General features: G+C 40.5%; 4 protein-coding genes and 1 pseudogene across 5 annotated transcripts; 1 reads left to right on the top strand and 4 right to left on the bottom strand.

The window, feature by feature from the left end:
* Nucleotides 1–51,079: 51,079 nt before the first annotated feature.
* Nucleotides 51,080–70,873, bottom strand: LOC139473546 (pre-mRNA-splicing regulator WTAP-like). 2 transcript variants are annotated; one of them, XM_071256188.1, is made up of 8 exons: nucleotides 70,746–70,873; nucleotides 70,344–70,381; nucleotides 69,638–69,693; nucleotides 68,125–68,189; nucleotides 66,207–66,331; nucleotides 65,047–65,225; nucleotides 56,063–56,217; nucleotides 51,080–55,545 (listed from the first exon to the last, which is right to left on the bottom strand). In XM_071256188.1, the coding sequence occupies exons 2-8, from the start codon at nucleotides 70,368–70,370 to the stop codon at nucleotides 54,731–54,733; spliced, it is 1,422 nt and encodes a 473-aa protein (XP_071112289.1). In that variant the 5' UTR covers nucleotides 70,371–70,381; nucleotides 70,746–70,873; the 3' UTR covers nucleotides 51,080–54,730. The 2 variants fall into 2 exon arrangements, with proteins under 2 accessions (XP_071112289.1, XP_071112290.1); XM_071256189.1 differs by having other exon boundaries at nucleotides 70,740–70,873.
* A 4,273-nt stretch (nucleotides 70,874–75,146) lies between these two features.
* On the top strand, nucleotides 75,147–81,324 carry LOC139473895 (superoxide dismutase [Mn], mitochondrial-like). Its single transcript, XM_071256690.1, has 4 exons — nucleotides 75,147–75,227; nucleotides 76,881–77,080; nucleotides 79,092–79,388; nucleotides 80,906–81,324. The coding sequence occupies exons 1-4, from the start codon at nucleotides 75,196–75,198 to the stop codon at nucleotides 81,055–81,057; spliced, it is 681 nt and encodes a 226-aa protein (XP_071112791.1). The 5' UTR covers nucleotides 75,147–75,195; the 3' UTR covers nucleotides 81,058–81,324.
* An 8,091-nt stretch (nucleotides 81,325–89,415) lies between these two features.
* Nucleotides 89,416–101,694, bottom strand: LOC139475306 (uncharacterized; annotated as a pseudogene).
* Nucleotides 101,695–104,672: 2,978 nt separating this feature from the next.
* Nucleotides 104,673–108,636, bottom strand: LOC139474740 (uncharacterized). Its single transcript, XM_071257856.1, has 2 exons — nucleotides 108,496–108,636; nucleotides 104,673–106,115 (listed from the first exon to the last, which is right to left on the bottom strand). Exons 1-2 carry the CDS (start codon nucleotides 108,542–108,544, stop codon nucleotides 105,127–105,129), a joined length of 1,038 nt encoding a protein of 345 aa, XP_071113957.1. The 5' UTR covers nucleotides 108,545–108,636; the 3' UTR covers nucleotides 104,673–105,126.
* Nucleotides 108,637–114,799: 6,163 nt separating this feature from the next.
* On the bottom strand, nucleotides 114,800–135,415 carry LOC139473719 (NADP-dependent malic enzyme-like). Its single transcript, XM_071256439.1, has 13 exons — nucleotides 135,290–135,415; nucleotides 129,667–129,811; nucleotides 128,859–129,142; nucleotides 127,434–127,509; nucleotides 126,634–126,795; nucleotides 125,902–126,005; nucleotides 125,123–125,232; nucleotides 123,655–123,752; nucleotides 122,072–122,185; nucleotides 121,386–121,497; nucleotides 119,977–120,119; nucleotides 117,816–117,986; nucleotides 114,800–116,961 (listed from the first exon to the last, which is right to left on the bottom strand). The coding sequence occupies exons 1-13, from the start codon at nucleotides 135,346–135,348 to the stop codon at nucleotides 116,722–116,724; spliced, it is 1,818 nt and encodes a 605-aa protein (XP_071112540.1). The 5' UTR covers nucleotides 135,349–135,415; the 3' UTR covers nucleotides 114,800–116,721.
* Between the last annotated feature and the right edge of the window lie 8,764 nt (nucleotides 135,416–144,179).

Below are 144,179 nucleotides of genomic sequence, written 5' to 3' on the forward strand. Positions count from 1 at the left end.
TTGTTCTAAGCGGCGTTTAAACCCACTCACTGTACACATGATCACGCCATTCGCATCTTTCCGTCAACATTTGGACTGTCCCGAGGGATCACAAAAGGATTATGGGATGACGTTCGTTTCTCTTCAATTATTTTCGGAATTTCTTCCTTATTCGACTTTTCACCTGTGAAGACCCGGGTTAGAATTGGTCTTCATCAACCCATGCTTGTCGTAAAAGGCGACTATGCTTGTCGTAAGAGCTAGGCGACTAACGAGATCGGGTGGTCAGGCTCGCTCCTTGGTTGATGCATATCATCGTATCCCATTTGCGTGGATCGATGCTCATGATGTCAGACACTGGATTGTCTGGTCCAGTCTCGATTATATACAGACCACCGTCATTTTGCTGAGTGCGGTGTTTAACAACAAACAAACACAGTTGTTTATTAATTAACCCCCTTTATATCACAGAGACATCAATCACTACTCACTCACTGACTACACGACAGCCAACCAGTCCTTGTTTTAACCCCTGATTGTGCAAGTCTCATGGGTGCATACAAAACAGTAAAAATTTAGGATAAAAAGTTCATATTGGGTCACGGACTGCTTATAGTCCTGCTCTTGACGTTGGTAAAATTGGCCTTTTTCGCTCAAAAAACATATATACAGTAAATTACTTTATGACGAACTCAAACGAACCACTGATTTTAGTTCGTTATAACCGTACTTCGTTAAAAGCATATATACAGCATAGCTGCAACAAATTTTAGGGGCAAAAAGTAAGTTCGTTATATCCGTCAGTTCGTTATAACCGTAGTGTTCTGTAACTCGTCAGATTCCAAACCCAGCAAGTGTAAGAATAATAAATGTCTAATTTTTATGTCAGAATTTCAAATATGACATTTCCAGTTGACATTTCTTACCTCGACTGCAGCAACACTGATGAATGTTTGTAGATGAAAAGGTTTGACATATTTCGTGAGCCAACGGTCACTTCCTATTTCACAGTCAAACCCATCGATAACAACAGACATTTTTCATGGTGACATTTGTGTTGGTTTTATCAGCAGTTTTCTTCTGTTTCCGTTATTATCGGACATCTAATCTATTCCGGGTTTCTACAAGATAAAGAGAAATTGATGTTCCGTGTGTTTATATGAGTCACTGAACCCTATGTAAAACCTTATCAGGAAGATAACGGTATATAAGGAATATTTTAAGGAACATTCTCGCTCACGGACCTTTCAAAAGAAGTAAATATGCTAAAAGTGCGGAAATTCGAGAATGTGAGATTTTGGTCAAATTTTTAATGCTCTCACTATTCTATTAAGCTGGTTTCCAAAGGACGAGATTGCGAGAACGCGAGAATGTCCCTTATACTATTCCACAGATTTGCCAAAAACAGATTTTTATACCGACGTGTTTGAGTCGACACCGCCGCATCAGCAGCACTATACAAGGATGCTGGAAATGGTGATATAAGGTTGGCGATGTTTCAACGACAACATCTGTTTGAAGCATTTGTTTATGCAAAGACTTATATCTATATACGTCTTTGGTTTATGTTATTGGCTGTTCGCATTCGTCACAAATCGCATATTTCCGTCATCATTCGGATTTTCCCGGAATGACACGAGGAATCACATAAAGGTTGTGGATAAGTTCGATTACTTTGGATCTTTCCGTCGTCATTAGACTTTTCAACCGTGAAGACCCAGTTAGAATATGTCTCCAGCTACCCATGCTTGTCGTAAGGGGCGATTATGTTTGTTGTAAGAAGCGACTAACAGTATCGGGTGGTCAGATTCGCTGACTTGGTTGATCCATGTCATCGTATCCCAACTGCATAAAGCGATGCTCATGATGTCAATCACTGGTTTATCTGGACTCGATTATTAACAGACCCTTGTCACATAACTTATATATTGCTTAGTGCGGCTTTTATCAACAAACAAACATTCGACTTTTCCGTAAAGACGCGAGGTCATACGAATAGGTTCAAATTTGACGAGAAACTTCGACGTGTGCCGGAAGTGAAAATGTTCATTATTTCAGAAACATTCTGCTATCCGTGTCCCATTTTACGCCATACATTTCAACTTAGTTAGTTAGATAGCGATATTCAGCGATATTCAACGATATTCCAGCTGTATCATGTCGAGTAGTCCACAGTCGAGTCTACTGTGATTGATATTATGAGCTACGCCCCGCGACGTCAGGGTACGATGTCAGGCAATTACCCAAGCCTGGCCATCCGCGGTCAAGGAGGCAGGTCATCACCCCCCGACTGGCCAGGATATTATTTGTCCATACTGTTATGTGGTATGAATACTCTGTGATTTACATGACTTAGAGCAGCAAAAATAATAAAAATAAAAAAATAAAATAAAATAAAATAAAATAAAATAAATACCTGGCCATCCGCGGTCAAGGAGGCAGGTCATCACCCCCCGACTGGCCAGGATATTATTTGTCCATACTGTTATGTGGTATGAATACTCTGTGATTTACATGACTTATAGCAACAACAAAAATAAAAAATAAATAAAAAAATAAATAAATAAAATAAATAAAAAATAAATAAATAAATAAATAAATAAATAAATAAATAGATAAATAAATAAATTAAAATAAATTATCAAAAATAATTATAATAAAATAAATAAATAAAATAAAATATAAAAATATAAAAAATGAATAAATAAAATAAAATATAAATAATGAATGAATAAATAAATAAATATAATAAAAAGATAAATATACTGTTCAAAATTATATGAAATGAAATAAATAAAATAGAAGTGAAGTAATAAAATAAAACCAAACATAAAAAATATATAGAAAAATGAATAAAATAAATAAATAATAATATAATTATATGTTTGTTTGTGTGTTTACGTGTGTGTATGTGTATGTGTATGTACGTGTGTGAATGTGTGTGTACGTGTGTATGTGTGTGTTACTGTACACATGTATAATGTAGATAACACCGTCCCCTTTCATATCACATCAATATCAATATTCCGTTATTCAATTCTAACACGACTGACGTAGTATTAACGTGTCCTAACTTCCTTCATTAAGAGGAAGTTAATCAGAAATAACCCATGCTAAAAATACGAGTTCATTTCATGTCTTCAAAATGTTTATACCAGGACAAACAAACCTTCCCTTCAACATTTGTTGTATATAGCATGTACATTTCAAGTCCGGCCACGTGCGCAGACCGACACATGACATGAGCGCTTGTAACACTTGTAGCTAATCGTAACGAGAGACAACCCGGATGTACATCAGGATGTGTTTGTGTAATTACATGCGTCACCAAGTAGGTGTGTTCGTATGTTTTGTGCAGCATACGGCGGGATATATTAAAGAAGTTGGTACAATGTGTGAAGCCCATTTCTGGTGTCCCCTGCCGTGATATTGATAGAATGTTGCTAAAACCGGCGTAAAACCATACTCACTCCCTCACTTAAATAAAAAATATACTCTACTGTTCAAAACGGAAATCCCCTCGATCGCGACCGGGGAAGGACCGAGGGGATGTTTCTTATGAACAGTAGTGTATCTTTACCACTGCTCCTCGGTTGTGGTGAGTGAGTGAGTACGGTTTTACGCCGCTTTTAGCAATATTCCAGCAATATCACGGCGGGGGACACCAGAAATGGGCTTCACACATTTTACCCATGTCGGGAATCGAACCCGGGTCTTCGGCGTGACAAGCAAACGCTTTAACCACTAGGCTACCCGACCGCCCTCCTCCGTTGTGTATTCAGTATATTTTCAATTAATAAGACCATGAATTAAGTATTGCTTTCTTTTAAAAATGACTAGGATTAGATATCTTATGTTCGATGAAAGTATGTGTTCTTATCAGAAACGTGGTTGATTGGTATGTGTTGGACTCAAGATAGCAAAAATAGTTCACACTAAAACGAAAGTACCCTTTGAGAGGCCGTGCCAATGATAGTCATGCTTCACTGGATAAACGAGGCTGTACTGTACATGACTACAATACGTCTTCAATCAAGCGTACATGTATGTTCTGTCAGGGGCGGAGAGTTATGTCCCCTTGGCGTGCCAGGAACCGAAGTTGAAATCCCAAATTCGTCCCGATTGTTTCGATGTTCGTCGGCGTCATACAAAAGTGGTAAACATCTACAACATGTACCACTACGACTTTCCGCCCACATTCAACTGACACGCCAGGATATAACTGGTATACTGTTAACCACTCAGTCAGTGTGTTTTGATTTGAAGTGTGCAAGTTAAGCCATAGCATTTTATGAATACTGGTGATCATTGTATGGGTATTCAACCGCCTCCGTGGTCTAGTGGTAGAGCGTCCGCCCGGAGAGCGGAAGGTCCGGGGTTCGATCCCCAGCAGCGTCATACCAAAAGACGTTAAAAGATGGTACTTGTTGTTACCCTGTCTGACGCTCGGCATTAAGGGGCTAAAACAAGGACTGGTCGGCTAGGAGTCAGTATACTTTGTCTGAGTAGGGTATTCATGTTAAACTGCGGCATGGTATCTCAGTGAGCTAGCACTATAAATCGGCATCAGTCCGGACTAGTACAAGCAGCCACACAAACACATATACGTACATGCACGTCGCTATATAAGTGCAATAATCTTGGACGCGACGTTAAACCCAATTTCACCTCACGTCATCTATGGGTTTATACAAATCTTTATTCAAAATAACTCCAAAACATTATTTAATTTGCTTCAGGGTGCAGCCCAAAAGTTCGATACAGATAACACGCTTTGAAATGGTAAAAAAATAAATTTATTTATCCGATATCGAACTTTTGGCTTGTCACAAGGAAATAACTAACCCCAAAAAAGAAAGGTGCCACATAAAGAGGCCCGCCTAGCGTTATAGTGAAGAGGTCAGGTGTTCGCGATATCCCATAGCAAACAATTGAAAGTGAACGAACTTTGATATGGGTTCTTGGAAACATAATGTGACCCACAGTATACCTTTCCTAGAATGATACGATGTTTATCAATCACAGATACGGCGTACGTTTGACGCATCATTATGTAATCATAGTCATTAGTTTATCAGCGGTCTTAGTGAAACATCATCATCAGATGTAGAGGGCAGGTGAAGATGCTGATTGAAGAGCCAGGCTGTTCCATGTGTTGTGTAAACAGGTCAACAATATCCCAGCTATATCACGATTGAATGTATGACTGAACGTGTGCCTGAATATGTTTCACTGAAGGTGTGCCTGAATGTTTGACTAAATGGTTGACTGCATGTTGAACTTAATGGTTGACTGAGTGTGACTAAATAGTTGACTGCATGTTTGACTAAATAGTTGACTGCATGTTTAACTTAATCTTTGACTGAATGTGACTAAATAGTTGACTGCACGTTTGACTAAATAGTTAACTGCATGTTTAACTAAATGGTTGACTGAATGTGACCAAATAGTTGACTGCATGTTTGACTAAATAGTTGACTGCATGTTTAACTTAATGGTTGACTGAATGTGACTAAACAGTTGACTGCATGTTTGACTAAATGGTTGACTGAATATGACCAAATAGTTGACTGCATGTTTGACTTAATAGTTGACTTACTGTGCCTTAACAGTTGACTGCATGTTTGACTAAATGGTTGACTGCATGTTTGACTAAATGGTCAACGAAATGGTTGAAGGCGCGGGTTCGATTGTGTACAATGTGTGAAGCCCATTTCTGGTGTTCCCCGTCGTGATATTGCTTGAATATTGCTAAATGCGGCGTAAAACCATACTCACTCAGTCAGTGTTTATATGTAGGTTGGGATGGTACGATGCGAATAAATCCAACACGCCCCGACTATTAAATATTGTATTGTTCAGTTGCAATGTGTCTACACAATATGACAAATAAATTACATGTAAACATATGTGTCTGTTTAAAGCATGCTGATTGAACAAGAAGGTCAAACACATGCATTTCAAATAACCCGTATGATCATTGTTCCAGCCTGATGATCGGGAATCTCCGGTGGGCATGCGCGTTGTATCTTCATGGTGAGCATGCGTGTTGTAGCATTGCAATTTCCTTGAGAACCACATACCGTGTCATCATACATATGCAATCGCCCATTGTCTATGTACACCATAAACATAACAAGCAGTTATCCTCCGGCCATCAGGGCTTTAAGTGTATCTCCACCGCCAGGACAGTCAACTGGGAAAGGGGGTGATGGTATCAATGAAATAAATCTACTTTTCTTTCCCTCTATTTATGTCTCTACGTTTTAATATATCTGTCTATCCATAAACATGTATCTGTATATGTATGTCTATTGTATAAATTTGTAGATAGAAAGATAGATGAGATAGATAAATGTCTATCTATCTATCTATTTATCTATCTATCACGCTCTCTCTCTCTCTCTCTCTCTCTCTCTCTATATATATATATATATATATATATATATTTATATATATGTGTGTCTGAGAGATATATATATATATATATATACACACAGAGAGAGAGAGAGAGAGAGAGAGCGTGATAGATAGATAGATAGACATTTATATATCACGCTCTCTCTCTCTCTCTCTCTATATATATATATAGAGAGAGAGAGAGAGAGAGAGAGAGAAAGAGCGTGATAGATAGATAGACATTTATATATCACGCTCTCTCTCTCTCTCTCTATATATATATATATATAGAGAGAGAGAGAGAAAGAGCGTGATAGATAGATAGATAGACATTTATATATCACGCTCTCTCTCTCTCTCTCTATATATATATATAGAGAGAGAGAAAGAGCTTGATAGATAGATAGACATTTATCTATCTCATCTATCTATCTATCTATCTATCTATAAAGAGAGCGAGAGCGACACCACGTAGACACAAGGTTGGAAACATTACAGACTTATTAATGAAATGCGGGTGGGTGGGGAGGTGGATGGGGGAGGGGAGGGGTACACTTAGTTATGTTGAAACGACTAGCTGCTACAACTGAGACAGAACATTTCTACTGCACGATTATAGCGTGAGTGTCTTTCTTACGAGATGTTATAAACAGCACTGGCATTGAAATGAATGTAGTTATACATTGTTATTAAGAATGAACTAAATGCCACAACGAGGTTACAATTTGTGTCATATACATTATTTTAAGATAAGAAGTATTTGGAATTATTTCATTTAATCAAATAAATTAAATATCACGTTACGGTTAGAAACAGCCTTGCTAATATAATGAGGGGTTGGGTATATTTCAATGAATTAAATACTGCAACAATATTGAAGTGAACGAATAGCATCTTCAGCGACAGATAGATAGATAGATAGATAAATAGATAGATAGAAAGATAGATTATCGCTTAAATTATCCCCTCCCCTCCCGCCACACCCACAACCCCTCCCCATGTTCCCTTATTCGTATCTGCAGGTTAGTATTCACATACTGGTGGTGAGGTGAAATGGGGTTTAACGTCGCGTCCAAGATTATTGCACTTATATAGCGACGTGCATGTATGTGTGTGTTTGTGTGGCTGCTTGTTCTACTCCGTACTGATGCCGATTTATAGTGCTAGCACACTGAGATACCATGCCGCAGTTTAACATGAATACCCCACTCAGACACAGTATATTGACTCCGAGCCGACCAGGCCTTGTTTTAGCCCATTAATGCCGAGCGCCAGACAGAGTAACAACAAGTACCATCTTTCAACGTCTTTTGGTATGACGCGGCCGGGGATCGAACCCCGGACCTTCCGGGCGGACGCTCTACCACAAGACCACGGAGGCGGTCCTATTCACATACTGACGTGTACATTAAGCTGACACGTAACTCAGCCCACTGTCTGATCTCAAAGGTTATACAAGTTGAACTGTGATGTAAAACTATAAAATACCAAGGGGAGACTGCTGAACACTACCATAGGTCATTACTATTGTTTCAAATTAAACCCAACCCTCTGTCTGAAAACATCACGCTGACCTTCACCTTGCCTGGAATGTGGTGACCGACGCAAGGCTTTTTGTTGTCATTTGTCCAGCACACACGTTGCATTTTTTTTATTTTATGTAAATTTTGAGACCAGGTTTCACTTCCTAAAACACATCGAAAACGCCTCTGATCTCTGTTGCAAATAAACGTGTCTGGAGGCAAAGCGACACGCGACAGACACTGGCATTTAAGTTAAGTAATTATACTCTCAAACAGACAGGGGGAAAAACAAAGCGAGACATGTTTAAGGTTACTTTGAAAATGTATGGTATTTTAAACAATTTCATGACCTTCGGAATTACCAGTTTGAAGCTTTGTTTTGACGTACTAGAATGTAAGCAGGGTGGGAAATACGGCTTGCCCTTTTTGAAACGGCCTAGTTAATTTTGACAACGGTTTCAGTAAGACCTATTGTGTAATACCTAACACCATAACTGAAAGATCCGGGTTAAAACAGATCTTCAGCAGGCCATGCTTGCAGTAAAAGGCGACTATGCTTGTCGTAAGAGGCGACTATGGGGATCGGGCGTCAGGATCGCTGACTTGGTTGATGCATTTCATCGTTTCCCTTTTGCGTAGGTCGATGCTCATGATATTAATCACCGGATTGTCTGGTTCAGAATCGATTATTTACAGACCGCCGTCGTGTAGCTGGAATATTGCTGAGTGTGGCGGTTAAACAACAAACAAACAAAAAACAAACCCAACTGAATTTGTCAGTCACATATTGGCTTCTTGAGAGACAACATTATGTATGACAACATGGCTTGAGTGAGTTGGGTTTAACGCCGCTATGAACCGTATTTCAGTTATATCACGGCGCGTGAGCTTAATATGGGAGGAAAGCCCGAAGCGATGCAGAGCTTAGACGTTTAAATTTCGACTTTGGGGAAACCCACGAGAGTGAGTGAGTATGTTATACGCCGCTTTTAGCAATATTCCAGCAATATCACGGCGGGGGACACCAGACATGGGTTTCACACATTGTACCTATGTCGGGAATCGAACCCGGGTCTTCAGCTTGACGAGCGTACGCTTTAACCACTAGGCTACCCGACCGCCCAGAAACCTACGAGAACGGGTATGGTACTGACATACCTAGAAACAGGGGGAATCTGTGAAGATGTCAGACAGACAGACAGACAGACAGACAGACAGATCGTTGTAACAGTGTAATGGCTGTGTTCTGGGTGAGAGTAGGTCCAAAGTACACGCTGACATATTTTACCTGGAATATTGTTGACGGCAGCTTTAAAACAATATTCACGCATGTGTACTCGTCTTCCCAAGACAAGACCGCCTCCGTGGTCTAGTGGTAGAGCGTCCGTCCGGGGAGCGTAAGGTCCGGAGTTCGATCCCCGACCGCGTCATACCAAAAGACGTTAAAAGATGGTACTTGTTGTTACCCTGTCTGGCGCTCGGGATTAAGGGGCTTAAACAAGGACTAGTCGGCTCGGAGTCAGTATACTGTGTCTGAGCGGGGTATTCATGTTAAACTGCGGCATGGTATCTCTCAGTGGGCTAGCACTATAAATCGGCATCAGTCCGGAGTAGAACAAGCAGCCACACAAACACATATACGTACATGCACGTCGCTATATAAGCGCAATAATCTTGGACGCGACGTTAAACTCCATTTCACCTCACCTCACCTCTTCTCAAGACAAGAATGTCTACCAGACTTTCAACCAAAGTCTAGGCTTTGATAGAGGGTTGTGGACATGCTTGCCTCGGGAAGATGATGTGGCCTATGATCGCTAGGTCTTCCTACACACCTTACCGAGTCACCGGCTGCAATGCCAGAGCTTCTTCTCTTTCATGTGACAAGATGTGACGCTGACTGACAAGAATCAGGAAACACAAGTTTAGTGCTTTCTGAGTTGGAGGGTACAATGTGTGAAGCCCATTTCTTCACCAGCTGTGATATTGCTGGAATATCGCATAAAGCGGTGTAAAACCATACTAAATCGATATTAGTTCGATGTGTTACAAATCAGTTTAAATTAATACGTGCGAAATATGTCTCTTTGTTAGGGTATGAAAGTAAGCTTTTGTTTGTTTGTTGTTTTACGACACTCTCAGCACTATACCAGCTATATCACAGCGATCTGTAGATAATCGAATCTGGACCAGACAATCCACTGATTGACATCATGAGCATCGATCCACGCAATTGGGACAAGATGACAGGCACCAACCAAGTCAGCGAGTCTGACCTCCCGAACCCGTTAGTCGCCTCTTACGACAAGCATCGTCGCCTTTCACGGCAAGCATTAAGACTGGAGGGATAAAGTTAGGTAGTTTAACTGTGGCTGGTTTAATTAATATTGAAACGAAAAGAATATTGGGTGTCGGGAATTATGGTGGCTGAGTTAGTTTTTTCTGTGATATGTTGCCAAGTCACAGAGTGGCTTTGTTCGAAATAGACTCTGTTCACACAGCAGTGAATGGGTACCCGGTAGGATCAGATGGTAATGTGGTTGTTAACCTTCTAGCTCTTCCCCTTTTCTTCTTCTTCTTCTTCTTCTTATTATTATTATAAGTAGTAGTAGTACCCAGGGGAAGCATGAGGGTGGAAGTAGAGCATGTTGTAGACGTTTGCCAATTTAGTGAAACCCACCAAACACAGGCCAATGATCCTAGTCAGGGTGAATTTGGGCTTCGAACACACAACCCACAGATCCTGGCATTACTAAGGGATGTAACTCCACACAACAAATATATTTTGCTTGATATTACTAGAAAATAGTTTCATATTGAGAAAAAACCCTCATGTTTTCAGCAACATCGCGGCTGGGGACACAAGAAATGTGTTTCACATATTGTACCAACGGGGATTCGAACGCTGAAAAACTCGCCCGACAACATCACCCCTTAACCAAAACACGACTCACACTTCAATAACTTTGTGTTTGTTGCCGGCACGTCGGTGAACTTTCAAAACTAATCTTCACACTCGCATCAAACCTTGGCAATCTCCGGCTTGTACTGCTGTGACACATTGCTCACGCCATGAAACTGACAAGACAGAGGTGCAATTGACACTACCTTTCAATGAACCTTCTTCATTGAGCTGATGAAATTAACAGCCATAGACACCCTTTCCCTTGTGTACATGTCAAGAAAGCTATGTGTAACATGTGCACCGCGAGACATAGCTGAGGTGTCTGGCAGCGGTTCGCAAACGAATCTGATTGCTGTGCACCAAAAGCAAGAAGTCCCCTTGACGTTGAGACACAAGTTGTGTTTTGTGTCCTGTTTGGGTTTCCGTAATGTCATGTCCATATTTGGACAACCAGAAATAACCCCGGCTGTTTGTAGTGCTGTGCATTGTCATATTAGTGCCAGGAATGTGTACAATGAACGGATTGTCAGACATGTATAATTGTTTGCAAATGAACTCACAGCGTCTGTTTTCAAAACAAATCAAAGTACACGTTTATTAGTGTTTTTTCAACATACGCATACATGAAAATAACAATGAAAATTATGCTTGCAATGTTCATGTGAACATATACATTGCTGAGTGCAGCGTTAAACAACAAACAAACAAGACATATACATTCTTCACATATTTATGAAACCATGTGATTTGAACGCCTCTTTTAGTGATATTCAAGCCATATCACTACAGGGGATATTGCAAATAGTTTCACTGTACTTGTATCAAAGGGTGGCATCGAACCAGGTTCAAGCCAAAACGTTAACCAATAGGCTACCCTCAACCAACCTCAAACATCTTCAAATGTCCTTAGGCTTTCAGATGTTCTCCGGATAAAAAAAGGTCTTCTGCAACCCATGCTTGCCGTATAAGGCGACTATGCTTGAAAGAGGCGACTAACGGGATCGGGTGGTCAGGCTCGCTGATTTGATGCATCGGTTCCTAATTGCGTGGATCGATGCTCATGATGTCCAACACTGGATTGTCTGGTCCAGATTATTTACTGGCCGCCGTCATATAGCTTGACTATTACTGGCGTTACACATCATACAAACAAACAAACAAATGTTCGTCAGCTGAATTTGTAGCGATAATCTCAAAATGTTGTGGGGTATCCCTGTGAATTATGCTTTTGGTATCTCCCTCATAAACTCACTTATACCGCCGTCACAGCTGGAATATTGCATAACAATGATAATCTAATACATCACCATCGAAAGGCCATTTCATGTTTGTTTCATTATTAGCCACCATCAAACATCAAACATGGGTGTATACTTTCTTTTGCCCGGCAGTATACTTTCTTTATCACGACATGCATTAAATCCGATAAATAACATTTGTAGCCAAGGAAATATGCAAGTCAGCTCAGTAGATGACAGAGGTGATATGCTGACATAATGATAACGGAATGTGCCATGACCTGCCGATCAATGTCTATATCAATCAATCGCGTGTACATATCAACGCGTCTTTTGATACCGTGTGCACGTAACAATGGGCCTGTGTGTAAGACCGGTGTACATTGCGGCGCCTTGGGCGTCACCAGCTGATTGTCATGTACATGTGTGAAACAGAGATTACCTGGAAATGTGAGATAGGAGATTGATCAATGGACTGAAATACCAACCTGATGTCTGTGACAGTGACTGGTCATAACTCAAGCACTTCCGGCTTGCCTCCGACACCAAGTGAGTGAGTGAGTTGGGTTTAACGCCGCCTTTAACAGTATTCCAGTTATATCACAGGGTGTCAGCTTAATGTGGGAGAAAAGCCCGAAGTGATGCAGGTCTCAGACGTTTACCACTTCGGTGAAACCCAACAAACCTAGAAACATAATCGGGGCGAACCGGGATTCGAACCCACATGCCCAAGGGGCGCAACTCTGCACAGCGAATCGCGGCGCCTTAGACGACTGGGCCACCCGTGTCCCCCTCCGACTAGCTGTGCAGAGTTGCGCCCCTTAGCTATACCAGGATCCGATAATCGTGGTTCCAATACCTTTGCTTGGGTTGCACTCGTAGTAGTAAAACCCCACGCTACAACAGAACGCTGCTCAAATCAGTTTGTTTGTTTGTTGTTTTACGCCGCACTCAGCAATATTCCAGCTATATGATGGCGGTCTGTGAATAATCGAGACTGGACCAAACAATCCAGTGATTGACATCATGAGCATCGATCCACGCAATTGGGACGCGATGACATGCATCAACCAAGTCAGCGAGCCTGACCACCCAGCGAGCATCGCGTTAGTCGCCTTTTACAAGTATAGTTTCCTTTTACGTCAGGCATGGGATGCTGTAGGCCTCGACGAACCCGGATCTTCACGGGTCCTCAAAGCATTGGTAAACCAAATTCACTGTAACTGAGCTGTTGCTGAAAACGGTGTCGAATCACTTACGTCGTGTGTTTTTAAGGGGACTCGTGCAAACTGTCCCAGCAAAAATTATTAAACTAATTCAAACATCACTTTGTTTACCAATTCAAATGTTAAGGATTTATCTTATCACATCTAGATACTGTCTCGGTCGATACTATAAGCATTGTGCACATTGTTAACATTTATCACGCGCCAAACATTCCACATCCTAAAGATTACCCAAAGCCCTACAGTGTCAATGGATAAGTATGCAGTCGAATTTCATTCTCATCTCCCTGGGCATCATGCAAGCCAAGCTGTCTGAAAGGAGCGCCAAGGTTAACAGTCACATTACCAACTCATCCTACCGGGTACCCATTCACTGCTTGGTGAACAGAGGTATATTTCGAACACAGTCTCTTTCCTGATGAGAGGGACAGGGCCGTAACCATGGAAACCCTCAGAAGTAAATCTGTAGAGCGGGGTCACCCATTAGCTTCACAAGATTTGTGTCCTGTGCACTGTACACATGACCACTTGCCACCTGGCGGCGGGTCGTGGTAACCAGTGGTTGACAGCATGAGCAAAATGCTCTACGCAATCGGGGCACGATGCTCATTCGTCACAATGTGCAGTCACACTACAACGAGTGTGGCACGATTCAGTATGTACCTCTAAACTACCCCTGCTTAGAATCGTAGAGTCCAGTGGTAGAGCATCCGCTCGGGGTTCGATCCCCGGCCGCGTCATACCAAAAGACGTTAAAAGATGGTACTTGTTGTTACCCTGCCTGGCGTTCGACATTAAGGGGTTTAAACAAGAGTCTGTATACTGTGTCTGAATAGGGTATTCATGTTAAACAGCGGCATGGTATCTCAGTGTGCTAGCACTATAAATCGGCATTAGTCCGGACCAGTACAAACCGACACACACACACACACACATGCATGCACGTCGCTATTTAAGTGCAATAATCGTGGACGCGACGTTAAACCCAATTTCACTTCACCTCACCTCACCTCACCTCACTTAATGTGTTTTTTTTTGGTGTAAATTTAAGATATAACTTCATAATTTTAATATTACTCTTCTATGTAGTTCAAAATATGTTAATCCTATTATTGCTTCTTGTTTCCATGTACATCTGGTGAAATGTAAAACGCATTCAACGGTAAACAGTTAATGGTAAATTTGAAAATGTTCGCTCTTTTGCCAGGTCCCTATATCACATGATCTGGTTGCACAACATTTAACCTGTCTTATCCAGACGTGACTGTTCGAGTTTATATTATCAGTCAATTGTACTTTAGGTCATTAGGCCTCTAATACTTGATATACATCTGTCTATCTGCCTGCCTGCCTGTCTGTATGAGTATGACCACATTTTCGTCACGATATCATATAAGTATCGGATCACTGAGTGAGTGACTTTTCTCCAACTTTCCATTTATCATGAGTGAGTACAATTTTACCCAGCTTTTAGCAATATTCCAGCAATATCACTGCGGGGGACACCAGAAATGGGCTTACGTCCTTTATCGGAGTAATGCTGCAAGGAGATACTACACACTAAATAAAAGCTACGTTTCTACCAAACCACTTGCTAACGCAATGAAATTCCAAGGCATAATCATGTAATGCGTCATGCAATAAAGCCTTAAAGCGAGCAAGATCCGTTTTTGTTTTGTTTTTAATGATAATATGTATGTTTATTTTTAAAATAAGTATGCACTATACAACAAACGTACCGGCCTTGTGACGTTGAAAACATTGTGAACAAACTAGTATTGTTTGTGTCATTCAGAAACAGAGAGAGTTATATAATCAATTCTAAAAAATACATACATGGTTTTCAAAAGCATTAAAACTATCATTGCATTTTTTTAAAAACGAAATTGGTATCATTGTGCTTTTTGTATATTTAAATTTACATTTAACGGGATCAGCAATGGCACAGATATATAACGACGGTGTGAAAATAAGAAACAAGCATTTAATGCCATATAACGACGGCGTGAAAATAAGAAACAAGCATTTGATGCCATATAACGACGGCGTGAAAATAAGAAACAAACATTTGATGCCATGTAACGACGGCGTGAAAATAAGAAACAAGAATATGATGCCATGTAAAGACGGCGTGAAAATAAGAAACAAGCATTTGATGCCATGTAACGACGGCGTGAAAATAAGAAACAAACATTTGATGCCATATAACGACGGCGTGAAAATAAGAAACAAGCATTTGATGCCATATAACGACGTCATGAAAATAAGAGACAAGCATTTGATGCCATATAAAGATGGCGTGAAAATAAGAAACAAGCATTTGATGCCATGTAACGAAGGCGTGAAAATAAGAAACAAGCTTTTGATGCCATATAACGACGGCGTGATAATATGAAACAAGTATTTGATACCATATAACGACGGCGTGAAAATAAGAAACAAGCATTTGATGCCATGTAAACTAGAGTACATTTCATGCATCTACGAATTGGCATAATATGGTGAGATCAATGATTAATGCCAATTTCTAATAATAACTGAAAATGCTAGCCAATTTTCTTGATTCACTGAGTCATCATCAAATTTAACAGAGATATGGTATTGACTTATTGGGCAGATCGATTCTACTTGTATTCTTTTTTTTCTGAAATGATTTCTTACAACATCTTTTACACCTTTTACCAACAGCAAGTTCAGGTGCTGTTTTGTAACCCAGAAACACACCCCTCTCCTAGGAATTCTCTCTGACGGGGATGTCTGAAGCCGGACGAGTGGGGCTATCGCAGACATATGGGCCGCATTGCTGTATTGTTTTGGGAGCCCATGTTGCACGACTGACACGATTTCTACTATTTATAATCTCCATGACGTCACAGTGACAACACATGGCATCAAGAGGTGGCTCAGAAGACTTTGGTAAGGTCGCAAAGGTCAGAGAAGGTCACACGGACCAAACAATAGGCGTCAGATCTCGACAGGGCAGGCAACGTTACGTGACGAAGCCAGGTTTTTTATGCATGGTTTTAACAAAGAAATCAACAAAACATAATCCGATTATTTGAGCAACACTGGAATGGACAGTTCCAAATTCCGTGAGAGGATTATTGTTCGGTAATTCTTACAAAACATGCATTTTTTTTAACCCTTCGTAGGGAAACAACTGTTTTTATTCCCGAGGAAAACGATTTTTTTTCTCTTCGGATTAACTTATTTACATTTTCGTACAATTCATTTTTCCTACAATAATATCTGAAAATTCACATATTGTTTACACAAATGAAAGCAGATCAGTATGAAACACGTAACTTCTGTTTTTTGTTGTGTTTTTATATAAAAAAAACAAGTTATCATAGCGTTGGCCTATTGAGTGAGTGAGTGAGTGAGAGTGTTTCGTTTTGCACAGCTTTATGCAATTATATTTCTATCAACATCAAGACGGGGCACACAACGTGGTTTCAAGAAAATATGTCACATAACACAGCCATTAATAACACCGTGCAGATCCGGGTTAGAATTGGCATCCAACAACCCATGTTTGTCGTAAGAGGCGAATAACGGGATCGAGTGGTCAGGCTTATTGACTTGGTTAATGCATGTCATCGTATCCCAATTGCGTAGATCGATGCACATGATGTCGATAACTGGTTTGTATGATTCAAATTTTGTTATTTACAGGCCGCCGTCGTGTAGCTGCAATATTGATGCGTTGCATTAACCAAACAAACAAACTACAACGATTAATATACTTCTTTGTATATCATGACAATTCTTCAGGAAACGTCATGCCTATCTGACGTAAATATTATATCTTTAATCAGTTCAGTTCACAAAACGGTCCTCCATCCCACACTAAGCTAACACGCCCAGATGTAACTGAAATGTTGTTCAAAGCGTCTTTGAAACCGAGTCTCTCATGCCTTTTGGTTCATTCGTGACCAAATCCATTCGTCCCCACTCGCCCCTTTCCGTAACCTGCGAGAAGACGCCATTAGGCTTGTCCCGGAATGACACGAATGGTCACAATTCATTCGTCACAACACGCCCCTTTCCGTAACCTGCAAGAAGACTCGTCCCCCTTATCGATGAATGTTATGTGCAAAAAAATACGACAAACCAATCAGAATGCGCGTATGATTTCAAGTTCTTTGTAAAAGAATCCCTCAGAAATAATATTTGATTTTACATATGTCTTGCATCTAAAAATATACTCAAGACACAGTTAAATGTGTTCAAACATACTGTATAATTCCGCATGTCCCGATGTGCTTTAAATTGCATCTGAAATATATATAATATACGGGGAAATATATGTGAACCATTACGCAACGAGTTGACAATTGTTTTAGGTATGCCCGTTTGCGCTAAGACGGAACCCGGTAGCAAAAATGGCCACGAGAGGGCCACGAGTCGCTATTCGACTTGTCCCGGAATAACACGAGTTGGTCACGAATGGAGAGGGGCACGAGTCGCTATTCGGCTTGTCCCGGAATAACACGAGTTGGTCACGATTAGGTCACAGTTGGCAAACTTGTGTAATTTCGGGACAAATCGTTTACGGAAATATGCGAGTGGTGACGAATGAGACAGCAAGTTTGGTCCAAACATTCCATGCACACAAACCGTTGCATAAATTGAAAGACCTACATAAATTCATAATTGCACGCCTATTATCCATCAAGCATAACTTACTGCTTGTTGAAATGAATGCAACTGCACACATTAAAAAAACATGTTGTTTACAATATTCCTATGAAGGAGAAATAAAATCTGAACAGGTTTGTAAGGCTTCGCATACCTTTATATGTGTCAAGTGGTGTGCATGGGAGCTGGTGGTGTTGTTTCTTTTTTCATGCTCGTGTTCTCAAAACAACATTTTAGTTGCACGCTCACACCTAAACTGACGGTTAAAAGAAAGAGTATTTGTTTGTTGTTTTACGCCGCACTAAGCAATTCTCAATAATCGAGTCTATATCTAATATACCTGTGAAGATCTGGGCCCCCTTGCACAAAGCGATCATAGCGCTACGACTATTGTAAGCCAATGTTAAAGTGTGGGAGTAACGATGATCTTAGTGCTAAGATCGCTTTGTGCAAGTGGGCCCTGGGCCATGCTTGTAAATGGCGACTATGCTTATGGTAGGAGGCGACAAACTGGATTGGATGGTCAGGCTCGCTGACTTGGTCGATGCATGTTATCGTATCCCAAATGCGTAGTTAGATGCTCATGATGTCAATTAGTAGATTGTCTGGTCCAGATTCGATTATGTACAGACCGCCGTCATATAGCTTGAATATTGCTGAGCCTGACGTTAAACAACAAACAAACAAAATCATACCGGTTTAACATGAAAAACGGACCTCATGCCTCGAGCATGGCCTTGAACCCCTCCCGACAAGGCCACGCCAAAGCCAGCTCATCAGATTAAACGTCATCGCAGCTCCCTGTTTACAGATACCGATTTATCAACACACGTATTCAGGTCTGGGGTGCGTGAAGACCTATGTTTCCAAGTAACAAACCCTTGACTAGACCTACAACCCGATAAACAAAGTATACGCTACCCAAAGCCTTCCTGTTTATGCAATAAACAGATAAACACGACAACCAATAAGACATCGTCTGCTATCTCAACCAAAAGAAGTCCGACATTCCTGTGTGGACCCTGTTGCTTGGACACCTTTCCTTCAAAAGGAATAGCCATTTGTCCGAGGGTCACGGCCATGTCAGCTGCTGTGAGGGACTGGACATTTATCATTAGGGGTGGGGTGGAGTGGGGTTGAGATTGGTCATAGGACTTTATCATATTTTGCCGACACCAATTCAATGTGATGTTTTTTCACCCCCTCAAAAAAATTTGCTTTTGGTTATTGTTTGGTTCAATTTAATTAAATTTCCTGACGTCGTTTTCGAATTTTACATTTAAAACTCCCGGACAAAATAAATTATCATACCTCCCTGTCCAAATGATGAGATCTGATTGGTTTACGTGCTCTTGATGAAACAATGCGTATCCCGTCATTGAGTGGAATAATTTCTCAGCGGGGGAATTAATCTCTTATACCCCGCCACGAGCAAGTCAGATTTCACGTGGATTTCTTAGAGGCAGAATAAATCCCTTATACCCCGCTTCAAAGCAAAAGGGTTTTCCCGAGTCAATGGAAATCACGTAGCATACGAAAGCTAACCTGAGCTCAATCAAACAGCTGTTTTCTACCAATTTTGAATTTGTTTGAAACATTTTTAAATGTTATATTAAAACATGTCGGTAAGATAAATTCGTTGTAGCAGGATCGCTCGGGGTACTTATGCGTCTTTTACAACTTATAGTATACACTTGAAACTACACACTTTACTCTACTTTTTACTGTGTACTGTAATACTGCGACTTCCATGCTCCCTGACGCCATGAGAACGTCAAATACTGTGAGATAATCATTGATATGATGCCTGTAATATTGTACATGATACCCCACTGGTGAAGATCGGGGTAGAATAGGTCTTCAGCAACCCATGCTTGTCGTAAGAGACGACTATCGGGATCGGGTGGTCAGGCTCGCTGACTTGGTTGATGCATTTCATCGTATCCTGATTGCGTGGATCGATGCTCATGATGTCATTCACTGGATTGTCTTGTCCAGACTCGATTTTTAACAGACTGTCGTCATATAGCTGGAATATTGCTGGGTGCGGGGTTAAACAACACGTGAGTGGGTAGGTATGTGTCACCACGATGTCCTCGCTATTTTTCCTCTTTTTTTTATCGCTCTTTTGTTTCTTGTTTATCGCCTCACAATATTCTAATATTCTATATTATTTATATATATACGACGCGGCCTGGAAATAATCGGGTGATTGATATTATGAGCAACGATCCACGCCGTCGGGGTACATTAACACGCAATTTCAACCAAGTCACCGAGCCTGACTACCCTGTCTATCAAATCACGATCAACATGGTTGTTTTTACCCAGAATGCACACGTGACCCTATACATGTACAGATTACGCTTGGTAATTTCTTATCTGGATGAAAGCAAGATACGGCACTCAATAACTCGATTGGTAACGCCTCGGCTTGCGATAACAACTCCTTATTATTACGTGGTGTGAATAAGGTCGCAATGAAATATAATTGTCTCGGGAACAGCATCCCAACATTTCTGAAGAACAGACAATAAATCATCCACCCACACATGCTTGGATTTTTTTACGGTAATAATTATTAATTTATAGTAATTTATGACGTTTGTGTGTGCAGGTTCAAGGCCATAGGGTAAAGAAACGAACGGCCTCAATACAGTACGTGGGCATGGATTTTTTAATTATGCTTTTCAAACTTTTGTCAGATAATAGAAATAACTTGTTTTCTCCAACGTTCCATTTATTATGAGTGAGTACAATTCTACCCCGCTTTTAGCAATAGTCAAGCAATATCGTAGCGGGGACACCAAAATTGGGCTTTATACATTGTACCCATGTTGTGAGAATCGAACCCGGGTTTTCGGCGTGACGAGCCACCAGGCTACCCCACCGCCCCCTATACAACTACTGAGTGGGGCGTCAAACGTGTCAAACGTGTCAAACTTGTCAAACTTGTGGAAGCAAATGTATCCGAGTATTAGTGTTCCGTCGTTCATCATGTAGGATCTTTTTCAGAATGCTAGAATATATTGCTGAGACTTCCCTAAAATATACTTTACATACGATAATTGTAAAACAACAGTTATTTGTTTAACAGGATACAAGAAAGTAGCACCATTAGTTTGTTTGTTTGTTGTATAACGCAACACTAAGAAATATTCCAGCTATATAACGACGGTCTGTAAATACTAGTAATCGAGTCTGGACCAGACAATCCAGTGACTGACATCATGAGCATCGATCCACGCAATTGGGATACGATGACATGCATCAACCAAGTCAGTAAACCTACCACCGATCCCGTTAGTCGCCTCTTAAGCATAGTCGACTTTTACGGCACGCATGGGATGCTGAAGACCTATTCTACCCCTTCACGGGTCCATTTGTAACGTAGTGTGTTTCATCAAAGTGGTAAACCTATATCACTTCGGGCTTTCATCCAAAATCAAGTTGACACTCCGTGTTGCAACAGTGATACGATCCAGATCGACGTAAAACAAAATTGACTCACTCGTTTTTCTGTAAGGGAAGCTTCCCCCCCCCCCTATATGAGTAAGTGAGTTTAACGCCGTGTTTTTAACGGTATTCCAGTTGCATCACGGCGTGTCAGCTTCTTGTGGGAAGAAAGCCCGAAATGATGCACGCTTTAGACGAAAACGGGTATGGTGCTGACAAACCTAGAAACATAATCGGGGCGAACCCACAATCATAGGTTTCTGGTGTGCCAAAGTGACGCAACTCTGCAAAGCGAATTGCGGCGCCTTAGACGACTGGGCCACCCGTGCCCCTATCCCCTATATGACGTGAGCATTAACTGGGGTACATTATTTCGAGCCACAAACAGGCGTGACCCTTCCGTCTGACGTAATAAACATTACCACTAAATGATTGATGATACTTATCAGTTGAAATCCTCGTTTGCAGCTAATAAATAGGCGATCAGGAAGGCGGTGACGGAAGTAACGCGGGGCTACAAGAACCACATACCTGCCTTGCTGTAATTCCCAATTGTAACGGATATTTAAAGGCTATTCCCTTCTTTGTGTTGGACTCATGCTCCGTCGTTAACCCACTCAACATGAAAGGGAAACTTTTTAAACTTTTATGTGTTCCGCATTATTCGTAAACAACTGACTTGATTGGTCGCAATAAAAACGTAAATGAATTTGTTTAGTTCACTTTTTTTAAGGTTAAGGGGAAAAAATACAAGTTTTTAAAAACACTTATCTATCTCAGACGGTCGGGAAAACAAACAAAAATATAAACTTTAGATTTTTTGCCTCCTATCAGAGGAATCTGTCATCCGAACAATATAAAAATGGCGCCTAACTCTGCCACCCGATTGAAGCAAACTCGGCTCTTTCCGCCCATCATCTCGTAAAGGCTGAATCGCCTCCCACTCGAAGGCGTTGTCCGAACATTGCCGGAATTTCACGACTTTCTGGATGAAGTGTGCAACTTTTAACGGTGTTGTGTAACGCTTGTTTGTTTGTTGTTTAACGCCGCACTCACCAATATTCCAGCTATATGACGGCGGTCTTTTAATAATCGAGTCTGGACCAGACAATGCAGTGACTGACAACATGAGCATCGATCCACGCAATTGCGGTATGATGGCATGCATCATCCAAGTCAGCAAGCCTGACCACGTGGTCCCGTTATTCGCATCTTACGACAAGCATAGTTCCCATTTACGACAAGCATGGGTTGCTGAAGACCTATTCTTCCCCGGATCTTTATGGGTCTTGTATAACGATGTATTCTCATAAAGGGGGATTAGGTTCTGATATATGATGCAAACTTGGGCCCGTTAGCACAGCGGTGTGAATAAACGTGGTGTGTTTGCACTGAAGACCTTTTACATCTCGATTTATAGTGAGTAGTAACGCACCGGTAGTTTTATTATGAATGAACAAATAAATGAATGAATGGGACAGTGGGACAGAAGACGGACAAAGAGATAAACGGGTTTTAATAGATGAAGATGCGCATCTGTACGCGACAGTATTTAATCGTGTGTACTTAAAAAGAATAGTGCGAAGGAACGAATAAATAAGGAATTGACGGATGAATGAATTATAGTTGAAGTAGTAACTCAACAGAGGAAGGATGGGAGATGATAAAGAAATGTATAAATAGAAAGAAAGAATGAATATGTGAATGGTTTTGAATATAATTCATCATCCAAAACTGGCTCCCACAGGAGATATCGCCTGGGTGATATAGCAGATATCGCGGCTATGAAATTGCATCACAATGCTTTGCAGACCATTGTGACGTCATTGTTACTATGACGTCACAATCGAATAACATAAAAAATGGCTCCGCTACTGAAGCTGTAAGCAGCACTTTTTACATTTAGACACAGCTTATTACTGTCTTCAAACTGAAAAAGTTGGAAGAATGATGTTGGATGATGAATAAAATCTCACCCTCGTGTCTTTTGATATAAAATATATCAACTCTCGTTCATTAAAGTGGAAAAACTCCTCGGAAAGCCACGGAGTTTTCCCACTTTTATCAACTCGTGTTGATATATTTGATATCAAAAGACACGAGGGTGAGATTCTCTATATAAGCACAGGAAGGGATAGAATAAAATTCATGGAATGAAGAAACGGGTAATATTAGAAACGGAAGAATGAAGGTTGAATCGTTCACGTGACAGGAAACGAATGAATGAATGATCCCATGATATCGTATCTATCAATATCTATTATCTATACCTAAATTCCTGACACGCCGATATTCAAGCGACCCTGTCTATCACTTCCAGGTATTATACGACATCCAAGTTTGAAGTAAGTAAATTTACAGTTCGTCATATTTCACGTATCGAGTCGGCAATTGTTTACAAAGCAGCTCTTTTATTTACCTAAATTTGACTATTGTGGGGAACGTGATGGAATACCTCCCGTCAAGCTGTTAATCTTCTGACGGCGCGCGGCAATATTTGGTTGGTCACTCAGTGCGCCAACCAACCAGCAGACGACATGTTTGAATGAGGCCCACGACAGTGGCGCAGTCAAGTTATGACGTCTGCTCTGGAATTCGTGGGATTTTCTCATGGCTAGGTGGGCCTACGCCATGGTGGGCGACAACTGATTAAATACATCGGTTGCCGGGCCCGTTTGTAGCGAACAGGGCGCAGTATTGGGTATTTACTCAGACAGTGTAGCAGTTGGAACAATGATAGAAGTGTTAAATGGGTAGGACACCTACTGCAAGTTTAGACTTGGCGGGAAAAGACGGGTGTTTGTGCTGTTAATTTCTCTGCGATGGCTGGGGTGGGATTGAGAATGTGATTATAGGGGTGGTTAGCTTTGGTGGAAGAGAGAGGGGGGAGGGGAGAGGGGGTCGAGGGATATGAAATGGATAGCCCCTGCTTCAACCATCGGAGTATAATTGACCTGTTAAGCGCGGTGCTCAGGGACATTTAAACTCTCACAACGCTTAAAACCCTTATACTGAAAGACAACCCTTTGTTTCGAAAAAAAGGATTTATCGTTTTCATATGATAATAACACATTAATAATGCTGTATTTGTCTTTGAAACAGTTTTGAAATACCTGTATAATGATTTGAAATAGCAATCAAACATTGTTCGCATATTTGAACCCATTAAACTATTAATCTGATTAAAAAAAACGTTTTTTCAAATATCAAATCAACGTGTCTCAAGTCATCGACCTTTACAGCGCCGCCACATCAAAAGAAAATATTTCGGCTGAATATGTTTTTGTTTATAATATAAACATACTTGAAAGCATGACCTACATACACAATGTCCATTAATGTTTTCCTCCCATGAAGGCTTTTAAAAGTTTCGATGTGGTCTGCAGTATGTGGTATATTCAGATAATGTTCTAATCTTTTAGCCACCTACATAAACACCTACCTTAAAAATGCATTTACCAGTGCGGAAGAAATGGATCGATCACGTGATGTGTCCGATCCAAGTTGTCATTAACATTACATTCCGACGTCGATATGTGCGGTATTCGAACCATTATGACTGATGCATTTTCGGCGTGCTTCGGGGCAATAACCTTTGACCTGTGACGCCGGGGTCGTATGTCAAATGTCATGGGAAGTATCACTGATAAAGTTCGGACAGGTTATGTATGGTGAAGACTGGTGCAATTATTGGTATTTATACTCTGGTGAATTTTCATCATTCACCCACCGTATGGAGCAATATTGATTTCATATTCAAAGAGAAACAGATCAGTTAAGAGTGGGGCGCATTTATTATCAATGGGGCAAGGGGGTAGGTCTTTTATTTATTTTTTTAATTTGAACAGAAGTGTTGAGAGAGGAACACTATTTCTCCCGTCCAAGAGTACCCAAAAAGCATAAATTGGGCAAATATTGAACTCTTTAATACAATGTCAGATGTCAAAGGTGGATAACCGAGTCAGCTCCATATGATACGGGAAATTGGAAAAATAGTATTTTTATTGGCAAAAGTGAGTGAGTGAGTATGGTTTTACGCCGCTTTTAGCAATATTCAAGCAATATCACGGCGGGGGACACCAGAAATAGGCTTGACACATTGTACCCATGTGGGGAATCGAACCCGGGTCTTCGGCATGACGAGCGAACGCTTTAACCACTAGGCTACCCGGCCGCCCTTATTGACAAAAAAATCACTGACGCGCAGGGTGAAGTGAGGCTCAAATGCCCGAGAATAATTTCCTTTTTCTAACTTTAGTAGTTATCATAACTATTATCCTTGTTATATTATAATATACACTTATTGTTTCTCAGCTGTCCTTCAGCTAGAATTGTTTCCGCCACTAATATCGTAATATAAGTTCGATTGGTACATTACTTTTATAAATGTGTATAGTCTACTCAGCAAAAATTTAAATTTAAATCCAGCCTGTCTTCCTTGTCAGTATTACAGTCACTACGTGACCAAATAAGTGAGTGAATTTAATTTAATTTAATTTAACGTCGTAACCACAGAAAGTGAGTGAGTAGTGTTTTACGCCGCTTTGGACAGTATTTATGTTACATGTATATCACGACCTTAGCTTGATGTTTGTTTGTTTGTTGTTTAACGCCGCATTCATCTATATTCCAGCTATATTACGGCGGTCTGTAAATAATAGAGTCTGGACCCTGTAATCCAGTATTTGACATCACTAGCATCGATCCACGCAATTCGGATACGATGACATGCATCAACCAAGTCAGTGAGCCTGACCACCCGATCCCTTTAGTCGCCTCTTACGACAAGCATAGTCGCCTTTTACGACAAGCATGGGTTGCTGAAGATCTATTCTAACACGGATCTTCAAGGGTCACTTGATGATGGAGGAGGGTGACAATGCCAGGCGTTCGACTTGTTTCCTTTCAGTCAAACCCACGAGCAACTCAATGTTGGTTGGTTGGTTTGTTGTTTAACGCCGCACACAGCAATATTCCAGCTATATGACGGCGGTCTGTAAATAATCGAGTCTGGACCAGACAATCCAGTGATTAATATCATGAGCATCTGTCCACATAACTTGGATAATGACATGCGTCAACCAAGTCAGCGAGCCTGACCACCCGATCCCGTTAGTCGCCTCTTACGACAAGCATAGTCGCCTTTTACGGCAAGCATGGGTTGCTGAAGACCTATTCCACCCCGGATCTTCACGGGTCAGCAACTCCATGATCATAATTAGGGCGTATCAGGGAACGGTGGGGGTAGCCCAGTGGTTGAAGTGTTCCCTCACCACGTCGAAGGCCCAGGTTCGATTCCTACATGAGTGCAATGTGTGAAGCCCATTTCTGGTGTACGCCGGCATGATATTGCTGGAATATTGCTAAAAGCGGCGTAAAACTATATTCACTCACTCAGGGCGCGTTGCAGCACCATACACGACTGGCCCAATGACATTTCACATTAACTATCTATGCACAGGCAAATACCCCAAAGATTTTCTTCTTAACATTTATGACCGTTGTTATAAAAGTGCTACCTCCCCTGGAGATTCCGGGTGCAGACAATCCTCGGTAATCTTTGCTTGTAAGTAGCGACTTAATGGATCGCGTGGTCGGATTGGCTGACTTGGCCGATTGCGTGTCAATGTACCCCAACGCTGCTCATGATATCGACCACTAGTTCTCTTGCCCAGGGTCCTTGTTCACAGGCTGTCGTGATAAAGCTTGTTTTGTAATCTAACTGCGGCGTAAAACAACACTACGTGAAACAAACTACTGTGAAACATTTACCAAGCATTATTATTCATATGAAATAGTCACAAATACTTCTGTAACCAAAAATGCCAAACAACATAAATAAAAGTTTGATTAAAGTAAATACTAAACTATACAACATTATCAAATGTAATCATGTCTATATAACCTGACATCGGCTCCTAAGGTTGAATATCTGTCAGGTTTTTAAAAAGGGGGCGATTTGCAATTCACTGCATTTACGATAACAATATGTTTTTTATATGAGCACAATATATACCTAAAGCTAGTAGTAATCCCATGGACCAGCATATGATGTAGTGTGTACATGCTTGTTCAGCAACCTGGGAGGAGACCCCCCGCGATCAGAAGATCCCTGTTGACGGCAATGCCGACTCCGCCGCCACAAGGGGGCGTGCAGGACTTAACGCCGGTGTGTTTCCGAGGAATGGTGTCCGGGGCAGACTTGCTGGGTAGGGTAGTCGCATGCTGGCGATTGTTATTCGGATTTCCGGGGAAAATGTGTACGTGTCGACATTTATATCACCACTCCCACCCCCACCACCTCCAACCCCACCCCTGCCCCCGCCCCCACCACTACTACTACCACCTACACTACTACTACTACTACTACTACTACTGATGCTGCTACTTCCACCACAACTACTACTACCACCAATACTACTACTACCACCACCACCACCACCACTACTACTACTACTACCACTACTACTACTACTACTACTACTACTACTACTGATGCTGCTACTGATGCTGCTACTACTACTGCTACTACTACTATCACTACTACCACCACCACAACTACTACTACCACTACTGCTACTACTACTACAACTACCACTACTACAACTACCACCACTACTACTACTACCACCACCACCACTACCACTACCATCACCACTACTACTGCTACAACTACTATTACCACTACCACCACCACCACCACTACCACTACCACCACCACCACCACTACTACAACTACAACTACTACTACTACTGCTACAACTACCACTACTACAACTACCACCACTACTACAACTACTACTACTACTGCTACAACTACTACTACTACTACTGCTACAACTACCACTACTACAACTACCACCACTACTACAACTACTACTACTACAACTACTAAAACTACTACTACTACTGCTACAACTACTATTACTACTACCACCACCACCACCACTACCACCACCACCACCACCACTACTACTACTACTACAACTACTACTGCTACTGCTACTGCTACTGCTACTGCTACTACTACTACTACCACCACTACTACTACCACCACCACCACTACCACTACCACCACCACCACTTCTACTACTCTTGCTACTACTACCACCACTACTACCGCTACAACAACTGCTAATATCACTACCAATACTATTACTGCTGCTGCTGCTGCTGCTTCTACCAATACTTCCACCACTACTACTACAACTACTGCTACACTACAACTGCTACACTACAACTGCTACTACTACTACTACCACCATTGTTACCACCACCACGACCACCACCACGACAACCACCACTGTAACTGTACTACACAAATAAAGTTACCATGAATGCTACACCACTCTTCCATCACAAGCAGTTCATCGCCGCCATTCCCTTTATTAAAGTGCGCTCCCATACAACTAGCGTGCGAACGTGCATCCTGTGTGCACCGCTGTGCACCCCTGCTATTGTGCTTCACCTGCAGCCTGTATGCACTGCAGGTGTGCCAGCTGAATAACTATCCCCGTCACGATTGGGGCAGTGCAAATTTACTTAACTTTAGTCGCTGCTTCGCCAGCACCAGTCTACATTTAGCATTGTGGTGAGCTACTATACCACTTAATGCACTTTAGTAACGCCTTTAATAACATAGGGTTGTGTTTTTCTCGCCCTCGTAGTTTCGATCAGATAAATCCCGCGAAAAATAAAACGGGCCGGCCCATTTGATGATCGAATGGCCACAGTTTGTGTCCTGTATAAGTTTGTGTTCTCAAACCCCGATCTCAATTATTCAGACTGCCTATGGTACAATGTCTATTGTTGTGTGGGTAACGTTGCACTCAGCAATATTCCACCTATATACCGGCGGTCTGTAAATAATCGAATCTGCACCAGACAATCCAGTGATTGACATCATGAGTATCGATCTACGCAATTGGGATCGATGACATGCATCACCCAAGTCAGCGAACCTGACCACCGATCCCGTTAGTCGCCTTTTACGGCAAGCATGGTTTTCTGAAGATCTATTCTACCCCGGATCTTCACGGGTCAACGCCATGATGGCATGAAGTATCTTAATCTAAACCAAATTTCTCTGAATATGGACTTTTTACATAGAAACAAAAATTATGTCTTGAAACTGTGACAGAAAACTTAGGTTTGTAATCCCGCCCTCATTATAGGAAATGCGGTAATTCGGCTAAGATAGAGTTTACACGATCGTACGCATAGCCTTCGATTTACAACCTACATACTTCTGTAGTCACAATACTCAAGCAATTGATAGCATAACATACCTCCAAATTGTCCATGTATACCACTCAAAAGAAGTTAAGGACCACCGATTCATGCCATGACAAATTAACTAGAGTTATATGAAAGAATGGGGTAGTCCTTAACTGCTTTAAAATAGTTAATAACAGAAATTCGACATTTTTATAAAGATTATGGCGGTTTTCCATTTTCAGCGTTGTCACGTTTACTTTGCAGATTCAAAATACAGTGAGTGAGTGAGTGAGTGAGTATGGTTTTGCGCCGCTTTTAGCAATATTCCAGCAATATCACGGCGGGGGACACCAGAAATGGGCTTCACACATTGTATCCATGTCGGGAATCGAACCTGGGTCATCGGCGTGACGAGCGAACGCTTTAACCACAAGGCTACCCGACCGCCCCTCAAAATACAGTGGAATTCGTTTATATACTGCTAAATTATTCAGCCGGCCCCCAGCATACATAGGCCACTACTCTCGCCCTCAAAACTCTTTCTATTACCCCATTTTAGAGCCTCGCACAGATCCCCATCCGATCGTTATATACACATTAGGTTTATTTTGCAGTGGTACTTTACGAATTCTGTATGCGTCATACAAAGAAAAACTTATATGCCTTGTTACAAAAGTGTGGTTGAAAAGTATGGATTAACATACACCTGTGTACTTTTCCGCGTGTGGGTCGTTCCTATAGTTCTGCTATGTTTGCACTGAGCTACATTCTCGGTTTTGTTCAGGGTTTGGGGAATGTCAGTTTAGTCTACAGTTATTCATACCTGACACCCAAACTGCGGGGCGTCTATATGGGCCGCGTTCAGGGCATAGCCACTGATTGTTTTGAAGTACAATATACTACGTTTATAACGATCACGCTTATGACGAACTGACGGATATAACGAACCTACTTTTTTGTCCCGACTATTTTCTGCGTTATGCTGTATATATGCATATAACGAACTACGGTTATAACGAACTAAAATTAGTGGTCCCTTTGAGTTCGTTATAACCGTAGTTTATTGAAGCATCCTATCTTAATTCGCCCCGATTACGTTTCTAGGTTTGTCAGCACTATACCCGTGCTCGTGGGTTTCACCGAAGTGGTAAACGTCCGAGACCTGCATCACTTCGGGCTTTCCTCCCACATTAAGCTGACACGCCGTGATATAACTGGAATAATGTTAAAAGCGGCGTTAAACCCAACTCACTCATTCACTATCTTAATTCGAGAGTTTCTGAAGAATGTATTTTTAAGGACCTTGATAAATTTAATTGGTTTGCTTATTTACGCAATGGGAACAATCGAAAAAATTATGCTTCATGATGTCGTAAATTGGACGACGTTAATTTTGGGAGGGAAGTGTCGAGTGAGTGGTCCCCATAGATGTAGCTGGGCAACGTAGATGAACGCAGTGGCCGAACGATCGCGACAATAAGTGTTAGAGATTTGACAATCGGTATTGGGAGAAAAGGGACAGATGATAGACGTGAAAATTGTGAACATAATGGGGAAAGACCACATTTAACACCCCTGTTTATAAAATGTACTTGTCCGACATTGCGGAGGTCGGATTCTTTTCAGGGAGTCATCATTATTTAAATACGGGTAAATTGTTTATAAAGCTTGGACATTTTAGCAACATGCTTAAAAAAGCCGTACATAATATGAAATCCCATATCAGAAATAAACGACTCTTTGGATATCGTACAATAAAACACTGCAGGGAGAATAAACCACTAGAGACGGCGGCCCTCTTGGCTTTGTCTATCGGACAATAAAACATAAAGTTGCGGCGGGGTAGGCTAGTGGTTAAAGCGTTCGTTCATCACGCCGCAGGCACTAGTTCGATTCCCCTGATGGGTACAATGTGTGAATCGCATTACTGTCCACCGCTAAAAGTGGGATAAATTGTACTCACTCATAATAAATGGAACGCTGGAGAAAACAGGTTATTTTTTATTATCTGACAAGAAAAGGTTTGAAAAGCATTATTAAAAAGTCCACGCCCACGCACTGGATTGAGGCCGTTCGTTTCTTTACCCTGTGGCCTTGAACCTGCACGCACAAGCGTCATAAGTTACCGTAAATAAATCCAAGCATGTGTGGGTGGATGATTTATTGTCTGTTCTTCAGAAATGTTGGGATGTTGTTCCCGAGACAATTATATTTCATTGCGACCTTATTCACACCACGTAATAATAAGGAGTTGTTATCGCAAGCCTCGGCGTTATCAATCGAGTTTTTGAGTGCCGTATCTTGCTTTCATCCAGATACGAAATTACCAAGCGTAATCTGTACATGTATTGGGCCCCATGTGCATTCCGGGTAAAAGCAACCATGTTGATCGTGATTTAATGGACAGGGTGGTCAGGCTCGGTGACTTGGTTGAAATTGCGTGTCAATGTACCCCGACGGCGTGGATCGTTGCTCATAATATCAATCACTCGATTATTTCATCATAGCTGGAATGTTGGAATACTGCCAAGTAAGGCGTTAAACAAAAAACAAAAGATTAAAAGGGGGAAGGACATCGTGGTGACTCCGTCATCGTCATCGTCAGCTTAACCTGGGATGGAAACACAAACCCTCCTCCCCCCAAACACACAGACAGAGACACACACAGACACACACACACACTCCCAAACACTTGATCTGTCACAGACACAGACACGCGCACGCACGCACGCACGCACGCACGCACGGTCCACTTTAACCCTTAGTGTCATGAAACACAATCATCCAAAACAGTCTACTCTTCAAGGATCTTCCACACAGTCGTTTACGAACCATAAATGATGCAATTTTAAAAACAAATATAAATAAGTCATCTCGCACCAGCAGCTTTGACAACCAGAGCCGAAACTTCTCCCATTGACCTTCAACAGTGTGACAGCGTATGAATGAAGACGACATCCAATGTAATCGTTAGCTAATAGCGCTTTCAAGAGCGTTCACCTCCGTGGGAGATCTTGTCAATAACACTTGCGTGTATGAATGCAAACACTTGATATGTAAGAAGGCATACACCCTACTTGTGTGTGACCCCCATACACTAGAAGCGTAGCGTGGCGATTGGAACACAGACAAACAGGTTCTTGAGCAAGACCTTCGTATGTCTTGTCTTTGAGGTCCCAGTTTATCGGGAACTACCGTGTGCTACTTGAACAACAACTAGTTTACTACATGTACACATTTCTATCGGGTGTAATTGGGTTTAACGTCGCGTCCAAGATTATTGCACTTACATAGCGACGTGCATGTACGTGTGTGTGTTTGTGTGGCTGCTTGTAATAGATGATGCCGATTTATAGTGCTAGCCCACTGAGATACCATGCCGCAGTTTAACATGAATACCTCACCCAGACACAGTATACTGACTCCGAGCCGACCAGTCCTTGTTTTAGCCCCTTAATGCCGAGCGCCAGACAGGGTAACAACAAGTACCATCTTTTAACGTCTTTTGGTATGACGCGGCCGGGGATCGAACCCCGGACCTTCCGCCCTCCGGCCGGACACTCAACCACTAGACCACGGAGGCGGTCACATTTCTTTCGATATAAAAGTCTTGCATGTTAGGATTTCAAACAAAATATTTCAAACGTGTTTCGTGGATGTAGTGCGATAAAGATATTATTTTCACTTTGATAGTGTTTCTTGGGTGGGGTTGACTGGTTGGAATCTGTGTGCTGACATTCTATGGCGTTTAACTATCCATAGATTCGACGAGCCTTCTGGCACATTGCACGACGTGTAGAATGGCCACTGTGTTAGCCCGGACAAGCTCTGTCTTCACTCCTCATACTGATCATTAGCCTCAGATGCCCCAAACAGGAGGCGATTGTCGTGGGTTCGAATCCCAGTTTGTTTGACGTTTAACGCCTCAGCCAGTAATACTGCTGCCCTCTCCCGGCGGATCAGATAACAGTTTTACACCCCTTCACTATCTCACACACTGTTTTATTTTATTTCCCACTCATCCACCCTGTCATTCACTCACTCACCCTGTCATTCACTCACTCACCCTGTCATTCACTCACCCTGTCATACACCCACACGCCCTGTCATTTATCCTTCCATTGTGTGTGTGTGTGTGTGTGTGTGTGTGTGTGTGTGTGTGTGTGTGTGTGTGTGTGGCTGCTTGTACTAGTCCGGACTAATTCCGTTCAAACTCCCTCATCGTCATGATATGGCTGCAATACTGCCGATGTGACGTTAAATATTAACTCACTCACTCACTCACTCAAACTCCCTCGTGGCAAGGATTGGTGACCGTTGTTTCTCGAGTGAGTGAGTGAGTGAGTATGGTTTTACACCGCTGTTAGCAATATTCCAGCAATATCATGGGCTTCACACATTGTACCCATGTCGGGAATCAACAGACTGATGCATACTTATTTTTGTAAGCATTTTGCAGGACGACAGCTCTTGATCCGTCAGCGCTATTTACGGAAGTGGTTATATTTTACCTTAAAAGGAGTTATTTATCATGGGTGTGGTTGAAAATGTATATCGATTTTTCGGGCGCGGGGTCTTCCTGAAATATACTTGGCTACCCGCCAAATGCCGTTGTTATCGCCTAACCTAACCTGGTAACAGATTAGACACAATGTATATGCACTAAATATAGCCAGATAAGAGTATGTCACCGAGGCCGTTCCAGGATTCAAAAATTTTTGGATGGGGTTGGGGATGTTGTGTCACACTACCCAGGTCAACAAAGGGACCGACAGGAAAAAAAATCACGTGCCTTAAATAAATAACATTGTGTATGCGTTGGTATGAACTATAAAATATGATACATATACAGTGTACAGCCGAACCTCTCTGTCACTGTGGATATATCGAGGTAATATCCGTTGCACTTGCAGTCGTCATTATTCTGCCGAGTTGCGTCCCTTTGTAAATCCGCTGATCGTGGGTTCGAATCCCACATTTAGCCTCATTATGACCCTTGGTCTGTCCGAACCACACCCTAAAGAACAAAGGTGTCTCCAAAGTAGTAACCGTCTACGACCCAAGCTTCATTAAACTAACACGCAGCGATAGAACTGAAATAAAAACTTTCAAATTGCGTTAAATGAAATACGATTGTACACATATCTCGTTAAAAAAGTACGCCTATCGCGAATTCGTAAAATATAAATGTTTTAGATGTTTCGAAAAATCGGGACGACCATTTGTTGTACATTATTACCAAACAGACTTTGTATACTTGTTATTTTACATATGTTTTTTTCTTTCTTTTTCGCGTTCGTAAAAGTCGGGCAAGCTAAGTCGTTAAAAACGTCCGATTAAAACTGAAAAAAATCCGATTAAAACTGAAAAGTAATATCCGATTAAAACTGAAAAGAATATCCGATTAAAACTGTAAAAAAAATCTAATTAAAACTGAAAAAGGTCCGATTAAAACTGGAAAAGGCCTCGCCCAGCTTCGCAGGAGAATGAATACCTGTGTTGTTGAAGGAGACACAGAAGGAAGAAATGATCTAAGATGTGCTCGCATATGATAAAAACGCGGAAGAATGTTGGTCTCACTTCATAAGTACTCTCCTGCATGCATCTACGGGGGCTAGAATAGGAAACCCCGCGAGGAAACACTTTAAATGTGAATCGCATTGTTTCTAATCTTACGTGACGACCTTCATTTTAAACAGATAAAGAGACCAATGAAAGACTTTAATGTATTGTATTACGTGTACATAATAGACAGATAATTATGAGTCTTCTTGAACACGATTATTCTTTTTAATTCACTTCCGGTTTTTTTTCCTTGTTCATATCAAAGTTTGTAAACTAAGCATGCGTAAGCAAATATGTGTTATTCATCGTCAAACGTCCAACTGTTCCAACTCTTTCTTTTTTTTAAATGTGATTGTCCCTACTATGAGCTGAAAAGGGATTTTCCCGACTATTAGCTGAAATGTGATTGTCCCTACTATGTGGTGAAATGTGATTTTCCCGACTATGTGGTGAAATGTGATTGTCCCTACTATGGGCTGAAAGTGATTGTCCCGACTATGAGCTGAAATGTGATTGTCCCTACTATGTGGTGAAATGTGATTGTCCCTACTATGTGCTGAAATGTGATTGTCCCTACTATGGGCTGAAAGTGATTGTCCCAACTATGAGCTGAAATGTGATTGTCCCTACTGTGTGCTGAAATGTGATTGTCCCTACTATGTGGTGAAATGTGATTGTCCCTACTATGGGCTGAAAGTGATTGTCCCAACTATGAGCTGAAATGTGATTGTCCCTACTATGTGCTGAACTGTGATTGTCCCTACTACATGTATGTGCTGAAATGTGATTGTTCCTACTATGTGCTGAAATGTAATTGTCCCTACTATGTGGTGAAATGTGATTGTCCCTACTATGGGCTGAAAGTGATTGTCCCAACTATGAGCTGAAATGTGATTGTCCCTACTATGTGCTGAAATGTGATTGTCCCTACTACATGTATGTGCTGAAATGTGATTGTTCCTACTATGTGCTGAAATGTGATTGTCCCTACTATGTGCTGAAATGTAATTGTCCCTACTATGAGCTGAAATGTGATTGTCCCTACTATGTGCTGAAATGTGATTGTCCCTACTATGGGCTGAAATGTAATTGTCCCAACTTTGAGCTGAAATGTGATTGTCCCTACTATGTGCTGAAATGTGATTGTAACTACTATGAGCTGAAATGTGATTGTCCCTACTATGTGCTGAAATGTAATTGTCCCTACTATGTGCTGAAATGTGATTGTCCCTACTATGTGCTGAAATGTGATTGTCCCAACTATGAGCTGAAATGTGATTGTCCCTACTATGTGCTGAAATGTGATTGTCCCTACTATGTGCTGAAATGTGATTGTCCCTACTATGTGCTGAAATGTGTTTGTTCCTACTATATGCTGAAGGTGCACGTGATGGCGAACATTATAACAATCGCACGCGCACCTAGACTTGAAGATACATTGTCTCTATTTACGCCATATGCATGTAAAATATTTAACGTGTAAATTTAGTGTCGTGTATAATACATATGATACCGGTAAAGCTGTTTCGTGGGGGTGCCATCATGCTCTTCAAAACCGGTTGCGGTTCCGTGGCGACGCTATCATGCTATTCAAAACAGGTAGAGGATTCGTGGGGGACTCTTTCATGTTCTTCAAAACCTATAGCGGTTTCGTAGGGGGCGCCATCATGTTCGTCAAAACCGGGAGCGATTTCGTGGGGGACGCCATCATATTCGGCAAAACCGGTAGAGGATTTGTGGGGATTCCATCATGTTCTTCAAAACCGGTAGCGTTTTCATGGGGGAAGCCGTCGTGTTCTTCAAAACCTATAGCAGTTTCGTAGGGACGCCATTATATTCGGCAAAACCGGTAGAAGTTTCGTAGGGACGCCGTTATATTCGGCAAAACCGTTAACGGTTTCACGGTTTCGTAGGGACACCATCCTGCTCTTCAAAATCGGTAGCGGTTTCGTGTGGGCATCATCATATTCGGCAAAACCGGTAGCGGTTTCGTAGGGACGCCATCATGCTCTTCAAAATCGGTAGCGGTTTCGTGTGGGCGCCATCATATTCGGCAAAACCGGTATTACGGTTTCGTAGGGACGCCATCATGCTCTTCAAAATCGGTAGCGGTTTCGTGTGGGCGTCATCATATTCGGCAAAACCGGTAGCGGTTTCGTAGGGACGCCATCATGCTCTTCAAAATAGGTAGCGGTTTCGTATGGGCGTCATCATATTCGACAAAACCGGTAGCGGTTTCGTGGAGGACGGCATCTTGTTCTTCGAAACTATTTAAGGGTTTCGTGCATCTTATCCTCCAAAAACCGGTACCGTTTCGTAATTAATTCGTCCTGTAACTCGATCGACAACTTGCGAAACACAGAACATCTGGCAATAAACGATGAACGATCAGGAGAAACGGTAGCCGAAATTAACTGCAACTGATGACCCGAAGCTGAAGGCGATGGAGGAGCATGTTTATTTTCGAACATGGTCCAGACGGTGATATTGGATAAAATAGATATTACACCAGCTGATTGCGTTCATAGTGGCACAGATCAGATATTTCTTCGGCACTACGGAAAATATCAGACAGGGCTGGAGGCTGTTTCTCTATTTAATTACCTGCTTCGATAACGACTCGACGGTGTCAGACATCTTCAGTCCCACTCGGATATGCTCGGCTTGTTCCGCTGTGGTAATATAATGGTTGGCCCGAGGCGAATGCCGAATACTGAAGTGGTTGTCCGTTTGCAGTGCGCGGAAACTCAAAGCGAATGCACTTCTTTATACAGATGGAACAGAGTCTCGTGAACCCGGACGTCGAATTAAAAATATTTATATGTTCAGTCAGAACTGTCCATGATTAACATAAACAAAGCGAATTAATAAAAATGAAATTAAGCTAAAAAAGTATCTTATACGATCTTAAACGATAACCAGCTAAATAGGCCAGTGAACGTTGTTTAGTGCCACAGTCGCCACTATTCAGTGAGCCTGACCACCCGATCCCGTTAGTCGTTCGAGAAGCATGGGCTGCGAAAGACCAATTCTACCACGGAATTTCATCGAAAATGCTAGTTGGCGGTTTACAATATTTTGGGCCATTTTTTTAATAACTGGCGATTTTTGGGGGGCAACAAAAGAGAAGTCACCTGTGATTGTATGTTGATATAGCAGGGTGATGAGTCTTGTTAGATCCATATCAGAGCGTAAAGTCGAACACAAAACCCATGAGAACTCAAGAGCACGAACCGATTATAAATTCAATTGGATTTCCAGATCAAAGTATGAACCATACCGGTTGAATACATCGTTCATGTGAGACCCTACCTTCACTAAGAACTAAAATCTGTTACCCGCGAAGATCCGGGTTAGAATAGGTCTTTACATTCGGGACAAGCCGAATAGGGGTTACGGAAAGGGGCGAGTGGTGACGAATGAGGTCTTCAGCAACCAATGTTGTCGACGAACGGGATGGTCAGGTTCGCTGACTTGGTTGGCACGTCATTGTGTCCGAGTTGCGTAGAACGATGCTCATAATATCAATCACTGGGTTGTCTGGTTCAGACATGATAATTTACAGACCACCGTAAAGTAGATGGAATATTGCGTTGCGGCGTTTAACAACAACAAACAAACGCACACTCATCTCCATTGTATATGGGCGGCTAGACCGTTTGTCAAGAGGGTGCTGTAATAATAGATCATAATAGAGAACTGATATCTCACACTTCCTGAAAGACTACACCAAGCAATTCACATTAAGTGGACGTATTTCCTCCTCCTGTGCTACAAACATAGCTTGCATTGTTACAATGCATTGTCTTATTGTTTTGCGTTATTAAACAAGTGGGCATTCCGGCTAAGAATATAGGCCCACAGCTCCTATATGCTTGTCGGAACTAAATGGATCGGTCATCAGGGTCGCTGACTGGGTAGGCTACATGTCATCGCATCTCAATTGACTGGATCGATGCTCATGATGTCAATCACTGGATCGGGTTGTCTGGCTCGTTTCCTTGGTTTATGCATGTCATCGCATCCCATTGGCGTAGATCGATGCTCATGATGTCAATCACTGGATCGGGTTGTCAGGCTCGTTTCCTTGGTTTATGCATGTCATCGCATCCCAGTGGCGTAGATCGATGCTCATGATGTCAATCACTGGATCGGGTTGTCAGGCTCGTTTCCTTGGTTTATGCATGTCATCGCATCCTATTGGCGTAGATCGATGCTCATGATGTCAATCACTGGATCGGGTTGTCAGGCTCGTTTCCTTGGTTATGCATGTCATCGCATCCTATTGGCGTAGATCGATGCTCATACTGAGTGCAGCGTTAAACACACAACAATGGACATAGTACCATTGGCAGTCTGAATAATTGAGATCAGGGCCCCGTTCCTCAAAGCGATCTTAGCGCTACGATGATCGTAAGCCTATGCTAAAGTATGGGACTTACGATCACCTTAGAGCTAAGATCGCTTTGTGGAACGGGGCCCAGGGAACACATACTTATTCAGGACATACATTGTGGCCATTCGATCGTCAAATGGGCCCATTTTATTCTTCGTGGGATGTATCCGATCTGTACTACGAGGGCGGGAAAAACATAACCCTGTGTGTGTGTGTGTGTGTGTGTGTGTGTGTGTGTGTGTGTGTGTGTGTGTGTGTGGCTGCCTGTACTGGTCCGGACTGATGCCGATTGATAGTGCTAGCACACTGACATACCATGCCGCAGTTTAACATGAATACCCCACTCAGACACAGTATATTGACTCCGAGTCGACCAGTCCTTGCTTTAGCCCCTTAATGCCGAGCTCCAGACAGGGTAACAACAATTACCATGCTTTAAGGTCTTTTGGTATGCCGCGACGGGGGGTCCAACCCCGGACCTCCCGCTCTCCGGGCGGATGCTCTACCACTAGACCACAGAGGCGGTCTTGGTGCTGACGAAATAGCGTTTAACTGTAAGAAAACTTAACAAACAAACGTTTCCTCCCGGGGAATACAGGGTTAGACAATGCTCCAGCATGTCACAAGAGGAGGGGGCACGGGTGGCCCAGTCGTCTAAGGCGCCGCGATTCGCTGTGCGGAGTGGCGTCTCTTGGACAAGCCAGAAACCTATGATTGTGGGTTCGAATCCCGGTTCGCCCCAAATATGTTTCTAGGTTTGTCAGCACCATACCCGTGCTCGTGGGTTTCACCGAAGTTGTAAACGTCTGAGACCTGCATCACTTCGGACTTTCCTCCCACATAAAGCTGACACGCCACGATATAAATGGAATAATGTTAAAAGCGGCGTTAAACCCAACTCACTCACTCACTCACAAGAGGTTACTAAATGGGTCGGGTGGTAAGGCATAGTGACAGAGTTGTCATCGCATGTTGCCCGTGATGTCAATCACTGGATTGTCTGGTCCGACAAGATTATTTAAAGGTGGACGTCATATAGCTAGAATGTTGCCGAGTGCTGCGTTAAACAACAAACAAACAAATGGAATGGAGATGTATTACACTGGACAACCCGGATGTGGAGTGTATAGTCTAGACACATTCTCACGTCAAGCGATGAATCATGGAGAGAGGATTCGGGATTCACAGCAGCCACGTCAAATGTCACAGGTCCCCATAACAACAGTCTTGAATTTTTATTCTCAGAAAAAAACCGTTCGTTTCACTGTTCTGTTTTTCAAAATAATTTAATACAGTAAACTACGTTTATAACGAACACGCTTATAACGAACTTGCGGATATAACGAGCTTTTTTTTTGTCCCAGTCATTTGCTGTAGATATGCTGTATATATGTTTATAACGAACTACGGTTATAACGAACGTAAATTAGTGGTCTCTTTGAGTTCGTTATAACCGTAGTTTACTGTAGTTGCATTGTATATTGCAGTTTGTATGAAATCGAATGTACGAAAGTAATAAGATGCTAAATGACCCTCATCAGGGGAGGGTCGACATTATTCGTGGTAGTTTCAGAGGAGTGAATGAGTGAGTGTTTTACGCCGCTTTAAACAGTATTCTAGTTATATCACGGCCTGTCAGCTTAATGTGCGAGGAAAGCCCGAAGTGACGCAGGTCTTAGACGTTACCACGAGCACGGGTCTGGTGCTGACTAACCGAGATACATAATCGGGGCAAACCGGAATTCGAACCCACAATCGTAGGTTTTGGGCGTACCCAAGGGAAGCAACTCTGCACAGCGTATTGCGGCGCCTTAAACGACTGGGCCACCCGTGCCCCCGGTTTTAGTGGATGGGCACCCTTTAATCGTGGTAGTTTCAGAGGAGGGGCTACATTAATCGTGGTAGTTTCAGAGGAGGGGCACCTATAATCGTGGTAGTTTCAGAGAGGAGGGGCACCTATAATCGTGGTAGTTTCAGAGGAGGGGCACCTATAATCGTTGTAGTTTCAGAGGAGGGGCACCTATAATCGTGGTAGTTTCAGAGGAGAGGCACCTATAATCGTTGTAGTTTCAGAGGAGGGGCACCTATAATCGTTGTAGTTTCAGAGGAGGGGCACCTATAATCGTGGTAGTTTCAGAGGAGGGGCACCTATAATCGTGGTAGTTTCAGAGGAGGGGCACCTATAATCGTGGTAGTTTCAGAGGAGGGGCACCTATAATCGTGGTAGTTTCAGAGGAGGGGCACCTATAATCGTGGTAGTTTCAGAGGAGGGGCACCTATAATCGTGGTGGTTTCAGAGGAGGGGCACCTATAATCGTCGTCGTTTTCGGGGAGGGACAGGAGAGTTTTCGGGGAGGATCGTAAACAGTGAAAGACAAGCTTAGGAAGTCCGTGAAATCAGTGAATAGTTATTTAGCTGTAAACACCTGTGTGTAGGTGTTTCAGGAAGTACAGACATCAGTAACAAACATTTGTGGAATTTCTCGTTTTGGAATAGTCATGAAAAATGACCACGCCCTTAAGCGGTGTCAGGGAGGTTTGCGCTGTAACAATAGTATATACGGACACGCTGCAAATACGCAGTTTTAATGTTTCTTCATATATTTACGTAATATTCATGCATAAATAGTACCAGAGCACAGAATAACGATTTGTACGTTTTAAATTTTCAGCATGTGGTTGTTTATGGTATAATTGCATGCACTGGCGTCATTTTGTCATATTGTGTGCGGGTCTGGGCGCACTACGGGCATTAAGGACACCGTTTTGACATGGCCTCATCCTGATGACGTCACGGCAGCTGACAAACGTCGGGGCGTGTCGGACGGAGTGTGACAAAGCGTCATGGCATCGTGGTATGTTTCGTCCATGTCACATACGTGAATTTTACAAACACGGCCTGGACCGTAAAGGCCCTTAATTCTGTGTTGGTTTTCGGCTAAACTTGAAATGTCATGTTCGTATATCCAACCCCTCTCTGGGACAAAGCGGGAACCTAGTCATGCTGGTGGCGACGCTTGGGCTTAGAGGAATAGAAGGGATTATCTGACCAGCTTGGTAAACCAAGGCTTTGTGTGCGGCTGAATTAGACAACTGCCATTATCATTAGCTGAATGTGTTATATATAAAACGCTTTGTTCAACGTCATTTGTTGCATTTATATGTCGAAAGAAGCCTTTATCTAAAATACGAAGTATGTTTGTCAAATACCATTTGGGCTTTTGTCAAATACTGTATATGGTCTGGTTATGCGTGTTTGGGGCGCTGCGCTCAGTCACCCTATTTTGAAACACGTATTGGTTGGGGGTGATTTCGAGAATGGCTTGTCCAGCCAACTACTCATGGTGCAAAGCGACTTTTAATTGGATTTGACCAAACACTTACAAACGTTATGAAAACGTTGTCCGAAACATTGCAAACTTAATGACCAAAACACAACTATGATACCCGTATCAAATAAAACAACATCGAATAACAATTTCTTGTTTGTTATATTTTTTGCCACCATTAAACATGGGTGTGCGTACGTCCTTATGCCCGACTGTTAACTTTCTCGCCTTAAACGTGTTGGTATTTTTCGATATAGAAAATGGAGTTTAATATTTGTTATAATTACTGCAGGATTTTTTCTATCAATGCCGTGTATCTGAGTTAGAAACAAACCAGCCAAAACATGGGTCAAAATACTCTTTTGATAACTAGAAACAGTCAATAGATTATATGATTCGCTAGTTAAAATAATACTACAGCAAGTCATTATACTGTTTAAGATCCGGGATAGAATAGCTCTTCAGCAACCCATGCTTGCCATAACAGGCGACTGTGCTTGTCTTAAGAGGCGACTAACGGGATCGGGTGGTCAGACCCATTCCTTTCGATGCATGCCATCGTATACCAAATGCGTGGACTGATGCTCATGATGTCAATCACTGGATTGTCTGGTCCAGACTCGAATATTTACAGACCGGCGTCAAACAGCTGGAATATTGGTGAGTACGGCGTTAAACAACAAATAAACAAACAAACAAACAAACATCATAATGTTTGATATTTCAAGTCTCAGATAGCCTTTAGTATCAAATATTCTCAAGAACACCCGGTTCCGTAAGACCCGTTACATGTACGTTCAAAGGACGTTTATATGGTTAAACGGTGTTTTGTATGATTTACAAATCAGTATGTTTTAGACATTTTGCTTTATTTTAAGACTCAGTCCCCAATATTCCAGCAATAACACGACAGTCTGCAAGTAATCGAGTCTGGACCAGACAAACCATGGTGATTGGTGTAATGTAGGGCTGGGACGGGTAGGGTGGGTACTGAGTAGGACCCGGGTACCCACGGGACTATCCGGACCCGTGGTTAGTCACATGATATATTGTCTAATGACAAAAACTAACTTTAGATCAGTGGTTACACTACAAGTCGCTAATGTTCGCAATTCTTTCTGACGATGCACACATTTCTTTTGACTTGTATCTGTTTGAATAAAGATAAAGCTTCAGTCACCTTCACTGTACGCATGGTCTGATCGTTTGATACCTGTATATTTAAATAATTTTGGCTTTGGCCATGCCTGCGATAAAACAGTTCCCAATCAGACATGTTGTTCCCAGGTCTTGAGACCTGCAGTGGGTACCCGGGTAGGGTTGGGTAATTGGAGGACTCGTTCCAACCCTAGTATAATGAGGAACGCCCAACGCCGTCAGGCTACGTTGACATGCTATCCACGACCCATTCATCTTACGACAAGCACAGGCCGTGGGGTCAGTATGTTTTAGACATAGGGGTCAACCAGTGTCCGTTTGAAAGATTATAGCAACAGGACATGGATTATTTTGTCAACACAGTAAATTTGACTTGGTGACCTCTAAATTTGTCCCTATTCCTCGGGGATATTTTGAGTGTAACCTTGGAGAAACGAGAATTAAGTGCTTAAAAGTTCGATACGATATCGGCAAAGTGTTGAGATTCTGAAAGTTTTTGTTTGTTTGTTTGTTGTTTAACTCAGTAATATGACGTCGGTCTGTAAATAACTGAGTCTGGGCCAGACAATCCAGTGATTAACATCACAAACATCGATCCTCGGAATTGGGATACGATGACATGCATCAACCAAGTCAGCGAGCCTGACCACCCGTTCACGTTTGTCGCCTCTTACAAGCATAGTCGCCTTTTACCGCAAGCATGGGTTGCTGAAAATCTATTCTAACCCGGGTCTTGATAGGAGCCTGCATGCATGCCATGATTTGTTTTCAAATACATCCAAGCACCTGCATAATGCAGTATTATACTAGCTGGGGAAAACAAATCATCTTTCAATTATAGTGATCCATTAATTTCGAATCTGGAAAAACAAAATAAATACACATATCGGGAAAAGAAATTACAAACTGGGCTAGAATATTTCTGTTACTGCCATTTATCGGATTCATCAGTTACACGAGCAATATTAACGACGAACGCCCCGTCGCGATGTCCACGTCGTCAGGGACACGACGCTCGGCGAGGATAAAGGACAGAATTATCTTCAATTGTTTCCACGAGACAACGGCCACTCGTGTCGGCCGCCACGCAATCCACCTGTATATATTTCTTTTGGTATATACTGCGTGCGGCTTCAAAGCTACTGTAGCTGTTTTGCTTTTCATCTTATCCGATCATCCCGTGATAAATCACGTTTCGTTCGTAGAAACAGTTGACGAGGAAAGAATGTTGAAGTGTATGTATAAGCTGTTAGTGTAGAAAAATGGGCGATTTTTTTGTCCGTAAGGGCGATAACTCTCCAACCTGTCGCTTACGGTCTGCGCTGCGACAGCTCGTGGGATGGAGTGAGTGATTTGGGTGTAACGTTGTTTTGAACAGTGTTGTAGATATATCAGCTAGCTCTGTGCACATACGGAAAACCAAGTGACTCAGGTCGAAAACCTTTATCACTTTGGTGAAACCCCTTGATCCCTGGTTAATCCGCGGTCTAATGGTGCGGAAGGTCCCGAGGTTCGATCCCCGGCCGCATCATAGTAAAAGACGTCAAATTCTTGTTGTTACCCTGCCTGACGCTCGGCAAAAACGTCAAATTCTTGTTGTTACCCTGCCTGGCGCTCGGCAAAAACAAGGACTGGTCGGCTCGGGAGTCCGTATACTGTGTCTGAATGGGGTATTCATGTTAAACTGCGGCACGGTATCTCAGTGGGCTAACACTATAAAATCGGCAAAAGTTCGGACGAGTACAATCAGCCACACATGCTTCAACCAAGTCAGCGAGTCTGACCACCCAATCCCGTTAGTCGCCTCTTACGACAAGCCAACGCAAAATAAGTGCAATAATCTTGGACGCGACATTAAGCCACATTTCACCTCCCCTCACCTCACCTCACTAAACGCAGTGACATCTTTTCCATGCACACTTTGAACTTGTCGAGATAATCATCCCATACATGCACGTGACATATCATTAAACAGACTGGGCGCATGTCTACATGCAAGTCCTCCACGTATTACCTGAACTGGGCATCGTCTATTCATATCACAATATAAGTTGTTACTTGGCGGTGGCGCATTTTTACAAGAAAACTAGTTAACGTGCGCTAAATCACACGTTATCGACACATAAATCACAGAGTAATGACAGATAAGCTAGCTCTTCACACATCGGTGGTCGGTTTTCTCATGGTACAAGCAAGTCAATACCAAGGCCTTTGTCGGGGCGGTGCCGTCGCAGTGTTAGGTGATACTGTTTAACGTCTAAAACTCGATACTGTACACGGACCAATTAACCTTACAGGTCTAGCATTATGGAGTGAGTCACTATCTCCTAATTGCAGAGTTCCGTTGATAAAGGGGGCCAACCAACTCACGTGATAATGAATGTGATCGCCAAAGTCTGCTCTACTTCTGGACTAGACTAACACCTAATCTCTGAAATGAACATACCTCACAGAAAGAAATAGTTGTTTTATTATCGTAATAAAATATAACGAAAAGGAGCCCAGAGACTTTCATTTTCAGATGCTGCAGTAATCTAGACTTGCCCACTATTATAGACTTGCATGGGCTGTTTTACATGTATAATTGTTTCAGGGTCTGTATGACAGTTCCTAGTGGTTAAAGTGTTCGCTCGTCACGCCAAAGACCCAGGTTCGATTCCCGACATGGGTACAATGTGTGAAGCCCATTTCTGGTGTCCCCCGTCGTGATATTGCTAGAATATTGTTAAAAGCAGCGAAAAACCATACTCACTGTATGACAGGTGGCCGAAAATAGCTGAATAGTGGCTCATGGGCGATGACAAATGTAACTAAATCGCTCTCTCAAGATTGCTTCATTGAAAGAGTGGTGAGCATATAAAAAATGTAATACCCTACCGGTCTCCACAAACCTACCTTAGCGCTAAAACGATCACAACACCTATACTATAACATATAATTACGACTGCCGTCGCGCTAAGATAACTTTCTTGAACACGTCCACAAACCGTACCACTACACCTATTGGAAGCTCGGAGTATAAGGGCTATGCAACAGTCGCCACGTTAAGAAGGTTTCATACACAGGAGGAGACCCAGGTCACCAAGAAAAGGTTTCTCGCAAACTCAAGGACCGCTATAAACATAATAAACCGGAAGTAAAAAAATGTGCAAAGGCGATTTGCCCTGAAGATGACAACGTTTGTTTGTTCACGCGCAGCGCAGACGATCTGGGTTTGATTCCCAGTGAAGACGATACTAATTTGTTAAAGCACAATAATTTGCTGTTCTGGTCCTCAAATCGGGAGAGGCCTATCATGAACACCGTGAATTCCATAATTATAGGTCTTAGCCTAAAGTGACATCTTCGCAGGGTCGTTTCTTTGCACTACCCTACAGACTCACACGTTCCCACACCCGAACCCAGCGTTCCATTTCACCCGAGCAATTGCCTGTCGCCTGTAAACTCCATTATTACGGCCTGTTGATTTTCTGGTTTCAGGTTTACCGTCTGTAATCTGACTTACCCAAACTGCCTTGCACGCCACAACAATATTATTCGTTTGTTTGTTGATTAACGCCGCTCTCACCAATATTCCAGCTATATGACGGCGATCTGTAAATAATCGAGTCTGGACCAGACAATCCAGTGATTAACATCATGAGCATCGATCCACGCAATCGGGATACGATGACATGCATCAACCAAGTCAGCGAGTCTGACCACCCGATCCCGTTAGTCGCATCTTACCACAAGCATCGTCACCTTTTATGGCAAGCATTGGTTGCTGAAGACATATGTATAACCCTGATCTTGACGGGCCCAGAATATTGAGAGTAATGGATCAATGTAACAGTAGGATTACTTTAACACTAAAGTCTTCAGGACATTAACAAAGGTGGGTGCACACTATACCAGCCACAGAGTGAACAAAAACACAGGCTGGTACGTGAGGTGTCCGAAAAATTGTGCATGCACCCAACTGCAACCCCTTGGGTCCGTCAGTGCTAGTGATATCTCATAAATTAGAAATACTGATTCAATTTCTTTTAAATGGGAGGAGCACATCCTTTTTTAAAAGTGAGGTGCGTCTGAAATAAAAAAAATGCAATTAACTAATAGGTGACCCAGTTTGTGTTGGTAAGCCCCAAAATTGTCAAATACTTTTTTTTATATACCAATAATTCAGTTGTGGTTGATGAAAAAACTAACTAAAACGCTTCATGTGAGGGTGGGGTGTAGGGGTGGGGAAGGGGTTGATGGTTAAACTTATAAAGTGTACTGAGTGACCTTAACTACAAGAATTTGCTACAATCAGACATACAAGGGACCTGATCGACCCTTCACCAGTGTCAGACATAGGCTGTAACATATCTGCCTATACCCTGCACAATAGCAACTTTTGTCACAACCACTGGAAATCAAGTGAATGCAGAGGACAACTTATTTTAGGGACTCAATTTAAGGTGAAAAATTGATGATGATGAATTATTCATGAAATATAGCTAGCTTTAGTCATGCTTTTAAGAGTAAAAGTAACGTCCTGTCATTATACTCTACCAAAAGGCAAATAAGATTAAAATATGGCTTGAATAGCTTTCTTCAATATACACAACAAAGACACCCCTGTTCCACTGGAGATGTTGATAATAATATCCAGAGCACAACTGGTCTTACATCATTCTGCCCCTATGAAAGAAGTAGGTTGGTTTATCATAACAGGCTGTTTCTTACATTAATATCTATGTCATACTGTCCCGAACATTTCATGGCAAAACAGACAGTTTGAACAAAATTCCCACAGAAACAAACAAAATACAAAGACACCTTGTTTTATACATGATTTTATTCCACACGAGCGAACAGGAGACATACAACAAGATGAGATTTAAAACATCACCGAGCAGACACCTGCACAGGTAATATGCTACCTGTCACCTGACCCCAATGCTACCCCAACCCCAACGAAAATGCACCCCGATACTGATACCCTTCCATACCTACCCACCTTGTTTCAATACTGACAGTGCGTTCCACACTACCAAAAGGGGTATTATTACATCTGCTGATAACTGCTATGTAAACTCCAGGGAAACGGCAGTTCATAATGTGATAACTGTATTGCTGTGAAGGTAATTGAACAGTTGTTGGTTGGTAACATCTGCAAGTTGTAGATACCTATCAGAATGAAACTCTATTTTTATGGAAGACATCTGCTTTTAATTGTACATTTTGAATACGAAGTAAGTATGCCTGATCAGTTTGTTTAAAATTCATTTTTTAGCTCACATGACTTGACTTAAAAGATTTTATGTCACAGCATGTTGTCTGTCCAGTTTTTGACATCACCTCTGAAACTACAAGACCTAGAAGCAACAACTCTTATATCACAGTATATTTCTCCTAACCCTAGGAGGTACATGTACATAGGATCTCAAAGGGAGCACATTTTCACTTGCAAGGTACTGGACAGGCTTTGTGTGAGTTAGTGATGTACATATTTTCCCGGGTACATGAACATGACTGGCATTTAATTACTTTCAAATATTTACAGATCTTTCAAAACGTTTGTTTGAAATATAATACTGACAACATATTTCAAATTAACTATCTCGTCTCATTCACAATTTGACTTTTACAACTGATTTCATGCTTCCCCAAACTCATGAAACATCTGGCTCAAATCATTCAGTGATTTCAGAGCGAACTGTTACAAACAAACCACATGATGAAATAGTCAGGTTTTCTAACACAAATATATTCTGAACACTTGAGAAATTAAAATCTCATATCTCTTATTACAGCTAAAAGCAAATTCTAAACTGGACACAAATTGTTGCAAGAATAAATAGAAACCCCCACATAGATTTTAACATCTCATTGCATGAAAAGCAATATTCAAATAGGATTTGATCGAATTTAATAATGCTTAAAGGCCTTTTCAAGGCAGATTTTAATTAAAAGCTATTTCAAGTCCAGACTGCCAGTTTTAGTCCTTTTCAAGCGTGGGAAAACCTTGAACTTCTAGTTCTAGAATAGAAATGAGATTCTACCATGTAGTACAATCAATTAAAGTCTTTTGAGTACATATCTCCATCACAATTTCCAATTTTGTCTTCAAAATCGTCTTATTAAAAATTACATATCTGCAAATACTCCTCTAACATCATTACATGTACAAACATTGTAATAAAAAATGAAAAACATACAAACTAAACCGGTCACCTTAGTGTGACCATGGTCTGAATAGGCCGACTGTTTCCACATAAACATGGTACATTTGACCCTGTGTGATAACCCTGGGACTGTGCACTCCATCCTCCCATGATGAAGTGCTGTAACCGTGGGCGACAGGTCCCGTGAGGCGTGAATATGGAGCAGGTAGTTTGTGTCTGTTTCTGTGTAGCACCTCCTTGTCAAGCCACCATTACTCATGCTCCTCTGTCAACACCCACATGCATAGATGTTGTACTGACATCCACGTACAAAGGTGCAGCCAATTTATCTGAGCAGCAGGTGGATCTGCAGACATTGTTGTCCTGAAATGCTAATTGGTTCTGTGTCGAACTGTTCGCTTTTCAGAAATGCTACTTGTTTTTATCAAACTGTTTGCTATTCAGACATGGCTACGCAGTGAACTACAATATGCTAACAGAATGCATGGCTGATTTTTTTTTATATTGCATTCCATGTCGCCCTTAAAATTCAACCCTGTCTGAGGGTTTGACAAATACACTGGTCCAGTGGACAAATACCAGTAAACATCAACCAGGTCCAGTAATATTAATGGTCTGAGTGGCCATATGAAAATTTTAAAAGTTTGTCGTTTACTTTGTCCAACTTTAACAGAATGAATAAACAGACATTACTACGATTAATATTCGGTGGGGTGTAGTATAGAAATTCGTAAAATTTGTTGGGCAGTTGTCCAGCAAATGTTTGTGAAACAAGGGATTTTTCAGTGAAATGGATCCTAATGTTTACTTGATATAAAGAGACTATTCCGACTCTGTGTATGTTTTTTATGCATCTCTCTTATCTCCAGCTCTCAATATTACTTTTAATCTACAGTCAAATTCAAGAGAAGCAGACATAATTGTCAAAATCACAGTCAAAGGTATCTACACTTTCATTCACCATCAATGAAAATTATTTCAAAACTTTTGAGATAAATGATCCAGGAGGTGAGATGAAATGGGGTTTTAACGTCGCGTCCAAGATTATTGCACTTATATAGCGACAAATGATCCAGGAATTGCAAGGTAGGGAGACCTAGAATAGTGACATGAATACCTCCTGAACCATGAACAAGGCTTGTAAGTCAAACATCTCACTGAGACCATAGCCCTCTCGCATTAGGGTTGACACAACACTGCATATTCAGGCCTGGCATGTTTATCTAACAAAGTAAGCCATTATTCTACCATCTCCCTGTGAAAGTCACCTCGCTGCTGTACGCATACGTACTGAATCACATGGCTCTTGAATGTCAAGTCACACCTTGATTTAGTACCATCTACAAAGCAGGAACAGGTCTCATTGAAATCCGTATTTCAAACACCGTGACCTTCACATGACAATCATACAACCTACACATTCATGTGTGGCATGTTAAACAGCTGACCTACTTTCACAGCAGTTAAAAAACCGACAGTGACATGCAGTTTCAACTGGCTCCCAAAACCATCTGAAGCAACAGGTGTCCCAGGGTAAAGCCAACCCTGTGTTGGATGTCCTTTTGTTCGGAGTGTCCCGTGGTCAACAGAGTGTGACCGCTGGGCTGTAATAGCCTGGCTGATGACACTGTTTGCTGCACAGGTGGCGAGCAGTCATGCGTAACATCCTGTGACAGTCACGCCGCAGTAGTGGGACAAGTTCTGCAACTTTGTCAAGTCCCACAGCACAATGACAGACTGGAAATGTTAAAAAATCCACCCTCCTACATGTAGTGTTAGAGAAATATTGGCAAACAAACCAATCCTGTTCAACATAATTACTTTACATTTTAATCAAACCTATAACCTCATAATTAGGACGATTTTTTCAGGTTTAATATTCTAATAATCCCATTTTGCAAAACAATACCAATAGATAAAATCTACATAATCTGGATCCATGCTCAAATGAATTAAAAAAACGGAGACACACCTGAAATTCAAAGTCATTCAAAGACCTGTTTCGAAGTCCCAATAAGAAACACCCATAGTGCAACATCAGCAATAAATCGGGATAGGAATGCGACCGTCCCAAATGTTATTCTACTAGAAGTGCAAAGACAGCACGTCCAGACACATCTAGGTGATAAGACCCCACCCTTTTCCTCTCCCATCCCACAACTATACACTTCACAATTCATAGTCCCTGTATATAAGTATACGAGGTGGACTTAATCTTATCAGTTGCTTGATAACTGGGTCCGTCCACATCATCATAAATCACATCTTGTTCAGCCCGTGTCACTGATGTAGGTCAAATCAATAGCCTCCCTGCGGGATGGCGTGACTTGTTTGTCTTCAGTCACATTCTTCGATGGTATAGATGACAATAAATGAGAAGGAGTTGCTTTCAACCTGGTTTTCATAAGGAATGTCATACTAAACAAGAACAGTTACTATACTTTTTATGCATGGACATAACACATAAGACTGTTGAATTACCTCTGATTATGAAAAATCTACCCCGGCTCTCTTACTGTTCATATTCTACAAGTCCTCAATATCTGACAGCAACAATGACGTTTGACTGTCACTAGAAACATGTTGACAGTCCCTAGTAATACTGGACGAATGAACACTGCTGGCTGACATACATTGCTGAAATTCGAAATATAGCTTTTCAATACAGAAAATCATTTCTTCAATTTAACATCTTTTAATGGAGACATATTTTCATATCTGAGACCCAGAACGCCTTAAAACAACTCATTAGTCAAAGTAACCTTGAATATCTTGAGCATTGAACCTGCAGGTAAAGGGAGATAATCTTTAAATATATTCAGCTATCATAAGTTTGTTTCTAAGGTTTGGGGATCCATGTTCAAATCCTGATTTCGGATTTTGTAATACTGTTTGTTTGCTATTGTTTAAGCATAAAAAACATAAAACTCCAGGTATTTGTTCAGTTTTCTGGCAAAAGGAAAGGAAATCATTCCCATGTTGGCACTTACAGTCCCAGCAGACCATCGCTCCTGCAAGTCCTCTTTTACAAGAGAGTGCAGAGGGGTTTTACATGTGCTCTTGGCAAAATTCACAGAACAGCTAATCTTTTCAGTCACCAGAAGGATCAAAGTCGTTATTGCATTAAAACACAACCCATGTGGGGATGACAACTACTAAACACTGAAAACTGATTAAAACATATATTGTGTAAGCATCTAAATAAAATCTCAGCACATATTACCCCCAATAGGGGGAAACACAAACAGTGTTTCTTGTTAGTTAATTGTTCTTTTAACAACTTTGAACAAACTGGACCAGCAGACCTTCTGATGTAGAAAGTACCAATTGATGTTTCAGCCACCAAACTTTAACAAGCTTTGTTAAACTGATGTTTGGTCACCAAAGAACAATGTACAGTACTCAACCAGTCAACTATTTACTATCAAACTCATCCCAACAGTAGAAAACATTACAATAACCATGGTAACAGCCAGTTCCTGATTCTTACGCCCCTGATATATCCCAAAGGAAGGTGTGTACTGCGGTTCCTGCTCGGTGATCACCCCGCCTTCTCTAGTCAACAACATATAGTAGAGTAATGTAAACAAAATGTACAAAACCAGAATGAATTCTCATGTCTTCCTGAATATCTGGAATTCATAGACGGATTGTTATATTGAATGAGGATGACACAAAACACACAACTGTTGCATGCTACAAACTCGGGTGATTTCAGTCTGTTGTAATGACCTTGATGAAATGGGATGTGTAGGTGGTTTGTCCGATAACCGTTCATTTACCAGATGATGAAAATAATGAAGACTTCATTCTCACACGTTTGGATGTTGAGTAATGGAAGCAGGATTAGCTAGATGTAAAAAGTGTATGCCCAAGGATGAGAATGGATATTTTCCTTTTCAGCTGAAACTTATTTTCAAAGGAGTGCGGTTCATAAATTCGGGATGTTTTAACAAATTTGTGGTTAATAAAATTTGAGGATCTGCGGAGGATTCTCACCACTGTATACCGATTCCATAATTTCTGTTCTCGTTACCATTTCACTGTAAAATTAACATTTGTAAACTGAAAAGCTAATATCTCACATCTTCAACAGCATGTCTGTAATATGGAAGAAAATTTACTATGAATTTTCAGACACACTGCCTTTGAAAAACTGAACTTACTTCTGTTAAACTTACAATGTCCCAAATGTTACTTAACATCACTGAGTGAGTGGGTTAGCTTGGTTTTTTGCCACTTTCAAAATTATTCCAGCTGGATATTCAAAATCAGCTTCACATATTGAACATCTAAGGAATTGAACCAGGGCCTTCAGCGTGATGAGCTTACACTTGAACCACTGGGCTACCCCATTGAATATGAAACTGAATGGAAAAGAGTTGTGCTTCATTTTGGAAGCTTCCTCCATTCCTAAATATTGAAATCCCATAAAAATCCTTTAATGAGACCAGCACCTCTCGTGCAATGACGATCCGAGTTTGCAGCATGCATACAGAGTAAACAAGCAGATGACTGTTGAATTGTTGAATGAGCGGTGTGATTAGACCTCATCTACGTCCTCCCCTGTCTCCAGTCGAGTCACTTGCTCCACACCATTTCTCACAGGTTTCATCTCCGTGGCGACCAGAGGAGCGTCACTGTCGCCATGTGAGGTCACTGCCGTCTTGTCGGGCAAACTTAACGAGTCTTCAGCACCATTGTCCTCCTCTGTCTTGGAGTTCGTCGTCGTCACCGGAGGAGGAGGAGGACTCCAGGCCTCGTTAGACGTAGGGTCCGTGTGGTCGGGACAGCTAGTGCTATCTGCTGACAGAACACCAGAATTGACACCGTGGCTATTAGCTTGTGTAGTTCTTTCAGTGCTGGCCCATTTTGCCTCCCCAGAATCACAGCCCATCTCCTCCTCTTCTTCCTCGTCCTCCACGGTGTCCTTACCACCCACACTGTCACTACAGTTGATCTGTGCAGAGTCTGTGTCCATGGCCTCCACTTCATCGTGGGAGCTCTCTGGACATGTGTGATTGGTCAGGTCTTTGCCTAATGATGGAGACTGAGACCTTACCTCAGTTACATCTGTAGTCTCTTGTTTAGCAGGGCTGGGATCATCGTCCCCAGGCTGGGTAGTCTCTGGTTTGGGACTGACTGGTGTATGATTAAGTACCTGCTTACCCCCATTAGCAGCTGGAGGAGGGGGCTCCTTGAGCTGCTGTGTGCTGCTTATAGTCCTCAGCTGCTCATTCTCTGTCTGTAGTTTTGCTGCTTGCTCCTTAGTCTCCTTTAGCTGTGTCTGTAGTTCATATATCAAACTCTGCATGCCCTCCACATCTTCCTCCAGATCTCCCACAAACTCGTCCAACTCTGGGGGAATAAACGGACATCAATGTTATCAAAATCAGCTCTTACAAACTGTTGGCTGTTTAACGCCACACTCTGCAATATTCCAGCTATATGACAACGGTCTTTAAATAATTGAGTGTGGACCAGACAATACAGTGACTCCATCATGAGCATCCATCTACGCAATTGGAATTCGATGACATGCGTTAACAAAATCTGCAAGCCCGAAGACCCGACCCTATTAGTTGCCTCTTACAACCAGCACAAGTTCCCGACTGATTGTAACCCGGCTCTTCACAGGGGGGTTTCAAACAGTACTCAAATTATATATGCCATTTAGTGCAAGTGAGATGGATTCAATGCATTTTAAACATTTTTTCAGTTACTTCTGGGCATGTTATATCAGATTGATGTAGGAGCAAAGCTGGAAGTGATGCAGGTTCTAGATGTTTACCACTTTGGTAAAACCCACAAGCAACATAATTTACAATGGCAGTTAACAAAACCGGAACTAACTTCAGTCGCAATCTTGACATACCTTCTTGATTTTTCTTCATTTCTGTAACTAGAGTTTTCTGTAGTGCTATTTCCCCCTCTAACTTGGCGGTCCTTCCTGAGGCTATCATCTTGCCTAACCCCTCATTTTCCTGTAGCAACATGCGACACCTGGCCATAAGTCGCTTGCCTGTTTGACTGCAACAGCAACATATTAGGTTGTCATGGCGACAAGAAGACGCAAGACTCGGGTTCACAATATCATGACAAATGTCTAAAACAAGTTTTAATAATTCCCACATTTGAGTCTTCTCCGTCTCTTGATCATACAAACCTTGGAGATGGTCTCTGAAGTACGAATGGTGGAGATTAACAGCCAAATTTGCTATCAATCCTCACTGGCCGATAACTTTTGAAGAATTATCCATACATTGATGATAATAATGTCCCACTGCCTTTGACAACCTGAGCAATGTGTGTTGTTTCTTTTGAGTATGAATCATTTGTAACCTGATTCAATGACAGAAAATCTGTCAATCTGAAATCTCTGGCGTGTTGAGACTGCATGCAAACTGGGGTGGCAAATATGACAATGCACAGGACAGTTGACAAATGATGAGTTGCAAGGACTGTTCCAAGGATGTGATTGCATATTCTCAAAAGCCTTTCAGTAAACTTATAAAAAAAGAGAACTAGGTTTCTCCCTCTTAGCAAGGGAGCTGGGTTTTAACGCTGCTGTGAACTGTATTTCATTAATATCACAGCATGACAGCTTATTGTCAGGAGGACCAAAGCAAAACACGTCAGACACTTTGGTGAAAGCCAGGAGCATGGGTACTTACAAACCAGGGATCATAATCTGTCCAAATCATAAAAAGAAAAAAGATCAGTGGATCCATGGAGGTAAGGGATGCAACTCTGCCCAGCAAATGGTATTCTAGTCCATCCGTTGCCTCTAGTCTCTTGACATGTTCTAACCTCTGCATCAGTAAAAGTCCAGTTTCCACCCTTGTCGAACTAGGCTGGAATTTCTGGGCTCGTTCATTGCATTGAAAAAGAACGGGTCTTACTTTGCGAAGCCCATCAAATAACGCGAGCACCTTGATTACAAACATGAAAAGATTTGGAAAATATATGTTGATTTTCGATTTGCAAATCCTGCAATCGACCGAAATCTGCATGGCAGTTTACGAACAGGATGTAGATTTCATTGCATATTGATTGGACTATGCATAGACTCTTGAAAGTCAAGCCAAATTATAACTCCATATATTCAAGCTTAGTTTGGCAAGGGTGGAAAGTGGACTATCATACTCGGGTATTGCAAAGTGTTCTGGAGACTGAGACTGATACTCTCTAATTCAGTTTCCTACAAGAATTACAATCAAACTTTTGGGATTTCACCCCTTTGAAAAAAAACCAGCACGTTTTTTCTTAGGAGAGAGAGAGTGTGATTGCGTGAACGAGAGTTGTGAAACGATGAAGTCAGCAATATCCCAGCTACATCACTGCTGTCTGTAAAGAAATAAGTCTGGACAAAGTAAACCAGTGACTGATAGCATGAGCACTGACTGATCCAACATGGCACAGTGACATACAATCAGCCAAGTCACAAAGCCTGACCTCTCCATTCAGTAAATCTAAAGGCCAAGGTTACTGGGGACTAGCTCTACCCCAAAGAATCCATATTCTAATCAATGCACCCACCCACCCACCAAACCCCCCATGGATTACAGGGTTGTGTTCTTTGTTTTCAAGGTGTGACATGAACAACGGTGGTAGTTTCATTGTCATCTTTTACAATTTGCTTAGCATGTAACAGATGTCATTGGGGTCTAATATAGGAAGAGAAATGAAAGACTTAATGTTCTTTTAAGCTGCATTCAGCAGAAATCCAGCAATATCACGGATGTAAATAAAAGCTAAAATAGACAAACTAGCAAATTGGACAAGGTCACCCATTGGTTCATAGTGCCCACTGCCCACTCAATCAGGTAACCCACTGTGACCTTCTGATCCTCTTTTTCTGAAGGTAAGCAGGGGTAGGCATTGAGAAGGGAGTGGATGTGGAAGGGAGTGGATGTGGAAGGGAGTGGCTATTTCTGTTATTTTTTAACCCAACAAACAACCTTACGAACAAAAAATGTTTAAAAATAACCAGGCATGGCTTAATGATCAACAAAAGACAATGAGCAACAACACCACTTGGCAATGGTTTACAAAAACTCAAACAATTAGACCAAATACAAAATGGACAGTGACAATTATGCCTCAATTTGAACAACTTGAGAAATTAGCATACCATACCTATGTATACCACTCAAATTTTGACAGGAATATTTTTGTTAATCTTCACATGGGGACTGAATTTTGATGGTGAAAATTGTATTGAGATGCTTTCAACAGTATTCAAATTCACCAAAACAACTACTTTTCATAGCTTTATTTTAAACTAAAATGAACATAAAAACAGTTCCTGTAGCAACTGCAATGTTTTGTAAGAGAATATCATAGTTTCCCAAAGTTGAGTAGTATATTTCATAAGCTATACAGTGTGACCATTGCCATTAAAACAGCAGTTGACTGGGTTTTTTCTCTTTGGAGTAATAACAGCACATAATGAATACTGACCATTACACATGAAAACCACCCGATCATCAAATTGTGTAACAAAGGAACTTTAAGGATTAAATCATGCATGGTTTAAACCTTTTCCAGTAAAACATCGTCTAAAATGCTAAACTACTAAATCCAGCTTGTCCACACTTCAAATCCTCTTAGAACCTGTTCATGAGGTAATCACCGTTTCTACCACGCTGAAAAGTCTTAAAGGAAGACAAAGATCTGTGATCAACTGCTCCATTCCAGCTAATACACATTTTCCACACATTGATTCACATTGTGGAGATTCAACAAGCTGAAGTGTTTCTTGTCCTCTTCCTCCTTCTCTTCCTCATCTTTTGCTGTTACAAGCCTCTTCTTCCATGAACCGAAGGTCTCAGCATCCACCATATATTGTACACACTAACACACACTTCACTACAATAGCTTACAGGGTCGAATTCGGATACCTTACTGCTACAGAACAAACATGACCAAAATCAAGATAACCTTAAATCTGTAGTGATACATAAAACATTTTATTCAAAAGAATGTGAGTGAGTGAGTGAGTGAGTGAGTGAGTGAGTGAGTGAACACTGTTCAATACCATAACCCTATATTCTGACCATGGTAAACAATCCAGTCTGAGTGAGTGAGTTTGGTTTAACGCTGCTTTTAACAGTTTTCCAGTTATATCACGATGTGTCAGCTTAATGTGGGAGGAAAGCCTGAAGTGATGCAGGTTTCAGACGTTTACCACTTCGGTGAAACCTATGAGCACGGGTATGGTGCTGACAAACTTAGAAACATCATCGGGGTGAACCGGGATTCGAACCCACAATTATAGGTTTCTGGCGTGCCCAAGGGACGCAACTCTGCACAGCGGATCGTGGCGCCTTAGACGACTGGGCCACCTGTTCCCCCTGATCCAGCCTGAACAAACAGTCCTGGCCCTGTTCCACAAGTGATCGTAGCCCTAAGCTGATCGTAACTACCACACATTAACGATAGTCCTAGTGCCAAGATTGCTGTGTGGAACGGGACCCAGACTTACACAAAGCGATCCTGGTGCTACGATGATTGTAACTCCAACGTTTAAAAAAGACTTACGATAGTCGTAACACAAAGATTATTTTGTGCATGTGACCCAAGGAAAGAAAGCATCAGTGATCCACACGACCTGGGTGCTGTTGTACAAAGCGATCTTAGCGCTAAGGTGATCGTAACTCCCATACCTTAACACAGACTTACGACAGTCGTAGCGCTAAGGTTGTTTTGTACAAGGGCACCCAGGGCAAGATGACATGTAATCAGCCGTCTCATAGAGCCCCCACCAGTATTAACACTATTCTAGTCATTTCATGTCATGTCAGCTTAATTATGAAGGAAAGCTCGAAGTGATGCAGGTCTCAGACGTTTACCACTTTGGTGAAACCCATGAGCACGGGTATGGTGCTGACAAACTTAGAAACATAATCGGGGTTAACCAGAATTCAAACCCTTGATCATAGGTTAATGGCATGCCCAAGGAACGCAACTCTGTACATCGAATTACAGCACATAAGATGACTGGGCCACCAGTGCCTCCTGACACATCAGAAACAAAGCTATGGTGACAATTGGGCCCATTATATCTAAAATTGATACATAATTCACTGAATAATCAAGCATGCACTACTAACTGCGAATTCAAAACAAACTCACATTACACACTTTCAGAAAAAATTTTGTGCCACAAAATAATCCAAATCTTAAATATGTTGTCATGTGTATAGTATTTATGAAACTGGTCATGTCAGTCTTACAGTAAAACTCACAGTATGCACAATGCTATCGTGGTGAATATGTTGGTTTGAAGGCAGAGGCCAAAGAAATATAAAGAGTGCATTTTTAGCTTATTTCTTTCCCATTTTTCATTTTTTTTAGAATTGGTTGATCATTTAACCAGATTAATTACTACAATCTTGATACAAGCTGATGCCAAACTCCCATCAACAAGTACCACAGAATCTCATCCTTTGGGAATTTCTACTCCTATAATATCTATCCTTAACACAATCGGTTCTCCTGCATATAATGAATTTTGAAATCTTGGTACATGGGCTACATATTTCAATGTATCAGTTTACTGAGTGATTCAGTTTGGTTTATCACCACTCTGAGCAGTATTTCAGTTATATCACTAAATGTAAGCTAGAATTTTGAGTAAAATCCCAACTGAAAAGATGTTTACTAATTTAGTAACACCCACAAGAACGGACTTTGGTAACACCCACAGGAACAGATATGGTGCCAACAACCTAGAAACAATCAAGGACAACAGAGATTTGAACCCACGTTCGCAGGTCTCTAACAAGTCTAAGGGACGTAACTCTGCATTTTTACAGAAAATTGCATCATCTTAGACGACCTGGACCCCCAACTGATGTAAGATGGGTGTTGACCTTCTGATCTCTGGGAAATAGACAATTTGTTCACATTCCATTCATAAAATATGACAGTACTAGTCTGACCTTTCACTGCTATTTACAATATGGCTAAAATAATACTTGTGCGCCGTTGAATTTTAACTCACTCACTTTAGCTGTTATAAATATCATTTCGATGCAATGTACAGAAAACAAGAACCAAAAGTTACTGCAAAAATATGAAAGGAAACAATGTCAGAGATAATGGTTCTTTGGAATAACGTTCAGGATAAATAGGTTTAGTTTTGTATTCAGGTCTTTAAAATCGGATCATCTACTCAGATTCAATACCCCTCTACATCATCGATAAGAGGTGGCATCAGGCACATCAGGTGAGTGTTCTAGTCAGTCCATCAACAAGTAGGCACAAGTCTTGAAATTTCTTGATACATGCAAGCATACCATTCAGGGCAGCATTCTGCATGTAAACGGGCAGTTCCAAATGGAGAATGATAAAGAACACTGCATGTAGCTGATACCTTACAATCTGCTGTTATCCCCATAAAGTCTGCACTGTATGATTAAAACCTGTCACATTATAAATAGAACCAAACATAGCAAATAATGCAGACCGCAAGAAACTGCTCACATACTCGGTTTGCAGTGATCTCCATTGCACATTTGGCAGGTTTTAATCATTACGAAGCACACTTCATGGGGATAGTCTTGTTTGTAATTTGTGTGGATCTGAGCTGTTTTCCTTTGGTAGGCCCGATGGACCACCAAAACCGTGTTCTATCATGGGAACATTTGAATTGTGTCTTTTGTCCAGACAAATCAGGGACAGAGGTGGTCATGAAATTTACGAAGGAACTGACATGACAATAGACTGATGACCACATGAAGAATATAACGAGTGTGAATCATCTTAAGTTTTCAACTCCGATGGCTCAAAACCCATGAATACTTCATTTTGTTTGGGCGGTCAAAGTTTGCTCATCTGATATGACCTTCTATGGAGGGTTTGTCAGATCTAGATGGAGAGGATTATTAAATCTGAGCAAAGATCTTATTTGAAAGAGGGAGGGAGCCGCTTTTAATAGTATTCCAGTAAAATCACGGTGTATCAGCAATGCAATGCAAAGCCCATATTGATGTATGTCTTAACGTTTACCACTTTGGTGGAACACACGAGCACGAGTATGTTGCTGAAACATACCTCGAAACAATCGGGATGAGCAGGAATTCGAACCCACAATCATATGTTTCTGGCGTGCCCAAAGGACGCAACTCACAGCAAATTGCGCCACCTTAGATGACTGGGCCACCAGTGCCCCCTCTTATTTGAGAGAGATTAACCTGAATCAAGACTTCCTGTCTTAATCAAATCTCAGTCTTACCACTTCAATATTTTTCTCTATTCCTTTTCACACTTTGTATAAATCTAAAAGACAATCTATCATCAAGAAAAGCAAACTGTTGAACAAATTATATACAAACTTCACATCTGTTTCAAAAAGACAACAGCCAATATACTAAACGCTAAACACTAAACACTGTTCAATGAAAAGCCAAACTTTGTTGCAAAACTAAACATGACCACATTTGGCTCATCACCTTTGACCTGCCAGGGTCAGAACAACATTTCCTGCTCACCAGTCAACCTGTTCATGTGTTACCATGGTTACTGCTGGAGACATGGACACACCCCATGGACATCATTGCTGCATCAGCAACTCAACATCAGTGTTGTTTCACATTTCAAAATTGTCCATAAACTGTCATCTTTTGTCATATTTGCCAAGAAGTTCCAATTGTCATGCAGTCAAACAACACACCTTGATTTCATCCTCAGTTTATCAGTATTCTTCCTTCAGAGTACTCTCTATTGTTTCTAAACACACCTCAACAGTTTAGTCATATTGAAACATTTATTAAGTGATGTGTGTCCAGACTCTCCACTGTCTTGCTCACTTCATCACATCTTACCTGTTTTCCAAATATTACAAACCTACCACAAATAGTAAACAGCCTTCAAATCTAAATCAGACCTATACTTTCCCTTCCTCTAATTCCTTGTTCTACTGTTGAAGACTTGCCTTGTAAAGTTTGACCAAAATTGACGTCCTTCTTTGACAAATTATTCCCTGGAATCTATTGTCCTTATTCTGTGCCAAATAGTTTCCTCAACTCACGAAAAAGTGTCCTTAAGATTAAGCTAATTCTACTGTTACATGTACATGTACTTACTGTTACATATGTTACTAAAAATGCTAACATGCATGCTTCACTCAGACCTAAAACATGGGCACAAACCCGAAAACCCCAATTTGTCTTATTCGTATATTTAAATGTTTAACTAGTATTTTAAGTAAACAAATAAAAGTAAAAAAATGGTACCAACTACCTGAGGTCGTCATTACTTCAAGGGTCTGTATACACAAGTCTGTTCATCACTCGTGAATACATAAGGTCGCTTTGGCTTGGTTTAAGTGAAAGCCCAATGGTCGCACCTGTTACATCACACATCGGCAATGATTCCTCGCTTGACATGATGCAGTCTTAGAAATTTGTTTTCTTTAGAACAAGTCAAGAGGGCTTGTGAAAACCATATTTCACTTGTCTGCTTGAACAAGACAAACAGTTTTGCCATGCTTACATTTTCTATCAGTTTTATTGTTCCAATTCATAAGAAAACTGAAGCACCGAGAAATGGTTCAAAATCATAGCTCTCAATCGTTAAAAGATAATAGAGCACCATCATTGGATTTTCACTTGTCCTCAACACAATTTACTTGTCTTGGGCTAGTGGGCCAGCATGACTTTAGAAGGGGGATCATATGCAACGTGTGATGTCGTGTGGTGTCTCCTCCACGCACTGCTCAATGTCAGGCAATGGTAGGGTTTGCATAAAGTTCAGGGCTCATTCTCAGCTGACTAAATGTTGACACGCCACCACACATCGACCCACTGTGTTCACAGGTGATGGAGGACTGCAGTGTGTACATACCCGTGAAGAACTGACAATCGATACCCGACAACACATCATAACGATCTTTATTGTTTAATTTCAAGATACTTCCTGTCTGACACAAAGCATCTTGCCATAATTTCAGTATCACGTAAAAGTAAAACGACAAGAGACACTGGTCTTGCAAACTTTACCAACACACTCATATGTGTATCACGTTCAAAATGTAGCGCTTTGAGCAAGCATTAGATTGTGGATTTGGCGCATCATAAATATGCACATCGTTATCATCAAACATTATGCCCTGAAACAGAAGCCAGACATGCAAATAAAAAAAAATGCTATGAATGAGCACCTTCTCACTCCTTCCTCTTCCAAGACCCCGTAGCCGAGTCATTCATACGACTGACCCAGCAAAGTCTCTGCAAATGTGCCCTATTCAGGGATACCTCCTGACCGGCAATGCATCAGCTGGCCATTGCTTAAATGTCAGTTACTAAACCAGTCCGTGACATCTTAACCTGGAGTCTACTTACACCTAAAGCATCAGAAATGTTCCTAGAAGTTTATTAGCCAAATAAGCAACGTTTGAGGTCCTTGCTGGCCACATGAACTACAAACAACAGTTGGCGTAAGTCTTTGGACGTTTACAGGATTTTACCGTACTGGCGCCGCGATATTGGAGCACTGGAAATTCAAAAAGAAGGTGCAAAGTAAAATAGTCATGACAACAACCAAAGCGGAACCAAGGAGTGCTAACAGCCTAGTGGGATGTTGAACTGGTCGAGAGGCCTGACCACTTGTCCAATGTTGTGACTGACAAAGGATGGGCGTATTGACGGATGGGCGAGAGGCTTCGCGTCGGAGCCAGGGCTGTTGCCCATCGTCCTCGCAACGACTGCCGATGACAGACGATAGGCGATGACAGCCTAACAACTGCCTGGAGCTATCAGCTGGTGTGAAATGTCAGTGTCTTACTGGTCAAGTCGGACCGGCTATCTTACCGGAAACATGTCTATAAAGGTTACGAGAGAGTTTGATATACACCTGTCTGGCGTGAACTTCCAAGCGCTCAGTTCATTTTGTGTTTGCTTCAGTTTTTCTTTGGACTCATCGACTTCTTTTGCCATCCTCTGGAACACAAGATTCAGAGCTGGATCTAGAAGCATGGATCGAAGCTGGGCTGTGCTCTGTGTCTGCGCTTGCTTCATCTCCGAAATCTGGTTCTGGAAAAGAAACACAATTTCAACAGATCTTGTGCCTTATAACAAAATTTCAGACAATGACAATTTCTTTATGCAAGATTTGAAAATCTATAACAATAAGAAAAAGCTTAAATGCCACTCTAAACTAAAATTGTAGGTGCTGAAGAATACAATTTGATTTAAGAATAACGTCTGTTTATTGCTTAATGCAGCACTCAGCAATATTCAAGCCATATGAAGCTGTCTCTGTCACAAGTCTCAAGCCGCCTCATACAAGAAAAGCATTTTTTTATATACTGCTCAACATTTGCAAAGGACCAAAATAGTCATCTTTAGTCAAAGATGTAGTTTTCAGCGAAAGTTGAGTGGCATAATTACATCAATTTTTTTCTTTTCTTTTCTTGGATTAATTCCCAGCCATTCTCTATGTTGAGGCGGCAGGGAGCAAATTCTTCTTTTATTAAATGTGAATTTCTTTACGAATCATAGGTACTAAGTAAAAACCATCGTAGTGGAATGATAGTTTCACATTTTTTTACAAAATTTAAAAAGTACATAAAACGGCTGACCACAAATGAATTACTTATCCCTTGAAAATCTCATCCATTTTAATGTTTTGTAATAAGAAGGAATAAACATAAGGTAATGATTATCTCATCAAGAACAGCTGACTATTACTAGCAACTAATTACCTATCTTGCTTAAATTACAAAAACACTTATGTAGAATCAACTTGCTGAGGATCAAGAAAAGAAAAGACCCCAAATAAAATGTTTTATTTTAAAATCTAATCACTGATTACTTTTATACGTACATGTACCTATCTATTATTTCACAAATACTAATAAAACATTTCTCAGAAATCCCAGAGACTAATATTCAATATGGCACTTATGAACAATCATGTCGAATTCCATGAACTTCCCACCAAAGTCAAAGGGACGTAACTCTTCTGATTTCTATTATCTGTACTTTCAACAAGCCGGTGTAAACAAGAATTACCAAACAGTCTTGTAGCTCCTGTTCCTTATTTGTTAGACGAAGCACCAAAGTATTTTCTCGTCTTGCAGCTTCCATATTTTGCTGCTTTAATTTTTCTTCTGAGCTACGGCCATCGTCATCTTCACCTGAAATGGTTGCATGCAATTATTCTTATAATCATCAACATTCAGGACACATTACTATTGTTAAGTTATTTTAGTGTGTGAAATCATTCTTCTTCTCTAGCTGACATTTTTTAAATTCATGCAAACACTGTATTGGTCATTAAATAATACAGGGCAAGATATTTGAAGTGGTGGGAAATAATTATCATGCTTTTTGTTTAATGCCGCACTCAGCAATTTTCCAGCTATATTACCGCGGTCTGTAAATAATTGAGTCTGGACCAGACAATCCAATGATTGATATCATGAGCATCGATCCACACAATTTGGACAGATGACATGCTTCGAGCCGGACCACCTGATCCCATTAGTCGCCTTTTACGACAAGCATAGTCACCTTCTACTGCAAGCATGGGTTGCTGAAGACCTATTCTACTCCAGATTTTCACGGGTCGACAGCAGACTGTAAATAATCGAGTCTGGACCAGACAATCCTGTGATTGACATCAGCATCGATCCATGCAATTTGGATACAATGACATGCACAACCAAGTCAGTGAGTACGACCACCCGATCCCGTTAGTTGCCTCTTACGGCAAGCTTGGGTTGCTGAAGACCTATTCTAATCCAGATCTTCACGGGGTTCCAACTATATGATACAATCCTGTAAATAATCCAACCAGGAAAAGACAAACCATCGATTGATATTATGAGCATTGTCGCATGCCATCAACCAAATCACCATCCAATCATTCGGTCCAATTAAGCGCCTCATACAACAATCATAGGTTGTCACCAATTCTAACCCGTAATCCTTACTTGGGTGGTGCCCAAAAGGAAGAGTTCTTACATTTCCAAATGTTAGACATGGGCACAATTATCATGATTATGGTAGTCCAGAGACAAGATAAACGGTAAGTTGAGGTAATTGAGTGAGTGAGTATGGTTTTACGCCGCTTTTAGCAATATTCAAGCAATATCACGGCGGGGGACATAAGAAATGGGCTTCACACATTGTACCCATGTCAGGAATTGAACCCGGGTCTTCGGTGTGGCATGCAAACGCTTTCACCACAAGGTTACCCGACCGCCCTGAAGTTGAGGTAAAATGGGGTTCAAGATTATTGCGCTTATATAGCGACATGCATGCATGAGTGTGTAGCTGCTTGTAACAGGCCTAATTCATGCTGGTTGTAAAGGGTTAGCCCGCTGAGATACCATGCCGCTGTTTAATATGGATACCAAACTTATATACAGTATACCGAGGCGACAGATCCTTGTTTTATCCCTAAATGTGGAGGGGGAACGGGTGGCCCAGTCGTCTAAGGTGCCGCGATTCGCTATGTAGTGTTGCGTCCCTTGGGCACGCCAGAAACCCATGATTGTGGGTTCAAATCCCAGTTCGCCCTGATTAGGTTTCTAGGTTTGTCAGCACCATACCCGTGCCCGTGGGTTTCACCAAAGTGGTAAACGTCTGAGACTTGCATCGCTTCGGGCTTTCCTCCTACATTAAGCTGACACGCCATGATATAACTTCAATATTGTTAAAAGCGGCGTTAAACTCAACTCACTCACACTCACCTAAATGTTGAGCGCCTTGCCAGGTAACAACAAATACCATCTTTTGAAGAAAACATTTTCTTCTGGCATGATGTGGCTGCAGATTGAACCACCAACTTTCTGCTCTCCAGACAGACACTCAATAAAGACATGGGACCATTTGCTTTGTCCATAAATCTATCTGTTTTGATAGGCACAACTGGACACAATGGGCTGTGGACTAGTTGGAAGAATACTATCATCAATACACCTACCTCCATTTGCTGACCGAGGCCGTGACTTCTCTAAGTATCGAACATAATATTCCTGTTCACGAAGTCTGAAACATTTAAAAATAACATACAGTCAGTCTGATCTCTGATTTCTTATCTGAACAAAAATGTTAGTTGGATTAACACACATACTACCTATACTACTACATGGAATATCGTTATTACAATTTCGTAACGGTGGCGCTGTTCAAATAAAACAGGAACCAGTTACTCATTATTGTAAAAAGCAACATATGCTCTGTTATTTACAGAAACCTAGATTGGACTGTGACAATCCAAATTTCTATACAGCTCATTCCTTGCAATATGCGTGTGTATGTTTTTTGTTTAATGCCACACTCAGCAATATCCCAGCTATTTCACAACAGCCTGGCAATATAAAAAATTCAAGACTGGACCAGATAATACAGAGATTGAGATTGTGAGCAACAATGATGAGACACCATCAACCAAGTCACCGAGCCTGACCACCTCATCCAATAACTCGAATCTTACAACCAGCATAGGTCCAATTGGGGACCAATTCGAACCAGGAATCTCCATGGGGACTCTGCATTATGAAGAAAAGCAAAGTGACGCACATTGTTTTTTATCTAGATGGAAGGGATCCAGATAACTTTTTGTGCCACTAAGAATATACTCACATGTTATCGTTCAAAAAGGATACCGACAGTTTCTGAGCATTTTCAACATACTTTTACTCCCTTTGGCATCAATCTTTTGAGCATTTTAAACCAATATGTAGACCTTTGTTTTAAATACTGTTTACAGTTTGCATCGGTTCATGGGCTGTTTAAAGTGTGTCACCAGGTCACATGTCCCATAAGTTCACAAAAGCTATACACATGTCTAAGCTACAAAAAGCAAGAGGTGCTGCCTTTGTGTATCAATCACTACAGCAGAGTTCACGTGTCTTGCTTGTTAAAGTAATGTAATCTATCCCTCATGACTCTTGGGAAGCCAACCAGGGATTTGTGTTTGAGAGATGAGTAAATCTTATTTTAACCTTGATTTGTTTGTGACAAATTTCAAACATAACTACAAAAGACAAACCCAATACAACATGGTACAAGTAATGCTTAACTCATACATAATACAGGGATGTAAGACTGCAACAAAACAGAGATGGTAAATATCAATGAGTAATAGTTCTCATATTCCTAACAGGTTAGGCCACTGAACCTAACTGTAACACTTTATCAAATTAATCTATCATCCCTTACTTTTTATGGGATTCACAGTGGATATCAGTTGTGTCCATTCTCAACATTTGTACAATGCAACAGTTTGCGTCCTGCTAACCCTCAGCCGGCTGCCTTAGCTACTAATCCAAAGCTCGAGTCCAACATTTAAATCTACAGAAAATGTTGCTTTTATCAAAGTTTGAGCTAGTCTGACTCAAAAGGTTTGGCACAGACTGATGCATGTTAAATACATCTTTACTCAGTTCAAATAGAAGTGATAGATTAACTTAGTCGAGCTGAATAAGACATACTTGTCTATGAGGTCTTCTTTAGGAAGAGAGCTGAGCTCCTCTGTATCGATGCGGATCTGAAATGAAATCACACAAGTTTACAATCTGATTAAAAGTAAAAGGACATACAACAAACCAAAAAATACTCCTTAAGCTGAAGTTGATTCATTACTATACAGTTTCACTTTAAGTAAGGTTTTTTTTCCACAGGTATCAAACATACAATTTACAAAATATGAAAAAAAACAAAAACATAAAAAATCTCTTCGTATTAAAGTTATTCTTAACATGTCTTAATTAGACTATCCTGAAACCATTTACTAAAGGTCGATCACACTACATATAAAGTTAAACAAACGAGTGACAAATTCAGTAGCTTGAATGTGTTTTTTAAGGTGACAATTTGCAATCCCCCTACCTTATGATTTATTGTCCAATATAAATGGGAGGAACACATGCATTATCATGAGCTTGAAAACACATCATTATGACTGTGTCTATGTTAACATAAAAACTGTACACAAAACATTCTGACGAGGAATCTTATCCACAAAGTTACAGGAGTCCTGCGACTGTCGAAATTCTACACACTAAATTATTACTATACACTCGTTTTGACATAGCAAAGATTTCTTTGTGAAACATGGTCGTCTAGGACAGGCTTTTGCCTCGGGTGCTGCAAAATAGCTCTCACAAATAATATTGACAGAAAATATCTTTGTCTTACCCTCTTTGGCATTGGCTCATCAGACATACTGCTGGCTTCTGGAATGACAAACATTTATCGTTGCCAAGTTTTTTCAATTTTGGTTCAAAACAGTTTGAAATCAAGAATGTATGGACAGGTAGCCAACTTAGAGTTATCTGCCCTTGAACAATCAATTTCAATAAACATTGGTAAACACACTTTAATTCATTATTTCTTTGAGATGCCATTACGCATTATACTAACATTTAGTTACAATAACATAATTATCAACAGCTAGAGTGTATTGACAAGGCGGGGATGTCTTTAAAGCGTTAATGCGAACATGGATGCTGTAAGTCGACACAAACATGGCGGACATTCCAACTTCCTGGAAAGAATTTTGAAATTATAAATGCATTTGAAAGTAACCGTTACCTTTACCTGATTATTCTACTTCTGGGCCTGCTACGAAAACTAAAAATATCAACAGATTCGTTTAGCATTCGTTCTTCAATTGTAAATATAAACATTGAATGGGTGCAGGACGGACCTCCCACAAACCCAAGGACGCCGCCATGTGCTATGCAAATGAGCTCCCAAATGTCACGGTGTTTATAAATCTTGAAAACAAGTGAAATACAGATTTGCACAATTGTTTAAACAAATTTAGACATAAGAACCAACTTGTTGTAATTTTCCTTTTCAAAACATTTGACTGAAGGCAAGAAAGCCTTAGCGAAATGCTACTATACCAACAACTAGTTATCAACGAGAAAACGGGCACTGCGCATCAAGGGGTTGCAAAATGTCAATGGGGCTTCTTGAGATGATTTACAAAATGTTAAACCTGAACGGAACGACTTGTCAATGTATGCATGTTAAGATAAGGATAAGATCTGCACGATTCCTTGACAGTCAAAGTGTTTGTGTTGTTACAATATTTTATAGGAATTTGATTTTTTATGTCTTTATTCGAACTAATATGATCTTACAGGGTCCTTGTCAATGGCATAAGAACAAACTTTTTCCCTGAGATAAGACTAAGTCACTTTGATGTTAATGCGCCTAAATTTGTATATGTTTAAAAAAGATTATGACGAAAGTTTGGTTTGAAAGCAATGGTCCTTGATATGGCTGTGGAGAGAGTACTTGAAATAGTTTCGTCATTTTTCTATTACAATGAGTGTCTCTTCCTCCACACCACCCCCACCCCCCACCACCCCGACCACACACACACCGAATGACCGTGTCTCAATTACTGACGTCACTTCCGGGGTAATTAGGTTCTAAATGGATTGGGTAGTCAGGCTCGCTGACTTGGTTGATCTGTAGATCGATGCTCATGACGTCAATCATTTTATCGTCTGTCCCAGAAACGATTATTTACAGACTGGGGCGGTGGGGTAGAATAGTCGTTAAAGCGTTTGCTCATCATGCCTGAGACCCGGGTTTGATTCCTATATGGGTACAATGTGTGAAGCCCATTTCTGGTGTCCCCCGCCGTGATATTACTGGATTATTGCGAAAAGCGGCGTAAAATCACCCACTACAGGCCGCCGTCATTTAGCTGGAAGTTTGTTGAGTACAGTGTTAAACATGTACAAGCTACCAAGATTTCAAAGAGCGCCAAACAACTCTTGCACAGAAGATGATTCATCAAGATTACAACATTCATCGTCTCAGTGAAGCTTTTAACAACTTTTATGGTAGACATGTAGACAAAGCTATTCCCTTTTTTGACTTGTACCATATATTCCCGTGTTGTTTCAGGTGAACAATTGTCTTGCCTTTGCATGTGTTTGTGTCTGTGCCACCGGTCACCTTTTCGCGAACACGTGGTATCATCACTGTTTCAGTGATTCATAAACAATGCTCATGATACAGTCGGAATCGTACAATCGATTCTGCTTTTAGCCGAAATTTCTTATGAATATGGAAAGGATTTGGGCGCTTTTATGAACATTCAAAGGAAATAACTGAACCTTGTGCCTTGCGACACATGCTATAATTGTATTGATTGATGCTTTCTGTATCCCTATGTAAATCGTGATGTTTCTTATAATGTTTTTTCATGCCATCCATGCTTGTAACATTTACTCTGGTCGGATGCCTAAAACACTGACAAATTATGGTCGCCTCTCATAACAAACATAGGTCACTGGGGATCACTTCTACCCGGAATCCCCAGAGAGTTATAAGCTTGTATGTGGTGGCATGTCTTTGCTCATCTTACCGAGGCAAGGGAGTTAACTGACTGAAGAAGTCCAGTTTCCATAGGACTTTTAATAGTCAGTTATCTCCCCTGCCTCGGGAAGATGGTTATTGCTTTCCAAGTTACAGCTTAGGTCATCAAGTACTGACCAGAACGGTGGTGTCATCGAGTCCCAACTGACCTTCCCACGTTGACCCACGTAGGGAACAACCCTGCACTTCGGTACATGCATGGCTGCAGATAGTGTTATTAGCTATTGAATATTTACCTACATGTTATCATACACATTTGGTGTTGATAGTTTTCTTTGATATTCCATATATCCCTAGACCTCCTCCGTGGTCTAGTGGCAGAGCGTCCACCCGGAGAGCGTCCCCGGCCGCGTCATACCAAAAGACGTTAAAAGCTGGTACTTGTTCTTACCCTGCCTGGCGCTCGGCATTAAGGGACTTAAACAAGGACTGGTAGGCTTGGAGTCAGTATACTGTGTCTGAGTGGGGTATTCATGTTAAACTGCGGCATGGTATCTCAGTGAGCTAGGACAATAAATCGGCATCAACCCGGACTAGTACAAGCAGCCACACACACATAAGTTCGATAATCTTGGACGCGACGTTAAAACCCAATTTCACCTAGAAGGATATCCTGGTCAATCAATCATGAGAGTATGTGTTAAACAATAGATCAATGTAATTTGGTGAGAGAATCTGTTCTTTTAGGATATTTATCCAATTAACTTAACCAGTATGCATCATGATGTTTACCAACCCCACATTTCTCACCATGGCAAATATACAGCGTGTTGAGTTCCTTCACAGACAGGAATACAGCAAGTGTACCAAGCCGGGTACCGCTACCGCCTTAATGTGGGACGACAGGCTGCAACACATTGACAGTGTGTCCATTGCGTGGCACCCGTGAAGATCCGGCTCAGAATAGGTCTTCAGCAACCCATGCTTGCCGTAAAAGGCGACTAACGGGATCGGGTGGTCAGGCTCGCTGATTTGGTTGATGCATATCATCGTATCCCAATTGCGTGGATCGATACTCATGATGTCAATCACTGGATTATCTGGTCCAGACTCGATTATTTACAGATCGCCGTCATATAGCTGGAATATTGTTAAGTGCCGCGTTCAACAACAAATAAACAAAACCTGATGCCAGGGCCGCTGCTCCACCACTGGAGACTTGCAACTCAGCACAACCATCCTCCTGTTGAGTCTGAGTGAGTGAGTGAGTGAGTTGGGTTTAACGCCGCTTTTGACAGTATTCCAGTTATATCACGGCGTGCCAGCTTAATGCGCAGGAAAGCCCGAAGTGATGCAGGTCTCAGACGTTTACCACTTCGGTGAAACCCACGAGCACGGGTATGGTGCTGACAAACCTTGAAACATAATCGGGGCGATCAGGATTCGAACCCACGATCATAGGGGGACGCAACAGCGAATCGTGGCACCTTTGACGACTGGGCCATCCGTACCCCCAGTTGAGTCTGAAGACCAAATTCGTCTCATGAGCCATCTTCCCGAGGCAAGACAGTTAACTGACTATATAGTTCTTGCCTCGGGAAGATGCTCCTGAGCAGGCTGCGACCGCAAGTGCAAGAAGATGTGACGCCATGCAACAAATCTACGAAGATGAGTTGTCCACACGACCAGATCCAGCATCAGCACCATCCTACTGTGTCAATTCATCCCTGTACCGACACAGAAGTAAGGTCCTACCCAACCTACCTTAGTCTCGACCCGAGATGCCAAGTCCAAGCCCATGTGAGAAGAGCAGCTGCCCTACCACTCCTTCCATTTGACCAAGTTCAAGACACCTGGGTTGCAGCTATGGAAGAAGTTCATGACTCAGAGAAGATAGCCAGAGAGAACACTTCTACATGGTTGGACGACGACGAACGCTTACCTGCACGAATCTGGACACACACCGTATGGCAACATTGGTCCCAGCACCAACAATCACTGGGAAGGAAGGCACAATAACCCAAGAATCGTATCACCAAGCCCTACCCAAACAGCTACCTCTTTGTGACCAACATCAAGAACATTGAAGCTGTGGACGAGGTCAAACGTGCCCACCTCGATCTCGGTGTCCTTCCTAAGACTCGTATAAAGCGTGTATATCGTGAACTTGACCCCAGGCTTGTGAGACTAACGGAGCACCTCTAGGCAGAAAGAAAGACTCTACACAGTTTCTAGATGCAGTTGGACATTTGATTATAACAATAAAATAACATAAAAAATGACTATGACATTTCTTTATTTTTATCCATTATTCAGATTGCCTACACTTTGGTCAATGGACAAGTTCATTTGTTATGGGTAAATTATGTTCAGAGTATTATACTTCATCCTGACCATCAGACCATAGCATTTCTTGGAGAGGCATTCAGAAGTTGGAGTACTAAGTAAGGTTGATAACGGTGTTTGAACCTACACCGAAACGTCGCTCCTAATTGTAATAACGAAGAAGTTCATCCATAAATCTTATTGTTACTTAGACCATATCATGTTGGTTTAATCAGCAGGCACAATGGGAAGCTACCAATTAAACGAACGTTTCATCAAATATCCGACAGACGCCTATCACGAGTATCAACTATCAACTAGTTTAAAGGAAAATATTATTACATTGAAGTAATCGTCGTTTGTGCTGAACCTGGCCTCAAACATGTTGTCTGCTACGCTCTCTGCTGTAAAAAGGTATACATTTTTGCCGGTTTGAATAATTAAATGTTGCACATGTAACTCTAATACATGTAATATTTATCGGGAAGTCATTTGAACTATTCTTTTCTGCTTGTCAACATACTTTTTTAAAGAAATCACAAGGTCACTTTATCGCCAAGGCTAGAAGGCAGAAGCAGAGGAGATTACTAACTGCGTCTAAATCAAACTTATTGGAAGACAAGAGACGGAATGCAAATGCAACTGCACCTACTCATTGTATCACTAGGTGTATAAACAAACACTTATAACAATAATGGGTCACTGTCCCTCCTCTGGAACTAACATCCATGGTCAGCTGATGATAATCACCACAACATGTTTGATATTTTTTATGTTATTTTTTTTAATGGAAAAAATAAAACTGAAATAGGCCTACATCATGGTACACTAATGGTCATGCATTTGTGCCTTGTATTGCATCAAACTAATATGAAGGAAGATATGAAAAGGATTTTCTTTGGACATGAAATATGTTCGGGCACCAACTTGTTGATAGGCATTACTACAGTGTGGACGTAGCTCAGTCGGTTAGCTGTCGGGCTAACAATCCGAAGGTGGCGGGTTCGCGTCCGACGGATTCTCACAAAAACTGGTTGCTTGTCTTGAAACATGTGACCTACGGCAGAGATCGTCCTCACGAGAAGTTGTGGTACTGTATTCTAAAGGTGCTCCCTTAGAAGTTGACGGATGACAAAATAGACACGATTTATGGATTACAACTTCTTTATTTACTGTAAGGGCGACATTTCGGTATAGATCCTTATACCGTTGTCAAGCAAAGCAGACACAATTTATGGATAACAACTTCTTCACATACTACTGTATAAGGATCTATACCAAAAAGTCGCCTTTACAGTAAATAAATGTTGTTATCTATAAATTGTGTCTACTTTACCAACTTGTTTTGTAGTTTGGGTGTGTGTAATATGATAATTGTGTCAAAACCTGTATTTTTTGTATCATATTCAGCAGATTTTAGGGTTAGCTTATGGACTACCCTTTGCCGCGTTTACTAGACCAAAATAAATGTTATTTGACTGAGGCTTTAGACCAATGGCTTAAGTCACCGACTTGATAAGCAGGGGATAAGTCCTAAGTTAGAGCCATTAGACTGTCATAATACAGGTTATCAGTGATTCGAAGAGCAGGTGGCTTCAGTATTTCAGATGGCCCACTATAAAGTTGCCAAATGACCCCAGGTATTCACTCTGGTTCTGATGTACATTTGATGCATTTGTTTTCCATGGACAAAATTTATTCCTTGGAAATAGAGAACTGTTTTACAAGCATCACTATTTTGAAGATAATGTGTCACTGTAAACATGATAAATATGTGCATTGCCTTAATTGCCTCACTGTCGGTATTCTTGACTTTCACATGTATCGCTGAAAGGTCAACCATGCTAAATTAATAATTATATCTTCTGTCATGTCTGAATTTGATTCGATCTGACTCATGAATAGTAAGGTGGCTTGTATGAAAGTTTACTAGACCTATGAGTAGGGAAAACATTTTATCTGTTTCCAACCTCCTGATACTGGAATAATAAGGCTTCAGGTAAGTGTGAAATTCTCCTGTTTTAATTTTCCTAAATAGCCAAGCTGTAATAGTTTAATCTCTCCCAGGGCAGTGCCCTCTCCAGCATGGCTTGCTACAGCAGCCGTGAGGATGAAGCACACACTGCCAGACCTCCCCTACGACTATAATGCTCTCGAGCCCTACATCTCGGCTGACATCATGAAGCTTCACCACAAGAAGCATCACAACGCCTACGTCACAAACCTCAATGTGGCTCAGGAGAAACTGTCAGAAGCAGAGGCAAAAAGTAAGGACACTGTACACATATTGTAACTTAGACGCAAGTGGGTCCTTCAGTGATGCAAGTTTGTTAAACTGAAGCATTTACTAGCGACAGTGATAACTGGTAAGATATTGAGAGTCCAAAAATGCATGAAATTCTACAAGGCTTTGGATACCTTTAGACAGACATCACAGCGTTAGAAATTGGCATTAGTCCTATAGTCCTCGCCAAACTGCCCAATAGTATGGTATCATAAGGACCAGTAGAAATTCGAAATTCGCCCTTTTTGAAGATTTTGCTATATGTTATCATTATAAGGACTAGTGGTCTAACACTGTTAGTTTCTAACGCTGCATCATAAGACAAATTGACTCAGGTTAGTGCCAAATTGAATCCTTGTGACCTTGATGTTTGATGTTTACTGTAATAGTATTTGAATTTTGCCCCCCTACCCAAGTCTGAAGAAAAAATATTATGGTAAAGACATGGACCCAGATCTTTCATCTGAACAGCGTTAGAAGCTAACAGTTTTAGTCCACTAGTCCATAAGATATAGCCATTTTTCAGGACATTATCATTTGCCGAAGCAGAAGCATTTGCAGAAGTCTTCCATTAACTGACCGACAAAGTCACTGTCACTGACTCACTTTTACAAATATGGAAACGTCATAGATCAAACCAGATGCAACACTTTTGAACGTAACATCACCTATCCTTATCCTATGACGTCACCTAACAACGGGTGTGATAATATGAGGGCATTATCAAGTTAGTGGCCCGCGTATTTCTGATAACATGCGAGTGGTTTAATGATAATTCTATCCATTTTAGCTATTATAGTCTTTATAATACCATTACTATGGATCAGTTTGGCAAGGACTATAGGACAAGTGCCAGTTTCTAATGCTGCTGAATTGGGAACATTCTTCTATCTTATGATAGTGGGCTTCAGTCCCCATTCATCCAGATTATCATTGTTGGTTTTTCAGCACTGTAACCATGGTTGTGCAGTTAGAATTTAGCACTTGCCCGCTAACCCGGGGCTATTACAACTTCCTGTGGACTAGTACAAATATTCCAATTTCCCCTTTGTTTTTAACATTACAAGGACAATTCATCTTTACCTGGGCTAGTAAGGTTCGTCTGACCCTAGATGTAGGTTTCACCTGTGTCACTTCAGGTTTTCCTCCCACATTTAGCCGACACTGGAACTGAAATCAGATAAGTTTTTGAGCAATAGAGTTTTCACTCTAGAGTTTCTATTTAATTGGGTTATTACATTTTTCATTGGGTAACCAATATTTTTTCTATTCATTCTATTATATTCTATCTATTCATCAATCGACTGGGTATTTCCCCAAATTAGTGAACATTATAAGATTTAAAAAAATATGAAATAATGATTTCGATGTATATAACTGTTCTAAATAAATAGGCTTGACCCGGAAAGTAATTTAGCTCGTAATTGTGTTTCGGAAATTAGCTCCTTTGTACGCATGCTGAAAAAGCTTTATTGGGAATTTACACAAGCCTTTTTTATACATTTGAGTTTTTCATTTAAAGCATGCGTTTCTGTAGGCAATTAATTGAAAGTAATTGGGTTTTGAATATTTTTGAGGGGTATTTTACGCTAATACGCTGCTTATCTGTAGCTCTGTGAAATAGAACTGACTCACTCACAAGTGACCTCTGAAGATCCGGGATAGAATAGGTCTTCAGCAACCTAGGCGACAATGCATATCACAGAAAGCCACTAACGGGATCGGGTGGTCAGGCTCGCTGACTTGGCTGATACATGTCATCGTATCCCAAATGCATGATCGATGCTCATGATGTCAATCCATGGATTGTCTGGTCCAGACTTAATTATTTACAGACCGCCATCATATAGCTGGAATATTGCTGAGTGCGGCGTTAAACAACAAACCAACAACAGCACTCACAAGCAGTACAACTCGAATAACCACAGCATTTCTCAGCACATCTTATATACAGTGATGAGAGTTTTGAGGCTAATTAAACATTTTTCTTCCAGACGATATTAACAGCATCATTTCACTCCAGCCATCCCTCAGGTTCAATGGCGGAGGACATATCAACCACTCTATCTTCTGGGAGGTGCTTAGCCCAAATGGTGGCGGGGAACCGGATGGGGACCTCATGCACTGCATTAAACGCGACTTTGGTTCATACGATTTAATGAAGAAAGAGCTTACTGCATCAGCTGTGACAGTCCAGGGCTCAGGGTGGGCGTGGCTTGGGTTTAACCCTGTCAGTGGCCGTTTGAGAGTGTCTGCCTGTGCTAACCAAGATCCCCTGGAGGCTACAACAGGTGTGTCATATTGACAGGAGTCGGGGCTTGTAACGGTGATTTATCTAGATCTGCTTGCCAGGAGTCGGGGCTTGTAACGGTGATTTATCTAGATCTGCTTGCCAGGAGTCGGTGCTTGTAACGGGGATTTATCTAGACCTGCTTGCCAGGAGTCGGTGCTTGTAACGGTGTTTTATCTAGACCTGCTTGGCAGGAGTCGGTGCTTGTAACGGTGATTTATCTAGACCTGCTTGGCAGTAGTCAGTGCTTGTAACGGTGATTTATCTAGACCTACTTGGCAGGAGTCGGTGCTTGTAACAGGGATTTATCCAGACCTGTATTGGGATTGATATCCAAACCCAAATCTGCAGCAAGTGTCAGAATCCCACGTTAGAATAAAACATTTCATGCCGTTGCATGCATGTCATCAATCTGAATTGCGTGGATCGATGCTCCTGATGTCAATCACTGGATTATCTGGTCAATACTTGATTATTTACAGACCGCCGTCATATAGCTGGAATATTGCTGAGTGCGGCATTAAACAAACAACCAACCAACCAACCAACCAACCAAATCATATCAGAGATAAACTGTGACTTTCAAAAGGGGGGGTACAATAAATAGTTTTGAGCGTCCTATGACTCCATGCAGGTGATTTGAGGGTCCTGAAAAGTAATGAAATGGTCAAGTGTACTGTATGAATAGATAATTACTTAAGAGCCTGGATTGAATCAATGATCTTGTTGACAGTGGACAGTGGTCATGATTGATGGGTGAAATAAGAGAAACCTGTAACTGCGTTTGATGGGCTGTAGGTACAATGAATATGATTGTGCTTCCCTTGTTTTCTTTCTGTGTCCATTCTCAACATTTGTGCATAGTGGACACACATTTGTATGTCGCATACATCCCTGACGTTATCTGTAGATATGACTGTCCTGACTTGAATTTGGAACCGAACATCAAATATAGTTCTCCATACGAAAACTCAGTTTGTTTATCTCCATTCTGAAATGACAATATAATGTTGTATCTTCCAAATTGCTACAGTTAATCTGTCATGGCTGGTGGGTATTGAACACACAGCCTTCCATTTGTGGGTGTTCTTTAACTTGTTTTGAGTAGTATACATCTAAATGACAATGTGACAATGAGTTGATGTGTGTTTGACCTTTATCAGTGATTATTGTATACATCTGCTAAAACGTTTACATGTAGAGAGGACATGGAAGGTCATGTGTTTCAACCAGTGATGTCTGTTTCTTAGACCCTGGTGGCTCTAGGTAAATCGCTTAAACTCAAGGGGGTGGACGGGTAGCCTAGTGGTTAAAGCGTTTGCATGTTGCGCCGAAGACCTGGGTTCGATTCCCAACAAGGGTACAATGTATGAAAGCCATTTCTGGTGTCCCCTGCCGTGATATTGCTGGAATATTGCTATAAACGGCATACTCACTCACTCACTCACTCACTCACTCACTCTTAAACTCACTCTTACACTCACTCTTAAACTCAAGTCTCCTAAATCTGTGTTTCAGGACTGGTTCCCCTCTTTGGCATCGATGTCTGGGAGCACGCATACTATCTCCAATACAAGAATGTGAGGCCAGATTATGTTGGTGCTATTTTCAATGTTGCCAACTGGGAAAATGTGGCCCGAAGACTATCAGAAGCCAAACTTGCGGCCTGAAGTTCATGACTCACGACAAAAACAGTGAACTGTGTATAAAATGAGACTTACTTACCCAAGGAAAGATCTGTACCTGATGCTTGGTGTGGAATGATGAAAATTGCATTGGACATTAGTAGACATTGAAATATGTTACAAAAATGATGATTTAATCATGACTGAAAGATTTTTGATGTGGCTTTTAAAACACTGTTCTGCTTTGAATACAATTACTCAGTATCTCATGGCCAATGTTATTGTGGTATTGTTTTGAAAAATACATTTGTAATATTCAAACCTTAAATGTTTAGCTTTTTCTTCAACATTTAACTTTTTCTTCAAGTTCTTTATTTCCATTACATGTGGCCTCCCGCCCAGAGTACATGCTTTTTCCATAGATACACATGTTGAGCGAGTGAGTTGGGTTTAACGCTGCTTTTAACAGTATTCCAGTTATATCACAGGGTGTCAGCTTAATGTGGGAGGAAAGCCCGAAGTGATGCAGGTCTCAGACGTTTACCACTTTGGTGAAACCCACGAGCACGGGTATGGTGCTGGCAAACCTAGAAACATAATCGGAGCGAACTGGGATTCGAACCCACAATCATAGGTTTCTGGCGGGCCCTCTACACAACGCAACTCTAGACAGCGAATCGCGGCGCCTTAGACGACTGGGCCACCTGTGCCCCCTACACATGTTGAAATAGACATTTATTTCAATAATAAACATCAAGGTATTAAACATTCATACATACTAAAGTATACATGTGCATTTAGACAACAGTGTAGCTTAAAATTAAACAATACAATTGGACAATATTAATGTTACTGATATAAGGTTGATAGACATGGAGTCTGCTCAACTGTGCAACTTTTAAACTTTTGACAGGGATATATTATCCTGATTCATACTATATGCTTTCCCTATTTTTGCCTGAAAACACAGTTGAAACTTGTGTTGTGTTCCCGTTGAGAACAGAAAATGATTCACCCAGACAGCCCTGAGCATGTGCCGTACACCTTCCTGTCACCTTCAAATCCTCACTCAAATTTTTTTCTCTTAGAGACAGGGCACACTAGTGTAGCAATCCACTGCAATCCTTTGTCAATTTAAAGCCTGGATACACTATTTTTTACCTCACCTCAGAATTGCATCCCTGTGTGCCTTTGGTGATATTATTAAGTGGGAGTGGGGATATAGGAATGGATGCCATCCATCCATCATGTTTCATATTTTATTACAAACTTTGCATATTTATCTGCTACCTTCTCATGTTTAGGTATTTCTGAAACAAAAAAATGTATGTCTCCTTGGCAAACGGACTTAGACTCATATAAGCTTCGCATTCGTTTCCGAGCATAACTCAAAAACTGTTTCATAGTTTGATATGAACTTTACACATGAATGAAACACATGCTGAACTGGTGTCTTTTGATATTTTGGTATTTTTGCAAAAAGCATTTGTTGTGTTTCCTTGTTTTTTTGCCGGGGTTGCCCTCCCTTTCTCCATACTTTAGATATTGTGCGTCCTGTAGTGCCTGATTTAAGAAAATCAGCATGAGTTAAATACCTCAAATTCCAAAGTGCCCCATGGTGGGGTTGAGTGATAAAGCTGATTTCTTGTTTTTGTTTTTTAACCACTATTGGTTTTGTAAGATGGGAAGGAATCGTCATGCTACTTGCCATATGCACATCTTGTTATCAGCCCCATACTGACACAAGAAGGGTCTAGGATGTGTGGACGGGGCGATCCAGTCAATCCAAGATGCACAATAAATCATACTTCAGCTATTGTTCATTCTGGTTGATAAACCTTATGGGCTGGTTGATAAACCTTATGAAATCGGATCTCGAAACAAGTCAAGACCCAACGTTTGTTGAAATAAGGTTCCTAACAGCACAGAATCCCATAGAGTTAACGGAATACAGATGGAAGAAAATTCAACATATTTCTCGAGCACTATCAGGAGAACTGACTGTCAATCGGTGGCAACTGCATCTTCCCGAAGCAAAGGAGTTAACTGACTATAAAAGTCCAGTTTCCACCCTTGCCGAACTTGGCTGGTATTATGGAGTTACCGTTTGGCAGGACTAACGAGTCTATGCATAGTCCAATCAAAATCGCGCAACGAAATCGAAATCTGGTTCGTAAACTGTCCAGCAGATTCCGGTCGATTGCAAGATTTGCAAAGCATGTGCACCGCCAACAGATATTTAACAAATCTTTTCATGTTTTTAATTATGGTGCTCACGTGATCTGATGCACTTAGCGATGTAAGACTCGTTTTATCTCAGTATAGGTCTTAATTATCGATCGGATCGTCTTGACCGGGCGCCGCCGTTTTGTTTAACAAATGCAAGTGATACGAGAGGTGGAATCTGATTGATCCATAGGAGAGGCTTAGAAGGGACAAAACTCGGAATAGCCACTGGTGGCGCTACGATCGAGCCCAGGAATTCCAGCCTAGTTCGGCAAGGATGGAAACTGGACTTTTAAAGACAGTTAACTCTCTTGCCCCAGGAAGATGTGGCAACTGCTGCTATGTCTTCTAACCCCTGCTCACGGTTTAACGATCCGGGGAATACTTCAACTTCGTCCAATACGGATGTTTCTAAAGTCATACCTCTTGAACCAGAACTTCAAACTTTGCTTGCCCCAACACCTTTGACAGTACCTGGGCCCTGTTCCACAAAGCGATCTTAGCGCTAAGTCGATCGTAACTCCCTTTCTTTAACACTGACTTACGGCAGTCACAACGCTAAGATCGCTTTGTCGAACGGGGTCCAGCAGTGATGGACGTTAGAATTGAACGTCTGCGAAGGCATCTTCTTGAGAGAGCAGGAATTCGATTCCCACCTTGACATAGACTCCACAGTGCAGTAATGGGTAGTTCATCGTGAGGGGGAAGTAGTCCCCCATGTGTGGTCAACAGAAGAACAATCTTACCGCATAAACCAGTTTGAATTCGAGGCTGTGCTCAGAGCCATTAGCCATTGGACTCTTCGAGTTTGCAACAAGCGACTGATTCTACCGACGGATGGTGCCACCGTCGCTTTTTAAGTCCGTCTTCAAGGGATGGCAAGACCAACAACGCTTCTGTGTCTAGCATTACAGATTTTCAAGATGATAGATAACAGAGACCTCCTCGTAAAAGCCAGACATTTTCCGGGAGCTTAAAATATTCTAGTCAAGATTCCATCACCAACAGAATGGATGCTAGACCCGGAAGCATTCTCACTATTAACAAGAAAATTCGGACGTCCTCTAGTAGATCTTTTTGCGACCAGATTCAATCATTCGTTTCATCAGTTCCAGATCCTCTAAAGTACTGCCGGAAATGCTAGAAAAATTATTTTTGCCTGTTAAAAAAGGATAGAATTCTTCACAGACTGTTGCTATTGAAAAATAACTACCGATCGATCTACCTGCGGTTTGAAGTATTTCGGCCATAAGGAATCCTATCGACAATTTTACAGGAGAAAAATCCGAACGAAGTTCGGATATATTTTAAGTCCAATGATGGCAGTCTAAAACGGACTATAGAAATATACGCACGTGACTCCGTTATAATGATACTAATGTAGTCTTCCGAAAACATCTAATCAACACCAAAAAGATCATATGGAGAAAATTCAAGATGTGCATCTTCTAAAATAACAAAATGACGCTGTGTTTGTTTTATCAACACTGCTCCCATGATGCATGTTACATTACACTTGCATAGCCATAGCCACGGTACACGACATTGAGTCCGTCCTAGGAAATGTATACAAATACTTTACACTTTAGAGAGATAGAGGGACCCATTTATTAGTTTAGATAGGGTGAATTACCGAACTGCCGAAGCTATGGGGATTTCAATTCATTCCATCAAGTCAAAAGGATATGTGTTACAGGGTGACCAGGCGAATAGTGTACAAGCTTTATGAGCAGAAGGTTCCCCCGGTGACTAAGCAGTTTCATGGGGGAATATTCCATCCTGTCTCTGAGGTCACATTATCTCCGCACCATTCATAACTATCACAGTCAGGACTGCCAGATGATTTACTTTGATGAATCATTCCACTGACTACATGTGGCTACCGACAAAAAGCACCCATGGTACCATCAGGTAAAGGTAATCGTGTCATTGTTTTGCACGCTGCAACCCGTGATCTGGGGTTTTGTGGCAAGCAGTTTCTTTTTTTCTTTCAACAGTCTGAAGCATAATTATTTTTTTCAAGAGCACTAACAGTCTTCTTGGACAGCATAAAACATAAACGTAGAAGGATGGAGAGACTATTTATACGTCTTACCATCCCATTGGATGAGAACAGTCATATTACAGGACCCACGAAGATCCCCGTTAGAATAGGCCTTCAGTAACCCATGCTATATATTGTATATCATTCACATCATATTTTCTTCTTCTATTTCATAAACGGGCACGGGTGTCCCTTAGGCACGCCATCGTTGCAGGACCCAGACATTTACCACTTTTGTGAAACCCACGAGTATGGAGCTGACAAATCAAGAAACATAATCGGGGCGAACCGAGATTTGAACCCCACGGTAATAGGTTTCTGGCGTGCTCAGTGGACAAAACTCTGCACAGCGAATTGCGGCGCCTAAGATTTGTTTGTTTGTTTTTTGTTTAACGCCGCACTCAGCAATATTCCAGCTATATGACTGCGGTCTGTAAATATTCAAGTCTTGACCAGACAATCAAGTGACATCATGAGCGTCGATTCATTCATTTGGGTTCGATGACATGCACCGACCAAGTCAGCGAGCCTGACCACCTGATCCCGTTTGTCGCCCCTAATGTCAAGTATTTAGTCGCCTTTTACGGCAAGCGTGGGTTGCTGAAGACCTATTCTAACCCGGGTCTTCACGGGTGATTTTTTGATTTAAACATATTTATTCACAAGGAGTGAACGGGATTGGGGGACAAGTTCTTCCAACTTAGAATGCCCTCTCCCTGGTATTTACAAAATATTCACAATTTCAAATTCAATATATATGCATAAAACATAAAACACTATAGATGAGAGAGAGAGAGAGAGAGAGAGAGAGAGACAGACAGACAGACATTGTTGAATGAACAGTTCTTTACACAAATCTTTTAGTTGTACATATATAATGTTGTACTGCCTTAAATATAGCTTCATTTTCTGTAACAACGTGATCTGCATTGCCGTGTAACAGTAAGTGTACATCAATAGGTATGTTATGAACAATATGTTTAAGGCTGTTTAACATAATTTCACGCTGATGACTAAAGAATGGACATTCCATGAGATAATGATATGCATTTTCACATGTATTCGAACATGTACAGTTCGGGTGATCTTTTATACCAATTCTATATAAATCATAATTCAATTGACTGCACATGTATCTCAGTTTTGTGTGTAAGATATTATATTTTCTTTTTCCATAAGCGAAGTACGCAGGTGACGTGGGGTGGTGCTTTTGTAGCGAATTTTTAAAACAAGAAATCGTAGAATTTCGATCTGATAACGGAATAGAGTTCCACAATCGGATAGACGATGGGTAAAAGGATTCACACGAATGTCTTAGTCTTGTGACAGGAACACTGATGTTTTCAGAGTTTCTGAGACTGTATGAGTTTTTTGCTGCAACCGTTTTGGGTAGAATATCTGTTAGATAGGAAGGGGCCATGTTATGATTAATTTTGAAGAAAAGACAAAGTTTACGTTTCTTTCTACGCTCAACTAAGGGTTCCCAACCGGTTTCGTAATATAATGAATGCCTGGGGGCATATTTAGGTAGACCAGTTACAATGCGTGCAGCTTCTAATTGTAATTGTTCCAATTTCTCACTTTGTCCTTCGGTGCAACCATCCCATACCTCACATGCATATTCAAAGTGTGGTCTTATGAACATTTTATATATATTGTTAATAGTATTTCTGTGAAGTAGATGTTTGAGTTTTCTCATTGAGTAAATCATCTTGGAAGTTGTTTTAATTATGGTATCTATATGACAAGACCATTTGCCACTGGCTTCAAGTATAACACCCAAGTGCTTATGACTGTTTGCAGAGCTGATTTCTTTTCCGTTGAAATATAGTTTTAGACCTTCGTTGTTGTCTTTGCGAGAGAATAGAACCGATTTGGTCTTATCGGGATCTTCACGGGTCCACCCAATTGGGATACGATGACATGCATCAACCAAGTCAGCGAGCCTGACCACCCGATCCCCAGTTTCTTACGACAAGCATAGTCGCCTTTTACGGCAATTCACGGGTTGTACCCTTGTGGAGAATCGAACCCGGGCATTCGGCGTGACGACCAAACGCTTCAACCACCACAAAGCTACCCACACCCCTACCCACCCACCCCACCCCCTCAATATCATCTGAACCACTGGATACTTGAATGTGGTGATGAACCCAGCGATTTGGTCTCTTTAAAATTGGCTCACAATTATATACATTTTAAGAGACCGACTTTATGAATTTCGTTGATTGGTATTTTTGATATCTTGTCTTGAAAATCAATGAATTTGCTCTTTTCGGCATAAATTAATAACATTACAAACATGTTAGGGGTCATGTGGTTGCAAGTTCATTTCCTACCCTAGTCTTCATCGAACCAATATATTTTTACACAAAATTATTCAGCCACAGATTAATTTTCACAAACTGTTGCAGGAATGAGTGATGGTTAAATAGACATAATCAAATTTAACAACAGTTCTTTCAATAATTTTCCATTACATTAAAAAAACCAGACTCGGTATACTCTCCTTTGACCCTCAGTTAATACGTTTTTACTCGTGTGGAACTTTATACATATTGTTCATAATTCTTTGTTCATTTTTTTTTTATAATCATCATTATGATTAAAATTTTAAGGCGCTTGGCAACTCATGGTCGACCATCCACTGTACTACATCTCTATTCTATTGTGATGAATACCGCTAAAAATTACCATTTATTATTACAAACTAATTTGCGAAATTTGGAACAAAATCCAAGCCATATTACGGAGAGGGGCATCAAAATCGGCTCTACATGGTGTACCGATGTGGTGAATTGATGTGACGAATCAACGCTTTAACCTCGCTAAACAAACCCCACCGCAAATGGCCTTGTCGGTTAAGATTATTTATATAAACAAATGTCAAATCAGGTTAGAAGTGTTGTATATTTCATGCAGGTGTTCACCAGAATAGTCACGTGATGTCATGGTTACGAGTTTAGCCAATCGGGAAACACTTCCGTTGCACGAGTTTTTCCTGCGCGTAATCCAGACTCTATGGATCGAAGCAGACGACGCTTACTTTATCAAATGCACCGGTGCATGTAAAATTAATTACAATGGGCTTAGACCCCTTCTTCTCATGTTTATATTATTCACGCGCTACTTTGAACGCTGCGTTTAAAACTTTGGTGTGCCATATGCATTATGAAGACGTTTCACGAAGAAACATTTATCCGCTTGATTTCCCGCCTGCCGTATGTTTTCACTTTGGAGAGGACGTTGAACAAAACGACATGGTAAGTGCAGCAATATGTAATTAAACAATCTGTTGGCGAACAAATAACTATGTAAACGAATAATCGCTGTGGCTGCAACGATTCGCAGTTGATGTGATGTTATATTCGATACAAAACAGCACCAGGGCACCAGGCAGGTAAGAGCGTTTCTATGTCACTGTGTGCGTGCGTGTGTGTGTGCGTGCGTGCGTGCGTGCGTGCGTGCGTGTGTGTGTGGAGGGGGGTGGGGGAGATTGTCCCATGTCGTCTATGAATGAAGCATATTATTTAATGTAAGAATACAGCATGTACATAAAACATATTGATTCTAAATTCTGTTTATGTTCTTGCACCTATGTCGTTGGTGTTTTCAACTTAACTAATTACACAATTATAATTATATTTTACACATTTTACCCAATTTGGGTACAAGACCCGGATGTTCGTCACAGGAGCGAACGTTTTAACATGGTTTCCCCATACATCACCTGTGATGTAAACAAGAGAAAACAGTTTCGTTGCCCTCATAACAGCTTCCTCAACACAATTATGCAGTGTTAATATACCATTTCTAGAGTCCCTCCGTACGAACATGTGGTATATCATTTATCAGTATATTGTTTAGATAATGAATGAATGAATGAATGAATATGGTTTTTACGCCGCTTTTAGCAATATTCCAGCAATATCACGGCGGGGGACCCCCAAAATGGGCTTCACACATTGTACCCATGTCGGGAATCGAACCCGTGCGTGCACGGTATACACACCCCGAATTATTTTTTTCAATAAATTTTCACAAGGAGAATTTTGTCCAACGCCTCCACTTCTTTGGCCAACAACATATGCATACATACAGAGTATTTGCTGTGAAATGACCGTTTTTACCATTCATTGCAGCTCTGTCTTGTCCAGCTCCGCAATGAAGGGTGTAGTAACATCAGTACATGCTGTTTTCCTTGTGAAACCTGCAAACTGTTGGTTTAATATCAATAAAACTTAGTATTAATTGCAATAAATACGATTTTAGCTCCGTCTTACTCCGACGAGGGTAGTTGTTTGGTCCGCTGTAAGCAACCGCAAACTTAGTACCAGTGTCAATGTAGGGAGGGGTGAGGTTAGGTGTCACTTTTTCCTTTGGAATTATTATCAACAAATCTTCACAAGGTGATACTTCGCTAAGCCCCTGCACCCATTGACCGACATCTACCTTGCATACAAAGATTTTTTTTTTAAACGAATTTAGATTCAATATATATGGAAATTGGTATGTCTGGAATTTTGTTTTGTCAAAGATTCATCTGAAATATTCCCAACCCATCAGTAAACACCCAAGCTCAAGAAACTCCCCCTCAAACTGCTAACAAAATACTAATCCTTCTTGCCTTTTTAGCGTACTCAACCACCCGACTAAACGAAACCTTCTCAACCAATGAATTTTCTCTTTGCCTCAATAAATCTAATATCAACTTTAAATATGTCAACATTTGCTGCCGAGGCTTCAAACTTACTCTTCCTGATCAAACCTCACTAAATATAGCTTCCAGATCCCCTATCATTGACGGGTTAAACATAAATTGGCAAACCCCTCTCTGGCAATCACAAATACGAGGAGCTATATATCTAGACAGCAAAGACACCACACAAGACATCCAGGAATGTATACAATTAGCCAACCAAATCCACACACAACCCCAAACTACACACTTTAAAGCAATCAACAACAAAAATTCATCACCAGGTAGAACAGTCACACAAACAGTTTTCATCACCTTCAAAACAAGTCCACCCCATCCGAAAAAAACCTACACCTTCAACACTGTCTCTCTTTCGGCCATAAATCAGTCAACTGCAAAAAAACCATCCCCTATGTCCCAAGTGTGGGTCCCCAAATCATGCCATTCAAGAATTCACTTTGGCCCCCTACTGCATAAATTGCCAAGCCGAAGCCACACATTCAACAGCAACATATCCTAAAACTCCACAAAAATATTCAACAATCAGATCTCCCCAAACCAGCAACCATCCCCTCATACAATTACACAACTGATGATCAAAATGACAACTTTTACCCACGCACGGACCAAACCCTAGACTCACCGTTCAGCTCATTCCAACCCCACTCCTATCTTACACCCCCCACCCCCCAACCCAAACCACAAAGATCTCTACACAAAACTCACTATCGAGCCCAAACACACTCATCCTCAGTCACACACAATATTCTCTAGCCAACAAGATACAAAACATGTGAACAGCATTCTCTACAAACATCACCCACAAAAACTACACAGCAACATGAACAAAATAGTTCAGTTTATAGTTGCCGCAATCCTTCTGAAACTACCCACTGCAAATAATTACATAATCTGACTGACAAGCCCAAATTTTACCAAAAGTCCTTCTCCTCCCTCCAAACAGCCACCTTAAAGCTTAAAATTAACTAAATAACTAATTTTTATTACCTAAAAATCAAATCTTCAGTCAAAAGTTTGTATCCATAAGTACACTTCCTACCCTATCAGCCATGGTGATTATACAATGGAACTGCAATGGTCTCCAAGCCAATGGGCATGAACTTAAGGCCCTCACTACCCAAAATAAAATCCAACCACTATTAATAGATCTACAGGAAACACGACTATTATAGGCTTTAAATTCATTCGGAGAGACAGACCCCGCCCCATGAATTATCTGAATCTTGAATCTTTTAAAACAATCTAACCGAGAAGTTCATAATGACACCTGGGGCAGCCACCACTCCCCATAAAAATGTCATTAAATACAAGCCACACACCCACCAACCCCAACTGAACCCCCCTCTGACTCTCCCCAGCAAATACAATCTAATTTAAAAAAATGTAACTGGCTACTATTTACAAAACTATGCAACCGAACAGACATAGACCAAATACGCGACACAAACATAGACACATTTAATACAAATCTAACCAATAAATTATATGAAATAACCTTAAAATACATCCCCACTTGCTCCGCAAACTATACCAATAACCCACTCCTCTGGTTGAGCTCTGAAATTAAGAAAACCCCGAAAATTAAGAAAAAAGGCCCTAAATAAAACAAAGAGGGACCATTCAAAATCACTTTCATTCATAAACAACTCATCAAGGTAGCAAAAAAAAAAAGCCACTGGCAATCTTTTTGTAATCCCTTGAAAATTGGCAATAATAATACTAAGGCATTGTGGAAAAAAATTAAAGCAATAAAAGGTACTTAAAGATTACAATTTAAGCAAACATTAAAGACCTATCCACAAATATAGAAAAAGCTAATGTTATTGCCGCCAAAACCAGCAGCTACACAACTCCCCCCTCCCCCCCCCCCCCCCTCCGCCACCGCAATTCCAAAACACCATACACCAAAAGACCAGACCACACACACCTACCTATCAACAAAATACTTAACATACATGACTTACACACAGACCTAAAAACAAAGAATACAGCCTCAGCCACAGGTCTCGACAACATTAGCTACATTATTTTAAATAAAAACCCCATCAAAATTTACTTTTATAATTATGAAACAGTACAACAAAACATGGACAACAGGCACTACACCATCAACATGGAAACATGCAACAGTAGTATCATTTCACTATCTTCCCATTGATGTAAAATTATGGAATCAATTATAAATAACAGGCTCAAGCATTATATATCAGTAAAAGCCCAGACTAGAGTGACTTCACAAACAATAGACAAACTTCAGACCACGTTTTACATTTGGAACAAGACATTAGGACAGCACAAGCACAAAAACAATATACACTGGGCATATTTACAGACTTCAGCAAACCTTTCGATATGGTTTGACATAAGTCTCATTCAAAACTCTTTCCTAACAGACAGAAATAGCACAGTTAAATCCCATGAAACATTATCAGATACTCACCCATAAGAAAATGGCACCCCACAAGGTAGCATATTGTCGCCGACATTATTAAATTTCATGATTGATGACATTTTTTTTTTAAAAACAAACAAAAAACAATAATATATCAACAGCAAAGTTTTCAGACGACATTTCCTTCTGGACATCCTCATCTTCATTAAACCTAATTAAAACCAAAACTAGTCTGCACTTAACAGCATTCAAAAATGGTCTCCTAGGTGGGGCTTTCAAATAAACAAAGAAGAAATCACATGTCTAGGCAAACTGTCTAGGAGTCACATTTGACCAATAATGTTTCTGTGGCAGTTGTGACGCACCACTTCATATAATGAGTTGTTCTCACATGTTTCAGATCCAGTTGTGACGCGCCACTTCCTACTAGCATGAGCTGGTTTTTTTATGATATATATCCAGTTGTGACGCATCACTTAGACGAAGTAGAACATTTTTTCCAGACAGAATCATTTTTGCAATATTATGGTTTAAACTCGGCGCTACTTTAACTCCTCATAGTTTCTATAGTCACAGTGACTTTGACTGAATGTAAACATGTCCTTCTACAATTGTAGGTTATACCTAGACGACCAAGGTGCCTGGACATGGGTTACACATTGCAACTGTCCGTGGTCATGTGGGCTCCATTCTGAGAAAGCCATGTTATGCTGGACTTTCTCTGTGAAGAATGTGGTCAGTAGATATAGGGGTGTATTTTGCTGGTCCGAATGTTCCGAGTAGTGGAGAAAGTATAACCTTCCGCATCCATGGTGAAGTGTAAGAATGAGTTGCGGGTGCTGTCCACACCCAATGATACCCCAGTTACCGTAGAAAGGCAGTTGTAGTGTCAGCTGAGGTCGTCTGGAAGTCTGATCTCTAGAGCACATATACTGATAGATATTAAAAAGCTCTAGGTTCAAATAAAGAGAAACGCTGTCTCCGTTTGACCATTAATTTAGCACATTAGTCAGTGCAAAGATTTGAAGTAATGTACCTCTGTGGTGTGTACCCGTTCCGGCAAGTAACTTCTGTAGAGGTTTATAACGATTTGCATATCACTACCAAAAAATCATTGTGAAAACAAAATCTAGACTGTATAGACTATATTGAAATGTTCCACCTCCAGTAACCATGACTTCGTCTTTTAATGTTTTAGATCCAGTTCAGACGTGCAAAATCCAATTTTAATGATTTGGTCTTTCAATTGTTCAGAACCATTTGAGAAGCGCCACTTTCTGGTATAATGAGCTGGTCTCTAGTGTTGTAGCTCCAGCAGTGATGCGCCTCTTCATGTAATGAGTTTGTCTCTCATGTTTCAGCTCCAGTTGTCATGCGCCACTTCATGTAATGAGTTTGTCACTAATGTTTCAGCTCCAGTTGTGACACGCCACTTCATATAATGAGTTGCTGTCTAATGTTTCAGGTCCAGTTGTGGGCACCAACTTCATATCAGTTGGTCTCTAATGTTTCAGCTCCAGTTGTGAAGCATCACTTCATGAAATGAGTTGGTCTATAACGTTTCAGGTCCAGTTGTAAGTACCATTTCAAATAAGTTGGTCTCTAATGTTTTAGGCCCAGTTGTGAGCACCACTTTACATCACTTGATCTCTAATGTTTCAGATCCAGTTGTGACAAGTCACTTCGTATAATGAGTTGATCTCTAATGTTTCAGGTCCAGTTGTGAGAACCAGTTCATACTAGTTGGTCTCTAATGTTTCAGGTCCAGTTGTGAAGCACCACTTCATTAATGAGTTGATCTCTAATGTTTCAGGTCCAGTTGTGAAGCACCACTTCATTAATGAGTTGGTCTCTAATGTTTCAGGTCCAGTTGTGAGCACCACTTCATACTAGTTGGTCTCTAATGTTTCGGGTCCAGTTGTGACACGCCACTTCATATAATGAGTTGGTATCTAATGTTTCAGGTCCAGTTGTGAGCACCACTTCATACTAGTTGGTCTCTAATGTTTCGGGTCCAGTTGTGACACGCCACTTCATATAATGAGTTGGTATCTAATGTTTCAGGTCCAGTTGTGAGCACCACTTCATACTAGTTGGTCCCTTATGTTTCAGGTCCAGTTGTGAAGCACCACTTCATTAATGAGTTGATCTCTAATGTTTCAGGTCCAGTTGTGAAACACCACTTCATTAATGAGTTGGTCTCTAATGTCTCAGGTCCAGTTGTGAGCACCACTTCATACTAGTTGGTCCCTTATGTTTCAGGTCCAGTTGTGAAGCACCACTTCATTAATGAGTTGATCTCTAATGTTTCAGGTCCAGTTGTGAAACACCACTTCATACTAGTTGGTCTCTAATGTTTCGGGTCCAGTTGTGACACGCCACTTCATATAATGAGTTGATCTCTAATGTTTCAGGTCCAGTTGTGACACGCCACTTCATATAATGAGTTGATCTCTAATGTTTCAGGTCCAGTTGTGATGTACCAGTTCATACTAGCTGTACCTCTAATGTTTTAGGTCCAGTTGTGAGCAACACTTCATATCAGTTGGTCTCCAATATTTCAGATCCAGTTGTGAAGCACCACTTCATACAATGAGTTGGTCTCTAATAATGTTTCACAACTTCACATAATGATATGGTATCTAATTTTTCAGGTCCAGTTGTGACACACTACTTCATATAACGAGTTGATCTCTAATGTTTCAGGTCCAGTTGTGGGCACCACTTCATATAATGAGTTGATCTCTAATGTTTCAGCTCCAGTTGTTAGCACCACTTCATACTAGCTGGTCTCTAATGTTTCAGGTCCAGTTGTAAAGCACCACTTTATATAATGAGTTGGTCTCTAATGTTTCAGGTCCAGTTGTGAGCACCACTTCATACTAGTTGGTCTCTAATGTTTCAGGTCCAGTTGTGACACGCTACTTCATATAATGAGTTGATCTCTAATGTTTCAGGTCCAGATGTGTGCACCACTTCATACTAGTTGGTCTCTAATTTCCAGGTCCAGTTGTAAAGCACCACTTTATATAATGAGTTGATCTCTAATGTTTCAGGTCCAGTTGTGACCCACCACTTCATATTAGTTTGTCTCTAATGTTTGACCTCCAGTTGTGACACACCAGTTCATACAAGTTGGTAATGTTTCAAGTCCAGTTGTGAGCACCACTTCATATAAGTTGGTCTCTAATGTTTCAGGTCCAGTTGTGACACGCCACTTCATATAATGAGTTGATCCTTTATGTTTCAGGTCCAGTTGTGTGCAACACTTCATATAAGGTGCTGTCTATTTTTCAGGTCCAGTTGTGAGCACCACTTCATATAAGGTGCTGTCTATTTTTCAGCTCCAGTTGTGACGCACCAGTTCATATCAGTTGGTCTCTAATGTTTCAGATCCAGTTGTGAAGCACCACTTCATGTAATGAGTTGGTCTCTAATGTTTCAGTTCCAGTTGTGACACACCACTTTATATAATGAGTTGGTCTCTAATGCTTCAGATCCAGTTTTGAAGCACAACTTCATATAATGAGTTGGTCCCTAATGTTTCAGATCCAGTTGTGAAGCACAACTTCATATAATGAGTTGGTCTCTAATGTTTCAGGTCCAGTTGTGACACACCACGTCATATAAGTTGGTCTCTAATGCTTCAGGTCCAGTTGTAAAGCACCACTTTATATAATGAGTTGGTCTCTAATGTTTCAGGTCCAGTTGTGACGCACCACTTCATATAATGAATTGGTCTCTACCTGTTCAGCTCCAGTTGTGACGCACCACTTCATATAATGAATTGGTCTCTACCTGTTCAGCTCCAGTTGTGACGCACCACTTTCTGCTATTAGGAGCTGATATTTTATGATTCGTATCCAGTTGAGACGCATCACATAGATGAAGCAGATTATTTTTTCATGAGTGCGGAGTCAGAATAATTTTTTTCAATATCATGGTTTAAACTCGGCGCTACTTTAACTCCAAAACGTTTCAATAGTCACAGAGACTTTTACTGAATGTAAACATGTCCTTCTACTATTGTAGGTTATACCTAGACGACCAAGGTGCCTGGACATGGGTTACACATTGCAACTGTCCGTGGTCATGTGGGCTCCATTCTGAGAAAGCCATGTTATGCTGGACTTTCTCTGTGAAGAATGTGGTCAGTAGATATAGGGGTGTATTTTGCTGGTCCGAATGTTCCGAGTAGTGGAGAAAGTATAACCTTCCGCATCCATGGTGAAGTGTAAGAATGAGTTGCGGGTGCTGTCCACACCCAATGATACCCCAGTTACCGTAGAAAGGCAGTTGTAGTGTCAGCTGAGGTCGTCTGGAAGTCTGATCTCTAGAGCACATATACTGATAGATATTAAAAAGCTCTAAGCTTCAGGTTCAAATAAAGAGATACGCTGTCTCCGTTTGACCATTAATTTAGCACAATAGTCAGTGCAAAGATTTGGAGTTATGGACCTCTGTGGTGTGTACCCGTTCCGGTAAGTAACGGTTGTAGAGGTTTATAACGATTTGCGTATCACTACCAAAGGAATTCGTGACCAACTCGTGTTATTCCGGGACAAGCCGAATAGCGACTCTTGCCCCTCTCATGGACATTTTTGCGACCGGGTTCCGTCTTAGCGCAAACGGGCATACCTAAAACAATTGTCAACTCGTTGCCTGAATGTTAACTTATATTTCCCCATATATTATATTTCAGATGCAATTTAAAGCACATCGGGACATGCGGAATTATACAGTATGATTGATCACATGTAACTGTGTCTTGGGTATATTTTTAGATGCAAGACGTATGTAAAATAAAAAAATATTTCTGAGGGATTCTCACACTCCGTCGCAGTGGTGACTCAGCATAACACCACTGCCACAGGCTAATTTGCATATCACGTGACCGGACTTTTCTCTTGTTTGTAAACAAACGCCTTTTTGAGAAATCAGTATAGAACGGACTAATGCAAGTATTTGGTATATGCTTAACATATTGTTTTGCATAATTATATAGATATGCTACCACAACTGCGACAGTGAGTTGCATGACAATATATATTTATACATCAAAGTGACCGTATCGCTAGCTCTCCGTAGGGCTTCGATGACAGCACGTGGAGCCGTACAACCAATGTAAACAAAGGATAACTACGCAAAAGCAAGTAGATTTTCACGTTTTATGATACTTTCTAAATGAACCGTAACCATTCTTTGACATTTGTTTATCGCAATGTGAAAGTTTGTCAAAAATGAAACGGATGAACAGCATATGCAATATCTTGAATGGACTGTGAAAGATGTGACGAGTCGTCACATGGCTCTGGCGTTTGGCAGAGGTACTATGCTGGCTGGCTGCCGGCCGCAAGAAACTCTGGGTAGGAGAGTGACGGCGGATTCTTTGACTAAGAACTTGAAATCATGCGCGCATTCTGATCGGTTTGTCATATTTTCGCACATAACATGAATCTTTTCGCAGGTTACGGAAAGGGGTGAGTGGTGACGAATGTACCAAAGGATCACTGTGAAAACAAAATCAAGACTGTGTAGTCTATATTGAAATATACCACCTCCAGTAACGATGACTTAATCTTTTAATGGTTTAGATCCAGTTCAGACGTGCAAAATCCAATTTTAATGCTTTGGTCTTTCAATTTGTCAGAACAATTTGAGAAGCGCCACTTCCTGGTATAATGAGCTGGTCTCTAGTGTTCTCTTTGAATGCTTCACCTCCAGTTGTGACGCACCTCTTCATATAATGAGTTGGTTTCTAATGTTTCAGCTCCGGTTGTGATGCGCCGCTTCATATAATGATTTGGTTTCTAATGTTTCAGCTACAGTTGTGACGCGCCACTTCATGTAATGATTTGCTCTTTAATAAGGATAGAATTGCTGTACATCCATGGGCTTTTCGTTCTGTATAGCCTTTATATTTTAGGGGATATTCTCTACAACTTTGTGCACTCAAGAAGTCCTACTCAAATGGGGCTGTTGGAGAGGGCTAGGTGAAGGCTCCTATGTGCCGTGTGCCGGGAGCCACAAGAAAGTGCCAGTCAGCGTGAACCCAGGGGACAGTTGGGCTACATAGACTGGCGGCAAGTCTCATTTAGATCATCAATCATCATTTGTCACCATGCATTTGGTGTTGTCGTTAGCCCGTCTTCCGTAAGGGCAAGCGCAGAACCATTAACTGGGATGCTGAGAACACCGCAACCCATGTGTAAAAAGCTTTGAAACTCCTCCAAAATTTGAGAGAATCACCCCGTCGCATCCGCATTCATGCAAGGGGCTTTTGACATTCAATGTTTTCAGTGCAGTACAGTGAAATATCTGCTTTGGATTTCATTGCGTCATTGTTTTGACATACACGTTTTACTTGTTGTGGGGCCGAAAGTGCCTCTGATTTTTACAGAGGCCTGTATTAGGAATATTATAACAGAGGATAACAAATGTAAATAGAAACAAGATTCAAATATACTACTACTCTGTCGTAGATGCCAAACAAGAACCTTTAGTATTTCCTGTCATCTAACTTAGACATGGCACAGAATGCTTAATCACACTGTCAATCACTGGACTGTCTGGTCCAGACTCGATTATTTGCATACTGCCGTCATATAGCTGGAATATTGCTGAGTGCGGGGTTAAAAAACAAACAAACAAACAAAACCCATGTGGGCGAAAATATGCGGTGTAATATTTTTTTAAATATATTTGCACAGTGTGCAATTAATGATTCTGGAAGCTGATTGGTCAGTTAAACAAAGATCAATGTTAATTGGACAAGGGGATTAATTTTCTCTCATTCCATTCATTCACAAATCCACGCCATTTATTCAAATATTTTACGTGCTACAATCTCACTGATTCGAATTTATTTAGACAAGAAGCAGTTTCATATCAAGTTTCACCTCGGGTTATTCTATAAGTATTTTTTTTCTCCATAGGCACAGTGGGGTAGCCCATTTGTTTAAACGTTTGCTCGTCACACTGAAGACCCGGGTTCGATTCCCCACATGGACACAATGTGTGAAGCCCATTTCCGGTGTTACCCGTGAAGTTCCGGGGTAGAATAGGTCTTCAGCAACCCATGCTTGCCGTAAAAGGCGACTATGCTTGTCGTAAGAGGCGACTAACGGGATCGGGTGGTCAGGCTCGCTGATTTGGTTGATGCATGTCATCGTATCCCAATTGCGTGGATCGATGCTCATTAGGGCTGGGACGGGTCCAAATATACTACCCGGGTACCTACCCCCCCTATTTCCCGACCCTACCAGGGTACCCACTGTAGGTCTCAAGAGATAGGTACAAAATGTCCGATTGGGAATTGTTTTACCACAGCCTTGGCAAAACGTATTGAGATACATGTATTAAACAATCTGGTCATGCATACACTGAAGTTGACTTAAGTTATGTCTTTATTCAACCATATGAAAAGTCAGAAGGAATGGGTGCATAGTCAGAAAGACATGCGAACATTAGTGACTTGTAGTGTAACAATAGAGTAGCTCCCATACTTTAACATAGGCTTACGACAATCATAGCACTAACATCGCTTTGTGGAACAGGCTCCTGGAGAACATTTGTCATTAAACGATATATCACGTGACTAACCACGGGTCCGGGTAGTCCTGTGGGTACCCGTCCCAGCCCTAATGCTCATGATGTCAATCACTGGATTATCTGGTCCAGGCTCGATTATTTTACAGACCGCAGTCATATAGCTGGAATATTGCCGAGTGCGGCGTTAAACAATCAACCAACCAACCATGTCTGGCGTCCCCCAACGTGATATTGCTAAAAGCGGCGCAGAACCATATAATAATGCTCACTCCTCCATAAACGTCAAACATGATCATGTCATAGAATGTCATCCATAAGTTCTTACCTGAAAGGTGCAGGCGGCCAAACTTGTCATGGCGTATGTCACGATACGAAGTGTTTGTGTTCAGTTTTCCTGTAATTGCGTCTGTCATTTTCTTCTTGTTCTTTGATTGTTCAAATGTAGTAGCAATCGCAGGGTGAACATGTAGTTTCCGGGCGACATCGCATCTAAGAAGTAGCTGTTGCGGTTCATCTCCCAGTGCAATTCTTCTTCAACTTCAACAAACGTTACACGCCTTCGCAGTTCCTCCTCCGATTTTGTATTTCCTTCATAAAATCTATCAAACAAACAGAATGTTTCCTTTGAGGGTGGCAAGTCAGAGCATTGACTGGAGCTACTGTTAATCCTTCTTTTTTGTAAGGAATTCTCTTAGAAAATATCCCTATCTGTATGTTCTCGGCAGTTGCTTCGGCCACGCGTCCCTCGTTGTTCTTCCGCCGCTTGTTCCCATGGCGTGACATCATAGGGGCTCGTCACTTATGATGACTGGCGGTTGTCTTGACATAGATCGATGTGGTCTCTTGCGCTTTCAGGCCTGAGTTTGTTTGTTTGTTGTTTAAAGCTGCACTCAGCAATATTCCAGCTATATGGCGGCGGTCTGGACCAGAAAATCTAGTGATTCACGTCATGAGCATCGATCCACGCAATGGGATACGATGACATGCATCAATCAAGTCAGGGGGCCTGACCACCGGATCCCGTTTGTCGCCTCTTACGACAAGCATAGTCACCTTACGGCAAGCATGGGTTGCTGAAGACCTATTCTACCCCGGATCTTCACAGGTGAGACAGGTTTTCACATTAGTTTTACCACACTGTAACAATTTATTACTTCTGTTATCAATCTCTGCCTCTTGGTGTTATTTAGGACAAACTGATCTCTGATGGTTTGATGAGCCAGTGAGTCAGTTATGAAATGTCAGCATGTAGTGGAGGAGAGACAAGGATGATGGTTTCCTTTCAGGAGAATCCAAAAATGTTTTGTGCTAACAAACCAAGAAATCCCCATAACTGGAGTGAACTTGACCCAAAGTGGAACCTGGCAAGGAAACACAACACTGCATACAGAGTGAGAGAGTTGAGTTTAACCTGTTTTGAACAGTATTCCACGTATATCACCATGTGTCAGCTTGATGTGTGAGGAAATCCTTCAGTTCAATCCCAGAAAATGTCATACCAAAGGATGTTAAAAGATAGAAGACTTGTTGTACCCTGTTGGCGCTAGGCATTGGGGGATAGAATAGACTACACTGCTGGGAGTCAGCAATCTACCTCTGAGTGGAGTATTCATGTTAAACTGCAGCATGGCATCACAGTGGGCTAGAATCATAAAAGCAGCATTAGTCTGGACTAGTACAAGCAGCCACAAACACACTAAGTGCAATATGTTAAACCCCATTTCACCTCACCTGGACAATCAAGTTCATGTTGCTGTTTCAGAAAATCAAACATGAATTTATTTGTTTCAGTGTGTATCAGAAAGCATTTAAGTCTCAGAGGAAACACATAGTTGGAGTTCCATCAATCCATGTGACATCTTCCCGAGGCAAGGCAGTTAACTGACTACATGAGCCCTTGTCGAACTATAATTATTGAGTTCTGGCCAGACTAACGAGTCTGCATAGTCCAATCAAAATCGTGTAATAAAATCCGACATCCGATTCCTAAACTGCCGTGTAGATTTTGGTCGATTGCAGAATTTGCAAAGCATGTGTACTGTCAACATGCCTTCAACAGAAATTTTCCATTTTCATGTTTTTAATCAAGGGGCTTCGATTTAATGCACTTCGCAAAGTGAAACCCATTTTATTACAAAATAGATCTTGATTATCAATCAGATTGTCTTCACTGGGCACCTCCATTTTGTTTAAAGCAACTGCAATTGATATGAAAGGTGGAACCTGATTGGTCAGTAGGAGGGACATACACGCGACATAACTCATAATAGCTGCTGGTGGTGGTAAGATCATTCCAGCCTTGTTCGGCAAGGGTGGAAACTGGACTTTTACAGTCAGTGAACTCCCTTGCCTCGGGAAGATGTCCATGTGACAGTAAAATAATTTATTTCACTTTTGAACGTATACATAATAAAACATATCAAAAGATATCTTAAGTAAAATCATTCATTTCTGGAGTCTGTAAACAAACATAAGTACATAACCTAAAACACAAGCCTTGAGTTTGACACACGGAAGCCAGTTTTCTTGAACCAAATTTGTATGTACTGTACTGTACATTGAAGAATATGTCAAGCATTTCTTGCATATCCCAGAACATCATCATCATTTCCTTAATAGATCATCACTTTCAAGAACTGCATGTTACATTTGTTTGTACCATAATGTCCAAGCACACAAACTGACAAATACATTTTGAACATCTTCATCTGCAGCATAGTCAATTAAAAACAAATACGGTTGAAGAACTCAAGAAAAGAGAAGGAAAAGGTAATTGACACTAGTCCTATCACGCCTATAGTCCCTGGCAAACTGCCAAATATTTAAGGTATTATAAGGACCAGTATTTGCCATTTTTAAGGGTTTTGCTACATGTTATCATTCTGAGGACTAGTCAACTAAAACAGTTAGTTACTATCTTCCTCAAAATGTAATATGGCACACTGCAGAGGACAGATGAAAACTTTGTCTCAATTAAGCACAAGGCCACACTTTTTAAATTTTATGTTTCATGGATTTATTCCAGCTTTCCCACACAAGGTCAGTCCATATAAATATAAATATAAACAGCTGTGTCAATCTTTTATTTATTTATATGAGAGCAATTCTGCCTTGGATCTGCCTTGGAGTTCAAACTGCAGGTAGCCTCTTAAATCACTGTCATCATAGTGATGTAGACATGGAATTTATATATATAACAGTTTTTATTGTAAACTTTAAGTGGGACTATATTACTAACGGGAGACATAATAAACATAACTACTTTTTTGTTTCTTTTATTTCTTTTCCAGCTGCATTTCAGGATGGGCAGCAGGTAGAGACCAGGTAGAGGGGAATGTTCGAGTAACTCTCCATTCCTTAAAAATAATGGAGCCGAGGCCCATTTTTTTAAAGAAATGGAGAGTTACAAGGAAGTTCCCTTTCTAAAAACACATCTCTCCTCTTACCATGCTTACACTTTGACAAACATTCTAAACAGCCATAAACTTGCATTGTAAAAATCAGCTTGTGATGAAGCACGTGCAACAGCAGCAGAGAACACAACTCCCCATTCCTTAAAAATAATGGAGTGCTCTAACAATAGAATGTCACGGATGTGTTTTTATCCTGAGGACTAGTGTTACCCTCATTTCACTGGTCCTCAGTATGTAGATAGTCCTGCTGGAAGGAGACAACTTGAAGCATGGAGAACTGGTTCAGAGATGTAGCCCTCAAATGCTACTAGTTAATGATGACTACCATCATTGGGTTTTAATAGTCTTGGGCTAGCAGGGTGGCCTCAATTTGAAACCTGGCCATTTAGGGGCTAGTTGACTATCAGTAGACTATTGCATTAAGATATACTGGGTCAATATATTCATGGGCAATGGAGGAATGTAGTGATATATACCTTTGAAGTATTGGCATATCAGTGAATGGGTAAGTAGGGGATAAGGCTGCTTTGAATAGTTTTTCAGATACATCACGGCTTGTCAGTTTGATGTGGATTGAAAGCCAAAAGTGAGGCAGGCCTCTAGGAATCGAAAACTTTAGTGAAACCCACAAGCATGGGTATGGTTCTGACAAACCTAGAAACATAAGGGTGAACCAGGATTCTTACCCACAATCAGCTTTCTGCAATGCCTAAGGGATGCAACTCTGCAAAATGAATATCGGCAGCACAGGTGGCGCTCCACGAAGTGGCACATCAACCCAATGTGCACTGTGCATCAAACTATACATTACACAGTACAATTTAGACTTAAATCTACATACAATGGTTTGGTTCTTATACCTGACCAACACATAATTATAGGATACTTAATCTGAAAATAAAAAAACATACATCTTAAAACCTGCAAGAAAAGAATTGCCTGACAGCATGAACAGACAATGCTCACATAATCAGAACAAGTATTACTTGCTGATGACCACCTTCACTGACAAAGCAAATATAAAGCAAATATAAAGCAAATTACAGCAAACTATGAAGAATATAGCTGACACTCAGTTTCAAAAATGTAACCAGAAAATGCATAAATCCAGAATATGTTGTACAGGGATTTATCTTGGATTCAATACTAAATGCCAAATTGGGAAATAAGTGTAAATTTGTTTTAAACTGGGATTTTTTAAAGTGCTTATATCTACATTCACATGAATTATGAATTTTTTCATTTCCCATTTGGGAATTATTAGTACCGGTATATTACTGACATTCGTGGTCAACAATGATTCCCTGAGGAAGTCTAGATAAATCCCTGGTTGTAGCAATGAAGAATCACGAAAATTCACAAACTGATGACAGAACTGCTTCATCAGCCACAAAATCTGCTGCATACAAGACAAGCATGGAAAATGTGACATCAAGAAATTATTAGGTTCAACTGATGAAACATCACTTATCATTTCCACTGTAGCCAAAGAGGTTGCGCTTGTTTCGTCATTTTGTAATGGTAGAATGCAGACAAACCTAGCATTGTTTTGAATATAGAGGTTTCAAACTTCGATTTGATACCTATATATTTTTCAATACAAAACCTCATGCTATATTTACATGTATGAAATCTACATTCAAAACCTCTTAATTGAAAACACACTAGGTTTATCTCATAAATATATCCATTTCAAAGAGTCTAAGTATACATCATGCCATGAAGATGGACTTTAAAACAAAAGTATAAATCTGAAAAAATAAATAAATCATGAATCTTGAGTATAACATTCCAGCTTGAGACACATCTCCTTGTGCGCCACCTTCCAGTGTTCCCGTTGACACTGCTTGCTACAGTAGCGAGAGAGTCGACACGCTCCACAATAACGAAAATGGTCTCTTTCCTCATTGAACTGTCTGCGACAACATGGTGCTGAACAAAAGATGACATGACCATTATCACTGTTACATTCCTCTTTGAGAACGTCCCGTAGTGACTGTTTGTCTATAAGCTGAGTCCCGCCATCCAGTTCGATTCGGAGGGCTGTGCAGTACTTCAATACAACAGGATCTGTTAGGCGAATTACTTTGGGATCTATCTTCCGTTCAAGGCTGTGTTTGTACTCTTCGACAGCAATAATAGCTGATGAATGTCTCACTTGATGACGAACATGTGTACCACCATGAATTACCAGCCCGTACAATAGCTTTACACAATATTCAACAATATCTATCGAGTTGTCGTTGAAATCAAGCTGTTTCTGTGCAATCGAATGAAGATCTTTCAGAATCTTATTCATCATGTACATCTCCGCCAGAGGTTCTTTTCCAACAATGAGACACCTATACATGATAACAAGCATTTTCTCCAGAAGTCTTGGTTCCTTTGGCTGTCTCAGAGCTTCAAAAAAAATTGGCACAAGAGCCTGTCTGTGGTAGAGAACTCTTTTAATGACGTTCACTGTAGTCAGACACTCACAAAAGAGGTTCATTGCTTCAAATAAATTGGAGTAGACATGACAGTGACAAGAATGAAGAGTGTTTGTTTTGATTGCCAGAATAATCTTTTCGATACCAACCTCCCCGAGGCACTGCATAACTTTCCAGTAGTTGAATTTATGCTTCCTAATATCACTTGATTTCATTTTCTGAAGTTTATCATATATTTCACCAACTCGTTTCATTTCCCTTCGCTCTAAATTACTCACAACATCATTTGCAAAGCCTTCAATGGTCTTCACACCACACTCTGCCATCACTGTAAAGTAGAAACCATAAACATTAAAACACTGTTTGTTTGTTTAATGCCTCACTCAGCAATTTTTCAGCTGTATGACGGCGGTCTGTAGGTACATGCAACAACCACGTCAGCGAGCCTGACCACCCGATCCCGTTAGTTGCCTCTTACGACAAGCATAGTCGCCATTTACGGCAAGCATGGGTTGCTGAATACCTATTCTACCCTGGATCTTCACGGGTCCATTAAAACTCACATTCCAATAGGGCTGCGACGGGTAACTCGAGTTGAGTGGGTACTGAGTAGGACCCGGGTACCCACTGGACTACCAGGACCCCTGGTTAGTCATGTGACATATTGTTTAATGACAAAAATTTCTAGAACTAAAAGTCACTAATGTATGCATTTTTTTTACTGTGAATACATTCCTTCTGACATGTATATTCAGTCAACTACAGAGTATGCATGAGCAGATCGTTTTATATGTGTATCTGAATATATTTTGCCAGGGCAATGGTCAAATTAATCCCAACTGGACATTTTGTACCCATCCCTTGAGACTTACAGCGGATACCCATGTAGGGTATTAGGGGGTCGGTTACCTGGGTGGTAGGGCTGGGATGGGTCACTCGGGTACACAGGAACTCGATGATAGCTTGTATAACCTAATATATTCGTATATACTCTATCTATATAGAGGGGTGTGATTGTTTTCTCTATACGATTATATTATGTTATACACGCTATCATCCGAGTTCCTGTGAGTTCTAGATAATTTTTGTCATCAAACAACATATCATGTGACAAACCTCGGGTCCGGGTAGGCCTGTAGGTATCCGGGTCCTAATCAGGACCTGAGAACCCAGCCTTAGTATATATCATCAAGTACAGAGAGAAAGAAAACACATATCAATTGGCAGGAGAGATTATTTTTTAATAACACGGTGTGAATAGATTATTCAGAATTGACTTCAATAAGTTTTGTGAGTTTAAAGAAGGTTGTATAAATGTAAAAATAACACTGTGAACACTGTGTAAATCACGCTTGGATACTTGAACAAAAAAACAGGCAAAAACAATCTGCAGTAGATCCGAAAACAGCACCTGCTCTTGAACAGGTGTTGAGGCACGCTTGACCTGAAAACGGACCCTATCTTCATATAAAACTACGATTTTGTATCATTTAAGAAATCACATTAAGCAAATAGGCTATATGATCTATATTATGTTCTATATTAGACAATAAGTATCCAAATGACAATAAAAACAGATTCCTGATTTACCGCTTCTAGGGCATTTCAATTATCGTGTGTACTTTAGCCAGTTTAGGACTTTGTCGGCCTTGTGAACAGATTATAAATTTTATGCTTCAGGTAGCAACTATACCCGTGGTCCAAGCACTTCTTACTTACAGATAATTATCACATACAGATCTACCTTTTATTGATACGCTAGCACCAGCTGATTAACGTTGGTTTCAGGCTCATCTGAGCCTATGACTTTCGGACACACTCGTACAATCCGTGTTTTCATAGCCAGAAGCTCGTGTGCTTCTCCATTCCCCGCGCATGACGGATATAGAAAATAAAAAGCAGGAACGTAGTTTCTTTCCGGAATATGCACGATACATTACGGAAAACGAATTGTTTTTAACAGGTGTACCAACTACTTTGTGTCAAATGCTCATATCATATTCAAATTTGAGAAATAATAAATATACGTATGTAGCCGTTATTACCCCCCACCCTACATCAATACAATGTACACACGTAAAAGAAACGTTATATAATATACAATATCAAACGATTTGTTTTCAGAAAATGTTTGCGAAGTGGGTAAAATATGTCAATCAAGAAAATACTACTTGCTATAGTACTAAACACAAGTCATAGGAAATCTTTATTGTCTTAATTTTAACAACTGTCCGAGTCACCATGACCTTAAAAAACCAAATCCTAGTTTTTATTAAACTGTAACCACGATTAAAATATCTCATATTAATACTAAGACGAACCAAATAACAACTTCACTACGGAAAGCTTTTTTTAAAATACAAACATTACTAGATAATCATGATTATCAATACCAAGTTAGAAATCATATGACAATGACCGACTGATAAATGCTTACATATATGTTGCTTAACTGGGTCGTGGGAAAATGCTCACAAAATATAATACACACATACATAGTAGATAGTACTTAAATATGACCCGATAAAGCGTATTATCATTTTAACACAAGAATGAATTCTATTCTGTCTCTTCTCACAGTATATTCACGAAGAGACTGGTAAGAGTCAATGTGACCTAGCTTGTAGAAAATGTGCATCCACCAGGAAGTCAATTTTCATGAATCTATCGTCTTTACCTCTACGTGAAACTCATTGTCATATACTCACTTGGAACAAAAATAATGTCTGTCAACGTTTCTCGACACTCGGTCGTCATTTTGGCAAGGTTGGTGATACACCTGTACAAGCGTTATATGCGACAGCCGAGTCTTAACACGTCGCGGGTACGCTCTACGTGCACAGTTAAATGACCCCGTTATAACAACTGCTTGGTGACGTGACCTCGTCATCGTTTGTAAGACGGTTTGACGGATGTACAAGGTTCTGCGACAGACCCGCATGGTCTCATATCATTGTCACGTGGTCGTTTAGAAGTATATGTTATATTTTTAGGTTTTTCTTTATTTAGCCGTAGCTATATCAAAGGGGTACACATAATTATATATTAATGTTAAATGCACCCAAATAATAAAGAATGTATTTATCTCAATTAATAACAAAATTCGTGCTTGAGTTTATTTGTTTTGTAAGGCCCTTCTCCCATCGTTTTGTCGATGCAGACGTATGCATCAATGTCTTTGGTCAAGATTCTCTTAATTATTGTGCCTTGAGCCTCACATTTGACCTTGCTTTTGTTCAAGGAATGACGGAACTGCTATGACTGTCTCTGATTTGTTTGTTTGTTTGTTGTTTAACGCCACAAAAAAGGGGACTTTTCAGCATCAACATCCAGACTCAGAGATTCAGTAAGTGTTTTAGAATATTACACTTTCTTGTCTCCGTCTCTCGTGTTTGCTCTATAAACGAAACTTAAAGCCATACACAATTATACAGTTATAGTTGTGGACTCAATCAGTTTGTGTTTGTTTGTTTATTTGTTGTTTAACACCACACTCAGCAATATTCCAGCTATATGATGACGGTCTGTAAATAATCGACTATGGACAAGACAATCCAGTGATTGATACCATGAGCTTTGATCCACGCACTTGGGATACGATGACATGCACCAACCAAGTCAGTGAGCCTGACCACCCGATCCCGTTAGTCTCACGACAAGCAGATAGTCGCCTGTTATGGCAAAGCATGGGTTGCTGAAGACCTATTCTAACCCGCATCTTCTCGCTCGACTCGCTCTGAAGTAGGACGGTTTTGAGAAACTGATTAAATATTCATCTCACTGTAATAATTAAGGATATTACTTTGAAAATGCTTATTGATCCATAATATATGCTCGCAGTATAACAGTCCTCGCATGAGGGGGTGCTGTCACATGTAAGAGGTAAGAGTGTCATGCACGTGGCGGCCAGGTGTGTACATTGAACACGTGTCCAACGTGCAAAGGTAACCAATTTGTAAAAAAAACATGCCCACTTTTAACAAATCAGTCTCTGTTCATCTTTAAAACATCCGTGTCCTCATAGCAGGACTATCACACACATCCATCTGGAAAGTTACATAGAGGGAGATTATATTACGCTCAATTTGGTTGGATTTTGATAATGTGGAATTCCAGTCATTCGTCACAGCTCGCCCCATTCTGTAATAATACTTGCATGAAGACGGTATCTCGGAATGACAGGGGTGATCACGAAGGCAAATCTGATGTGAAGGGTTTAAGTAAGTAAAAACATAAATAACTACACTAGTCCCCCGTCAGATATCGTTTTTATTTGATCTCGTATACTTCAAACTCCCGCTTAATAGTTAGATATTTTGAAATACACTCAGCGTACTGAAAACGGGGATACGTTTTGTCATCTATATGTAGCATTTCAGTAGTTCTCTAAGTGCTCGACCTGTGAAGATCCAACTCATGCTTGCCGTAAAAGGCGACTGACGGGATTGGGTGGTCAGGCTCGCTGTCTTGGTTGATGCATGTGATTGTGTCCCAATAAATAGCGTTGATCGATGCTCGAGATGTCAATCACTGGATTGTCTGGTGCAGACTTGCTAGAATATTGCTGAGTGCGGCGTAAACAACAAACAAACAAAACTTTCAATGTTCATTGGTTAGTTGAAGCGATATGACGTCACAAAGCTTGTCGAGAAAACATGGCCACTATACTGTTCATGACGTCACAGATTTATAACACGTCATCTCAACAATATGAAAACTTCAGTGGAATGTCTCTGTAGAGTTGAAATTTTATACTTTTTTCTTCATTTTCTTTTTAAAATCACAATGACTAATATATAGAATAACGTACTCGGAGTAAAAATACGGATTACATGTTTGTTGCTTGTGAGTGAGTGAGTTGGGTTTAACGCCGCTTTCAACAGTATTCCAGTTATATCAAGGTGATGCAGGTCTCAGACGTTTACCACTTCGGTGAAACCCACGAGCACGGGTATGGTTAACCTAGAAACATAATCGGGGCGAACCGGGATTCGAACCCACAATCATAGGTTTCTGGCGTGCCCAAGGGACGTAACTCTGCACAGCGAATTAGCACAGCCCTATGACCCCCCAATCAGAGGGCTCGCTCGGGCCGTTCTGGGCTCTGATTGGTCGAACCGAGGTTGTGCTTTCTCTCCCATGGTAAAATCCATTTCCTTTATATTTGAAGATGCGCATGTGTTAGACCAAATATGCGTTCACCGTTTTTCATCTGTTAGACGTACATGTCGAATCATTTTCACATTTCCTTTTCCTTTTCTTTAAGTTATGACTTTTCAGCTTGGCCAAAATGGCGTTATGTTCCACAAGTGACTTTCGCCGTACGGACAGTTACCAACTTACCACATTGGTAAAATCTACGAACACGGGAATGGTACTGGCGAATCTAGGATTAAAAAAAACACGATCTTCGGATCCGCTGTCGTATTGACAGCTAATCGCGGTGTCTTGGCGAATACACCCCTACCTCTGTGCCCCGAGTCATTGCACGTGAGCGAGCGTGAGTGAGTGAGTGAGTGAGTGAGTGAGTGAGTGAGTGAGTGAGTGAGTGAGGTTTTACGCCGCTTTTAGCAATATTCCAGCAATATCACGGTGGGGGACACCAGAAATGGGGTCCCCAGTGACGTAAACGAAAATAAAATACCTTATTGAAATATATCCGTTTCTTTGCAAATTGTATCCCAACTTGAACAAGTTTTTATTACATTCTGTCATTAATATCATTAAACACACAATCAAAAGAACGTATGCATTTCGAATTTTGATTGTAGTGCCGAAAAAACGAAAACATGTTGCTTTTAAAGGCTAAAAATGTGAAGAAAAAAATGTTTGTGACTTCCAGCCGAACAGTCCTTGTTTTATCCCCTTATGCTGAGAAGACCTGGGTTTGATTCCCGACATGGGTACTATGTGTGAAGCCTAGAAATCACTCAAATGGTGTCCTCCTCCCTGATAATGCTGGAATATTGCTAAAAGCAGCGTAAAACCATACTCACTCACTCATGCAGACAAAAGATTTCTAGTTGAAGTATATACTCATATTTGCTTTTTGAGAGTCACGTCACAGATGGTCTTATGTACTGATAATAAATTGTTGACATCTTCAGATTTCTTGGGTGGTATTGACACCATATTCAAAAGAACTGCGCCAACTCTTTTAAAATTCTATTTCCATCCTGTCCTCAAGACAGGTGTCACTCCGATGATTTGGAGACACTCGTTTACATTATGGAATATATCAGAACAAAACTGCAGATGTTTATAAAAACACTCATTATTTAATTATCTCATAGGGTGGCAACAAAGTGTTGTGAATCTAAATTACAATGAGAGGGAAGTGATAAATATTTGCATACAATCAATAAAGCTAGTGCTGTTACCTCACAAACTCAACAAAACAAACCTGACTGATGGAACACTAAAAATGGTTCACATGGAGAAAATGATTTCGATAATGGCAGTTTCTCATGTTTCAATACTCACTGCATCAGATAGGTTTTCACCTTGAATGCCTCTGCCATGCTAGAATGCCGAGTGGATAAAATAAAGAATGCACTTTCACAGAGACTAGAATAACGAGTAAGTACATAGTTTTACAAGTATTGTTTACTATTTTGATCTCAAAACAGAAAAATAAGATCTTCATTAAGATACCACTTTATGTTCAATAAACGATATTGTATGTTTGAATTCATGGCAATTGAAACAATAATAATCAAAAATGAAGACAGTTAATGAAAATAACTGGAGCCTTAAATCTACAAGCAGTCTAATCCTACATATATTTAATGTAAAAAATATCTTTCCAAAAAAATATCTGTGTTTCACATTGAGAGGAGTCCCCGCCAAATGCAGAATTGATGAAGCTATGGTATGCATTCCAAGATCATAATGCTGTAGTACAAGTTACAACCAGATCAACTTGTGTATGCATGTCCCATGTGGAATTATGATACCACCAAAACAACAGCTGCAAAAACAAAATGAATTTCTAAAACGCAAAATTGACCTATAGAACCGCTCACGACTGCATTATGAAGCACAGTCAAAGGGAGACAACTCTACAATATTTCTGAGATTCATTTTAAAAGATACCTGGACATTCATAATATAATTTTGTTAGTGTTAAATAGGATTACGTAAACAACATACAATTGTCACACATAAAGGTCCAATTCATAATTTTGTTCAGAGATTGAGCTTTACTGATAATGCACATTCCCTTGTTTAAATTTCAAATAAACTTTACACATAACAGTGAATTTTTCAACAGGCCGTAGATAATTTTTTTTGCATAGGGGGCAAATATTTGTACAAGTATCACTTGTCCCCAACTTGTATTTTCATGATTCAAATAAAACTGTTTTGTATAAAAAAATCCAGGACTGGCTACAGCACTGTTATACCAGCATTGATGACAGCATTGAGTAACTACCATACATACATAACCCCCATACAACAGAAAACAAATCATCTGAGTATTCGTACAACGCATATACCACTCAAAAGAAGTTAAGGACCACCCAGTTATTTAATATTGCTACAGCTACCCAATTCTTTCACATAACTATAGTCAATCTGTCATGGCAGATAATGAAAGAATTTGGTGGTCCTTAAAGTTATTTTAGTAGTATATTTACATCTTAAAGGATATCAGTAAAGAGAGATATTGAGACGATTAAATCAGATTACACCACTCGAGTGTGTTATGTCCAGTTTCAGCAGCTTGTTTTTCTGAGTAACTACCCTGTATGTCCACATGCTGACGTTGGTCGATTCAATTTAGGTTCAAGGCTTTGCATCATCATGTAAAGTTCAGCAAGTTCGCAGCTCATGTGGCACAAGTAGGGTACTGTCCCCATCTGCAGGTGAGTCAGCGCAGTCATCTTACACCTCGAGCATTGAAATACATATCCCCTTGAGGGAGTCGCTAATGTATACTTATTTAGTGATAATCAGAAAAACGTACTCCCTGTTATAGATTCAAACTCATTTTAAGTAGATCGCTTATTCTTTAGTACATAGCAACAATTGACAAGTAAACAGTGTTAAAATGATGAGACATGTTAATAGTATATTGTAAACTGTCCAAAGAAGTTTAAAAAAAGGCTGACAATAATTACTCTTCACAATGTCAAATTTACTTTTCTAAAATTGTTAACTTCCAATATCAAGTAAAATAAATAAGATCATGTCAGATCATGATTTTTAAGTCAATGTCTACACATTAGATAAAAAACAAAGACAATTTTCTTTTTAGCTGAAACTCAGTCCCCATTCTAAGAACACATTTCAAACTTAAGTTGTACATAACTTGACATCAAAGCAAATACAATTATAAGATAGATCAGCTGATCAACTGAAATTTAGAACAATACTAATTCCAAATCAATACTAGAATGTTCCTGTTGAGATTCTTACAAATAAGTTACAGCTGTACGAACTATAAACAAATAATTAACAGAAGTAAACATTCTGGTTAATATAACCTGACATCTTGAATCCAATAAAATATAAATAACATTTTGATAAAGCTTGAAATTTTGACATTGATTTTAACAAAATTAATTAAAACTTAATATTATGGCACTGTAAACAACAAAACAGTTAAACAATAATAAAACCATCCGGTGGAAAAGCACTATGTTGTAAAGAATCAAATATGTTGGAATTTCCCGAAATACCAGTTTGATTATTTTCCATCAAGTTTTATTATTCCTATCTGTCCAACAAAACCTGTCCACAATAACAGAGTATAAAACCCAGCATGACAGTTTGAGAACATTCACTGCATACTATCATCTGGTTGTACATTTCATGTCAATGTCATGTCTACAAACAAACAATCAAAACACCGGTACTATTTCATGGGTTTAAAGTGTCCCCTGGAGTGGTATTGACATAAGTCTTTACTTGTTTACCACTCCAGCTTCACACATTCTAAGATATAAATATGTCTAAAACAAAGTGTCCCCTCGAAAAAGTCTGAAAGAAAACTTCACCAAATACAAACAAAATAAAGTTAACAATAACAATTTGCACACAATTGCAAATACGATCCAAAATCAATAGCCAACAGAGCCTGTTCCTATGTTCAAAATGAACTTCAGTTTTACACATCAGGTTGTGGAATAATTTAACTGTAGCACTAACAACACTGCAGCACAAACAATTACAGAGAGTAACTATGGTAACCTTTCAAGTCTTTGAATGGCATTTAGAAGCGATACACATAAGGAAGAGAATTTAAGTATGTCAACTTCTCTATTATGAGGAACACATGTTAAGGAGGAAGTACATACTCCAAAACAGTGTGTTCCTCGTAAAGAAGTTGACATCCATAAATTCTCTTCCTTGTGTTAACCTAGATATTGAGCTACAATGATACAGAACAAGCATCCCTTAACCAGGATACAGAGTAGAAAATCCCCAATGACAGACACACACCATTAAGACGAGTAACTAATGCCATATAAAGGATGAACAAGATCCCATTAATATTCATCTTGAGCGCTAGAAAGACCAAATATTCAACATCACAACTGTTATTCTGATAGAAAGACAACAGGGCTTTACCCAGGACGGGTTACAAATGGAAGAAAACTTCAAGCTATGATTTTTAGATATGAGGATATTCTAATGTATAAACATGGCTGGTCAAGAAATTATTTTTTTCACAAAGGTCTCATTTACCTGACGGTACATTGGAAGGGTTCGAAAACATAATTTTTCCAGGTAATCAATATATTTAACGATCACAGAAATTTGGTGAAACTTTTAAACATTACATTCTCTAAAAAATAACCGAATGAGACAAATAAATAAACCTTGATTTGGAATGGTGGGTTCTGATTAATATTCACTGGGATTGGTCCAGTGGGTAAGAGTATTTGTTGAACCACACAGTGACTGGATCATATCTAAAGGTACTAGCTACTTTGGGAAGATTATTCCAGGTACAGCTCTGGATAAAGCTCTGTTCGACAATAATGGAATAATCCTACACATTTAAATTCGAATACACATAGCATCATATGTGTATCTAAGACCAAACTGCACCACATATGTGGAGAAAAAGAATAAATCTTTAAAATGAGAGACAAAGTATCTTCCTCTAATATTTCCACTCATAGACTTTTTAATCTCACAAGTTTGCTTTAGAAAGCCCCACCACATGACCACCTGTCCTGACATGGCTGTTGTCTGGGTCATGGTTAGACAATGACATGAATGAGTTTCCTAGCATCCAATATTAATTTAATATTCGTCAAATTCATATTAGCATTTATAAAAACTATTGCAAAACTGAGCCCCTGAAAACTGGAGCAATGAGTATCATAGAAGAGACAATGAAGATGAAATGATTTTGATTACTGCGAAACTTTCCTTGAGGTACTGCTTATGAAAAGCCTGCCAAACAGTTTAAGGAAAGCAGTGGGAACTTCTCATGTGGACATCCAATATATAGGGGTCTAGGGTAGGTTTGATCGAATTGTGGAAATTCCATTGAAGACTGTCCTCCCTTTATAATTAACAGACACAGGAAATTAACATCAAGTTGGCCCAAATATTCAAGAACTTTAAAAATCAAGAATGATATGCTAATTTGATCAAAGTAAATGTATATTTGTTTGGATAAACTCCACAAACAGAAACAAACTATCACCCAATATTTAGCCTAGCTAAAACTTACTTCCAAAGAATTATTCAACGAATGTTAGGACAGTTCTTTGGCTGTAATTCTTAAATTTCTGGCGAGATAGATTAAGTATAGCAATAGCGTCAGCTCTGCTTAGACCTATTAAAATATCTAATATACAAAACATATCTCATCTACAAAATACTCATTACATCTTCTGGCAATGACCTATTCCTAACAAAGTCATCACATTACCATCAACCATGACCATTATCTTCTAATCACTGAGGCACCCTCACTGCTGTGGCCAATCCCAGGTCTCGGGCTCGAAGCTCTCGTAGTTGGTATCGTAGATGTGGGATCTGATGAAGTCCTCCTTGTCCTTGGGTTCTGGGTAGGTGGAGGCTAGACCTTTGGCGTACACATACTCTGCCAGATTGGTAGCCAGTTTGACGGACACCTCACGGATGTTGCTCAGTGGGGGGTAAACGCGGCCCTCCTCAAGATCCTTGTCGGTTACGATCTTGGCCAAGCTCTGATATAAGGGAGAGATCATTGTTACTTGAGGACCATTGCAGAAAATATACTACTCAAAAGAAGAGCAGCCGATTCTTCCATATCGTTACAGTTAATCTGTCATGACATGACATACCATGACAGATGAACTATTGTCATGACAGATTAACTAATGCCATGACAGATTAACTACTGCCATGACAGATTAACTATTATAATTTGAAAGAATCGGGTGTTCTTTAAATTCTTTTGAGCAGGAAATTAACAATTACATTAAAGCTGATTTTTGGAGTTCTGATAATTTTTCTTACTTTGGCAGGCAGTGGTAAGGCAAATAAACGTAAATTTAAAGCATATTAAATTCTGAGATTTTCGTTGCCACCAGCCTCACTACCAAACATCAGCCTCATATCAATTTATTTTCCCAAAGCACTGACAGATACAGACAATCTCTACATGTTTTCCTACCAAATGTTAATTTTTCTTACTTTGGCAGGCAGTGGTAAGGCAAATAAACGTAAATTTAAAGCATATTAAATTCTGAGATTTTCGTTGCCACCAGCCTCACTACCAAACATCAGCCTCATATCAATTTATTTTCCCAAAGCACTGACAGATACAGACAATCTCTACATGTTTTCCTACCAAATGTTCATTGATCATGTGAGTCACTTCTGTCAACAGCAGATGTACACAGATGCCATGGACAGTCCATTACAGAAAACAAACATACAATAAAAGTTACTTTAAATTATTGTGGCCAAAACTACTTCATATTATTTTTTTAAAGTGTCTTTTGACTCCAGTCAGTCGAATCCCTGAACAGAAAAATAAGAAATGGGTCACATGACGTATAAGGTTGGACAGACTTACCCGAGCAGCAGCCAGGAAGACAACTTCAGGTATGTGTCTGACCCCACAGGTGATGACTCCGAGAGCTACCCCTGGGAAGATGTAAGCGTTGTTACCCTGACCAGGGTACAGAGTCTTGCCCCCAATAGTACAAGCTGGGAATGGGCTGCCACTGGCAAACACACATCGACCCTGCAACCCACAACACAAAGCAATGGTGACAATCTGTAGGACATTTGTCATGATGTATTCCAAACAAAAATGGTCAAGGTCATAATTTTAATACAAATGATGAAAGTTCAAATTTAGGGGATTAATAACTCCAGGAGTAAAATTAATAAGGACCCCCAGGACCCCCAGGACCACCCGTAAGTTCTATTGCAAAACTGCTTTGGCTTGACCAGCTGCATCTTCGCAAGGTAAGTGTGTTCACTAGCCCATATCAAAGCCAAGTTTCTCCCCTTGCCACATCAGGGCCACATTCCTTAGCTTGACCCTGGTGCCACCACTCATAGATCCCAAGTTGTGCCCCTTGTAATGAAAACGTGATATCCAATCAGATTTTAAAAGATGAAAAAGACATATTCGTGACACCAAAGACAGGACAGGCAGCGGTAAATCACTTTCATACTAAGGTGTACCAGTTGTGGATGTTGATAATGTGAAACGTTCTCTAATTGGACTATCTATATGTGCGATAGTCCAATCATATTTAGCACAGGAAAGTGGGCTTGATGTGGCAAGGGTGGAAACAGGATTTTGATAAAAAGGCGAGTTGAAGCTCTTGCCTTGGGAAGATGGGACCAGCTGATGCGTTAGTTTTTGCGCCACTTTTATCACTATTCCCACAATATCACAGCAGATAACACCAGAAATAAACTTCACACATTGTATTGAATCAAACCCGCTCCTTCGATGTGACAAACGAACACTGTAAGCATTAGGCTTCCCAATTACCCCCATGGAGTGAGTGAGTGAGTGAGTGAGTTATTCAATGTTCTTTTTTGTCACAATTAGCCATATTTTCTAATTATTCTGGACCAGACAACACAGAGGGCAATGATACACCTGGTCAAATCAAGTCACTGAGTGGTAGTGATAAACAACTGACTGATACCAGTCCAAGAACCAAGTTTCAAAAGACAAAGTAAAAAGGATGGCTTTAACTGGAGCCCAGTATGCATTTCATCGGCATCAAAATGTCCTCCATTTTGACAACTAATTTATTGTGGATATGAAAGACTGATCAGTCTATAGAGCCATCAATCTCATCAAAATCACTATCTTAGTTCTCGCTATCGCTAAACAAAGATCTGAGGACATCCCATTATGGATCACGGCAAAACGACATTTCATCCGACCAATCAAAGTGTCGCTTACCAGATCATGAAAGTGACAGTCGGAAAGTGTCATGCAACCCGGAAAACGTTAACATGGGGTATTCCGAACGACAGTTACGGACCCTACGACTAATTCTGTCAAAATTATCGTCTATCTCTCGCTTCCGTGGGATAAACATTTGAATGGAGGAAGGGTTGCACAGTACGTGGGAAGCACTGCCTTACAATCACAACCATATACAGTGTTAGAAATTAACACTAGTCCTGTAGTCCTTACCAAACTGCCTAATAGTAAAGGTATCCTAAGGAATAGTAGAAATTGGCTCATTTTAAGGGTTTTGCTATTTGTTATCATTATAAGGACTAGTGGACAAAAACTGTTAGTTTCTAACCCTGATATATAAGACATTCCGGATTGTTCGTTTGTTCAGTTTTAAATTTTTTAATCAAGCACTGTGTCAACATATTTTTCAAGCGTAGTCTGAAATGGAAGTCACCAGGTTGAAACAAGTGTCGTAAAGCTCGAGAACGGTTGAGATCTTTGTTTAGAGGCAGCGAGAACTTAGATCTGATTTTTATAAGATTGATAAAGCCATCTTCCATATGATTATAATTACTCTTAAGTTTCAATTATCCATCAATGTATATGATCACAGTTGTTTTTTCCCAACACATATAAGGGATGAAGTTTTTGATAGGCATTTAGCAGTTGGGAGAACATGAATACATGACACCTTTTTATGGATAGCAATATTCTTTGTACAATGTTTCAGGGTTACTTCTCCTGCTCCTTCATCATAAAAAAGGTGTTCCATAAGTAATGGTGGAAATAAGCTGTGTACCTCTGTACAGGTGTAGGCTTGTTCTGCTGTACACTCAGCCATTGACGTTGGGTTACTGAGAGCAAAGATGATTGGTTTATCATTGATCTTGCCCATGGTTGTCAACACGGCCTCGGTGAAAGCACCGGGAACAGCTGCAGCTCCTGAAGTGGAGAGGTTTTGCATTAATTCAAGTCTCTTGTAACTAGGCAACAATATATATACCCGTTAATCCGACATTATCATATGCAACTAACAATGTCGGATTAACGGGACTTGACTGTACAAAGCCAGAGTTATAACTGTAACGATAGAATTGGGACACTTTTCATTGTGGAATTTGTACTGACATTTGCTTCCGACTTTGGACACATGTAACAAACTAATCATATGAGTTCCTCAGCAAAATAACTTTGAGTGCAGAGTTTGAAATTGCCAATAGACCTGTAGTCCTTGCAAAACTGCCCAATAGGTATTTTAAGACGAGTAAAAAATTTGTAATTTTTAAGGGTTTTGCTATATGTTATCATAACAAGGACGAGTGGACTAAAAATGTTTAGTTTCTACTGTTGGAGTGAAATTTAGATCTTGCAATCTTGTGCCCTCCACAGGATCCCCAGGATGGTAACTTCAATTACAAAAAGAGTGAATTTTGACAAGTAAGCCAAATTCAACATTAATACCTCATTACATCCATATAGAAGATTCATTAGACGTTACAAGATGATGATTGGTCAATCAGATGGCTAGATTTTATGACAGTGAGTGTGTATAGTAATATGCTGCTTTTCGTAATACATGTATTATGGCAGGGGGACACCACAAATGGGCTTCATACATTGTACCCATGTGGGCATCAATCCCAGGTCTTCAGCGTGATGAGTGAACGCTTTTACCACCAGGCTACCCCACAGCCCCAGATGTTAAGACAAGCAAAGATAAAAAAGGACACAAGTGATATCAAATAGTGCTGCTACACAGTACCATGTTAATGCATAGCTTCAGATTGATTTGAGTGCTCATGCAAGTAACTAAGTACCCAGTACCTACGCTGTCATTGTTAGAAATTGGCACTAGTCCTGTAGTCCTTGCCAAACTGCCTAGAGTTAAGGTATCATAAGGACTAGTAGAAATTTTCCCTTTTTTTAGGGGTTTACTTATGTTTCTGTAAAGGAATAGTGGACTAAAACCGTTTGTTTCTATCGGTTGCCGTGGTTACCACATTCTTTCATCCATTCAGCATTTAAAATCAGTTTTTCTATTGTTACTACCAAGATTACCCTGTTAGAAAAGACTGTCAACGTGCTGAAGGGGTTACAATACACTCTACATCCCTGACTGGCTACAACATGTCCAAGTGATATAATATTATCTGAAGTTGTTATATTATCCTTACACTTTGGCCATGCCTATCAGAATACTGTCATTACCTATCAATGCTGTTGGCTTAATTTCTGTCACTATTTCCTCTAGAGACGTCATGGGTTTGATATCTTTGGCAAAATCTTTCTTGTGTCCCGTAACACCCCCTGAAGGACGGTTCTGTTGACAAAACAAACACATGAAATGTTTAGTATTTATAAATAAAAGACCACTGACATGACATCAATTCACCACTTTTCAAAAGTCATGCACCATCCTATATTATATATTTCATATTAAATTTTTCATTCAAGAGGTGTCAATCCTTGGTTTCATTTTGGTAGTGATATCTTGTAAGTTCATACCACATAACTGACCATGTGTGTGTTTATGTGTGCATGTAATTTTTAATGCGACACTCAGCAAGATTCCAGCTATATGACAGCAGTCTTTAAATAATAGAGTCTGGACCAGACAATCCAGCAGTGATCAATCTTGTGAGCAACAATCCATGCCATCCCAGTACAAAGACACGCAATCAACCAAGTCACCGAGCTTAACCACCTGATCCATTTAGTCGCCTCTTAAGACCAGCATAGGTTTTGGGCCAAATTCAAACCCTGTTTGGTAGTGAGGCAGACAGGGAAGAAAATCTGATAATCAATTTAGTCATTTCCAAATAAAAATGAAGAATAAATAGTTCCAATGAATGCTAAATCTCCACACAAACATAAAGCCAGTTCATAATGCTTACATTGACAATAAGTCCCCTAGAGTCCACCATGAAGATCTTGCTGAGTGCTTGTTCTCTGGTAGCCCCTTCCTCTTCCATAGCCAGAGCCAGGAGGGAGGCAATGCCTATAGAAGCCTGCAAGAAGATCACCACACACTGAAGGAATGCTGACATCTTCATATCAGTGTGCCAAATTCACCATGAAAGTCGATGGGTCCTTGTCATTGTCCTGATGTTAAAAGTTAAAGATTCAAGGGGTCCCTAGATTCGAATACTATAGGATAAAAGAATCCAGGATCCCTGGGTCCTCTTTAATTTCAAACACTGCATATTATGTTTCAGATCACAAGCTTACTATCTATGGCCACAAAGTGTATCATTACAGGTAGGGATGGGTATTGGAGGTTTTAAGTGTATCACAATAGTTTGCGATGCACAAGGCCGTATTGTGATTCGTATCACAATATATTGTATAATTCTAACTATTGAATTCAGAAGTAATCTGTCATTAAGGAATGACATATTATTCACTCAGTCAATAAATACGCAGCCATCTTGGGGCCTGGATGCTTGCTCCGGGGAAGCAAAGGCTTTTGGCAAGTATATGACATTAAACACATAACAAAAATTGCTATTTAACATCAAGCATAAAAAAATGATATTGTGATATGTATTGTGGAAAGAATGAACCTCAATTTACCTATATACCGGTAATACTGCAGGACCATTAATTACAGGAGCATGTCTTTTTTGTCATTTTCGCTCCTCGTACCTAATTAATGATAGGTCCTTAGGTGTCTCATTTACTGCAAGTGATTCATGGATCAGCAGTGAGTGAGTGAGTCTGCATTTGAACAGTATTTCAGTTACATCATAGTGAAGCATAATGTGGGAAGCTCAAAGTGAAGTAGGTCTTAGACTTCACGAACGTACTGAGCACTGATATGTGCTGACACACCAAGGATCCTAATCAGGACAAACTCTTGATTTAGAGGCAATGAACTGCAAATCCTGGTAAGTCTAAGGGGGAGAACTCTGTAAACTACAGAGCTACAGATACGCTGCGTATCTGCGTGATATACGCATCAGAAATGCAGAAATACGCAGTAAAGTAAAATCCAAGCGTATCAAATACGCAACGAACATTACAGATACGCAACAAAAATAAAACTTGAGCGTATCATCAAAATATTGTGAAGTAACCCTGTGTATTCGATTAGCAAATCAGCAACTTATTTTGAAATTATAAACGGGCATTCCGTCAACCTTGCCAAACTCCACGATGACAGTTACATCATGATCATTTGCCATCACACTTTCTTGTGGAAGTATCGTGGTATTTTTGAGTCCTATAAACATCTCGAACCCACACGACATCAGTTTGCAGGAACTAGATGAATAGTGTTTTTAAATATTTAACTTAAATACCACATGTGTAAAAACTAGTGGGTAACAAAAATTTGAATACCAGGATAGAATTACTGATACCCGATGATTTTAAAATGCATGGGTACCCACAACACCACCAGCTTATCTGGAGCTCTGAACTAATAACAGCAAGGTCAACCACTGGCCCCTCAGTAAACAAGGAATATTCAGATTACCTCTCCAGCTCCTTGGAACAGGAAGGTATTGTCTATGAGTTTCTTCCCGGTGATACGTAGAGATGCAAACACTCCTGCTGCAGCCACAGATGCAGTTCCTGTCACAAACACCATGTTGAATTCTCGCCTTAAATTTGCAGCAATATCTTATTAACAACATATCAGATTGATTTGATATCAACCATTACGTATTGGCTGAATCAGACCCTAAAAGAGCAATGTCATCATGGCAAAAAAATAATAACACACTTTAAAAGTTGGTGTTAGGCTTAATAAAATAAAAGAATTACTTCTCAGGCAATGGTTTTTGAAAACATAGTGCATGTGGGCGGTGCCTTTTTTTTGGAGGGGGGGGGTGGGGGGGTGGGGGGGTGGGTGCAAAATAGTGGAATACAGTATTTCACTACTGTTGGATTTTTAAATGGAAATTAAAACAAAATGTGGGGCAGACTTTGTGATGAAGGCGGTGCCTGGGAACCAAGATTATGGATTTTTTTAGCCTTATCAGCACCACAGATACAGATTTGGTTCGGTTGGTTTGTTGTTTTACGCCACGCTCAGCAATATTCCAGCTATATGATGGCAGTCTGCAAATAATCGAGTCTACCCCGGATCTTCACGGGTCCACAGATACAGAAGCTAATGATACTTACAGAGGCTCATAATACTTACTTACTTACTTACTTACTTACATAATGCAATATGCAAAGTTAAAGTGAAAAATGTTTTTATGTCACATATTTTCACAAGTGTAAGTAACTTTCCCAAAAGGCCTTTCATTTTTTATTAGTTGGATTACAAAATTCAATGAAGCTCGTCGAAAAGAATTTAGACAAGCATGAAATACTCATATCCCCCCCCCCAATATGACATGTGTGGTTGTGTGCAAGGCAAGAAATATTGTACGGTTTTCAGGATCCGCTCCAGGAATGAGCACAGCCACCATTTTCAAAGTCAAATTTGTTTCAATGGAAATTCAAAAAAATATTTTTTTTAAAAATTCCAATCTATCAAAAGGCATCAGTTTACCACTAGACCTATTAATGTGCCAAGTTTGGTGAAGGAATATTGTATGGTGCACTACCGCCATTTTCAGTCTAAGTCAAAGCCATTGCCATCATGGCCATGGAAACTTGAAATATACATTTTTAGAAAATCCCAAACAATCAAAAAGCATGTGTACGGTTAAGATATCTCTGATGGTTTTTGAGTTCTGCTCCAGAATCAAAACATGACGGACGAACAGACAAGGAAGTGACAGCACCCATTCCTATATCCCCCTTCTACTTCGTGGCGGGGTATAATAACCCTGAATGAATCTGCAGATCCTAGCATGGCCAAGGGACACAAACTGCTGTTCTAGACAATTCCTGCCAATCATCTGAGTACTAAAGCAATTGTTCAATGGGGACCCACTTGAAGCTTGCAACTGACTCATTATCATGTACATACTTCAGACTTTTCTCACCTTGAATATCATCATTGAACATGCAGTATCTGTCCCTGTACTTCTCGAGGAAGCGGAATGCATTCTGATTAGCAAAATCCTCAAACTGGATCAACACATTCTGTCCGTATCTATAAAAAGAGATTTTCATTTTGTGACATATGATCCTATGAAATCATCACATCAATATTCTTTGTTTCACTAAGGTCCTCTTCCACAAAGTGATCATAGCACTCGTAATGTCGCAAGTCTATGTTAAAGTATGGGAGTTATGATCACCTGACTGCTATGATCACCTTGTGGAACAGGACCACGGCCCTTTTGGTTTCTATTTTAATGATCCCCCATACTAGTTGGCATTAAAACAAATGAAACCACATAACAAATTCAGACCTTCAACAAGGTTGATGGCATCTCCTGTTTTTCTTAACCATCTCTGTAAAACCACACCATAAAGGCAATATAGGGCATAAATTTAAGCTAACCCGTACTTAAAAATATACCAAGGTTTTCCCTTTCTCAACACATTAGCTTAAACTTATTGAATAATTGCTTAAACTTTCCCATTTCAACAAAAAATACATACTCACTTACTAAATGGCTGCAATTAGTTATTCTAAGACATAATTATTTTTCATTAAAATTCACAGGTAAATGATTCAGTCATAAGTTTTCCAACAAAACAATTAATCACCAATTTGAGGATAAAAAAATCATCATTATCCAAGTCATCATGCAATGTTACAAGGACGATAATTTTTCTGTAACAAACGGTCCTCATCCCTTGCTGAATGTCCTACCTCCGTGTTGCAGCCTGCATGAACTCATCAATAAATTCATCGTACACTTCTCCAGTCACTCGCTTCTGGTTAAGACCGATGTACAAGGGATCGTTGTGGTATCTCTGCAATGGATATAGAGTGAGTGAGTATGGTTTTACGCAGCTTTTAGCAATATTCCAGCAATATCATGGCGGGGGACACCAGAAATTGGCTTCACACATTGTACCCACGTCGGGAAACGAACCCGGGTCTTTGGCGTGATGAGCCGACAAAATCTCCAGTTAAGACACCATCATTTAAATATAATCATGTTCAAAGCAGGATTAAACCCAATTTATTCACACACTTTCAGGGAAAATATCAGCTCTACGACTATTGTAAGCCTATGTTAAAGTATGGGAGTTAAGATCATCTTAGCGCTAAGATCGCTTTGTGCAAGTGGGCCCTGCTAAGAGGCTGATATTCAACCTCAAATCTCCATAAAATCAATATAATAATGTGTGAACTCTAATGTTTGTGCTCTACTCCATACACCTGCATGCTCAAAGCGTTAACATTATTACCCCGGTCACTGGATCAGTGTGCACACGATTTTCATTCTCAGCTCCCTGGGGAGTATACAACCCAAGCTGCCTTGTGAGGCACTAGAAGGTTAATACTGTATCCTTATAACCAATTTAACGGCCTCATTAGAAAAGGACCCATAAACATGTTAAAGAGGAATAGTCTTTTTTTCCCTCCTTTACTCACCTCATTATTTGTGCCGACATCAAGCGTGATGGGTAGACACTGATCGGGTGGGATTCCACCGAGGGCAGTATACAGTGACAGTTTACCCACAGGGATACCCATCCCACAAGCACCAAGATCACCCAGACCCAAGATACGCTGACCATCAGTAACAACAATTGCCTGATAAAAAAAGGAATTTTATTATGCAACATTAAAATATTCTTGTGTCTGATCACTGACTGACCTCTAAAACATTGGACAGACTGTGTAAAAGTTTAATTTCATGTATGTACAGATATGTACAAAGGTTTCACACTTTGATTATTTTCAATTTCGAAGTTGCACTTTTTGAGGTAACCCGCCATAATGACAAGCAATGGGTTTCATCGCGATTCTGTAAATTAGGAAAGACTGCAAGCTTTTGAAGCCTTGGAGGGGCTATTAAAATTAAATTAAACTTTAGCATGTTTAGTGGTTTGGAAACAAAAATGACAAACATTAAAAAATTCTACCCACTCTGTCTACTTGTTAGAAACCCCAATATTTTGATAAAGATTGAGCAAGAATGGAAATGAAGTATTTTTTACTTGACAACACATTACACATCAAACCAAAAGATAAAAACAAACTTTGAACAATTTGAAAATAGTTAAAAAAAAACATCATCAAAGACTCCAGCTGCTTCAGGTGGCTTGAGAGTCACCTGTTATGTATTCTGGCCATTCCTCAACTAAATAAGGCAGGTGAGCTAAAAAAAGGCAGGTAAAATAACTCTGAATAACACAACTTGGAAAATTACGTAACAAATAATCACTCACCCTAATGTCTTTCTCTGGCCAGTTACAGATCATTTCATACAGATGGCCCTTGTCATTGATTGACAGAAACAAGCCCCTAAAACATGGGAAAAGAATTTTATCATTTTCCTAAAATCATTCTTGAAAACTTGTGTAAAAGGATACAGTCATAGTTGGCAGTGCTATTGGCATGAATATAGGAAGGAAGTCATGGTAAGCATGTTGGCTGAAATCTGTTTTTGGGTACTGGTTTACAAACACCTGTACTTGTTTATACGATGCTCATGATATTAATCACTGGATGGTCTGGTCCAGACCCGATTATTTACAGACCGCCGTCATATAGCTGGAATATTGCTGAGTGGGGCGTTTAACAACAAACCAACCAACCAACTTGTTTATCAATCTACTGTATATAACCCAAGTGGGCTCTGCTGGATAGAAAAGGTTTCCCAGCAGGCTATGCTTGTCGTACAAGCTGACCTTTAGATCGAGTGTTCAGATTTGGTTGATAGCATGCCATCATACCCTCAAAGTGTGGGACTCACAATATATGGTTTGTCTGGCCTCATCTTCCCGAGGCAAGCGTGTCCACAAGCCTATATCAAAGCCTAGTTTCTACCCTTGCCACATCAAGCCTGCTTTTCTTAGCTCGATCATGGTGCCACCTCATGTAGATCAAGAGTTGTGCCCTTTGTAATGAAAATAGGATATCCTATAAGATTGTTGTTCTTAGCTCGTGTGACTTCTCAAAGATGGCAACTACCATATATGACCGCGGATAAGCCGACCCTGTAGATAAGCCGAGGTGTTAACTTGACCATTGAAATACGAAAGAAAATGATATGACCCGCCATTTACCATTTACGACACCTAAGTCAATCATATAACGAAAAAAATTCGCAATTTCATCCCTGACAGACAAACAAAGGCAATCGTTGAGGGGTTTAAAAGATGGAAAAGAAATAATCGTGTCAACAAAGACGGGCAGTAGTAAATTACTTTCATATGAATGTGTATCAGTAATGTTTAATGACTGTTCTCATCATCACACAGTACTTGGGCAATGATTTAAAACTTGATTAGACTTAGAAAATACTTGTCTTAGATAAATTGTTGAAAGAACTTCAGCGCAAATTTGACAAGCAATATGGCAGAGGCAATGTTTCAGGAACCTGGATGTTGATTTTATTAAATATTCTCTGATTGGATTATCAATATGTGCTAAAGTCCGACCATATTTAGCACAGGAAAGTGGGCTTGATGTGGCAAAGATTAAACTAGACTTGATAAATAGGCTAGCGGATGCTTTTGTCTTGGAAAGATGGTCTGTCCCAGGCTTGGTTATTTTTAGGCTGCTGTCATTTTAGCTGTAATGTTGCAGATTGCAGAGTTAATCAACAAACAACAAATACAATATGAAGTTGCACCAGCCTTAATCTTTACCTTGGTCTCCGAAACACAACACCATACTCCTGACAAGCCTGACCAACGATAGGAGTGTACACGATGGGCATCATCTCTTCTGTATGTTCTGTTAACACATGGTAGAACAGGCGTTCATTACGATCCTGCAGGGCCGTCAGGTACACATAGCGGTCAAGGTCATTTGCTCGTTTGTAGAAGTTTGTCATGACTCTGACAACTTGTTCATCCTGGGTTCTGACTGCTGGCGGAATAAGTCCATGGATTCCCATCAACTGGCGTTCCTTCAGGGAAAACGATGTTCCCTAAGAAAACAAGACCTGCACTGTAAAAATTATGTGAATTCATTGAAGGTAATGCTGACATGAGAACCTTAAAAGGACCACCATTAATTCTGTTTCACATAGCATCCTTTGAAATTAGGTTTTAAACGTAAAAGAAATCAGGAAGCAAATGCAGACATTAAGTAAAATTTATAAAACCAAAACATGAATAGCCAGTGAATCCACAACATACACCCCCTTGTACTGATTACTAAACACGCTGTAAGGGAAATATCAGAGCTTTAACATTTGTTTGTTTGTTGTTTAACACTACACTCAGCAATATTCCAGCTATAGGATGGCGATGTGCAAATAATTGAGTCTGGACCAGACAATCCAGTGATTGACATCATGAGCATCAATCTACACAATTGGGATACAAGTTCATCTTACGACAAGAATGGGTTGCTGAAGACCAATTCTAAACCAGATCTTCTTGGGTTCAATAAAAAAAGAAAAGTCCCTGAAAAGTTTGGTTGAAGTGACACTTGGAAATGTCTCCATACCTTGTTCAGTTTTGGGTTCCTAAGAATGTCCATCCCTCGGACCTTGGAGTGATTGATAAGGTACTTTGCTGGCCTTGTTGACACATGTGGTTTGCTTGCTTTCTTTTCGGTGCTCGTGTGTAAGCTTGAACTTGCTGGGATACATCTAAAACAAAATAAAAATAACTTAGGCCAGGCACGTTTATTTTCAGAAGCCAGTGACATTAAGTTTGCAAAAAATGTTTGATAAACATCGTTTACGCAATTGGGAAACGATGATATGCATCAACCAAGTCAGTGAACCTGACCACCCGGTCCCGTTAGTCGCCTATTACAACAAGCATAGTCGCCTTTTACTGCAAGCATGGGTTGTCATGTGTCATTAAACTGAAGTCATTTGTCCTTCAATCCCATTCATTATTTGTTTAACTATACAATGTACTAGGGGTGTGCGATATATCGCAATCCAACCCTTGTTTCGATACTTTCCACTACAATCTACTAAAGAACTAATATATAATAATAATACTATTGTGAGAGAACTTGGATGGATTATGTTCCTATCTAAACAGCCCATACTTCACGCTGTTCACATTAACATTCCATATTTATGATGTAATAGGTAGTCTCATTTATCCATACTATCAAAATCCATACCGCAATCTGAAGTCAATAAGATTATTGAGAGAAGCAGACCGTTTGAAGTTCAAACTCTGAACAGTATAAATATACATAATTTAAGTCCCAAAACACATTGCAATATGTATCATAATACAGCTTTCTGTATTGTGATAAATTGCAATTCAATTTTTGTATCATACGCCAACCCTACTATGTATAGGTGAGGTGAAATGGGGTTTAATTCGCCTGCAAGATTATTGAACTTATATAGCGACGTGCATGCACATATTTGTGTGTGTGGATGCTTGTACTAGTCCGGACTGATGCCGATTTATAGTGCTAGCTCACTGAGATACCATGCTGCAGTTTAACATGAATACCCCACTTAGACACAGCATACTGACTCTGAGCCAACCAGTCCTTGTTTTAGCCCCTTAATGCAGGGTAACAACAAGTACGATCTTTTAGCGTCTTTTGGTATGACACAGCCGGGGATTGAACCTTCCACTCTCCAGGCGGACGCATTACCACTAGACCACGGAGGCGTTTACTATGTACAGACTTAAGGGCTGAAACTGAAACCTTAGAACATCGAGCACTCTATTCATGCAATAAAAACACTGCTTTGATAAAAATGTTTCGGAAACAGAAACCAAATCTCCAACAGGGAAAGTGATATCAGTGGCATGAATGTACTGCTTACTGGGAGTGGGAATCAGTGTTGACTCAACTGCTGGTCTTTTGGCCTATGGCAGAAGAAATATCAGGGGGCATGCTAGTACTAAAGGTCAGGTGCCAGGTAGGCCAGTCGACAGTCTGTGCTGATGTTGTACTGTTCATAATATTACAAGGGTTCACTGAATAAGTCCTGAGCCTCAGACTGAAGGAATTGTGTGAGAGTGAAATTGTTTTTTGTCAACATTACATGATGCCACTGAGGTATATCCACAAAAACTTCAATTCAACATATTGCTTATCAGGAAAATAAGCAGGGGTCTGTGATCTTTGGAAAATTGACAAACTTGAGGAATCTGCAGTGAACAAGTACTTGAAAAAAAGGATTTAACACAAAAAGCCATACATGAAGATGTGTTCACTCGTTGTTTAACGCCGCACTCAGCAATATTGCAGCTATATGACGGCAGTCTGTAGATAATCAAGTCTGGACTAGATATCCAGTATTTGACATCATGAGCATTGATCCGCGCAACTGGGATACGATGACATGCATCACCCAAGTCAGCGAGTCTGACCACCCAATCCCGTCAGTCGTCTCTTACAACAAGCAGAGTCGCCTTTTACGACAAGCATGGGTTGCTGAAGACCTTTTCTAATCCAGATCTTCACAGGTCATACGAAGGTATGCACAAATCAGTCACTGCCATGGCTACAATCCACAAGTGTGGTTTTGAACTCTTTCGACACCCTCCTTATTCTCCTGATCTGGCTCCAGCAGACTTCCATGTGTTCCCAAACATGAATGATGAAGAAAGCTTCAGCTGGAACCCATTTCAAATCCACTGATGATGTCTTAGCAAATGTGGAGCTTTTTGGACAGCCAAGAGAAGGACTTGGAGAAGAGAAGAAAACTGGGACTAAATCCCTCCAACATTGTTGGAAACAGTGTAAAAAAGTTGTTGAAAGATAAATCATTTTTATGTCATTAGGTTAAGTGTTTCTATGTGAGACTCCGAACATATCAATCACCTCTTGGGTTAGCCTAGTGAGATTCTGTGAATTTTGGAGGGCCTATTCTTTTCATCAATAGCTGCCCCTTTACTGGTCAGTAGGAATGATATGTGGAAAAACATGTAACATAATATGTTCAAAGAGACGTTTCAATTTTGGCTCTCTTTCAAAACTTTTTTTGTTGCTATGTGTGTGTTTGTTTGTTAAGCTGATCACATCAGTCTTCTTGTTTAACATATTGTGGTATGCACAATGTTTTTTGTGGTTAGCATATAAATTTGTTAAAATTCAGTTGAATATTAAATATGGTTCTTTTCAAAGTTAATATCTTTCCACTTTTCTATTGTGTAGGGCTGTCATATTTTTAAAAAGAAATATTGCCTTAAGCATGTATAAGCAATGTTCAGGAATGTGAACACATCTATTTGGTCTTCATAACATTTAGATATGCTGACCAGTGAACCATAGACTGATCAAGATAACTGGCTTACGGCTAAATACTGTAAATTTATGAAATTAATGTGTCACAAAAATAATGAGAGCAAAAGCACCAACACAAAAATGTGTCACTTAATTAATGCGAGGCACCCTCATTGTATAACCATATAGATATACTACTGTAACTGTGACAGTGAGAAAATGGAAATAGTTTTTCACGTTTGGGGATATATTCTTAAATATTTCATGGCGTATGTTTATTGAACGGACTGTAAGATGTGAGGATGTGACAGAGGTTCTTGGCTGGCCATAAAGGACCCTGGGTAGGAGTGTGTTTGGCTTCATGTGACGGAGGTATATTTATACTGTAATCTAGGCTTTGCTTAGCACTGGCTTCTAATCTAATCAAGCTGTCAATTAGTATCTTGTAACTCAGCCGTAAGAAAACATACACGCTTTCTCTTCAATTTGCCTCTATTGGCAAGTGATGTCACACTTGCAAATTATTTAATGTATGATTTAAAAACGCACAGAACCGTTGACGTACTGTCTTTTTAAGACGAAGTGGCCAAGAAACTGTCTTGCATGTGTAAGCGTGACAAAATCAAAGTTGTTGGCATCTGACAGTGAGCAAAATTCACAAAACATCCCCGCTTAGTGCTTGTATTTTTATAGGTATTTGTATGTTATGTCATTCACACACTGATTGAATAAATACTCCTGTATGAATGCTGTTTTGTTTTTATTACAAGTGTTTCGGGCATCAAGAAATAAGTAATCACAAACAGAGTTTAGCAAACTTGATAGGCAAAGAGCATAGTATAAATGTGGCATTATTTTTATGCAAGCTACTGAAGGTTGCATTTTTGGCATTGATTTCCTGCTCATATTAATTTCATGATTTACAGTAATTACATCAGATTGGTGGTGTCACTGGAGATACTGCATATTGATTTGTTAAAAATTGACACTGATGGTCAAACTAATTCTGGGTACAAAGTTTAAAGATAAACATATTTGTACAATGAAATTGGAAATTACTCAAGTCTGACTGGTCAGTCAGAGGTAATCAGATCACAGACTAGACTTCGATCTCAATAACAGAGCGACCTGACTTGAATGGAAGAGTCCATCAATGTAAATGCATAGGGGCGATAGGTGATCTGAACAATCTTCTAACCGATGCTATTGTATATGAAAACACTGAGATGGAGATCAGAGAACTAGAACACCTTGTCAAGTGAAACCAAGCTATTTCAAGATTAACATATGGGACTTAACTATCAACCGATGCTAATCTGTAAATATTCAGCAGTTGAGATGGAGATGTTTATTTTACAAGAATACCTGATGAAGGTATATAAAGTGATGATTATTTCATTCCATTACATTGCATAACATTGCATAATGGCTTTATGTATTGTATGTAAGGTGCAGCCATCTACTTTTCTCGACGCCCAGACAAACAGAACTTGTCGCAGACGCCAACTGGTTGGTGTATGGATCAAACATCAGGACGAATAATGACATAGAGGGCTGGCATAGATGTCTCAATGCAGGGTAGGAAGAGATTGTAATTTTACGTGTTGGTGCCTTTTCTCAAAAAGGAATCAGACCATGTGCCCCCCAAGACCATCTGCTTACCGATGGGCAACTGGAGTGAAGACAAACGAAGTAGACTGAATGAACTGGACACAAATCGTAAGAAATCACAATGAACATAGGTGCTTGAAAACGTAAGATGCTTAAAAACCTAAACAAAAGTATGATTCATTTATTGGATGCAGAAATAACCTTATAAAAATGTACTTAGAAATACTGAATAGGGTACAGCTTTTCTTTTTATTGGGGGTACAAATTTTCCAGGGATACAATTTTTTTAGGGGTATGACTTTGTCTGAAATTACTGCAATCCCTGCAGACATAGGAACAGGTGGTCATGGAGTATTAGGTTGGTTGGATTGTTGTTTAACACCGCACTCAGCAATATTCCAGCTATATGATGGCGGTCTGTAAATAATAGAGTCTGGACCAGACAATCTAGTGATTAATCTCACGAGCATCGATCCACACAATTGGGATCGATGACATGCATCAACCAAGTCAGCGAGCCTGACCACCCGATCCCGTTAGTCGCCTCCTACGACAAGCACAGTCGCCTTTTATGGCAAGCATGGGTTGCTGAAGACCTATTCTATTAATTTCGGGGAGACTGCAGTATTTGGGTTCCCACTTCGGAACTTAATTTCTGTGACATGGCTGAGGGTTACTGTGCCCCAGTAGCCTGTTCTGAATATCAACAGGTCAGTTTCTCTGGTGTAGACTCAAATAATCATTGGCCAGGAAGTTGAAAGACAACTGACTGTGATCCAAACTCCAGTCACCCCCTCTCAGTGACACCCAAGTAATAAATTGCTTTGACCTTTACATTTCAACATCTAGTAAAAGAAATTGCTTCTTTGATCTAAGCTGAGCACTGCCTTACATTTCAGCCAATCACACATACGGGTGAAATCGCATACCCATATGCTGGGGTTTACCTGAGCTTATTTGGGTCGGGGCTACTGTAGTCTTACCATCAATTTCATATTTGAGTATGAAGCCTCAGCATCTACGCCCATTCAATAAACACAAGGCAAGCTCTTGCAATATATGTACGATCGATATGAAAACCAAAAATAATACCAGGACTCAAATGGCTAGTGCAGTGAACAAATCACGGTATAGTATAATTTAACGCTAGAAATTTTAACTGTAACCTTCGCTTGCAAATGCACATAGGCTGTTCGAGGATCAGCTGAGAGAATGACATTGAGAGGGTAATGGGGTCAATAATGTCAAGGCGAGACAATGACGTTCTATTTAACTACGCATATAATACACGATATCTACTTACTTTTGTACCACTGATGGTGCCACCTTTTTGGCAACTCGAAGCGAAAGATTCACTGCCATTTCGGTAGATTAGCCGAAAATCTTGGCGTTACCGGCGAAATGTACGGCTGCTATGGTGTCAGAGCCATCTAACGGTAGCAAGTGCTTGAAGGGCAGATAACTTCGGGAAGCGCATTTACTGGTAAAATCATAAAATAATTTAACAAGAGAAAATAAAGTCAGATTATTCATATATGATAAATGACATTTTTTATTTTGTTTCGATTCAGTCAATAAGTATGGTTAATGCAAAACTAAGACACATATAGATGGGATACGTTTAAAAAAGATTGCCGACTTTGCAAAAAGAAAGCCACGTTTACTCAACGCGAAACACTGGGTCAACACCCCGAAGTATCGCCCTACTTTCAATCCGTGAATACGAGATATAGAGTTTCTATTGACTCATTCTCGTTAACAAAGAGAGCAACACAATTATAAAGTTCAAGGCTGGGTACGACATGAGAATCAATGTCAGTGAGGTCACTAGAAAATTGTAATGTGGGTTAAATACGTGTACGTTGAAAGGCAGTCAGCACAGCCAAGTCAGAATAGAGAGTGAGTGAGTGAGTGAGTTGGGTTTAACGCCGCTTTTAACAATATTCCAGTTATATCACGGCGTGTCAGCTTTATGTGGGAGGAAAGCCCGAAGTTATGCACGTCTCAGACGTTTACCACTTCGGTGAAACCCACGGGCAGGGGTATGGTGCTGACAAACCTAGAAACATGATCGGGGCGAACCGGGATTCGAACCCACAATCATAGGTTTCTGGCGTGCCCAAGGGACGCAAATCTGCACAGCGAAAGGCGGCGCCTTAGATGACGGGTCCACCCGTGGCCCCTTCCACTACGGGGCCATCATTTTTCCGGTGCCACCCGTACCCCCCTCAGAACAATTGAATAAAGCTACAGAATGGTAACTTCGATATGGCCCCGTCAACGTACTGTTCAAATATGCATTTGTCAATTTAATGAAGTATTACCCTCTGTGAAATAAGGAATTGGAACAATTGAATCAAGTTATAGAATGGTAACTTAGAAATTCTCTATACATGAGCACACCGCCGTAGTTTTTAAATGTCGCGATGCATTTTTCAGTTTATAAAAGTTTTGCCCCCTTATGAAGTTAGGATTTTTCCTCATGTAGTAGAGACAAAAATCAGTTGTCTGATTAAAAACGATTAACAAATTCGAGTCGGTACTGTTCTAGTACATCCTCGAAACATAGGTGTTTATGAAACACAGAACATAAAAAAACACTAAATATTCGTTGAATCTATTCAAGTTTGTTCGTGTTACCAGAACCACCTCTTCAAAATGAATTTGTTATAAAATGTGACTTAACAGTTCAAGAGTGAGTGAGTTTGGTTTAACGCCTCTTTGAACAGTATTGCAGTCATATCACGACGTGTCTGCTTAATGCGGGAGGAAAGCTTGAAGTGATGCAGGTCTCAGACGTGTACTACTTAGGAGAAACCCACGAGCACGGGTATGTGTTAACAAACCTGGAAACATAATCGGGGCAAACCGGGATTCGAGCCCCAAACCATAGGTTTCCGGAATGCCCAAGGGACGCAACTCTGCACAGCGTAGTGCGGCGCCTTACCCCTAAGAGCCAACAAACACGCGCGCACAAACGCACGTACGCACATTCGAGTTCAAATATGACCGCGGTCTGTAAATAATCAAGTCTGGATCAGACAATCCAGTGATTGACATCACGAGCATCGATCCACGCAATTGGTATACGATGACATCCTTCAAACAAGTCAGCGAGCCTGACACCCGATCCCGTTAGTCGCCTCTTACGACAAGCATGGGTTGCTGAAGACCTATACTAACCCTGATCTTCACGCACAGTTCAATATTCCTTATAGTCCAATGCAATAACAAGAAATAATTACCTTATTAGAGGCATTGCTTCAGAGGAAATACGGTTGGTCCATATATTCAGTGATTGAGTTTGGTTTAACGCCGCTTTGAACAGTAGCCCAAGTCTTATATTATCACTGCGTGTCAACTCCCCATGGGAGGAATGCCCGATGTGATACAGACCTTAGAGGTTTACCACTTTGCTGACAAATCTAGATACATAACCTGGGATTCGAACCCATGATCACATCTATAGTTCCTGGTTGCAGATATATAGAATTCTATGTATGGAGTGAAATATACAACGGCTCAGAAGAAATTTATCATGTCCGAGGAAGTTCTTGATATTTTGATACAAGCCTCTCGCAACCGTACCTCTTTCTGCGCATGTTAAGGGAGGTTGCAGGCTCGGGAATGAGGCCGAAAACCGCCATTTGGTACGCGGAATTCGGGGGCTATTTCGATGGTATTCGGGTCTCGATAGTGTGGTACACGCACGCAGATTTTAAAAAAAGATAAATGATGGTGTACGTGAAAAAAATGTAGTTTATTTTTACGATAATTTATCTTCAAAACGCACCCTAAACAATATTCGGTATTCAGCGTTTTTAGGGGTTGGCACATATGGAATGGCGCTTGCAAGCGTTATCTACAAGCTCCTCACACGAGAGTGTAACGAAGGTGTCACGCGCTGGGAAAGAGCTTGCGTTATCTACAAGCTCCTTCCCAGCGCGTGACACCTTCGTTACACTCTCGGTAACATCGCTGCCACCATTTCGTCACTTGTTTGTACACATAACGGTCATTCGGTTGCGAGTTCAACTCCAAGCATGGTTGTGGCCACCTATTCACAGTGGGGAGTTTTGACTGGTGGCAGCGATAGTATAGAGAGCTCCGGGAACGTACTATCGCTGTGAGGAGCTTGCGTTATCTAGACGAAAGGGAGATAACTCTAATCGAACTAATTTTCAATATTTTCTTGAAACTTAATTGTTATTTAAACAAGAGGCCACCCGCCCTATAAAACGCGGGCATGTTAGTTTGCATTACATGTTATTGCCTTGAAAAGGCTTATTTCGAGTTTATTTCGAGATTCACAGTTTCATATACTACAATGACGTCATAGTATCGTGACGTCTAAGTTCAAAGTTCATCGCGCGGTGTCATTGTTTTGCTTGCTCGCTGGAACGAAAATCCGCTCTCGTGTTTCAAGACGTTTAAATCAGTAATTTTCTCCACACATAGATGGGCTATCTTCCAGGTGAGCACTAAAATGCATTGTTTTCTTTGTGTATGTTCCGTGGATGAATTCAGCTGTAACAGATCTACTGATAAGTAGGAACACGAGAAACTGAGTATGTCTGAAACTACGAAGCAATATAGCGTTTCCTGACACGATGTGAGGTTGTTATGATAAAGTACTGTTTAATAGAGTGAGTGAGTGAGTGAGTATGGTTTTACGCCGCTTTTAGCAATATTCCAACAATATCACGGCGGGGGACACCAGAAATGGGCTTCACAGATTGTACCCACTGTTTAATAGAGCAAAGGCCTTATTCATTCCTGTGGCCACACCATTTAACTATATTGTCTATCATACGTTTTTTTATTGATATTCCAGTTGACTAAATATTATTGTTATTGTCATTAAACAATATTATTTTTTTAATAGTAACAGGCGTGTTATCCATGCTTTACAACTGGCATTGTATCACAGAGCCGAGTTCAATGTTATTTTATAGAAAAAATGTGCCCGAAAAGACTTTTTATTTAGCTTAACATAATAAAAAAATTATACGAAGCATAATTTTAATGAAACACGCATTAACTTTGTAACGCATTTCTATACTAACGTTCAGTGTTCGCCCTTGACATCACTGTATGTATCTTTAGACACGATATATGGTTTTGTGTAATTACACAATCAGCCGAGGTATCCCATAGTTCATGAAGTCACTCGCCATCTACTTTTTGTTGTTGTGTTTGTATGAGTGTGTGAGTATGGTTTTACGCCGGCGGGGGACACCAGGGCTTCACACATTGTACCCATGTCTGGAATCGAACCCGGGTCTTCGGCGTGACGAGCGAACGCTTTAACCACCAGGCTACCAGACCACCCCTGTGTTGGTACTTACTTACTTATTTAACGTGCGCTTTCCGACAGATGGGTATTTCGCACGCGGGCCCGGCCAGGCCATTTAATGTGTTTCCGAAAGGGGCGAAAGTGGTGTGTGCAACCCAAGAGGGGGCTTTAGGGGTTGCTTATATAGAATTTGGGAATTTTGAGATTTGGAATCGATGCCGATGGGGTTGGGGAGGAGAACTAAGGGAGCTGGGTATGGTGGATGTTTGTTTGTTTATGTGATTTTGATTGGGTAGATTATTTTGTTTTTAGATGCGTTTTATTAGTTCCGTTTTGATTAAGAATACGCCTAAGGCCTTGAAGTTTTCTAGTTTATTTTGTGGGTTTATTATTGCTTCTAGAGTGAGAGCCTTGTTTAGATTGAGGGTGGTTTGTAATGCGGTTCGATGTGTTAGGTAGTGTGTGCAGTGGATGAGTGCTTGTTCTGGGGTTTCTAGTTGTTTGCAGTGTGGGCAGTTACCTGTAGTGTTGTAATTTAGGTGGTTATTTAGGTTGGTGTGTCCTGTTTGGAGTTTAGTGAATAGACTTTTTTTGATGGATGGAGAATTTTTGGTTTGGTTAGTGGTTTGCTGAGTACTTTTTTGATTTGGCTATTTGAGTTTAGATATAGGTTATGCCATTTTTTGGTGATTTTTTGCTTGTTTGCACTTTTCATTTCTGATTTTGAGATGGGTAAGTTTAAGCTTATTTCTGGGATTTTGAGGGATAGTTTAGCTGCTTTATCGGCGTTTTCATTGCCGTATATTCCTACGCGGGCGGGTATCCACAAGAAGGTTATTTGTTTGCCTGCCTTAGTTAGGTCGTTGGAGCTTTTACGTATTTGATTTATTAATTTAGGTCGGTTTTTGGTATTTTTGTTTTGGAGTGCTTGCAGTCCACTTAGGTAGTCGGTAAGTATTAGGATTTTTTTGGTGGTTTTTGGATTCTTGATTATGGAGGGCTGAGGCCATGCCCATTAGTTCTGCCGTGAATATCGATTGGTTGTTTGGGAGTCGGAAGGATTGTGTGGTTTTAGTTGGTTATGTGGTATGGACTCCGAAACCTGTGTGTTTGGAGTTCGGATCTGAAGATCCGTCCGTGTAAATGTGACACCAATTTGGCCAATTTTTCGTGTATGTATGCTAGTGTGGTGGTTTTAGCTATGTTTGGGTCGGTTTGTTTATTTATTTGGCTAGTTAGTGTTGTGTCTATTTTGGGTATTTTAAGTTTAGGGGTGAAGATATTTGATTGTTTGCAGTTTTGTTTAAGATTTTTAACCCGTGTTGGTATGACCGGTGTATATTAAATGAGCATCTCTTATGCAGCCACATCCGGTGTATATCAGATTGGCGTGCCTAATATTGTAGATACATCCTGTTTATATTAAATCATTAAATGGGCGTCTCTTATCATGCAGCCACATCCGGTGTATATTACATGGACGTGCGTCACATGGCAACTACATCCAGTGTATATAAAATTGGCGCGTCTTATCTGTTTACACTCTGTGGATATTAAATGTCATGCCTTAACATGTAGCTACACCCTGTGTATATCTAATGGGCATGTCTTATCATAAATCTACATCCTGTGTATATTAAATGTGCGTGCCTTATATTGTAGCTACATCCGGTGTATATTAAATGTCATGCCTTATCATGTAGCTACATCATGTGTATATTACATAGGCATGCGTTATATAGTAGCTACATACTGTGAATATGAAATTGGCGCGTCTTATGATGTAGCTACACTCTGTGTGTATTAAATGTCATGCCTTTTCGTGTAGCAACACTCTATATATCAAATATCATGCAGCTACATCCTGTGTATATTAAATGGGCGCGTCTTATAATGTAGCTACATCCTGTTTATATTACAAGGACGTGCGTTATATTGTAGCTACATCCTGTGTATATTTAATGTGCGTGCGTTATATTGTAGCTACATTCTCTATATATTAAATAGGCGTGTCTTGTCATGTAGCTATACTCTGTGTATATTAAATGTCATGCCTTTTCATGGAGCTACATCCCGTGTATATTAAAAGGGCATGCGTTATATTGTAGCTACATCCTGTGTGTATTAAATGGGCGCGTCTTATGATGTAGCTACACTCTGTGTATATTAAATGGGCGCGTCTTATGATGTAGCTACACTCTGTGTATATTAAATGGGCATGCGTTATATTGTAGCTACATATTATGTATATTACGTGGGCTCGTCTTATCATGTAGCTACATCCTGTGTATCTCAAATGGGTGTGCCTTATCATGTAGCTTAAGACTGTGTATATTAAATGGTCTTTGCATATAATGTAGCGACATCCTGTGTATTTACAAGCTACTACTAGCTTTATATTTTTCAAATTGCCTGTTTTCATCGCATAATGTGTATCAATGCATTTTTATTGTGTAGCTACAAATGGTTATGGATGTTCTTTTCTAAAACAATAGAGTACATACGTACAAGGGCCAAAACTTAAGCGACCGACCATTTCATATTCCTAGTACAACTGTGAAATCAAATGGTCGGTCCCCAACACAAAGACACTCACAAAGAATAATTAAATAGTAAAAAGTGCACGTTATCATCATGTGTGTAGAAATAGAAATATTAAAATGAACCATAAAAACTATATTATAAATATCGTTAAAAACTACAACACGCCAATAGAGGTGATATTAAACTCATACATGCATACGTGTTAGCATTGCATCTTCGTGAGATACATGAAACAACAGTTCATATAACATAAGTTATATAAAGCGGACAGGTAAAATCAGCTACATTATTTCCCCATGTTTTCTTTTGTCGATAAAACACAAAATGTAATATGTTTGTATAGTGTATACAATAAAACATTGCAAAGCAAACAAATGTTCTTGTCCTGTGATAGTGACACAGTTACACGTGTAAAACGCGTTGTCAAATACAGCTTCCAGTAAAGGATCGACCACTAGATATTGTGTCTGCGGAAGAAATGAATAAAGTGTCAGCTTGTTGGATTCCAAAGCTTTTGGCATGTGATCAAGAACGCACTTGGCGTCACGTGATAACCTAGCTCTGTTTGAGCGAGCGAGCGCGTATGATTTTACGCCGCTTTAAGCAATATTACAGCAATATCACGACGGGAGACACCACAAATGGGCTTCACACATTGTATCATGTCGGGAATCGAACCTGGGTCTTCGACGTGAAGAGGAACGATTTAACCACTAGGCTACCCGACCGCCCCTAGCTCTGTTTGAAGCTGATTCAGAAAGGTTCTTGCAATGCTCTGTGACTATGGATGAAACCTGAGTTCACCACTTCCAAACAACAATCAAAAAAGTGGAAGCATGTGATACCACCATCACCAAAGAAGGCAAACACAGTCCCATTAGCTGGAAAGGTTATGGCCTCCGAGTTCTGGGATGCGGAGAGCGTCATCATGGTGAACTATCTTCCAAAAGGCAAACAATAAATGGAGCATATGATGTTGCACTTTTGAGACAAATAATCGGGTAAAATTAAAGACTTAGAGACGTGGGAAGCCGAGAAAAGGAGTGCTCTGCCATCAGGACAAATCAGTCATAGCCATGACTACACTACACACGAGTGTGGCTTTGAACTCCCCCAGTAGCCACCATATGTTCCTGAGCTGTATATTGTTGTATTGTTTGTTGTTTACCGCCGCACTCAGCAATATTCCAGCTGTACGACGGCAGTCTGTAAATAATTGAGTCTGAACCAGACAATCCAGTGATTAATATCATGAGCATCGATCTACGCAATTGGGAAACAATGACATGCATCAACCAAGTCAGCTTACCTGACCACCCGATCCTGTTAGTCGCCTCTAACGCCAAGCATATAGTCACCTTTTACGGCAAGCATGGGTTGCTGAAGACCTATTCTACTCCGGATCTTCACGGGTCTGTCTCCGTCAGAGCTCGATCTGTTACCAGATGAAGAAAGCTCAAGCCGGAACCCCTCTCGACTCGAATGATGACATCAGCAGCTGTGGCTAATCTTTAGGATATTATAGAGAAGAACTTCTATGAAACTGGAATAAAATCACTCCGACATCGTTGACAAAAGTGTGTGAAAGTCGAAGCAGATTATGTTAAAAAATGATTCTAAAGTCTTCCATCACATCAATCACACCTTGTTTGTTTGTTTGTTGTTTAACGCTGCACTCAGCAATATTCCAGCAATTTGGACCAGACAATCCAGTGATTGATATCATGAGCATCGATCCGCGTAATTGGGATACGATGACATGCATCAACCGAGTCAGCGAGCCTGACCAACAGATCCCGTTAGTCGCCTCTTACGACAAGCATAGTCGCCTTTTACGGCAAGCATAGTCGCCTTTTACGTAAACAGGTTTTCAAAGGAACAACATCCCTATATCATCACCATATTCCTCCACCATATGCCACTGTTTCTTGGATGCTGCGCTGATGATAAGGTGTTCCCATTTGTCTCCAGACACGAGTCCACAAGGTTGGGCAGCTGAGGCGGCGACCATTCTACAGGCAGATGATGTGTAAACACGCGGTGTATCGTTTGAAAATCTCTACATAGAAAATGAACTCGCAATTGCACTTCACATTTGATAGTGAAAAGCTTTTGACGAGATGTCTACATACTTTTCAAACAAAACCCCGAAAAAGTGATTTTAGATGTATATTTGATATATCATTTAAATAATCAACAGATGGTAATCGATTGTTCAAAATTGGCACAAACCATTGTCATTGACCCAGGTTCCATATGGCACACATGGGACAGTAGATTTTCAAGGGGAAGGGTAATCTGTTTCAATATCTTGTATGGCCACTATTAAAGTCCAAAACTGACTGGCATCGTC

The sequence above is a fragment of the Haliotis cracherodii genome, unplaced genomic scaffold (genome assembly GCF_022045235.1).
Source record: "Haliotis cracherodii isolate W230 unplaced genomic scaffold, xgHalCrac1.p SCAF_3, whole genome shotgun sequence".
Classification (NCBI taxonomy): Eukaryota; Metazoa; Mollusca; class Gastropoda; order Lepetellida; family Haliotidae; genus Haliotis; species Haliotis cracherodii.

Excerpts from the sequence above, each read along its gene's own strand:
- LOC139473546 (XM_071256188.1), bottom strand. The coding sequence starts at position 70,370 with ATGTCTGATGAGCCAATGCCAAAGAGG. Across the intron at positions 56,218-65,046 it reads TGGAAGTTCACGCCAGACAG|TCAAACAGGCAAGCGACTTA; the intron begins GTGTATATCAAA and ends TTGCTGTTGCAG. Across the intron at positions 55,546-56,062 it reads AATGAAGAAAAATCAAGAAG|AGTTGGACGAGTTTGTGGGA; the intron begins GTATGTCAAGAT and ends TTATTCCCCCAG.
- LOC139473895 (XM_071256690.1), top strand. The coding sequence starts at position 75,196 with ATGTTGTCTGCTACGCTCTCTGCTGTAAAAAG. Across the intron at positions 75,228-76,880 it reads ACGCTCTCTGCTGTAAAAAG|GGCAGTGCCCTCTCCAGCAT; the intron begins GTATACATTTTT and ends AATCTCTCCCAG. Across the intron at positions 77,081-79,091 it reads GTCAGAAGCAGAGGCAAAAA|ACGATATTAACAGCATCATT; the intron begins GTAAGGACACTG and ends TTTTTCTTCCAG.
- LOC139474740 (XM_071257856.1), bottom strand. The coding sequence starts at position 108,544 with ATGACGACCGAGTGTCGAGAAACGTTGACAGACATTATTTTTGTTCCA. Across the intron at positions 106,116-108,495 it reads AGACATTATTTTTGTTCCAA|TGATGGCAGAGTGTGGTGTG; the intron begins GTGAGTATATGA and ends TCTACTTTACAG.
- LOC139473719 (XM_071256439.1), bottom strand. The coding sequence starts at position 135,348 with ATGGCAGTGAATCTTTCGCTTCGAGTTGCCAAAAAGGTGGCACCATCA. Across the intron at positions 126,796-127,433 it reads GGCCAGAGAAAGACATTAGG|GCAATTGTTGTTACTGATGG; the intron begins GTGAGTGATTAT and ends TTTTTTTATCAG. Across the intron at positions 122,186-123,654 it reads TGTTCCAAGGAGCTGGAGAG|GCTTCTATAGGCATTGCCTC; the intron begins GTAATCTGAATA and ends ATCTTCTTGCAG.